This window comes from Hemiscyllium ocellatum, chromosome 2, assembly GCF_020745735.1.
Source record: "Hemiscyllium ocellatum isolate sHemOce1 chromosome 2, sHemOce1.pat.X.cur, whole genome shotgun sequence".
Taxonomy (NCBI): domain Eukaryota; kingdom Metazoa; phylum Chordata; class Chondrichthyes; order Orectolobiformes; family Hemiscylliidae; genus Hemiscyllium; species Hemiscyllium ocellatum.
The window spans coordinates 139,336,439-139,480,617 of NC_083402.1; the positions used below are offsets into that span (position 1 = coordinate 139,336,439).

At 40.9% G+C, this 144,179-nt stretch overlaps 2 protein-coding genes across 3 annotated transcripts; both read right to left on the reverse strand.

Annotated features, from left to right (window-relative positions):
- Window positions 1–9,936: 9,936 nt before the first annotated feature.
- On the reverse strand, window positions 9,937–28,271 carry LOC132825398 (mitochondrial nicotinamide adenine dinucleotide transporter SLC25A51-like). Of its 2 annotated transcripts, none has more exons than XM_060840622.1 (4): window positions 28,180–28,271; window positions 16,475–16,693; window positions 15,654–15,778; window positions 9,937–15,150 (listed from the first exon to the last, which is right to left on the reverse strand). In XM_060840622.1, exon 4 carries the CDS (start codon window positions 15,089–15,091, stop codon window positions 14,198–14,200), a length of 894 nt encoding a protein of 297 aa, XP_060696605.1. In that variant the 5' UTR covers window positions 15,092–15,150; window positions 15,654–15,778; window positions 16,475–16,693; window positions 28,180–28,271; the 3' UTR covers window positions 9,937–14,197. The 2 variants fall into 2 exon arrangements, with proteins under 2 accessions (XP_060696605.1, XP_060696615.1); XM_060840632.1 differs by lacking the exon at window positions 28,180–28,271 and adding an exon at window positions 27,987–28,165.
- Window positions 28,272–50,987: 22,716 nt separating this feature from the next.
- Window positions 50,988–111,309, reverse strand: LOC132826248 (FERM and PDZ domain-containing protein 1-like). The gene is made up of 16 exons (XM_060841964.1): window positions 111,209–111,309; window positions 99,075–99,085; window positions 97,602–97,745; window positions 93,988–94,090; window positions 90,576–90,621; window positions 88,175–88,279; window positions 85,487–85,582; window positions 78,765–78,890; window positions 76,916–77,035; window positions 74,717–74,853; window positions 72,251–72,377; window positions 68,631–68,726; window positions 68,356–68,538; window positions 66,161–66,299; window positions 61,109–61,906; window positions 50,988–53,302 (listed from the first exon to the last, which is right to left on the reverse strand). Exons 1-16 carry the CDS (start codon window positions 111,307–111,309, stop codon window positions 50,988–50,990), a joined length of 4,647 nt encoding a protein of 1,548 aa, XP_060697947.1.
- Window positions 111,310–144,179: the final 32,870 nt, after the last annotated feature.

Sequence of the window (144,179 nt, forward strand, 5' to 3'; positions counted from 1 at the left end):
TAAGCGGGCATTGGATAGGCATTTGGAAGTTATTGGGCTAGTGTAGGTTAGGTAGGATTCGGTCGGCGCAACATCGAGGGCCAAAGGGCCTGTACTGCGCTGTATCTTTCTGTGTTCTATGTTCTATGTAAATGGTATTGATGGGTGTAGAGGTCAGACTAATTAATATCAACGTGTTCAGCCAGCAAATTATCGGCTATATTTTTATTTAAGGAGAAATATCCTTTTTTACTGTTTTAAACCGTTGTCAAGAAAAATAATATTGTTAGAATTACCCTTTAATAATAAAGTCTTACTATTAGACTTATTCCAATTCTGGAAACGTCATCCATAAGCTGTAAATTGTGGCAGTGCAATTTGATCTTTTAATATATATCTAAGCATTAACATTAAAGACACAGACCATGTAGCATGGCATCTTTTTAATTAACAAAGAATAATAATAGCATTTCAAGCAGCATTTGGTAATATCACAATAGCACAACACAAGCCGTATGTACAGCCATGGGGAAGACAGAAGTGATCTTTTAAGCAAATGAAAGCTATAGCTATTTTAACACACCTCTGGAACAAGTGAGAGTTGACTCTGGATCTCCTGGCTCAGAGGTAGGGACTTACCACTACACCACAGGGAATCCTTAACTCAAAGTTATATATAGAACCGTCAGTAATCAAGCTAGGTACCACAAACAGCAGTGAGATAAATGGCTAGATAATGTTTAAATGATGCAGGTTGAATAATAAACTCAGAACAGCAGAAGTTCCCTTATTTGAATAGTTTGATGGGATTTGATTTACATTTTTCTGGAATTTAAAAGATAACTGCATTACAACAGGACCTCACAACATTCCTACAAGCACCGCAATATGACTGTGCTAAATCGTTCGTCTCAAGTCTCCAGATAATTTGGTTTGAAAACATTATCTTTCAATTCAGAGGCAAGGGTGCTACCACTGAGTTTATATACAATTAGAACTTTGTTATCATGTGTAAAATGCAGTCTATGCTCCAAGTGTTCAGCCAATGTGGCAAACTCTGCCATCTGGTGGAATCTTTCAAAAAGAAATGTTTTCTAAAATTACATCACTCTAATATCACATGCACTCTTGCTCCATCATGTCATCCCTCGAAGTAAAAATTCTAAAGTGGTGCAGCATTTTCTATCATGGGAATTAAGTGAATTTCCCATCATTCCTATAATATGAAATGTGTATGATCCATTAATGTTCTTACTGAACCCAAAGTATTTGATGTTCTTTATCTTTTCCCCATCTGGCTTTGAGGTTCAGTAACTTACTTATCTATCAATTGTCACACATCTGTTGGGCATGTGTAAATCTTTTGAGTTTTAAAGAAGTTGCAGGTTATTTACATTGCAGGGCTGGCACTGGTGTTAAGTGCCTTCAGCTTTATAGTGACACAACTTGTATAATATAAATTGGGTACGAAGACCTGAACAGAGTCTGCAATGTGACCATACTTCAGGAAGTCTTAGCCACTTTGCTGTAGGTCCAAATTCACACATTGACCATAGCAGGTAAAGAAGGTAGATTCCTTTCCCTAAAGCGCATTAGTGAACCAGATGGGTTTTTAACAACAATTGATGGTGATTATGTGGTTACCATTAGCCTAGCTTTTTATTGAATTCCAATTACACCATTGGTCATCAACTGTAATCATACTGAACTGGTAATTCAGAACCAATGTCTCAGAACATTAGCCTGAGGTTCAGATGTTTATTTACACCATACCCATTTAAAGTGATTACCACTACAGCATTGCTTTCTCTATTATCTTTATAACTAAAACTTGGCTTAAAGTGGGGAAAAGATGACCACTCAACATCTTGGGATACAAAGTTTTCAGAGAGGATCAAAAGGGAATTTTAAAAACATTCCAACTGTTTTTTTAAATCAGTCTGTTCGGATGTGGGCGGCACGGTGGCACAGTGGTTAGCACTGCTGCCTCACAGCGCCTGAGACCCGGGTTCAATTCCCGACTCAGGCGACTGACTGTGTGGAGTTTGCACGTTCTCCCCGTGTCTGCGTGGGTTTCCTCCGGGTGCTCCGGTTTCCTCCCACAGTCCAAAGATGTGCGGGTCAGGTGAATTGGCCATGCTAAATTGCCCGTAGCATTAGATAATGGGGTAAATGTAGGGGTATGGGTGGGTTGCACTTCGGCGGGTCGGTGTGGACTTGTTGGGCCGAAGGGCCTGTTTCCACACTGTAAGTAATCTAATCTAATGTGTATGACATCTCTGGAGCAGGTAAACCCAGGGCCTCTGGCTCAGAGTTGGGGATCACAACTATTGCACAACAGAAGTCCTCTAAGACAGGAGTAGATTTTTTAATAATCAACCTGTTCAAAGATGTTATTACACATCTCTCGAGCTTGTGGTACTTCAACCCAGGCCTTATGGCCCAGAGGTAGGGACACTACCACTGTGTCATAAAAGCCCCGAAGCTGGGAGTATTATTGGTTAAAGAATCAATACCATCTGTGAGGAGAAATTATATATTAAATGAAGGATCAAATAAAATCATTAGGGTCAATCACACTGCTGGGTTTGTGTTACAGACCCAAGTTGTGGGAGTGAGGTAGAGGGACAAATATGTAGGCAAATTTCTGAGTGCAAAAAATAATAGGGCAATAGGGATTCACAACTTAATTCACCCAATCTCAGATTCTGAGAGTCACGGAGGGCACAGAATTCTTGAACTGTTTTAGCCAAGAAGTAATGAGTCGAATGAAACAAGGTGCAATTCTAGATTTTGCCTCAGGAAATGAAACTGGGTAGGCTATTGAAGAATAGCCAGTTTGGAGTTAGTGATCATAATACATTTAGATTTAGCATAATTGTGAAAATGGACAAAGATAGAACAGAAGCAAAGTTTCAAAACTGGGGAAAGGCAAACTTTACAAGTCTGAGAGTTGATCTGGAAGAAATGAATTGGTTACAGCTGTTTGAAGGAAAATCAGTGGCAAATAATTAGATGACATTCAAAGTGAAATTCTATGAGGAGAGGGGACGGGATGAAATTAATTAAGGAGAAATTGGTAAGTCAGGGAGTTCAAAGACCATATATTTGGACTAGGTGTCAAATTTTAGGGAAAGATTAAATAGATTGGGCAAGTTGGCTGGGCAGCATTTGAAAGTAGCACAGCTTGTGATGAAACAGGAAGCAGATAAGAAATCAAAAATTCATACTTTTGGTAGTGGAGATAAAATGTTAGTGTTATGCCCAGTGGTGGGCGAACCTTGAAAAGCAAGGCTTAGTGGCCCTTATCAAGTCAAAAGGAAACTGAGCGAGGTGAATTATTTAGTAATTATTCACAGAAATCTCAGTGTATCATGTCAATATGCTCACAACCTATTTTGACAGGGAAGGAAAGCAAAAGGAGAATGTTACTGGTTACAGCAGAGTAAAGAACCATGTTCAGATGATTCTGAATTGGACATTCCTCAAATTACATTGGACATTGAGGAAGTTCTCAGAAATTGAGATAAATTGAGTTACCTTCCAGAAGAAATCAAAATGATCTTAAAGATTTATTATAATCATGAGGAGATTATATGGGACTAAGCTGGGAAGTACTATTCTAATTATGCATGATGTAAATATAGAAAATACTATTCCAATTAAGCAACGTCCTTCTAGACATAACCGATAAAATTGGCACAGGTTCAAAAAGACATTGAACGCATGCTCAAAGACAATGTAATAAAATTGAGTTGCAGCGAATGGAGCTCACCCACAGTAACGATGCCAAAGCCAAATGGTACCCAACAATTATGTGTGGACTTCGCAAAGTCAATGCAGTTATAAAATCTGATTCATATCCTATTCCATATTTGGGAGACTGTATTGAGGAGGCACAAGCAGCTCATATTTCTAAGCTGGACTCACTCAGAGGATACTGGCAGATTCCTTTATCTGAAAGAGCGAAGGAAATTTTGGCTTTCATGATGGCAAATGGACTGTACCAGGTTAAAGTCATGCCATTTGGTATGAAAGTTGCACAAGCCACATTTCAAAGACTAATCACACTCATTTCGGGATTACCCAATTGTATGATATACATCAACAATTTGGTAATTTTTAGTCACACATGGAAGGACCACTTGAAGCATCTATCGGAATTGTTTGATCAACTTCAGGAGACAGGATTGGTGATAAATCTGGCTAAGAACGAGTTTGCAAAAGCCCCATTCACATTCCTGGGCCATGTTATTAGACATGGACAAATGGCCCCATAGGATGTGAAAACAAAACTTATTAGGGAGTCTCCCATACTGTCAAAAACAGGTAAGTACTATGATTCCTGGGATTGAGTGGTTTTTATCACAAGTTCATACCGAATTTTAGAAGTATGGTTGCACCACTGACTGACTTACTGAAAAGTGCAGAAAATTTCAGTGGACAGAGGACTGTCAGAAGACATTTGACAGCCTGAAAGCTGTGTTAACCCAGTATTAGCAACACTTAATTATGTAAACTCATTAAAATGGTTATCAATGCGAGTGATGTGGGAATCGGTGCTGTAAACTTACAAGATGAGAATATAGAAAGACATGTTGGGGATTTTTCCAGAAAATTGAATAATCATCAATAGAAATATTCCACAATTGAGAAGGAGACATTGACTTTGGTGTTGGTGTTGGAACATTTCAACAGTTGTATGCCAGTGATCTGTCTGAGACAATTATACATACTGATCATAACCCCTTAAAGTCTTTGGAAAAGTTTAAGGATAAAAATTCCAGACTACTTAGATGGAGCTTATTATTGTAGACACTCAATTTGAAAATTTTACATGTGGCAGAACAAGAAAGCATAATTGCCGAATGCATTGTCTTGACTTTGATGAAGGAAGATGGAAGCTTTCTGTGACAGGAAAACAGGGACTGAAATGGAATGTAGTAGTGAATGTTTGCATGCTTAGAATCATTGTGGTGTATATGTATTGTGTACTAATAGCTTAAGTCTAAAGGATTTTACTAATGGAGCCATTTTTGTATATTGATGTTTCATTTTTTTTTAAGGCAGGAGTTGTGACGATACTATAACTTTTAAGAGGTGTATTTTGTCCTTTTTTTTAAAGAAGATAGGTTCAAACAGAGTCTGGATTAGGGGTGCTGGAAGAGCACAACAGTTCAGGCAGCATCCGAGGAGCAGTAAAAATCAACGTTTCGGGCAAAGCCCTTCATCAGGAATAAAGGCAGAGAGCCTGAAGGGTGGAGAGATAAGCTAGAGAAGGGTGGGGGTGGGGAGAAAGTAGTATAGAGTACAATAGGTGAGTGGGGGAGGGGATGAAGGTGATAGGTCAGGGAGGAGGGTGGAGTGGATAAGTGGAAAAGAAGATAGGCAGGTAGGACAAGTCATGGGGACAGTGCTAAGCTGGAAGTTTGGAACTAGGGTAAGGTGGGGGAAGGGGAAATGAGGAAACTGTTGAAGTCCACATTGATGCCCTGGGGTTGAAGTGTTCCGAGGCAGAAGATGAAGCATTCTTCCTCCAGGCGTCTGGTAGTGAGAGAGCGGCGGTGGAGGCGGCCCAGGACCTCCATGTCCTCGGCAGAGTGGGGGGGGTGGGGGCGGGGAGTTGAAATGTTGGGCCACATGACGGTGTGGTTGATTGGTGCGGGTGTCCTGGCGATGTTCCCTAAAGCGCTCTGCGAGGAGGCTTCCAGTCTCCCCAACGTAGAGGAGACCGCATTCGGAGAAATGGATACAATAAATGATATTGGTGAATATGCAGGTAAAACTTTGATGGATGTGGAAGGCTCCTTTAGGGCCTTAGATGGAGGTGAGGGAGGAGGTGTGGTTGCAGGTTTTGCAATTCCTGCAGTGGCAGAGGAAGATGCCAGGATGGGAGGGTGGGCTGTAGGGGGATGTGGACCTGACCAGGTAGTCACGGAGGGAAGGGGTGGGGAGGGAAATATATCCCTGGTGGTGGGGTCTTCTTGGAGGTGGCAGAAATGTCAGCAGATGATTTGGTTTATGCAAAGGTTGGTAGGGTGGAAGGTGAGCACCGGGGGCGTTCTGTCCTTGTTACAGTTGGAGGGGTGGAATCTGAGGGCAGAGGTGCGGGATGTGAACGAGATGTGTTGGAGGGCATCTTTAACCACGTGAGATGGGAAATTGCAGTCTCTAAAGAAGGAGACCATCTGGTGTGTTCTGTGGTGCAACTGGTCCTCCTGGGAGCAGATACGGCGAAGGCGAAGGAATTAGGAATACGGGATGGCATTTTTGCAAGAGGTAGCGTGGGAAGAGGTGTAATCCAGGTAGCTGTGGGAGTTGGTGGGTTTGTAAAAAATGTCAGCGTCAGGTCGGTTATTAATGGAGATGGAGAGGTCCAGGAAGGGGAGGGAGGTGTTAGAGACGGTCCAGGTAAATTTAAGGTCAGGGTGGAATGTGTTGGTGAAGTTGAATGCTCAACCTCTTTGCGAGAGCACTAGGTGGCGCCAATTCAGTCATCAATGTTGTGGAGGAAGAGGTGGGGAGTCGTGCCAGTGTAATTACAGAAGATTGACTGTTCTACATAGCCAACAAAGAGACAGGCATAGCTGGGGCCCATACGTGTGCCCATGGCTACCCCTTTGGTCTGGAGGAAGTGGGAGGATTCGAAGGAGAAATTAAGAGTGAGGACCAGTTTGGCCAACTGAATGAGAATGTCGGTGGAAGGGTATTACTGGGGACGTCGGGAGAGGAAAATCAAACAGAGGTCCAAACAAACTGCTCAAGGCCAATACAGTAAACAGCTTGAGAGACCTTGGATTTTTTTTTTAAGTTGGAACAATAGAAGCAGCCTGAATGGGTGGGGTTAAGCTCCCACAGAACCAGGATTTTTAGCTTTAGCTTTCTGCAGCTGCTGGGGTCTTATTCCTCTCTCTGTCACAGCTAAAGGCTGGGGCTCTCTTCCTGCTGCTTGAACTGCACATGAGACAATCCAATTTTATTGAATTTTCCTTTGTCAATGGTGTATTTATGGAAATGTTACTGTACTGGAACAGTTAATTAGTTGCATATATTCATTATTTTGTTAAACACTTCAATAGAGTTAGTTAAGCCAATTGTTACAACACAGCAGTTAATTCTGCTAATTAAACCAAACACACAGAAAAGCTTAAACAGGTTACGAGACGAGGTGAGCATGAGTGACAGAGAACTACCTAAGTTCCAATATGAAAAGAAAAAATAACAATTTTATTCTTTAACTCTAAAATAAATATTAAACAACTATTTACAAACTCTAAGCCTACAACTCTAAGCCTCCTTTCTCAAAGGTTTGTTATCTACCTCCCACTCTATAACAATATACTGGTCTAATAGAGCTCCTATTAAATTTCCAGTAACTCAATTTCAAAACCAGACAGCAGCTGTCGTTTCCAGTATCAATCTTCCTCTGTTTGTAGACCTCCTTTGGTGTTCTGTGGCAAAGATGTTTCATACAAAAAAGGTACCTTTGACAGAGTGTCATGAATAGCAGTCTTTCAGATGACAGATGGTGCTCTTTCTAGCTAACTGTCCAAAATGCCTGCTTTTTACCACCAGATCAGCTCATTGGTTTGATGTTATCAAACCAGTAAAATTCAAATTGGATTGGATTTTAGTAACTTGGGGCATAATTTAAACTGAAAATGTGTTGCTGGAAAAGCGCAGCAGGTCAGGCAGCATCCAAGGAGCAGGAGAATTGACGTTTCGGGCATGAGCCCTTCTTCAGGAATGATTGCGCTTTTCCAGCAACACAGTTTCAGCTCTGATCTCCAGCATCTGCAGTCCTAACATTCTCCTACATAATTTAAACTGATTGGTTAAATAGAACTGCTGTGAAAACAACTCAGGTATCTAGGTCATTGCCAAAATATTACATCTTTCAATTTTCCAGCACACTCTGCGACATGACAGGTGTGTGCCAGCTTTCATCCTCTCTTAAAGGTACAGTACATGTCTTCAACTTCATAACAATTCTTTTTAAATTTTTGTATTATAACCATAGTGTATAAGTTGTGTGTGTTTTGGTTAACGTCGAGTAGTTTGACCAATTGAATTGCATCTGGAATGCAAAACCTTAAAGTTAGGTCTAGACTGTTTTAATAAATTTTGAGGGGGTTTGGTCTGATTCATAACAATATGCACAATTTCCCAGGTTGCATTTACAGCACGAGTCTGCCCCAATGCAATAATGTTTCTCTTCAGCTTCCATCCACCCCATTCTTGGCAGCTCTCTCTGGTAAAGAATTCCACAGATTCACTACCCTCTGAAAAAAATTACTCACCTCTTTTTCAGATGTGCAACTACTCATTCTGAGATTGTGTCCCCTGGTGCTAGACTGTCTCACAAGGAGGAACAACCTTTCCACATTCACTTTGTCAAGTCCCCTAAGAATTGTCTATGTTTCAATAAGGTCAACTTTCAGTCTTTTAAATACCTATTGTGTACAGGCCCAGTCTACTCAACCCCTTCTCGTTAGACAGTCCCCTCATACCAGCAGCAAGTGAGGACTGCAGACGCTGAAGATCAGAGTCGAGAGTGTGGCGCTGGAAAAGCACAGCAGGTCAGACAGCATCCGAGGAGTAGGAGAACCAACATTTTGGCATTGGCTCTTCATCAGTCCCCTCTTACTGGGTATCAGCCTAGTGTACTTTCTATGGACTGCTCCAATACTAGGATATCACGTCTCAGATAAAGGGCCAAAAACTGCTTATTATTCCAACTGTGCTCTGAATAAGCACCTTGTATAGTTTTAGTAAAATCACCCTGCTTTTACACTCCATTCCTTTTGAAATAAAGGCCAACATTCCATTTACCTTCCCTTTTACACACTGAATTAGATGCTAGCTTTTTATGATTCATCTCTCTTTTCTCTACCTTTTTGCAGTCTTTTTCCATTTAAATAATATTCACATCTATTCTGCCTGCCAAAATGCATAGCTTCAAATTTCCCCCACATTACATTCCATCCGCCCAGCTTTTGCTCACTTCCTTAAAAGTGTTGCATTTAATCTCTAGAGCATATCTTTCCTGCAACACATTATTGCAATTCTGTAAAAGAAAGAACTAAAAGTTGCCATTCTCAACTTAAACACATTTTCATAAAATCACAGTGTGGTGCAACACAACTGCCTAGAAAGGGCTACCCAATTAAACCCACCCATGGCCCTTCCCTATATATTTTCAGTTTTTTCCTTTCATTTTAGTGCTCTTTTGAAAACTATAATGAATGTGCTTCCTTCACTTTTTCAGAAAATGCATACCAAATCATAACTAGCTACTTTAAAATATGAATATCTGCTCACTGGTTCTTTTTATCAATTGTAAAATTTCTGTGCTTTGGTTATCTTCCCATGTGCCATTGAAATTGCTTATTTATTCCATACAAAATACCTTAATTTTAAATACTATTATAAACTCAAAATAATTTACACACACACATAATTTTCGTGACCTTGGAACACCTTAAAATGCTTTGCAGACTATAGTGTTCTTTGGAATTACATTCACACTTCATCCAGAAAGTGCAGCACTTAGTGCAACGCTGAAGTGTCAGCTCAGACTAGTCTCTCTGGAATGGGAATTAAAATCACAACCTTCTGGTAGCTCTCTTGCTTTAGTAACAAATGAGTCAGTGATGACTTTTGCTATTCTAAGGAGAACAACCCCATGTGTCAAATATATTGTACATACTTCTGCATATTGATTAAATCAAAACGAATGTCTGCAGCAAAACAGACACACAGATGTTTTTAGTTATAATGCATAAATGACCTAGCTGGGATGGGGAGGTGAATAAGTACATTAATGTTTTTTTTAAAAATACCTGAAGCCAGTATGGAGATCCATGGGCACTGATCAGTGTTATAAATATTGGTAACCTACCCAAGATCAACTTACACACATCAATACCTTCCAGTAATGGCCTGACCAGAGAATACTGCAATTGTCATAGAAAATGTTTTATTAGGGTGCAGTGACAGAAATTACAAATAAATACAAAATAATACAGTATCCTGCTCCAGATAGATTGAATGTGAATACTGAAATCTTTATAGGCCAATCAGCAAGCCTCATTCAGAAAATCTACCCTTTATTAATAAAGTTTTCAATAATCCTGATACATACCAACAGCACCACATCAATGGATGTTTCTGGCAACAGCAGACTGAGCATCTACTTGATTGTTAGGTAATTTTCAAGCAGTTAGTCATTACCAGCACAGGACACAGGATTGTCATTTGATAAATCCCAGTGCTGCCCAACTTCTTTTTCCCTTATTCTTAATTCCAGTTGTGCAAATGTCAACATGCCCAACATTTTAATCTTTTTCTCATGCTTTAAAGCAAATTCTTGCAGCTTCGTGCACACTTCTCTCTTTGGTCTTCACCAGTATTTGCCTGCCAACTTGAAGATGCTTTCCTTCAGGAAACCGCCCTGAAAAAGCACTCATTGTGTGCCTTCTTAATTAACATCAATGGTCTTGTGTTCTAAACTTTAGCTATTAGTTGCCTTATTCTCTTTGTTTCTGGATTTGGCAACACATATTACATTGTTATAAACACACACATACAAATTTTCACTGCAACCAGATAAAAAATGTCCTTTGAGTAGCAATGGAATACATAATTGCAGCAGATTCAAGTCTATCCCTTTTATTAACAAATGACTGATCCTGCACACATTAGATTATGTCTTATGCTCCTTCATGACATTAAATTTATTTTTAAACCACTATCCAGAATATACTTGCCATCTCCACAATAACTAACATTATCGAGAATTTTAATTGGCTACTATCTCAATTTTCTTATTGCCATATTCATGAAATTAAAAAATGAATAGACAATCTGTCTGGATAAAGTCTGCCAACCTTCTTCGCACGTTTGAAAATGTTTGCTTCATTATATCAAATTTTATTGCTGCTTCTGGGAATGTCTAGAGGCCATAAAAGGTGCTAAATAATTACAAGTTAAATTTTTCTTATGCTGCTGTCTTCATGGCAGTCATTCTAAAAATTACAAACAATGCTGACAACTCTAAAATTATCCATCTCCTTTTTAAAAAATGGCACTTCCCAATCCCTGGTCACAGTTATAACTTTCCAGCATAGTCACTGTATTCTGCTCTTATGACGTATATGACTCTGCTCTTGAACACCAGTCAAACAACCTAGGTGTTGGCACTTTGAAGTAAGTTGTCACAATTCCTTTCAATGTCACAATTCCTTTCAAAGTCACATTCACAGATATCCACATCCCTCTTAAATTTCTACATATATACTGCAGATAACTTCATTATTTTCTGTTAACTGATAGTTTACTCTCTTCCAATCTTTCCTGATTCAATGGAATTCAAATGTCTTCTTAAAATATAAATTTCTTTAAAAACTCACAACTGCCTGCCTTTATCCAACTCAATGACTGAATTGCGCTTGATGGGGGTTGGGAGAGAGTGAAAATTTGATTTTAATTTTTCAAAACATTAATTTTTCAAATGTTTCTTCTTACATAGAGACTGTTTGCTTCTGAGGGAATTTATCCTCAGCTCTTAATGTGCTCCAATAAATATTCCTACTCACATTTTGTTGCTGTAGTACTAAACATTTCAGAGATTTAACACATTATCTCCATTCATCAGCCCCATTGTACAGATGTTGAGATTCATTACTCAGTTTCTACTCAAACTCAGTATACAAGCAAAAAGAAGTGGGGAATCCATGTTTAATTCGATTATATGTACACCATTCCTGGTATCTCATTTTATTTTACACTTAATTTCTTGCGGTGTCTGGGGGCTGCTGAAGAATACCACAGTAATCAGAAATTTTGAAAACTGAAGATATCACCAGCATATCTTTTTCTTTATGATATTTATTTACACTATATCCATTTGGGTGCCTATGAACTTTAATGTGTCTTATTCAAGATTTGCATCTGCATTTGCCCCTCCAATCCATGCATCCATTCTAAGTAGGTTTTCATGCCATTAAACACTTCCACACCCTCACAATGTGATAGCGGATGGCCTTGTGGTAATATCATTAGATTAATAATTTAGACCCAGACTATTATTTTAGGGACTTGGATTCAAATCCTGGTGGACTTTGAATTCAATTAATAAACCCAGAATACAAATCTAATCTGGTAATGTTGCCATGAAACTACATTGATCATCATAAAAATCCATTTGGTTTACCATCACCCTTTAAGAAAACTGCAGTCCTTACCAGGAATAGTTACAGGTGACTCTAGATTCACAGCAATGTGTTGGACTCTTAACTGCCTCCACAATGGTCAGTTGTGGATGGACAACAACTCCTAGCCTTGTCAACAATGTCCACATCCCATGACAGAATAAACCATCACATGTTTCAGTTTTCACCATATTCAATTTAGAACAATTATTCATTCACTTCCTCCCATCACTTACTCCCACCAGGAATTTAAATGTCAGGGTCTGGAGCTCTTGTTCCAAACCTTTCTGCCTTATTACATTTCTCTATCATCTTCAGAAACCTCTTAACTGATCACCTTCACTTTGGTGTATAAAGATGTGTACTGTGTGTCAACAGGACACAGTATTCATTTAACCACTAAGTAATTTGCCAATTTCTCATGTACTATGCAGAATGAACTGTACCTTACTCAGAGGTTAAGGCAAGTTATGCAACTGGAGGGTTATTGCAATTACTCATGTATTGAGCTCTAAATAGACTTACTGCTCCCTAGTGGTTAAGACAGCAAAATGGCATGACACCCAAAATTACACAAAAGTAGCATTGCAGTTTGCTTTGTGTTTTAAAACCTACAAGTGTCTAAGCTGCCCAATTATTTTCCTGCTAATTGTTGAAGTTGAGCAAGGCAGTGGCTAAGGAGGTTAACTTTTGGTGTCTTAACATGTGATCTTTCATACTGTAGTTGTTTAATATAATAAATTAATGCAGTTAAAATCATGGAAATATAAGAACTGAAATCAACAATTCCCAGGTAGATTTGGAAGAGTTTGTAGGGGAGGGTTGCTGGGAGCACATCTCCACCATCAAGCTCATCTCAGACAAGAAGTGTGAAGACAACAAGACTGGGTTTTACAAAAGCTTTGATATTTGTTCAAATGAAAAAAATTTGAAGAAAGACAAAACAAAAGCTGAAGTTCTGACCATCGACGACCCAGTACATATATTCATTTTAATATAATTTTCAGCAAAAGGTGCAAAAGTTGATTAAGTATTCAAGATAAAAATGTAATATATATACACACACATCAGACAAGTTGTTCAGCACGTGGACTCGACTTCGGAAGCATATTTACATTGAAGCAATCTAGCATAAAGAAATTAAGAGCTCACAGAACTTTGCACTAGAATTCATATTTTTGACATCTTTTGCAATATCTTCTACCAATGTAACAAAAAAATTAAAAATTAAAGGCCACTTGAAAACAACTTTGACCAGAACCCTGGACTGTGCATTTCAGTGAGTGATACACGAGCGCAACAGAAACAGCACTAAGCTACCTGCTCAAAATTAGGCAAACACATACAATACAGATGTGATTCCAAATTATCACATGATAACCAAAACAATGTACGGTATATGCAATGTTAGCCAAACATTTAGTAATGTATTGTATATAAACTATCTTAAAGGCAAGTTGAAGCTGTAGAACAATTAGGACAACCTAATAGTGAAGAAAGAACAGGTAGACACCATACCATGCCTGGAAAAAGAAATCCATTTCAGTTAAAAATAACCCAGGTTCTTTTAGGACTACACAAAAGTTTGTCAGAAGAGAGGTTTAAACATTCTGGAAAAAAAGAACAACAAAGCATAGGAGGGGAGGAAGTAAAATCAGAAGGGCTCTGAACCATCCTCTTTGAGGTAGGTGAGTGGAATTGTTACTTTGAAACACTTGCCACTGTCACTCAACTTGGCTTGGGACTCTTACTCCTCCATCAATATGAAACAAAAGCCCAATATCTTCAAAAATTATTCAAAGTATTTTGCAAATGGCCATCTGGTCTCAGAGTTGAAGTTGAACTTTGTTTTCCTCCACAATAAATAAGTTGCTTCAAAGTGACATTCATCTGATGGAATTGAAGAGAAATTCTGCATGACAGATAGTTTGAGACAAAATGTTAAATACTGAAGTACAGAGCTGAAAACGATACTCAGGTTAAGCAATGGACACCGAAAAGATCTCTCAGAGCACCTTAAGCAAAATCTCATAGGTTGCATTTATTATGCCCCATGATAAAATTGACCGGTGATAATTGAGGTGTACACCTCTCATTAGGTGGGACACTTTGCCATCCCTTTCAGTCCAGATTTTCATGAAGACTTTTGCAAAACTCTGAAATTCCCCTCCAACCTGTGACTGCATACGTGCTTTCACCACATTGATTGGATAAAATATTATTCCGAGCAGTGACCCCAGAAACCCCCCACAGATGAAGTCATTGAGAACATTCATACTATATGTAGTGGCTTCTGGCAGGGACTGCTTGATAGGCCCTCGCAAAGCAAAAAACAATGCATTACTGGGTCCATTGCGGAGAAGGATGGGTACAAGGCCTCTGTAATATTCTTTAATACCATAGGCTCTCAAAACCTTGAAGGCATGGAAGGTATTTTTGAATCGGTTATGATGTCTGCGATCCTGTAGCAAAGCCTGTACCCTCTCAAATGGTGTCAGAACTGCTTCTGCAGTCCCTGCCAATACTGCAGACACACTCTGATTGAACAGCTCTGGAGCATTATTTGTTTTCTTCAAGAGACAGGAGAAGTCTTCATACAAGCCAAACATCAATGCCACAGTTGTAGTCTTTTGCAGGAGTGGTGGCAGAATTCCTCGGTAGAGATTGCGAAAGCCATCCTGCTTTAGCTGCCGGATAGCATTCGCCGTTGTTAGTCCATATAGCTGCTGTCGAAACAGCACTTTCTGAATGGGGAAGGTGATGGCAATGTTATTGAAAGCTGCAAAGTAGCCACAGAGATAATATTTGGCAGGTCCCACATAAGAAATCGGCTCCGTCAATTCTGGTGTAGAACTGGGTAAGACAAGGTCTTTTGGTCTGTTTTGTGCTTCAGTATCCATTTGTCTCAAGCGCTTATCCTTCTGGATCAATCAAAGTGTTCTCCATTATCCACATGGTTCTGTAGATAGTAGTTGGAAAGTTTAGAAATTGCACAAACAAAATAACTTATCTTTACAACCTTATGGCAAGTAAAAGTTTTATGTATATCTTTAAAATTTCTATCCAATCTTTAAGAATCCTTACGTAGTTTTTGTTTTAAAATGGGCATCATTGGCTAGGCCAGAATATATTACCCAACTCTGATTATGCTTGAGGTGGCAGTGATAAGTTGCCTTTTTGAATGACTACAGTCTAAGTATAGTAAAAATTATCTCTACCCAAGATGTTTACAGGGCATCTACTTGGAAGTAGAATAGGGCAGTGGCTCAGTTTAAACCAAACAACCAGAATACACCTCTTTTTCTCAAATACAAGCCTGCCCAGTAATAGGAGCTCGCCAAAACTGATCTTCAATTGAAATAGTAAAAATAAACATCAGTAAAAGTTACCATGTACCTGCAGGATTGTGTAAAAACTCAAATTCATTATTTTTCTATAGAGAAGAAAACTTGCCATCCTTACCTAGTCTGTCCTATGTGTCTCCAGTTCCATATCAACATGTCTGACTCAGTTACAGTAAGTAAGTTGGCATATTCAGCCCAACCAGGAATGGACAATTAAAAGTGTGGTTCAATGATGTCCGCATGCTGAGAATAGAACAGAAATAAATAGATTCACATTCTAAAGTCAATTAACATTACTTTGGAGATGAGTAGGCCATCAACTCATACATGTGTAACAGGGATCATTACTTACAATACCAGTCAAAGAAAACCCAGCAATAGTTTATAGGTGAAGTTCATAAACTGCCTGCGTGTAACAGTCAAGGTTAGAATGCAGCCTCAAGAATCCTTCTGCTGATTGTGTGTGCACATGTACAGCATCAATTTGCATTGGCTGGGGGAAGGGAGATTGGGGGCATAGGCGAGGAAGGGCCAGAAGTAAAGAATTCCATCAGAATTTACTATATGCTTTGTGTCCTTGAAGTGGTAACATTTTACAAAGCATAATTGTTCAACATGTTGGGGAAAGATATGAATGAGTTACACATTAGTAGAAATTAACTGACTGTATTTAGGTTAAATATCAAAAAAGCACATGGCAAATAGCTCATTGTCAAAGATACAAAAAGTACACTAAAGCATTTTAAGAATGCTTACAAAAACCCTCAAGCAGCTGGGCTGAAAACATTCCTATCAATTTTAGCAGTGTTTTAATTATTGATTTCTTCCCACTGGTACAATCGCCAATTTTGTTATAAAAAAACTTCAATTAAGAACAAAAGATAGAGATTGAACTATGTAGTTTTATTTAGGAATGTGGGAACTAGCCACATTCGGTACCTTTGCCACGCTGAAGGAACAAAAATCAGTCAGGATTCCCATCTGTATTCTGGTGTTGGAAACTGCATGAAGTAAAGTATAAATCAGTTGAACAAAGTGACACAACGGCAGGGCTGGACTCGACTTTGCAGCTTTCGAAGTGAATAGCTTGTTTACTGTTCGAGCTCCTACTTGAAGATCAACCACTTCCATGCAGTACTAAGAGTTATGTAGACCAACCTTCAGAAGAAAAGGTACATAATGAGACAACAGTATTAATGGAGACATAATCAAAGGAACAGATATTAGTAAGGTTGACAGAAAGCTTGCCCAAGAAGAAGCTTCAAGTAAAAAATGAGGTCTGCAGATGCTGGAGATCACAGCTGCAAATGTGTTGCTGGTCAAAGCACAGCAGGCCAGGCAGCATCTCAGGAATAGAGAATTCGACGTTTCGAGCATAAGCCCTTCATCAGGAATGATGAAGCTTCAAAAAGGAAATGACGCAGAAGCACTTGAGGGTTAGGGAGGAAATTCCAGGCTTTGGGACCAAAGAAGCTTAAATGGTATGGCTATCAATGGGTGAAACTGGGCATCTGGAAAAGGCCAGTATGAGAGGAATGGAAAGTTAACATATCAACAAGGATCCTGGATTTTTAAAGTAATTTAGTTACAAGTACTCAATCAGTTAAGTCTAAAATTAAAGTCTCCAGCTTTAAGTAACAAATCCAAATTGGAAAGTTAGCCAAAGCAGCTTTTCCTTAAACAATATACTTATGCACTACATTAACACCGACTGAGACATTAGGGAATTACATTTCAGTCAAATGCTGTGACCCTATTTTTATGGCTGCTTGCAGGAACCCACACAGTACTAGAACCATACATTCTTCTGATGCAGGAGCTTCCCAGATTCAAACACAGTCATTTTTACAGCATTGTTTTCTGTCTCTCCCAAAGCCATTTAGGAAGCAAGTGGTACAAAGTGAAGGAAACAAAATACAGAAATGATAAGCTACTTTGCAAACAAAAGAATCAAAAAAATGATGTTTTAGATTCCTGCATCCATCATGTGGAAAAGTGAAGAACTTTGATAACATGGAAGAATCTGAACAGACTAATGCTTACCAAAATTATCTCTTTATAAAGTATTAGAAAATAGTATAGAGCCAGAAACCTGGAAGACAGCTTAGATTAATATGTCTATATGTAAAAAGGGAAACAGAACAAATCCAAATAACCATAGACAAATAACCTCAGAGACAGGGAAGATATAGAAATAGAATGCTTACTCAAAAATGTAAAATAAAAACAAACATTCAGAACTGAAAATATAACAGTAGTCAATGCCAATTCCACAAGAAATGGCATGCTTGAAGTCACACAGTAGATAAGGGTAAATAAAATATGTTTGGATTCTCAAAAGGCCCCAATAAAATACTGCATGGCATACTCATGATGAAATTCAAAACAAGCAGAGTGTTGAAACAAGTACTAGGAGTATATTAGATTGCAAATTCGTTACCAAACAGATTATGAATTAAAAAGGTAGTCACTCAGATTGGTAGAAGGTAGGAATTTGATGGTTTATGGATTGATGCTGGTGGGATCATGGCGGTTTCCCTTTACATAAGCAATTTGGACTTTGTAATTGAAGTACAATATGAAACATTCTGGATAACATCAAATTTGCAGGAAGCAAATAATCTTTGATGAAACTGTTGACAAAATACAAGACATTATCAACCCCAATTACATAGGCATGCAAATGAAAAATAAGTGTAATTAAGTGTTCAGTGGTGCATTTTTGAATGAGAGATAAGGAAACCATATGGTCTTTGGAAGAGAGTCTAAATAAGATAGAATGACAAAAGGATACTGGGTACAGATTTACAAATTATTCAAAGTAGTAGTGTACACTAACAAGACCATAAAATTGTGGACAAAGTAGTTAAATAGAGAATTGCAATTGAAAAACACTGATGTTATATAAACAAAATGCTGGATGAACTCTGTTGGTCTGACATCATCTGTGAAGAGAGAAACAGTGTTTGGTGTCTGATTAGACTTACAGTGTGGAAACAGGCCCTTCGGCCCAACAAGTCCACACCGACCCGCCGAAGCGCAACCCACCCATACCCCTACATTTATCCCTTACCTAACACTACGGGCAATTTAGCATGGCCAATTCACCTGACCCGCACATCTTTTGGACTGTGGGAGGAAACCGGAGCACCCGGAGGAAACCCACGCAGACACGGGGAGAACGTGCAAACTCCACACAGTCAGTCGCCTGAGTCGGGAATTGAACCCGGGTCTACAGGCGCTGTGAGGCAGCAGTGCTAACCACTGTGCCACCGTGCCGCCCCCATATGATATGACTCTTCATAATACCTGCGGTTAAACAGATACCCAAAGGATAGGGAGGCACTAAAAAGATGCAAAAAAAAGATTTTCTGGCATGAACTAGTAGCAAGGCCGGGTGCTTTTTTTCTACTAAAAGGAAGATTCAAGGATGACGAAAATAGAGTTTTTTTTAATTATAAAAGAGGCTTGATAGCATTGACATGATCCCATTTGTGCCAGAGTCCAAAGCTAAGGGCCACAAATTAATATAAGAGCAATTGCAAGGAAGAATTCATAAGAATTTAGAAAATGGAACTCAGAGCCTCAGTTGAGGCAACTAGCATTTAACAGAAGCTTTGTTACTGCATGAAGGAGAAAGAAATAAAAAGAAATGTAATTGGATGAATTATGTTGTTAGGTGAAAATGGTTATAAAGCATAAATACCAGAACAGACCAGTTACACTAAACATCCAGTTTCTGTGCACTGCAAATTTTGTAAAACATATTGCTTATGTCACCATCTAGTGACAAAATTCAGCAAATTCTGGATACTGGTGTTCACTAGAGAGAACAATGGGTTGGGGCAATGGTAACATTGTTGCAACTCTTGTAAATGTTTACACTTTTAAGAGATTTTTTTGACTGACAATATTTTAAATGACATAACTTACAAAGGTCAGTTTGGCCTTGAAGATTGGCACTATGGTTCTGTTAGGAATGTTTTGCAGCTGATAATCAGTCCACACTGATCAGCAAAGTAACAAATGTTTGAGTATATTGTCAATTGAGCTTTCTAATTAGGTGTTCCTCTGTGTCCATGAGGACTCCATTCCTGAATGATGAATTAACGAATGCAGAATTTAACAACTTAACATCACAAAAAGGTTAGCTTCCCAGACCCCAAGATTATGACTGTTCACCTCTTCCTTTTTGGTTGAAACAATATATATAGAACAAGGTAGACTCATTGAGGCCAAACTCAGCCTACAGCACTAGTTAACATACTACTTTGCAATTTATCCAACAGTTTCACCTTTTCACTAAGCTTCCTCACCACCTTCTTGCCACAAGCACTGCCACTTCCTCAACAGCCATCACAATAACACAAAGGGCACAAGGGCAAGAGTGTGATGTGCACAATCAACTTCAATGAGACAAGAGAAAGGAGAGGGAAGATGATGCTGAGAGTATCCAAGCATGGGTTAGGTGGGAGGGGTGGTGAGCTGGCACCCACATTTATGTTCACATTGGCACATCACCGGAGAGATGCTCATTGCTTAAGGTTGCCTCAAAAGTGGTCACAGCTGTATGATTTTTGCCTGCCGATGCTAATTAATTCCACTTGCGGATGTTGCTTAAATCGGCTACTTATTTTTTGGCAGGGATAGGCAAAAACTGATTTTTTTAGATACAGAGGAATGACCGTAAATAGAAATACATACACTGTTACCTTCTAATGACTATTTCATTAAATGATATCCTGCATAATGCACCAAGCAAATTCATGCTTGCTCCACATTGCTTCCAAATGCAGTGACACATGCTTGAGTTTGACCCATATCATGCAAGAAAGGAAGTAATTGCAACTTATTAGAGAAAGTTATTTAAAAATCGGGCTTTGCATTTTCTATCCACACTAGTTGATGTTCATTTTGCAGGACAGCGAATTAGAACAGAAAAATATGTCCAACAAACATGCAGCCAGAGAAATAATTCTTCACAATTGTCAACAATGAATTCAAAGTGAACTGATATTCATTGTTATATAAACCTACATAAGCCACCTCAATGAGCACTTCACCATCTGGCTGTCCTCAGACACCTACTAAACAGAGAAAAGAAGCTTTCACTGTGGCTCAGTATCACACTAAGTTTAGCATTTCCTGAGTCAATCAGCAAATTCCAGCAATGTGTCAGAATTGACACAATCTATTGTATAATTATCTGTAATTTGGTAAGAGCAGAGTGAACAAGGCACCTGATGATAGAAATATTACCAATCTAGAATCTTCATGGTTAACCTTAACTGCAAAAGCTTCACACCTAAAATGAACACTATTCCATTGTGTCATATCAGCTTTACTGAAGCAATTACAGAATTTCACTGATGCATACCCTCCCTGTAGCTACAGCTTTAAAATGGTCTTTGCCTCAGCCAAAGCTCTTAAACTAATTGAATAATTTTAGTTTTAGTTTCCAATAACCCACTTCACTTGTGGAGTGCTTTGATAGTCAAGGATCATAGGAGACTGAAAACTGGTCATGATTACTTATTTGTTCCAAGAAGTGAAGTCTGCTTCCTACCAAATTTGGAGCAGTCAAATAAACACAAACATCTGAAATATAACTGCATTGGATGGTATTGATCAGAGAGCTTCAGTACAGTGTTCAGAAAATTGTCTTCCAAAGTAATTTTCCAGGCATAGATGTACAGCACGGAAACAGACCCTTTGTTCCAACTAGTCCATGCCGACCAAATATCCCAACCCAATCTAGTCCCACCTGCCAGCACCCGGCCCATATCCCTCCAAACCCTTCCTATTCATATACCCATCCAGGTGCCCTTTAAATGTTGCAATTGTACCAGCCTCCACCACTTCTACTGGCAGCTCATTCCATACACGTACCATCCTGTGTAAAAACATTGCCCGGTAGGTCTCTTTTATATCTTTCCCCTCTCACCCTAAACCTATACCCTCTAGTTCTGGACTCCCCAACCCCAGGGAAAAGACTTTGTCTATTTATCCTATCCATGCCCCTCATGATTTTATAAACCTCAGCCTCCAAAGCTCCAGGGAAAACAGCCCCAGCCTGTTCAACCTCTCCCTATAACTCAAATCCTCCAACCCTCTGATCTGATTTCAGGCATAAATACTGAAGCAGATTTTCTCACTTCATAGATTTGCTAACTGGAATCCATAAGCTAATCCATTGTCACCTAATAAGGTTAGTCACACAGCACATCACATGGTGTAGCAACTCAACAGTTATATATGAATTAAAAAAGGTTCCTTCAGCCCTCTCTGAAATTTAGTAAGCAATTGGCTGCTCTGATTACTCAACGTTCCCATTTACCTCTGATAATCTTTCACCCTCTTGCTCATAAAATAAACTATCACTGCCTCAAAAATATTCTATGACTCTACTTCCAACCCCCTTAGGAAGATGGTAGCAAAGACTCAAGACCCTCAATGAGAAAATATTTAAGATAGTTCAGAAAGGGCAAACTCTTAATTTTTAAACAGTGACCCCTAGTTCTAGATGCTTTCACACCACGTTTCATCATCTCCACATCCATTCTGTCCATTCCCAAGATCTTACATGTTTCAAACACTCATTACATCTTGCCAACCAAAAAATTGCCCATTTATGCCTAAATTCTTTCCTATTAGCTAAACATCTTCCATCCATGCCAATAGGATACCTCCATACCATGAATTTTTATTTTCTATAATTAACTTTGATGTGGCACTTTATCAAATGCCTTCTGGAAGTATAAATGCTATACATTGACCACTGCCCCTTTATACACAACACATGTTACTTCCTCGAAAAAGTCCAATAAATTGGTTAAATATAATTTCCTTTTCATATTACTATGTTGAACCTGCCTGATTGTCTTGAACTTTTCTAAGTTCATTGCTATAACATTAAATAATAGTTTCCAACATCTTACCTTGAAGTGAGGGTTCATAGTTCCTTGAAAGTGGAGTCACAGGTAGATTGGATAATGAAGGCGGCATTTGGTATGCTTTCCTTTATTGGTCAGAGCATCGAGCATAGGAGTTGGGACATCATGTTGTGGCTGTACAGGACATTGGTTAGGCCATTTTTGGAATACTGTGTGCAATTCTGGTCCCCTTGCAAAAGGAAGGATGTTGTGAAACTTGAAATGGCTCAGAAAAGATTTACAAGGATGTTGCCAGGGTTGGAGGGTTTGAGCTATAGGGAGAGGATGAATAGGCTGGGTGTGTTTTGAATGGAGTGTCAGAGAATGAGGGGTGACCTTATAGAGGTCTATAAAATCATGAGGGACATGCTTAGAGTAAATAGACAAGTGAGGGAAGTCCAGAACTAGATGGCATAGGTTTAGGGTGAGAGAGGAAAGATATAAAAGAGACCTAAGGAGGAACATTTTCACACAAAGGTGGTGCATGTATGGAATGAAATGCCAGAGGAAGTGGTGGAGGCTGGTATAATTACAATATTTAAAAGGCATCTGGATGGGTTTACGAATAAGAAGGATATGAATAATAAGAGGTATATGAGCCAAATGCTGGCAAATGGGACTATATTAATTTAAGATATCTGGTTGGCATGGATGAGTTGGACTAAGGGTCTGTTTCTGTGCTGTATATCTCTATGACTCAATCTTTCCAAAGCAGATGTTAACAGTCCTGTGTTTTCCCATTTTTGTCTCTTTTCCTTTTGCAATAAGGGAATTATTTTTGCTATTTCACAACTTAGTGGAGCCCTCCCTGAATCTAGGGAATTTCTGAAAACTAGAATCTATGCGTCAACTATCTCATTCCTTTTAAGATCGGAGGATGAAGTCCATCAGACCCAAGGACTTGTCTGCTGACAGCTCCAAATCTTTGCTCAGTAACATTTTCCTGGTAATTGTAATTTTCTTGAGCTCCTCCCTCCTCTCCACATGATAATTTTTGGGATGTTACTTGTATCCTCTAATAAATACAGATGCAAAATTCATCTACCATCTTTAGGGTGGCACGGTGGCTCAGTGGTTAGCATTGCTGCCCCACAGCGCCAGGGACCCGAGTTCGATTCCCACCTCGGGCAACTGTATGTGTGGAGTTTGCACATTCTCCCCACGTTTGCGGACAGCATGGATGAGTTGGACTGAAGGGTCTGTTTCTGTGCTGTTCAGTGTGGACTTGTTGGGCCTGTTTCCATACAATAAGGAATCTAATTTAATCTTCTTACTTACCATTAATTCTCAAATTCATTTTCTAAAAGTACCAATGCACACTTTGTTAGCTCCTTTCCTTTTAAGTAGCTCTAGAATCCTTTACTAGCCTATTTTTATATGGTTTTCTCATATACATCTCTATGACTCTATGTAACAAGCATAGTGGTTAATGGGACTCCTATAAATGTTGTTCATCTGGGAGTTCCAGAAAGCATTTGATAAGGCGCCGCATAAAAGCTAAGATCACATGCAGTTAGGGGTAAGGTATGAGCTTGGAAAGTGGGCCAGCCAACCAACAGAAAGCAGAGAATTGGGACAAATTAGTCATTTTCTGGTTGGCAAGCTGTCACCATTGGGGTACCACAGAGTTTGGTTCTTGGAAACCAACTATTTACAATCTACATTAATGACCTGAATACAGGAATTGAATATATGATCGCCAAATTTTCAGACGACACTAAAATAGGTAGGAAAGTTAGGTGCAATAAAGAATCTAAAATTTAAAATTGGATATGGATAGGTTAAGTGAATGGATCAAAATCTGACAAATGGAGTTTAACATGGATAATCTCTCAGTTATCTATTTTGATTGGAATAAAAAGGTAATTCAGGGAATGTTCACTAGATTCATTCCGGTGATGAAAGGCTTGTGTAAATGAGGAGAGATTGAGCAGTTAGACTCATACATAGAAGGGAGTTTAAGAGGATGAGGGGAGATCTAATTGATGTATACAAGATGCCAAAACACAGAGCAAATGCCCCAGAAGGGAAAAACAACCTAGAGGGAGAGGTCTTAATATTAGGCTAAGGCGTGACAGAGTCAATACAGTGATGAGAAGTCAGTGTGTGTGGAATTGACTACCCTAAAGTTCAGTGGATTCCGGGACAGTGTATAAATTTATGGAGGAGATGGACACATTTTTATTTGGTAATGGATTAAAGGTTATGGGAAGTGGGCAGGAAAGTGGAATTGAGATGAGATAATATTAAATTACGGAGGAGGCTCAAGGGACTGAATTGCCTACTCCTGCCCTTAGTTCTTATGTTCTTAAATACATCTCTATTGACCTATCCCTTTATTCTGGTTGCCACAGGAAAGAGCATTTATTGCCAATCCCTAACTGACCATAAGCTGTGTGACTATTTCAGGCAGCATTATTAAGAATCTCTACAGTGTAGAAACAGGCCTTTGGCCCAACAAGTCCACACCGATCCTCTCAAGAGTAACCCACCCAGACCCATTCCCCTACCCAATGCACCTAGCCTACACATCCCTGAACACTATGGGCAATTTAGCATGGCCAAGTCACCTAACCTGCACATCTTTGGATTGTGGGAGGAAACCGGAGCACTCAGAAAACCCACGCAGGCACTAGGAGATTGTGCAAACTCCACACAGACAGTGGCCCAAGGCTGGCATCGAACCCAGGTCCCTGGCACTGTGAGGCAGTAGCGTTAACCACTGAGCCACCATGTGTGTGTGTTTGGAGTTAAATGGAGGATAGAACAGATAAGGGTGGCAGATTTTCTTCCCTCAAGTACTTTTTGTCCTAGCCTTTTTTTTAAAATGAATTCAAAATATACTATCTACATCCCCAAGAATTAGCCTGACTCGCTGGATTACCAGTTCAATGACACTTCCACTACATTACCACCTCCACTGTGAGTTCACTATACCTACACCCACTTTCATGTCTACATAGTGACCCTTACTGAAGTTTAAAATACCAGTGTTGGATTCACTCTGCTCTCCGAGCTAAATGTAAAATTCAGTTGCATGCTGGTGAGAAAGAAGTGCTTTATCTATGAAGTCATTAATTAATCCTATCTCATTGTAAAACACCAGGTCTAGTAGAGTCTGCTCCCTGGTTGGCTCCAAGAAACTATCTCAAAAACAGTCTTTGAACTATTTATCTAAGCCACCTTTGATCGTGTTTTGTTTTAGTAGCATATAAATTACTATCCAACACGATGTTATGGTAATACCATCATTAATTAACAGAACCACACTTTCCTTCTCCTAACCAGTTCTATAATCTTTTTAACCACATTCGGTGACCCCAAATAGTATTCATGCTGCTTCACATACCATTAGAAATTGCAACATTTTTCTTTCCAAAAACTTTCTACAAGATGTTCTAGGAACATGTCAATTTTTGTAAAAAAAAGTATTGACATTTATTGCTTTACGTATACAACAGAAAAGCCTAACAAATACACATTAAACCTGCACCTGGCTACAGTTCTTCTAAGCAAGAACAGGCTTAGAAAGTATGGCGACAGAATCATAGAAACCTACATGTCCTTGCTGGCAGAAAAATAGTTGTCCAGCCAAATGCAGTGTTCCACATCTGAACAAAGTCAGGATCCAGCCATCGACTAAGGCACCATATACCAGATCACTGGATTAGATTAACTGCTAGCATAATTTTATAGGTCAGATAAGATGGGCTTTTAGGAGTATCCCCATCTCTAGGCAAGACGACTTGGGTTAAAGTTCCATCTGCTCCAGAGGTGCATCATAATATTTCTGAACAGGATTGTTAAAAATGCAGCGAACATTTTATTATTTGGCAACTGTGAGACCAAGAGTGTATTGGTTGATCAAATATTCCAATTGATCAAGAGGTCCACATAATCACTGCAAAGCATTGACAAAGTGATAAAAACATAATGCAGGGGTACACACACAGCTATACTTTATTTACAGCATAAGTCACTTAAATAATAATGCAACTTTGCCTTAAATAAAACTTAGCTCACATTAGGTGAAAGTGGGTACTGCAGATGCTGGAGATCAGAATCAAGATTAGAGTGGTGCTGGAAAAGCACAGCAGGTCAGGCAGCATTTGAGGAACAGGAAACCTGACGTTTCGGACAAATGCCCTTCATCAGGGCATTTCTGATGAAGGGCTTTTGCCTGAAACATGGATTTTCTGCTCCTTGGACGCTGCCTGACCTGCTGTGCTTTTCCTGCACTACTCTAATCTTGACTTCTCACTCACAGTCTCAACCAACTACTCAGACATTACAGAAATTGCGATAATACAGTAACCTTCAGGTATTTCAGCTATACAACTTTTGCCAGAATATCAGTTCATAAGGTACCAGTTAAATGTTTGCTTATTTATAGATTAGATAAAAGGTGGTGTTGAATTTAGCTGAGGACTGGTGATATTACACAGACAGACAATCGCAAGCAGGCTACAATTGGACTGTCACAGCCATGGCACAGATGTGATCGCCACCTTGGAGTGCCACTCACTCCAAGTATGAGTTTAGCATGTCAATGCCAGGCAGACAGCCTATTGCAGCTTTGGGATGATTTGTATGTGTTTCAACTTGACTATTACATATAGTTATTCCACAAAACAACATCTGGCCAAAAATATTAGACAGCCAAAAACAGGTGTGAATCTACAGCAAGATTACTCAAGAACACTTTGCAGAAGACCAGAATCCCATGCAAAATGCACACAACTAAGTTAACGGGCAAGTGTCTGTATTACCCTAAACACTGCAAACACAATGTCAATTTCAATCACACCAACTAAAGAATGAAACAAGAGTGATTACTTTGGGAGATTTTCCTATTGCTTGTTGTGCATATAAGAGATATAACATTTAACTCTAAATAATATCAACAGAATATATATAATACTGAGACATTGTAGCAGGGTAATATTTTGAATTGTTCAGAAGAGTGATATTGTACTGAAAACATTAACGTTTTCTCATTCTACAGATACTGCCAGGCCCATTGAGTTTCTCCAGCACACACTTTATATTTCACATCATCAGCATCTGCTGTTTAACAATGGCCAACACACCCTACTCTCTTAACAGGCTGCCATCAATCACCAATTCATCCCCCTTCTCCCAACAGGCTGCTATCAATCGCAAACTCATCCCACCCTCTCCCAACAGGCTGCTATCATTGAGTAAAAAATGAGGTCTGCAGGCTGCTATCATTCCCAAACTCATCCCCCTCTCTCTCAACAGGCTGCCATCAGTCCCCAACCTCATCCCACCCTCTCCCAACAGACTGCCATCAATCCCTAAGAAACCCAACTCGCTCCCAATGGACCAGCAACAATCCCAAATTAATCCCATCTTTATAACAGACTGGCATCATCCCAAACTAATGTCACTCTTTCCCCGTAGAGCTGCACTAACAGCAAACCTGGCCGCTTCTGCAGGAACAGGGGGGTCGGGCTGAGGCTGGTGCCCCAGTCCGTGACCGTGACCTTTAACCTTACAGGTTTCCTTGGGGCGGCTCACACCAGCTGACCAGGCCCTGCCAACGAGGCTCTCAGAGACAGTCCGCACCCCGACACCACAGCTGTGCCGCTGAGGGCCCACTCTCGCAGGCCGAGGCTGCTGTGCGTGTGTGTTGCTCTCTCTCACACAAACAGTGGGCCCATTGAATCCAGACCAACAGCCGCTCTTTACCTCAGCTCTCCGCGCACACCGCAGCTTCCCGTCCCACCCTGCCCTCGTTCGCGAGCCCGCGACGTCGGCGTGTGTACGTGCGCGTTCCCGCCGGCCGTGACGCCCTCCGTACGTGTCACGTGAGCGCCACGGGCTCGCTGAACCGGAAGCTGTCCTCTTCTCCTCCGCCTCGCGGCCAAGGTGGGAACTTGTCAACCTCACGGGACACTTCATTTGGCATCCACAGGATTTAAAGACCGCAGACTCCCGCTCATGTGTAACAGAGACAGAGAAAGAACATGTTGGGAATTGCCAGCCATATTCGGGAATAGGGTAACTGCTGATTTCCGGGAGGTGGCACCACGTGACCGCTGGGGTCCGGCCTCATGTTGAACAGAGTCGAGAGTGAGGTCTGTGTCTAGATTAGAGTGTACAAAGTTTAAAATCAGTTGAAAATGTGTTGCTGGTTAAAGCACAGCAGGTCAGGCAGCATCCAAGGAATAGGAAATTCGACGTTTCGGGCATAAGCCCTTCATCAGGAATGACACAACACCAGGTTATAGTCAATTGGATTAGAGTGGTGCTGGAGAAGCACAGCAGGTCTGGCAGCATCCGAAGAACCGTCTGGCGCTTGGAAAAGCACGGCAGGTCAGGCAGCATCCGAGGAGAACACTCCTGAGGAAGGGCTTTTGCCTCAAACGTCGCTTCTCCTGCTCCTTAGATGCTGCCTGACCTGCTGTGCTTTTCCAAGCGCCACACCAATATAGACTCTGATTTCCAGCATCTGCAGTCTTTACTTTCTCTCTAGTTGAACAGGTTGATCCTGAGCCCCCCACTCACTCACATAGAGACAGAGTGAAACACAGGCACAAAATACTGTGGAGCGAGCAGCTTCTCTTGATCTGTGTCCCAGACTTAGGTGGGCAGGGCACTTTCAGAATTTGTGGGTGAGAGTAAACATACAATTAAAGAGATTAAATTTAATGTGTGGATGGATATATTTTGATTAAAAAGATAGAATGAAGCAATATAAAATAACAAGTGCCATTATAAAGGGATGTGGGTTGAGGCACTGGGGAGGACATGCACAAAAGTTTGATGGTGGCTCATAAAAAACAACCTGGACTTTTATCAACAAGACATACAGTTCAGAAGCAAGGACGTTATGAAGAACCTTTTATGAACTGCTGATTTGACCTTGACTAGGGTGTTGTATCCTGTTCTAGACTGTGCACTTTCAGAATCGTGAAGCTTATGGAGAGGGTGCAGGGAAGGTTTATGAGAATGGTTTTAGGCATGAATGACTTCACTTGCAAGGATAGGCTGGAGATATCAAGCCTGTTTCCTTCAAGAGAAAGTTGAGATCACAACTGTCAAAGTGTTCAAAATCTTGAACTGAAGAAAAATTAGATAGAGGGAAACTTTCCATTGATTGAAGGATGTGGGAATGTGGTGAAGACAGATTTATTATTGCTTTCAAAAATTAATTGGAAGATTATCTGAAAAAGAATTGAAGGGCTTTGGGAGCAGAATGGGCAGTGGAAATAATGGAGTACTTCTTGTAAAGAGCTGCCTTGAGATGGTCTCCTGTGCAGTAACAACTCTATTATACTGTTTCACGTCAATTATCTTTCTACAGAGCTGGGAGGATTAGGGTGGAAAGAGGAATGTTTTACTGATCATTGAAATCATTATTATCTGAAAAGCTGGGAACATAACATATGATCTGAAATTATTGAATAAACGTTGAGTCTGGAAGGCTGTGAAGTCCCAAATGGAAAGATGAAGCCTCGCTCTATGAACTTCTATTGAGCTTCACTGGGTTAAGGCACCAAGCTGAGATCAGAAAGACTAGAGTGGAAAAGAAGTTGCAAATTAAATTGACAGTTAGTGTAAGGTCACACTTGTGAAGCTTTTACTTAAAGCAGTCATCCAATCTGCATTTGATGAGCCCACTGCAGAGGAGACCTCATTGTGAACAGTAAATACAATAAACAGCATTGAAAGTTTTGTGAATAAGTGGCTATTTCTGAAATAAATGTTAATGTTCTTAAACATAAGAATTAGAGGAGCTGAAAGGGCAAGTGTTGCATCTCCTGCACTTACATGGTAGAATGCAATGTGAAGGGCTAATTAAGTTTTGTGTCAGGATGTCATGTGATTAAGATCCCATTGGAATGCTGAATGGGGAGAGGCAAATGTGGTATTCTGCTGAAGTGAGCTGAAATGGTAAAAGATGTTTGTTGAACATGTACCTTGCTGGGATGATAATGTCACCTTATTTTGTTTTATCAACTGAGAACTCCTATCCACTTGGGAGGAAGTGTACCCTCAAGTATATTCATCCAAGTTCCTACATTTCTATTGTCACTATTGTTATGATTGTAGTTGATGTTTCTACTGGACAACTCATACCTTATAATGAAATATGTCTTGATAGATCTTTTTGTTTTATTTAATGTGATGGTCTTTCACTGTAACTTAAGCACACGGCTGCAGATTTAGTTTTAACAATAAAACAAGTTTATTACTCAAAATAAATTAAAACAGAGAGCAAAACAAAATTTCAACTATTCTCTAACACTTTGAACTTCAAAATTAATCATAATCCAGAGAATTTTTTCTTCCCTGTCCAAAGTGTAGTTTTGACTTAACTGCTTTCTCTCAGTTCGTGTCCTATGAGCTATGGAATCTTTTTCTTGAAAACACACACACCGGAGAGATCTTAGACTTTTTCAGTATTTTAATAATCTGCAGAGCCATAAATTCACAGCACCAGGGAAACCAAGTTCAACTCCACCCTCAGGTGACTATCTGTGTGGAATTTACACATTCTCCACAGTCCAATGATGTGTAGATTAGGTGGATTAGCCATGCTAAATTGCTCCATAGTGTCCAGGGATGTGCAGGTTAGGTGGATCAGCCATGGGAAATGCAGGGAAATGATATAGGCTCGAAGGACCGAATGGCTTGCTTCCACACTAGGGATTCTATAAGCACTCCTGGTTCTGGAAGTTTCACAAACTATACACTTTCACTGAGATAACATATTCCTTTAACTGCTCTGAATAATCTTCTAAGAGAGAGTGTATTTGCATATAATTTCAACCAGATGTCCTTTGAGCTGAATCAAAAGCTTTTGAACCAAATATTAAACCTTGCTCATCCCACATTCTGCTGCAGGTAATGGCTTAATGTTTCTTCTCTCCTGTTATAAACTACCATAGTACAACAAATGTCCATTCACATTCCAGGAGGCCTTGCAGTTACCCGCTTTCTAACATATACTGGTTTTCAGTTATAGTTTGGAAACACTGATCTAGTTAACTGTTGAATCCCTTCACAAAAATAGGCAAATACCTATATGACACTAGTTTGAAATCTAAACCCCATGCCCCACAAAAAAGGTTGTACATATAAACTTTTTACACTCATCCCCCACAAAACCACCAATAGTGTGTTCTTCCAGCTCACTTCCCATGCTGTGTGTCAAGTTAATTAACACAGCAATGAAGTAAACAATCAGATAATCCTTTTTTTCCTTGTGCTACCAGTTGAGGAAGAAACATTGGCCCTGCTGTTCTTCAAAAAAGTAACATGGTCTCTTTTTATGTGACTTTGAGGGAGCAAGCCACCACTTTAATAACTCACCCAAAGGATGACACCTCTGAAAACACTCCATGTTGTCAGCATTGTGCTGAAGTGTTAAGTATGAATTTGTACTGTGGTCTCTGAGTGATGAAATGTGGAGCATTTGCACATCCTCAAAGGCTTCCCGCCACGTTTCCTTTATTCTTTTCTAACCAGCCACCATCAGGGAATCCATTCCAATAATCTCTTCCTGCTTCTCTACTTCCAGGGTTCCACAAGTCTTTCCTCAGCCCCCTCACTTTCATGCTCCCCTTCGACAATATCATCCAAAACCAAGCCAGTTTCCATGTGAACACTGATAACACTCAGGTCTACCATATCTCTTGACCCCCCTCCTCTGTCTCTGATTTGTCAGACCAACAGACCATACAAGATAGCATGAATTTTCTCCAACTAAATACCAGATGTCATTGTCTTCGTCCTCTGCTACAAACTCCATATCCTAATCCCTGACTTTGTCTCTCTCTGTATCTACTGGCTGAGGCCGAAACCATTTGCAATAGCGTTGTACATTTGACCGTGAGATATACTCCATTTGCAAAATTGTTCATCTCTGGCCCTGGCTTGGCTCACCTACTGAATTCCTGATGAAGGGCTCTGGCCCGAAACGTTGAATTTCCTGTTCCTTGGATGCTTCCTGACCTGCTGTGCTTTAACCAGCAACACATTTTCAGCTCACCTACTGAAACCCTCATCCATATTCTGTTGCCCTACCAATGCAGCCCAGGCAGTTTTCCTATCTTCCATAAACTTGAGTGCTTACAAACACTAATTCCTGATCATCCATCTTCTCTACACTCACTTACCATTACAGTCCTGAAGAAGGGTTACACCTGAAACGTCAACCCCTGCACGTCATGATGCTGCCCGACTTGCTGTGTTCTTCCAGCCTCCTGCCTGTCTACATTGACTTCTGATCAGACAGTATCTCAATTTTCAAATTCTCAACATTGTATTCAAGTATCCCAATATCCTAATCCCCTAGTGTCACCATCCTTGGAACAGGGGTCTGTGATTCAGCTCTTCAAGCCTGATCTGCCTTTCAGCAAGATCATGGATGACCATCTACCTAGATACCATTTTTCCTACTATCCATACCTGTGTATTAGTCTTCAGAAATAAATTTCTGCTTTGAACTTGCTCAGAAATTGAGCTTCAATAGTTATCTGGTGCAAAGAATTCCAAAGATTCACAACCTACTGAATGAAACAATTCCTTCTCATTTCATTCCTGCCTCTTATTCTGGTATTATGTCTCCAATCTCTAGATTCACCAGCCAGAGGAAATATCTCTACATCCACCCTGTCACGCCTTGTGAAAATTTTATAAGTTTCAATAAGATTCTTTGAAACTTTGGAGAACACAGAGCCACTTTCTTCAATCTCTCCACATAAGACAATCCCACCATCCCCAAAGTTAGTCTAGTGAGTCTCTATTGCACTACCTGTATGTCAAGTACATTCTTCCTTAGGTAAAGTGACTATAACTGTACACAACACTCTGCAATCTCATCAAAGCTCTGTACAATTAGAACAATATGTTTTACTTCTGTAATTAAACCATCTGGTGATGAAAGCCTGCCTATGTTTGATGCACCTGCATGTTATCTTTTAGTGACACGTGAACAGTGATACCCAGGTAGCTTTGGACACAAAAACTTTGTAAAAATCTTCTGAAAAACTAAATACATACATCACATACACTGATTCTCCTGTATCAATGCTAAAAATAATATCTTTCAAAAAAACTCCAACTGGTTTACCAAACATAATTCCCTCTTAATAGCTCCACGTGGACATTCCCCAAATCTACTATTTATTTCTGTCCAGTTATCACTCTTTATAATAGATTATAAAATTTACATTACTATGACATTAAACTAACAATTTTATAGTTCTCGTTTCTCCCTTTCCCAACCTTCTTAAATAATGAGGTTATGCTTTCTACTTTCTGGACTGCAGGAATCTTTTCAGAGTCTACAGAATTTTATGAGGTAACCACTGTTGCATCCGTTATCTGTATGAACACTTTCTTCAGCATTCTGAGATGTAGATAATCAGGTTCAGAGAGTTATCAATCTTCAATCCGGTTAACTTCTCAAGTACCAGAACCTTACGAAAGCTAATTTAATTTTAGTTTCACCAGTCCCTTGATTACCTGGTATCTCTGGGGATTTAATGTATTTTCTTCTCTGAAGTCAGATGCAAATAATTGTTTAGTGTTCCTATTTTCCTGTTCTTCATTCTAAGTTGTCCTGTCTCCACCTGCCCATGTTGGTCCTAACTGATCCTTTTTATTTTCACATGCTTAAATAAACTTTTACACTTTAGACCTATGACTGATCAATTTTTTAGTTACATGTTGTCATAGCTCCTTATTAACTTTCTGCCAAATTTCATTTGTTAACTCTCCAGGTGTTTTACTGTTATAACACTCTATAAATACAGGTGGGTTTATTGTGAAGAATTCACAGTTGGACTTCACACACAACCAGCATTTGACAAGGTGATGGATTTCCTCCTGCTTATAAAAGTGGCAGATTCTCTGAATCTCTCACATGAATTTCATTGGTATCTCTACTGCATGGGGAAAATGCCATATTAAATTCAGTCACAGTCTATAACTGGCAGGAACCAATACTGTAACAGACTCTGGTCTAAATGACTTAAGCAACATGTCTGGTTATAAAAAATATCGAACAAAGAAACATAATTCAGACACCAGTTCATGTCAGCATTAATACTTCATCCAGTACTCTTGCCATCCCCCCCAACTATCTCTGTCAGCATCACCATCAATATCCTTCTCCACTATATCCTTATTTCATTATCCTTTAAATGTATCCAGACTACTCACCTTGAGGTAGGTGAAGAGGTTTGTTCTGCATTCACAATTGCATTTCTCGGAGGCTATCTTATATTAATTGGCAACTCCCCAAGGTCCTTTGACAGAATGTTCCAAATGTGCAACCTCGAGCACCCACAGGAACAAGGGCACATGGAAATATCACTAACTATAAATTTCTCTGTCAGTCAGGACCTTCCTGACTCGGAAATATATTGCCATTTCTTCACTGTCTCTGGGTCAAAATCCTATTCCTAACAGCACAGGAGTGTTTAAAAAAAAGGAGCTCAATACCTGTTCACACTGGCAATTAGGGATGGGCAACGAATGCTTGCCTTGCCAGGGATGCACACATCCCATGAAAAGAAATAACAATTTTTATATTAATGACCTTTAGTTGTTGTTCTTTCCCACAAATGGAAGCACACCAGGAGTTTCCCTTCAGCCTTTTAATTTCAAGAGAAAGAGCTTGTTCATCTTTTGCTGATGCATATAACCTTGCAGTTCTGAAACCATCATTTTAAATAATTTTTGTACTCACTCTAGTGGCTGTATGTCTTTTTTTATAATTTGACAGCCAGAACTGCACACAGTCATCTATAGATTTGAAATAATATCTTAATTCTTCAGTTCTATTCCTCACAAAAATAAACTCTGTTGCCTGCATCACTACATTTAGTGATTCGTGTATTTATACTCCCAGATCTCACTACTCCTTCACTCCCTGTGGATGTTCTAAATTATATGTGACACCAATATTTTGTTACCAAAATATGTATTTCACATTTACTTCTTTTGAAATCTTAGAGGACCATAGGGCTGCTCTCTCATCAGAGAGAGTTGACTGGTGATAAATTTAACCTGAGGGTCCCTATGCCTTAGATGAGGGAGAGGTTAAGAAATTGGGATCTTTATGATAACCTCATCTGGTAAAGGAATTGAACCTGTACTATTGGTATTACTCTGCAAACCAGTCGTCCAGCCAACTGAGCTAACCGACTCTATACCACTAAAGAATCGTTTTTGTCAATTATATACTCAGTCAACAAAATGATTAATATTTTTCTGTAATTAACTGCAGTCCACAGCATTGACTCTCCTTCTGTGATCACAAATACAGAAATTCTATTTTGGGTTGTAAAGCCCAAATTGTTGCTTTAAGTTGTAATCAAGCTTGTTGAAGTTAGTTTGTCCCCACTACCCATATTCTGAAACTTTGAATATCTGTCCCTTACCTGACTCTATTATTTTCATTTCTTGGCTGATTTTCTGTCTTTCAGTCAGCTAGCTATCCATTCCTACACTTGATGTGACCTGACCTTGTTTGATATTCTAAGTTAAAAGCAAAATACTGTGGATGTTGGAGAAATGAAAACAAAAAACAAGAAAGCCTATAGAAACTCATCAGGTTTGGCAGCATATGTTTCTCTCTCAGTAGAGTTAATGGTTTGAGTCCACAGACCATGATCCCAACACTGAATATTGAGCTCATTTCCAAAATTGTCACTGACCTCATCCCCTTTGAGATCACCCCTTCACAGCTTCCATCTCATAGTTCCCCCAAAACCACACAGTCCACTTCTACCTCCTTCCCAAAATTGACCCAAAAGACTGCCTCGATAGATCCATCTTTACAGCTTCTTCTTACTCCACTGAACTTATTTCTTCATAGACTTATGGAGTCACACAGCACAGAAACAGACCATTCAGTCCAACCATTCCATGCTAACCATAATCCCAAACTAAACTAGTCTCATCTGCTTGTGCTTGATCCATATCCTTCAAAACATTTCTTGTTCCTGCATTGATCCAAATTTCCTTTGAACGTTGTTAGTGTACATCCATCCACTTCCTCAGAAAATTCACTCCACACACAAACCACTCTCTGTGTAAAAGTATTATCCGTCGTGTCTTTTTAAAAACCTTTTTCCTCCCACTTTCAAAATCCCCCAACTTCAGGGGAAAAAATACCTGCCATTCACCTTATCTATACCTCTCATGATTTTATAAACTTCTATAAGGTCACCTATCAACCTCCCATGGTCCAGTGGAAAAAGTCAGTCTTTCCAGTCTATCTTTACATCTCAAACCCTCCATTCCCAGCAGCATCCTGGTAAATCTTTTCTGTACCCTCTCCAGCTTAATAAAATCCTTCCTATAGCAAGCTGAACAGAACTGAACACAGTACTTCCTACCTTGAATCTATTTCTTTTCTCTGCTCATTCAGTCTTGATTATTCTTCTGACACTTTCCTTCCGTTTCACAATTTATAATTTCCTAGCCCTAGCTGCTTCCTCTTCACCATGAATATACCATCCCTCTAGTCATACATCCCCATTTCAATGGTCTGAAAGTTCCTTTCTCCCTCGAAAAGAGGCTGGCACGGTCCCCGTCCACCACCACATTCCACCTGGCTAAGCTCATTCTCACTTTGATCGATTCCTACTTTAGCCCATCTCACTTTCTCCAAGTCAAAGCTGTGGCTTTGCGTGTCCTTATGGGTCCCAATTGTTCCTGTCTGTGTGTGGGAGATATCTCATTCCCATCTTACTTGGGCTGCTTCCAACAACTCTTTCACTAGTACATTAATTACATCATTGATGCTGTTTCCATTTGTCATATGGAATCTGAGCCTTTTGTTAATCTAGAAATGTTGTATATTGCCCCCAGCCACTAAGCCTCTTTATCTCACTGAAAGAATTCAGAGAGTATAATCAAAGGTTTGCTTTTGAAATCTGTATTGGTTATTCATTTGTTTTTTTTTGGTGCCCTAGATGTTTGTCTATTTTAGCTTTTAGTCGTGATTCCTTCATTTCTCCAAAGCGGATGTTAAGCTATCTGATCCATAGCTCCCCGGATATGTTCCTGATGTTGTATCCACTGATCAATCTCTTTGATAAATAGTGAAGCAAAATAGTTATTTACTGCCAATGCAGTGTCACTCTCATCACCTGTGATTTTATGTGGACTATCCCAAATGACTGACTTTCCTTTGATATTTATTTACCTGTACAATATTTTACTTTTTTATGTCTTTTGATAATTTAATTCAGAGTTGTACAGCATGGAAACAGGCTCTTCAATCCAACTGTCCTTGCCAACCAGATATCCTAACTGGCAAACTGATCCCATTTGCCAGCTTTTGTCCCTTATCCCTCTAAACCCTTCCTATTCTTGTATCTGTCCACTTTACTCCATCACTCGAATTGTAGGTGCATTTATTCACTCTCTCTCCCCAGCACACTTCATTATCCAGCTGTGTTTCCCACACTTAGTATCCAGCTCCTGTTCTTGCTTATTCTATTGCCCCTATTACTTCCAATTTCCCCAGTGCCCAGGATCTTTCCACTGTTCCACACATAAATGCCCTTTTAAGTTCTATTCCCTACCATTCCTTTCCATCCCACCCTTCCCCAGTGCACCTTTTCTGTAGCTTCATCCCTTTTTTCATTCCAAAAATATACTTTAGTCAGAGAATAACATGGTATACATACATAGTCACTCAGGCAGTTAGGTTCCACACAGTCTTACCCATATTGAAAACAAGCAAATGACGGTTCCAACAAACGAATGCAAGGCTTTCCTTACTTATGCAAGACACTCTTTATATATATTTGAGGCATCGGGAGAGTGTACTTCAACAGAAAGAGCTAAGATGGTCTTTCTGCAATGTGCCTTGGCGGCAGCTGCCCCAAACTTTAGTGCACTCCTTAGCACATAGTCCTGCACATAGTGCAAGTCTGTAACACTCGATCAAGTCCAGTCCTTGCTCTGGACACCAACTACTTTCGGGCAGACAAATAGCATCTTTCACCAAGTTGATGGTCCTTCAGGCACAGTTGATGTTTGTCTCGGTGTACATCCTGGGGAACAGACCATAGAGCACAGAGTCCTGTGTCACAGAGCTGCATGGGACTAACTTCAACACAAACCCACTGCATCTCTCTCTCTAGACTTCCTCTGCAAAGGCGTGTGACAGTCTCTAAGGTTCTTTCCTCCCCCCTCCCCAAAATCTAACCACCTCTTCGAGGGCAGTGTCTGGAGGTGCAATTCCTTCCCAATTATCTTGACTGTTCTCCTAATCTCTTCATATCTTCCTTATATTGCTCTCCTCTGCTTTTCATGTGGTATATATCCCTTTTTTCATTTTTATTGAAAATATATCGATTACTCCTATTAGCATGATTTATTTTTATCTTTTATATCCATTGTCCTGGATATTATTTCTATTTGACTGATAGCTGTGGATGCTATTTTTCATTCAGCTATCAATATATACAGCAACTCCAGTTCTTCATGTCGCCTTTCCATCTTTTTAAAGTATGCCACATCGTGCAACATTTAATTCCCAGTCCTGAATTTTCCATGACCACTTTCCCACTATATCAGGTTCCTCACAAGATATTATTGTCACTTGTTCTCTTGTTTTATTATGAATTTGCTGTACAGATGGATTAACTCATTTTTACTAGCCGTTTCTCTCATTTTGTTATGGAACCATCTTTTTTACTCCTTTTCAATAACTCTATTCAGCTGGCTACTTATATCTGCCTTAGCTTATCTGTCCTATCATCTATTTTCCTGCTCAGATTTTTTTTGCATTTCTTCTATCCTTCCCTAATCTTACTCCTTCAAAAACTTTGGCATCTCTTTACTCCTTCTCAACCATGTACTTTTTCCTCTAGGATGTTGTTAGATTGCAATCTGCAAGAGTTTAGTGAAATGTGGGGAGGGAGTTTTATTTTCTGCTGTCTGGTTTCTTAACTACTTTTCACAAATCAATGGGGACAGGAGCAGACCAGTGGCCAAGAGTTGCAAGATAGGTAAGGGATTAACTGAGAAGCTCCAGAGATAAGTAAAAATCAGAGTATGAGAGAAGGAAATTAAAATTAAGCTAAAGGGAGTATCTCTAAGATTATTTAATTTGAAAAGTTAGCAAGTAAGACTAAGTTTTAATCTTGATGGGTATGGTCAACTGTGTAAAATGTGTAATGTGTCATATGTGGGGTGTCACAGATCCTCCAGCATCTTAGATGACCATGTGTGCAGGAAGGGATCCCAATTGCAGAAACTTGAGTGGCAGCTGCAGACATTGTGGACATCGTGAGGCTGGAAGTTACGTGGATAATGTGTTTAGAAAGATGGTAACACAGAAGGTCAAGGGACTGGATGAAGGAAGGGAATGGGTAGCCACCAGGTAATCATAAATAATCAGGCAGCTAGTAAAGAAGTCTCATGCTCACAAATTGGTTTTCCATTTTGGAAGCTGATAAAGAGGTACTGATTCCTCAAAGGAGTGTAGACATTGCCATGCTTCAAGGACACAAGAGGCCTGACTATACAGGTCTAAAGGAACAAGAGGAGTAGTGATAGGAGATTCATTAGTTAGGAGAATAGCCATACATCTTTGCTGGCCATGTTGTCAGTTGGCTAGGTTTCAATCTCTAAAGGTTTGTCCTGTCATCTCTCTGCCTTTCTGCCTCTCTGTCCTCCTTTAAGACATTCCTTAATACACAGCTCTGGCGCCAAGTTTTTGGCCATCACTTATCTTAAAATTTCCTTTGTGATTCAGTATCACTTTGCTTCATAAAGTTCCTCTGGATCAACTTAGGAATTTTCATTACATAATTGGTACTGTTAAAATACACCATTGATATTCACTGAAGTAGACCATATGGAGCAACCTTGTCATCTCCTGACATTTTTGGATATTTTCCTTCAAATGGGCAGCCACCCAACTTCATAGTTAATGGGTAGAGCTAAAGAGCAACAATAGGAGACCGTCGTGGGGGCTATTCTAGAGGACCTAAAGTAATCAGGAGTAAGGGGAATTAGCTAGAGTTTGTAGGAGGAAGCAGGGAGGATATACAATAGGGTTCAGTAGGGCGGCACATGGTTCAGTGGTTAGCACTATGCCATTCAGTGCAAGGGACCCAGGTTCAATTCCGACCTTAAGTGACTGTATGGAGTTGGCACATCTCCCTGCATCTGCGTGGGTTTCCTCCGAGTGCTCCAATTTCCTCCCACAGTCCAAAGATGTGCAGGTTAGAGGGATTGCCGATGCTAAATTGCCCATAGTGTCCAGGGATGTGCAGACTGGATGGATGAGTGAGGAGAAATGCAGTGTTACAGAGATAAGGTGAGGGAGTGGGACAGGAGGGGCGGGGATCTGAGTGGGATGCTCTTGGGAATGTTGGTGTAGACTCGATGGACCAAATCGCCTGTTTCCACACTGTAGAGATTCTATGGTTCTATAAATGTAACACTTCTGCCTCTCCTAGCCCCACGAGAGGTGTGAAGAAAGGCACAATTTGTGGGGTCAGCTGCCTCTAACTCCCTTTCTCCCACTGTCTTCCTGACATCTGCAAAACTCAGGTTGCAGTGAATTTTAAATTGGGCTACAGATTACTTTCTATTTAAATATGTCTGTGAAGGTCCTATCTCTTCATGACACCAACGCTCAGAAGGCACAAAGACTGTTTCTTAAAGGGTGATAATGGTGGGATAGGCTTGTATATTTAATTGACTTCTTAAATTGTGTTCATTCGTGGGAGGTGAGCTTTGTTAGCCCAACCAGCATTTATTGCTTGTCTCTAATTACTGTCATTCTGAAAGGCGAGTTATTTTAAAATAATTTTCATGGCTGCTGCAATAAGGGATTGTCAGGACCTTTTGAAGAGATGAATGAAGATGAATCAAGTATCCTTCTTTATATATCATTGTATTGTGGTTCATAATCACTAACTACAGTACTTCAGTTTATTCACTTCATCATTTCCTACTAATGTTCAATAAATCTAAATTCTATCAAATTGGAGCACAAGTGCCTATTTTAATAATTGTTTCAACTTTGAGATCTGGTGTTAAACAGTCATTCATTCATATTTACCCACCCAAAGAAAAAAGAAAGGTTATATATGTACATGGCAGCAACGTAGCTTGCCACCATGTTCCTCACATAAAGGGATGTATCAGGAACCTGATAGTATTGACTGGGGATACTACAGTTCAAGTAGGTTAGATGGGTCAGGTTTTGTTCAGTGTGTGCAGGAGAGTTTTCTGACACAATATGTAGACAGGCCAACAGGGGGCAATGCTGAGTAATAAACCCAGCCAGGTGTTAGATTTGGAGGTAGGTGAGCACTTTGGCGATAGTGACTATAATTTGGTTATGTTTGCAATAGCAATGGGCAAGGATAGGTACATACCGCAGGGAAAGAGGTATAACTGGGGGAAAGGCAATTATGATGTGATTAGGCAAGATTCAGGATGTATAGGATGGGGAAGGAAACTGCAGGGGATGACACACTTCAAATGTGGAGCTTACAGTTAGTAAGTTTGCGGATGTCACCAAAATTGGAGGTGTAGTGGACAGCGAAGAGGGTTACCTCAGATTACAACAGGATCTTGACCAGATGGGCCAATGGGCTGAGAAGTGGAGTTTAATTCAGATAAATCCGAGGTGCTGCATTTTGGGAAAGCAAATCGTAGCAGGACTTATACATTTAATGGTAAGGTCCTAGGGAGTGTTGTGAAAAAAGAGACCTTGGAGTGCAAGTTCATAGCTCATTGAAAGTGGAGTCGCAGGTAGATAGGATAGTGAAGAAGGCATTTGGTATGGTTTCCATTATTGGTCAGAGTATTGAGTACAGGAGTTGGGAGGTCATGTTGCAGCTGTACAGGACATTGGTTAGGCCACTGTTGGAATATTGCGTACAGTTCTGGTCACTGCATTATAGGAAGGATGTTGAAACTTTGGAAAGGGTTCAGAGGAGATTTACTAGAGTGTTGCCTGGTATGGAAGGAAGGTCTTACAAGGAAAGGCTGAGGGAACTGAGGCTGTTTTCTTTGGAGAGAAGAAGATTGAGAGGTGACTTACTTGAGACCAGAGAATTAGATAGGGTGGACAGTGAGAGCCTTTTTCCTTGGATGGTGAAGGCTAACATGAGGGGACATTGCTTTAAATTGAGGGCTGACAGATTTAGGACAGATATCAGGGGTAGTTTCTTTACTCAGAGAGTAGTAGGGGTGTGGAACAACCTGCCTGCAACAGTAGTAGACTCGCTGACGTTAAGGGCATTTAAATGGGCATTGGACATACATACGGATAATAAAGGAACAGTGTAGGTTGGATGGGCATCAGATTATTTTCACTGGTCAGCGCAACATCGAGGGCCGAAGGGCCTGTACTGTGCTGTAACTTCCTATGTTCTAAGTAGGAACACACATACACATGCTTTCATTCTCAATGATAGAAAATAAAAGTTTATTGAGGATTTCCAGCACCAAGTTAGAAATAGTCTCAACTCCCTTGGTGCCTCAATTGCATCAGTTCTTCCACAATCGTTTCAGCAGCTTAGATTTGTAGAATTTGAAACAAATTGCTCGGTAATTTAAGCAAGAGGTTTGCATTACATCAAAATATTATTTCATTGTATCAGGAAACAACCAAATACAAACACACCTGAAATGTTTTAACTGCATCTTAGCATACAGAACAATAATTTAGTGTTCATACGGATAATAAAGGAACAGTGTAGGTTGGATGGGCATCAGATTATTTTCACTGGTCAGCGCAACATCGAGGGCCGAAGGGCCTGTACTGTGCTGTAACTTCCTATGTTCTAAGTAGGAACACACATACACATGCTTTCATTCTCAATGATAGAAAATAAAAGTTTATTGAGGATTTCCAGCACCAAGTTAGAAATAGTCTCAACTCCCTTGGTGCCTCAATTGCATCAGTTCTTCCACAATCGTTTCAGCAGCTTAGATTTGTAGAATTTGAAACAAATTGCTCGGTAATTTAAGCAAGAGGTTTGCATTACATCAAAATATTATTTCATTGTATCAGGAAACAACCAAATACAAACACACCTGAAATGTTTTAACTGCATCTTAGCATACAGAACAATAATTTAGTGTTCATTTTTGCTACACAGCATAATGCAGTTAATGGAGTATTTTATCATTATTTTGCAAATATATAGCCATAGCAAGTACATTGCCCATTACCAAGACCTTTTCTCAAAGCTTTAGATTGGATTATACATATTATAGAAACAATGACAATGCTGACTCTTGGATTGGCTCAATAGGAAAAATGTGCAAAGTGCATTGTACATGCTCTAGGAAATACAAGTGTCTAGAAACATTGCATTACCATTGTCAGTCTAATAAACACATTCTCCCAGTCTCTTTCTTTTACAATTTAAGAGTCCATTAGTAAAAGTTGTCAGTGGGTATTCCCATCTGGAATTTTTTTTGCTGTTGAAAGATTTGACGAAACGTTTGCTCATATTAACAAATTTTCCAGGGACATTAATTTTAAATTCAACCGAGATTTGGTTTCAATAGGAGTATTGAATGAATATAAAACGCATTTACTGACCGAAGTTTCAGGGCGATGGTTTTTTAGTTTCTGAGTTTTATTTTTAATGACTACAATAACTGTAAAAAAAACTACAATAAATCTTTAAGCCTGCAATCCCAGGAGCACCTGCAAGATCCATGCTGCTAATTTAAATGTCTTTCCACAAGGATATGCCTGAAGTGTTAAGGGAATGCAATTTGAGAAAGCCTCATGGAAAGGGGGATGGATTAACTGTCGGGAATGGGAGACTACAACCTTTTCTATGCAACATGGAGGAGCACTTTTGACCTGTTAAACGAAAGCTTCAGCCTGCAGACGTGTTTCAACCAGATGGGAAAGTTTTGAAAGTTTTCTCCACTTAGTTTAAGGGCAATCAGTATCCTATGTAAGGATTCCAGTTTGAACAGAAGATGGAGACAAATTGGGATGGACAACATAAAACACTATTGGCTCCTGATATCACCTGTAAAAACTGCTCACTATTTCACCATCATCACAGAATGTGACACTTACCCTACAGCCCCTACCGGAAACCATTCTCTTAAACCTAGCTCCTCCACTGTACCACACGTGTAAGGAGCTCATGAATTCCTTTGTAACTAACATTGAGACCATTCGAGCAGCTGCCTCCACCAAATCCTTCTCCTGTCCTAGATCATCAGGTGTTCCTACAGGGCTAATTCCTGCCCTAAACCAGAACGTATATCTTTCTCTAGGTGCACTCTGCTACTCTTTATGCATTCTCCAAGCTTGTTTTGGCCAAGAACATTACTTCGTCCTCTCTATGTCAGTTATCCACTAAACTACAAACTTGTCTACCATGTTAACAACTATTGCCAATTGTTTTCACACTGCCCAAAAATCTGTAGGCTCGGTGGATTAGTCATGGGAAATGCAGGGTAATAGGGATACAGCTGCTGGATCTGCATGGGATACTCTTTGGAGGGTTGGTGTGAACTCAATGGGCCAAATGGCCTGTTTCCACACTGTAGGGATTCTATGATTTCTCAGGTCCTGAAGCTCCTTTAAATCTGCTGCCATCACTCCTTCAAAAAAACCCAAATTACCATCCCATCTCCAAGGTCTTTGTTCTCTCCCCAGGTCTTGAAATGTGTAGTTACTTCCCAAATTCGCATCCCTCTTCCCTGGAACTCCGTGGGCCTGATTTCTTTTCTGGTTGAAGAGCGCACAGATGGGACATTTTCTGCTTCTCAACCTGGGAAAACTAGCTCAGGAGGTTGGATTTTCATTTCAGGATGTCTGAGTTCTTTGGAAGGTGGGAATGAGTGTGATTGTTGTTGGCTGCAGAGTTAGGCTGGGAAAAAGTTTGTCTCTGTGCATTGGAGCTGTGTTGAAGATTAATTTAAAAACTGATTAAATCAAAACCAACCTCCATCCCTCCCCTCACAAAACCCCATTTTACTTCCCATGTACCAGAGATGCTAATCCATGTCACCTAACACCCTATGCACACTTTCATAACCTCCCTATTCCCCTCTCATATTGTCTGTGCCATCCTATGTCATTTTATCCATTCGCATGTTGCCTCAATCTTCCTGCAATCCTATTCCTCTGTAGTCCCATAATCCAGTGCCAACCCTGTGCCTCACTCACCCCTTCATCGTCCCTATGCCAACACAGTGTCAACATGCCAACTCATGGCCACAATCCTTTGCACTTCCTGTTCCATGTAAATTTAACTAGTATACACAGTGGGAAAATCTCAGGGGCCATGCTGACATAAAATACAATTCTGTGTCTATTAATGATACACTGATTAAAAAAGCTCAGTATATTGAAATTCCTGCATTTAATCTTTTATCATAGAATCATAAAATCCCTACAGTGTGGAAACAGGCTATTTGGCCCAACAAGTCCATACCAACCCTCCAAAGAGTAACCCACCCAGACCCATTGCCGACCTTATTACTCTACATTTACCCCTGACTAATGCAACTAACCTACATGTTCCTGAATACTATGGGCACTTTAGTCAGGCCAATTCACCTAACCTGCACATCTTTAGATTGTGGGAGGAAACTAGAGCACCTGGAGGAAACCCACACAGACACAGGGAGAAGGTGGAAACTCTACACAAACAAACATTTGTACAGTTAGTGGTAATATCACTGTACTAGTAATCAGAATCTATGACTTGCATTCAAATCCCATGCGGAAGATGGTGAAGTCTGGTCTAATCTATTCCAGTCTAAAGGCAACTACCTAACTATTGTTGTAAAAGCTCATCTGGTTTATTAATGTCCATTAGGGAAGGAAATCTGCCACCCTTACCCAGTCTAGGCCCCACTCTTAACTGCTGTTTGAGCATTTAGGATAGGCAATAAATACTGGTCAAGCTAGCACACATCCCATGAATGAGTAAAACAATGTAATCTCTTGATAAATTTGATAATTCTTGCCCACTTTTAGAATCCTATGGGTTCTTGACCCACCCATCCCAAGGGTAACGGTCACCCCCTCCAAGATAATCTGACTGCCCTCTCCCATGGTCTCCTAAAATAAAATCTACAGGGGTACTCAGGTCTCCTGGCTGTCCAAAATAAATTCATTGAAACACTTCTGGTCTGTTCCTTGTATTCTGGATTCCTGACAGTGGAGATAACAAAATGGGATTCAAATAGATTCAGATCATTTAAATGGCCAGGGAATCAGAAATAGATGAAGCTTGGGCCGTGTCTCATGAAAATCGAAAGTGTCAGGTTCAGGAGTGGAACTGCTGATGTTTGGGAATTTTCACAACCTCTACATTGCGGCAAAAAAAAACTGCATGTGTGTTAGAATCCCTCCAAGCAACTTTCCACCCTGCCACATTACTGAAATGGCTTTTATCAATGTCACAAATGGCATTCTGTCTGTTGAAAAATATCAATTTTTTTCCCTCCTCATCCACCTGGACTAGCCATGGTTGAACACATTAGCCTCCTTTTAGATGCTACCTCATCAGACACGATATCTCCTTCTCTGGCTCTGCATCACATTTTCTTTTATAATGTACCCGAGCAGTATCGTGGATGTTTTATTTCATTAAAGATGCTACACAGATAAAACTTCTTGTTCTAATGTTTAATTCCACCTTGGAAAATCAGACTATATCAATAGGATATTTCCTATTTTCCATTCTGATCATAGCAGAATGTCGTGGAGACAATGAAGGAAATTAAACAGGTAGATAAAAACTATTTTTATAAAAACTAAGGTATTACTAATGAATGTTATGTGATATTGTTAATTTTGTGTTAGCCTGAGCTGAATAAAGTGCAATATTGCACATTTGAATCCAGAACGGACTGTACCCGAACTGGCCAAAACATTTGGAACTACTAGATTTGGATTCTAGCTCGCTCCTCCTCCGCAACTGGTGAAAACACAGGCATCAGATATGGAAGTACTTTACCCTTCCAGTCTTTAGATAGTTTAATTTAATCACATTATGATATAGAAGTGAGGCCCTCTTTGTTGTACTTCTGCATTGTTAGGTTCATGGCAGTGCTGTGATTATCAAAAAAGAATCATGGTTATCTGTGCTTTAGTGCAAATGAAAAAAATTGATATGAACTCATTGTTTTCTTCCTCAGTGTAAAGTATACATACATTTACACACAGAACAGTATAGCACTGTCATTCAAAACTGATCTCATCTGCACATTGCCCAGATCCCTCTATTCCCTGCTTGTTCATGTGTCTGTCTAAATGTCTCTTAAACATTCATGAGATAATTAGACCAGGATAATTAACCTATGAATATTATTAGATGACAAACAAGTCAGTGGAATCAGGATTCTTCTTAATTTATAGTTGACCTTTAACCATTGACCTAAAGGGTACAGAAAGGCTGGGGTTCATACTTTGATTATTACTCAATGCCATCTACCCCAACCACACAGCCAACATGGTGCAATGTCAGATGTAGGGAGTATGCTGGAAATGGTCTCATAGCCAGGATAGCCTCATGTCACTCATTCTCCCTACACTCAACCAAAAATTGTGCACTCTTCAATGGAACTCCACCTCAATGTGAATTTCACAACCTTTTATAAAGTATTTGAATGAGGACTTGAAATGTCATAATATTCAAAGCTATGGGACTTGTGTAGGTTTAGTGTAGCTTTGTCAGCACATACTTGATGGACCGAAGGGCCTCTTCGATGCAGTCTGATTCTTTGAACCAGTACTTTATGGGAGAAGAAAATGAGAAACTGATAAATGAAGAGCAATTTGATGAAATGAACTGTGCAAAGACAGATTTTGACATCACAAAATTATATATTAGTTTTCTCATAAAATTTGATATTTCTTCTTTTATAAATAAAATACCAGAAAATATTTTTTCAACCTAGGTTGATTTGGTTCGCTCATTAAACCTACCAACCGGTTGATCAATGTAACAGTCTTTCTAGTCAATCTGAATGGACTTACTGTGTGGCCATTGTCATTTCCAGCTGTAATTTCACTAACTGTTCCATTTATGTAGAAGTCTGTGAATAAGACTTATATTGAATTCATACTAATCAATATCGTAAGCTAAAAGGATTATTCCTTGTCCCTTATAATGATCTTATTGATATGCTTTATATCTCTCTCTCAGGGTTGATTTGCTTACTGGGCTGGATGACTAGTATCTGGAGTAGAATAAAATGAATAATGGACATTCAAATCCTGCACATAAAGGAATGAATTTTTGCCTTGCTATGCTTAATGCAGACAGGTATCCTTCAAATTGTATAACCACACGGAACTCTGCAATAGACAGACATGTCTGTGGTCCCCATAGATTATGCCTAAAATCACAGTTCTTTTTAATAATAATAAATACATGTTAATTTAGAGTCATAAAACCATTTAGCATGGAAACAAACCTTTTGGTACAAATCACTCATGCCGACCAAGTTTCTCAAACTAAACTAGTGCCACTTGCCTGTGGTTGACCCCTATCCCTCAATCATGTGTATGTCCAATGTTGTTTAAATTTTGTAACTGTGCCTGTATCTACCACTTCCTCTGGCAGTACATTCTACATATGACCCTCAAGTCCCTTTTAAATCTTTCTCCTCTCACCTTTTGAATTCCCCCACTCTTGTTAGATTATAAAGACCAAGTTGCATTTTAAATCACCCGTGGTGAAATTTCTTGCTACTGTCATAGCATGAGCTAATCACGTCACTTATGCAGGCGATCATCATATGTGTTTCCTGTAAATATCAATGTCAATGCGGTCTGTAAATATCCCTACAGAAATCCTCAAATAGCAGAAACAATGTTTTCAGTCATTTTCTGGAATGAATATGGCTTTTTAACCAATGTTGAGACTCTCCTCTTCCCAAACCCATGGAAATTGACCATCAATGATTAGTGAGGAAATGACTGCGAGTAGGACACTGTTAGTTCTTGGATTATGCAATTCTCCAGTGATAGCAACTTCCAGTTTAGGAGCAAAGATCAGTTTATGTGAATTATAGCTGAAAGAGAAAATAAAATGTTTGAAAGTATGACTTTCTCTGTACATACAACAATGTGCTTCTGTGAAAGTATAGTGTTTGTTGCTTTTTTATTCAAGGTTGTTCGAGTTTTGAACCATTAAAAGAAAAAACAAGGAAAATTTTCTGATTAAAAGCTGTCTTGGGCATCCATTATCACAAAGGTGATTCCTTAAACCAACACTCCCCATCCAGGGACTGATAATTGTAGGGAAACTGTAGACCCAGAATTGCAAGCGACAATTTTCAATACCTTAGTTTTAATGATGGGCAAATTGTTAGCCTCAGTATAACATAATTGTGTTCAAGAGCTCTTTCGGTGCTGTGCATCAAGGAGTTAGTCCCAGACCATGTGTATAATTACAAAGAAACTTCGAATTTTTACAGCCTTGTATGTGACAAATAATGGCTTCTATCTTGATATAATCAGCATTGGCATGTCCAAAGAATTGGTGAGGTGATAATTTAAGTTTTTCTGTTGTTATAAACCACTGAGAGAATTAATGATCTTTCGCAGCATTGCCCATTTAAGCTCGTATCCTAAAATCCTAGTCTCTTTCTATTCAGATAGAAATTACACAAATATATCAACTAACTAAGAATGCCATTCTTGTAAACCCAGCAAGTGATAGATACTGCAACCTGTCTCCCGCCATCCTGAGGAAATCCAATGATCATTGTTTAACACTGTAATGTGGAAATAGGATTCTTTAATACCATATATTTTCTATTGCAACAAACAATGTCAAATTCAAAAACTGAAACATTCTACAGCTTAAAGTATCTAGTGCTAATATCAAACAACAGAACTTGAGATAGATGCTAAAGGAAAATTCTTATATTTCTATTACTTTTCACTGCCTACTTTATCTAGTCTCAAGGCAGCACCTTCTTACCTCAGCACGCATGCGCGCGCGCACACACACACACACACACACACACACACACCCTGCATACATACATAAATGCACTCATGCACAGACACACGTGGGCAGACATAATATTTTCATTTCGAGAGCTCTCTGGAGGAGATTGCTTATTTGGTATCAACTCATATCGAATTATATGGAATTTTGTAGCATGATCTGGTCCTCTGGAAACACGATGGGAAGCCCCTGAAACCTTCAGATTCCCAACAGTCAATGGAATGAATTCAGACCTCAGTTTCAGTTTGAAAGGGCAGCATTAAAATGCTGTCTATATGATGCATATAGAAGTCTGAAGAATCAGCAGAGTACTACATTACCATAGAAACAGGACATGTCTTGCATCAGTTCTGATTGTTATTAGTCATATGGCCAATGCCAATCAAAGTGTCATATTGTAGTGCACATGTTTTTCCAGGGGATGAGTTTAGTGCATATCATGTACTTGTCACACAATTCTGCATCTTTCTTTAAATTTTTCTAATTATATTCTCTCATGGCCCAAACTTTACAAACACTGTTTTCTGTTTCAGGGGTATATTATTTGAATGACTGCGTCAGGCAGAAAACATCAGCAGTCAGTGCATTACACTGTTGAGCCAGGAGTTTCATGCTTAAGTCATCACACTTCCTGCTGCATGCATCCTGAGAGATTTTCACAAAGGTTTTATAAGTGAAAAAAACTTCTTTTAAGTTATTGACCACTTCAGCATGACGTTCTGCGCAATGCATGCAGGTCGTGAACTGGAGACATGTTGCTGTGAGCTGTATGAGGGCCTGGAAACTTTCAGAAACTCTCAGGAGCATCTCCACAGGAGCCTGGTCTACTTTAATGCCCTTCTGGCAAGCAGACATCAGTTTTCCACTTTCAGTATATAATTTCTCCTTTATTGATGAAGTAAGTATTGCACATTCTTCCTCAATATGACTTTCTCTGGGGAATTCTTTCAGCAGATTGAGTAGCTCCATGATATCGTTCCGTATCAGATGGAATCCATTCGGCATGCTATATCTTTTAGCCTTGAATTGTGACAGAATGGAACCTTCAAGCTTTGGTGTAAGATCAGTTTTAGGTAAATCAAAGGAGCAACTGGTAAGCATGGATTTCTCACTTTGCCCAGTAAATGTGGTGAGGTATTGAGAGAGGTGGTTTCCTGAATCAGGTGGGGTGGTCTTTGGTGAACACTGCCGTATGGAATATGCTAAATCTTTGCTTTCGTCATTAACATCAGTACCCTGTGCTCGAAAACAATTCCCATATACTATCTTACAGCTACATGTGTCCTTATCACTCATTGGGAGCTGTTCATCTATTTCCTTATCCAAGTCAGTTGTGAGGATAGCTTGAACTCTGGAGTCAACATTCAAACTGTGTTTATTTTTTATTTGTTGGAGACAGCTCAGTTTGGTGGAGGGACATTCATTTTGCTGAGTTGCAGTTGCAGATTCCTGAATGGTTGAGTTGTCTATTTCATAAAGCTGCCTTGGTGTATTTGTCAGTGAAGATATTTCCTGAGGAAGGTTTCTATCTTGAGGGCAAATTATCGATGTACTGATCTCAGTTATACTTGCCTCAGTCTGGTTAGAGATCTGTTCTGTTTTTGATAAGTCATCTTTCGAGCTGTCTTCTGCAGGCTCCGTATTGCACTCAGAAATGCTAAGAGACCTCACTGCGCAAGTTTCAATCTTTGGTTCTAAGTGTGGTGATTTTAAATGTTTAACCATGCCGAAAGTCTTAAAGGAGACTCGGTTTAAATTCAGACGTAACCTGGATATGTCAAGGGAGTAAGCATCTTTGCTTTTTTTGTCTGTCTTAGATGAGTTCCTCCTGCTGGAAATTTCCTCTTCCAGAACTGAGTTTTCTGTCAGTGCTGTCAGATCTTCTGTAGACATCACAGAATACATCCGTGAAGTTGTACTGCCATCATCATTTTGGGAACATGATCCTCTTCTTTGACCATTTTTAACCACTTCTTCAGAGATGAACATATTTTCCTTGGAGTTTACTTGATATAAAGTTTGCCTGAATGCAGTTCCACTTTGATCCTGGTTCATCCACTGAGCATGTTCATCTCCCATTTCTAGGACTGTATTGTTTTTGACAATTGCTTCACCTTGCCCTATGTCTTTCATGCTAATTGTGTTCATGGTTTGTTGTTCATCAGTGCAAGACACAGTGGTAACATTATGCATCTTATCTTCTGTTAGATTCTGTGAGTATGCATGAGCAAGCTCTAGAATTACTCCTGAAGGACTTGAACACTCCTCCACATTGGTGCAGTCACCTCCAGGCAGCTGAGCTTTAAGAGAAATGTTTAATTTTTCTCCTGCTTTAGTCTCTGTATGAGAAGCACATTCCTCTCTCATGCCTGAATCACATGGGTAACGTCTGACTGAAACTGGAGTAATGACTGGTATTGTTTCTGTGACTGACTTTGTTTCCATGGTATCTGGCTCCATTTCCATTAAATCTGATTGGACCTTTTTATTGGCACAGGTGGAAATGGATGTTAATGGACCAATAGGCTTAGTTTCCAACAAGGCAGGTTCATTTTCAATACTTGTCAAAGAAGAAAGAGCATTCCATCGATGCATTTTTGTCTTAACATGTTTCTTTTCATTACAACACATACGATCTCCATGTTTGTTTGAATGACGCTGCAATTGAACAGCTTTTACATCATATACGTCATCAGATGCAAAATGTCTTTTTCCTGTGGTTGTGTATTTTATTTCTTCTGGTTTACCTTTGATGCATTCAACAGATTTGATGTCCAGTCCTGTGCCATAAAGACTTGGACTTATCTGCACATTTTGTTTTGCTTCAATCCCCTTAATTTTAGCAGACTCCAACTCTACCAAGAAAACAAAAGAAAATATTTAATTTGTTGACATATTGTTTATCCTTTCTCCAAACATCAAACAACAGTGACTATTCTGCTAGTTAACAGAGCAGTTTAATTTTCATCTACATGACTCTTAGCATATACATGTAATCACTGGCCTCTATTGTTAATTGATTTTCAACCTGTATTGAAATAAATTCTTGAATATACCAATAGAGCTATACAAAGAGGAACTGTCCTATCTTAAATAAAATGGATTGAATAATGGATAAGGAGCAAAACCTCAAGTTTCTATCTTCCTTTCTATTTTATGATCAGCGTATCAAATGTATTTTTTGTACTAGAGTTGCCCCTTGAAATGATTTATTCCAGTGGTTCTAGGGCCACATTAGGGTGAATTTTTATGAGTGGATTTTTCAATGGAACAAGGATTCATTGGTTAAATGCTTGTGTCCTTGCTAGTATTGTGTCTCAATGGGAAGATATACCAAAATCACAAATGTACTCTTGTCTGCAACCATACCTAGGATATCATGCTGCTAAATGTCCACTATCCTGACGATAGTTACAACACTATCTTCCTACATAGTCTACAGTTTCAGCTCTTTGAGACAGTAGACTGAACTAGGGTTTGGCTGCTTGGCAACAAGGAATGTTACACGGTTAATGACAATTTCAGCTGCTCAACAACATGTCATTTCTTTTTTTTCAATGAAAGCTATGTTGCAGTTAGGAGCCAACCACTAGTGTCACAAGGAAATGGCACTTCTGCTTGCTCCGCTTAGGTTCAACAGGTCAAGCTTTGCTAGAATGTTGCTGTGATTCATGATGGCCGACTCCCTCCTTCACAATTTGGACAGTTGTAGATCTAGGAGAAAGGAGGGACTGCAGATGCTGGAGATCAGAGTCGAGGATGTAGTGCTGGAAAAGTACAGCAGGTCAGGCAGCATCCGAGGAGCAGGAGAATCGACGTTTTGGGCATAAGCCCTTCATCATGTGCCCAGGTCCTGATGACTTTATTTAAGAATATTAAAAGGAATGACTAGTCAGAGTGCGATGCAGGAAAATGTAAAATAACCATTTGTAAGTAACTTCCATCTATCAGATCTTTAAAATTAAAATTAATACATCCCGGCATCATGTTTGAATACATTAGTGTCTCTAATTTGGATGATCGTAATTCGGGGACCTCCCGTCCACCTCCCTCCACCACCACCCCCCAACACACAGTGTAATAAAAGAATGATAATTAAGAAAACATTGTTCTAGCATTGTTCATGAAGAGCAGGCAGTTGAATGTTGTGACTGGTAATGTTGATACTGGTAATTGAATATATTTTTTTCGAGAATTGTGCGTTTGCAGGCTGATTGAAGCTCCTTTGTCCTGATTTCTTTTTTAAGCAGTTTGCAGTAGAGAGGGATCTCTGTTTCAATGTTCGGTTAGCTGACTTGGAGCATTTCGAGTAAGACAATTCCTTTACAAGCAACAAGGGTGACAATGGCATAGTTCTTCAATTGTGACCCTCACAGCCCAGTAATGCCTGAATGCTGGTCCACAGAAAGGCCTTCAGTACCACTAGTCCACTATTGTAGAGTTCAAACTGGCTACTTCATTCCTGTCCTTGTACATTACTTTCAGGGAGAAATACAAAACGTGTCTATAATTTGCATGAGTGACTTGGTTTTGAGCAGGAGCTCATCGGCTCCTCCCATTATCGTTGTACTCACAAAAGATCACAGTTCAGTCTGTTCTTTTACTAATTTTGCTGTCCTATCCCATCAATCCCACACTAAATCTTAGTCAGTTAATCTTTACATTTATATCTGCTGTCATTTTATCTCAGTAATTGTAGTCTTTTTAAAACACACAGATTTTGGAAATAAGGACTAAAAATGTCCCCAGTATTGTTGATATTCTGAGCTGTGGTGTTGACAGACACTTATCCTTCTGGAAATCGAAATACAATACATTCATCAGTTCCCTTTTATCCATGGGACATGTTCCTTCCTCAAAGAACTCGAATAGATTGGTTAAATGTGATTTCCCATTCACAAAACCACGGTGATGCTACCTGATTATTGAGAGTTTATTCAAGTGGCCTGTTATAACTTCTTTATAACTTCTGACATTTTCTCTGATGTTAAGCCTGTCATTCCCTGCTTCCTGTTCTCCTCCCATTTTGAGTAAAGAAATTACAATTAACTGTCTTCCAGTTTAATAGAATTTTTCCTGAATCTCAGGAAATATAGATAATTAAAACTAAGGCAACAACTATCTCACTGTGTGTTGGGGGGTGGGGTGGAAGGGAGGTCCCCGAATTACGAACATCCAAATTAGAGACACTAATGTATTCAAACATGATGCCGGGATGTATTAATTTTAATTTTAAAGATCTGATAGATGGAAGTTACTTTCAAATGATTATTTTACATTTTTATTACACTATTGTTTTGAAGTGTCAGGAATTACTGTGCTGATTTACATGGTTTGCACTTCATATGCTGCTTTGTTTATGATCATGTAGTTTGCACCAATCCTTGTGGCACTCCACTGGTCACAGACTTCCAGTCTGAAAAACATCTCTCCACCACCACCCTCTTGTTTTCTACCTTTGAGCCAGTTCTGTATCCAAATGGCTAGTTCTCCCTGTATTCCGTGAGACTAAACCTTGCTACCCAGTCTCCCATTGGGAACGTTGTCGAATGCCTTACTGAGGTCCATATAGATCACATCTACCACTCTGCCCTCATCAATCCTCTTTGTTACTTCTTCAGAAAACTCAATCAAGTTTGTGAGACATGATTTCCCATACACAAAGCCATGTTGACTTTCCCTAATCAGCCCTTGCCTTTCTCAATGCATGTAAATCCTGTCCCTCAGGATCCTCTCCAACAACTTGCCCACCACTGAGGTCAGGCTGACTGGTCTATAGTTCCCTGGCTTGTCCTTACCGCCCTTCTTAAACAGTGGCACCACGTTTGCCAACCTTCAGTCTTCCGGCACCTCATTTGTGACTATCGATGATACAAGTATCTCAACAAGAGGCCCAGCAATCAGTTCCCTAGCTTTCCAGCGGTCGAGGGTACACCTGATCAGGTCCTGGGGACATAGCCACTTTTATGCATTTACGACATTCAGCACCTCCTCCTCTGTACAATGGATGTTTTTTCCAAGATGTCACCACCTATTTCCCCACTTTCTATATCTTCCATGTCCTTCTCCACGGTAAACACTGATGCAAAATACTCATTTAGTGTCTCCCCCATCTCCTGTGGTTCCACACATAGGGCTGCCTTGCTGATCTTTGAGGGATCCTATTTTCTCCCTAGTTACCCTTTTGTCCTTAACATATTTATAAAATCTCTTTATTCTCCTCTGTTTCCTTATCCTTATACTCCCATCACCTTGCAAAAAAGTAAAAGAGCCTTTACTTTAATTGTTGCTGTACCTGCATGATAACTTTCTGAGTTCCATGCACCAGTACACCCAAGTCTCTCTATACACGAATATTCAAACATTTTATAGATTTACTTTGCCATTCTTACTATCAAAGTGAATAATTTCTCATCCACACGGAATCACAGAATTGTCATGGTACAGATGGATACCCAATTGGCCCATTGAGTCTGCACTGGATGTCTGAGCTTTTTTATCCTAGTGTCAGACTCCTGCCTATTCTCCACAACACCGCACATTTGTTTTCAATTTAAATAATTGTTCAATGCCCTCTCGAACGTTTTAATTCACCCTCCCTCCATCACACTTCCAGGCAGTGCATTCCAGATCCTAACTTTGTGCTGCATGAATTTCATTTTTCTCACTTTGCATTTGCCTTTTTTTGCAAAATGCCTTAAAGGTGTACCCTCAATCTCTTTAAGAGCAGGCACAAGTTTCTCCCTGTCTATTCTGTACACATCATTCACAATTTCCAAAACTTCTATCAAATCTCCCAACAGCCTTCTCCTCTCCAGCAAAACAGTCTCAACCTCTCGGATCTATCTTCACAGCTGAAATTTCTCATCGCTGAAACTATTCTCATAGGCCTTTCTGTACTCTGTCCAATGCATTCATATCCTTCTAAACGTGTGGCACCCAGAACTATATGCCATCCTCCAAATGAGATTTAACCAGTATCCTGTAGAGGTTCAGAATAGCCTCCCTGCTCTTGACCCCTATGTCCGTATTAATGAAGTTCATTCCATACATGTACCACCCTCTGCGTGAACGAGTTGTCCCTTAGGTCTCTTTTATATCTTTCCCCTCTCATCCTAAACCTATGCCCTCTAGTTCTGGACTCCCCCACCAGGGAAAAAACTTTGTCTATTTATCCTATTATGCCTCTCATGATTTTGTAAACCTCTAAAAGGTCACTCCTCAGCCTCCGCTGCTCCGGGGAAAACAGCCCCAGCCTATTCAGCCTCTCCCTATAGCTCAAAACCTCCAACCCTGGCAACATTCTTGTAAATCATTTCTGAACCCTTTCAAGTTTCACCACATCTTTCCGATAGGAAGGAGATCTTATATTGTCTGCCCATTTCTTTCCTACCAAACTGCACCACCCACACCTTTCTACATTGAATTTATCTGCCCTAAATGGACACATCAGTAAGTTGTCAATGTTTTCTGAACTGTCTTCTTACATTTATAATTCTTCTGAATTTTGTGACATCTGCAAGCTTTGAAAATATCTCCTGCAACAAAAATCCCCAGTGTCAACCTCACTCTAGATGAAAAATATCCATTAGCCATTACTCTGTTTCCTGTCACTCAACCAAGAATAAAATGGACAACAGTAATCACATCCTCAAGAAGCTTTAATAAATTAATTAAACCATTTCCTTTTCATAAAACCATGTTGGTGCTGTCTTATCCTTTTATATTGTTCTAAATGCATTATTAAAACTTCCTTAATGATAGTTTCCAACATTTTCCCAGCAACTGTTGTCAGGATAACTACCATGTCATTCCCTGTTCTCCCTCTCCCTTCTTTCTTGAAGAGCAATGTTACATTTGCCTACTTCTAATATGCTGGACTGGTGTTTTTAAAATGGAATTTTGCAAAATCGTAATTTTTGCACCCACTATCTCTTTTGAAATCCCAGGATGTAGATCGAGAGAGTTTAGGATTTGTTAGCTTTTAGTCTCTTAAGTTTCTCTAATTCATTTCCTCCACTAATATTAATCACTTTTACATTCCTCACCCTTGTTAGCTCCTTGATTAATCAACAGTTCTCTTATGTATTTGTGTAGTCTACTGTGAAGATGGGTACAAATAATAATTTCTCCTGTCTCTTCCTCCAAGGGACCAACATTTATTTTAGCCACCCTCTTCCTTTCTTCACAAATTTAAAAACTTTTCAGATTTTCTTTTAAATTCCTGGTTAGTTCATTCTCCTATTCTTTTTACACTTCTCGCCTGGCTTTTGATCACCCAGTGTTTTTTCTAAACACTCCCAACTCTCAGCCTTTCAACTATTCTTTACAACCTTATAACCTTATCCTATTCACTGATCAACTACTACCATTGGTCTCCTTTTTACTATCAATGATGTGGAGGTGCCAGTGTTGGACTGGGTTGTACAAAGTTAAAAATCACACAACACCAGGTTATAGTCCAACAGGTTTAATTGGAAGCACTAGCTTTCGGAGCGACGGTCCTTCATCAGGTGGTTGTGATGAACCATCTGATGAAGGAGCAGCGCTCCAAAAGCTAGTGCTTCCAAATAAACCTGTTGGACTTTAACACGCTGTTGTGTGATTTTTAACTTTTACTATCAACTCTCTTTTCAAAGACATGACTGAATCTTCCTCCACCACCACCAACTGCATATTAAGGTTTTCCATGTTCTCTTTTGTTACTTCACCACTCATTTTAAATTCGAGTCCTCGGGTTCTCCATTCCTCCTCTGATATTTTTGTATCTGCCCTGTCTAGATCGCTCTTCCTTTCAACATTACTTCTCCAAGGTGAACAGTCTCACTTGTACAACCCTGCTGATCAAATTTGAATCCCTGAGACCAACCATACAAATCTTTCCTGCACCCTTTATCTCTTGAAAGCCATGATTACATCTATTTCCACCACACCTTCAGGTAACACATTCTGGATCGAACACACTCACCATATAAAAATATTAAATCCATTACATGTCATCTGCCACATGTCTGTCCATTTCACAGCCATTTCATATCCTCTTAAAGCTGACACTGAAGTCTAAAATTTATCAAGAAAAACAGTGATCCTATTTTTTAACCATGGGAAACAGCAGTGAACACTTTCTCCCTCCAGTCCAAAAAAAGTAATTACTGCTGCCCATTTAGAGTCCCTCAGACATTTCATTTTTATGCATTCCAAGGTTTTCAAATTTGATAGCAACCCTACTTTGGGATACCTTATCAAACCTGAAAATGTGTTGCTGGAAAAGCGCAGCAGGTCACGAAACATCCAAGGAACAGGAAATTCAACGTTTCGGGCATAAGCCCTTCATCAGGAATCAGGATACCTTATCAAACACTTTATATACATTACATTAACTGCATTACCCTCAACAATCCTCTTTATTCCCTCTTATACAAGTTATGTAAAAATTGTCTGCCTTTAAACACACTGAATAGGCTGGGGCTATTTTCTCTGGAGCATTAGGGACTGAGGGTGATGTTATCAAAGTTTATAAAATCATGGTGGGCATGGATAGGTAAACAGACAAGAATTTTCCCCAGGGTTGTAGAGTCCAAACTAGAGGGCAGAGGCTTAAGGTGAGAGGGGAAAGACGTAAAAGTGAGCTACTGGGCAATTTTGTCATGCAGAGGGTGGTGTGTGTATGGAATAAGCTGCCAGAGGAAGTGCTGGTACAATTGTAAGGCATTTGGATTGATATATGAATAAAAAGGGTTTAGAGGGATATGGGTCAAGTGCTGGCAAATGGGACTAGATTAATTTAGGATAACTGGTTGGCATGGACAAGTTGTACTGAACAGTCTGTTTCCGTGCTGTATTTCCCTATGCTCTAAATTGCTGCTTGCTTTACATAACTCACACTTATCCTAGTACTGTTAATTCTGAGCCAGATTATCATTTCGAAAAACTTTCCCACCACCAAAGTTAAACTGGCTCTCCATTAGGGAACATTGTTCTTATCCCCTTTTGTGATGATCAAGGGCTGTTCTGGATTTTGGTTTTGGAAACTAAGCAGGGCAGATTCAAGAAGTATCAGCAGGAAAGTATTTCCATAATAGTGACCAGGATTTCACTAAACTGGTCTGGAAAATGATCAAAGACATACCAAGGGTAAAAAGTTTTAATTTGGAGAAAAAAGTTTTAGTGAATTCTTCTATTTTTAGTGAAGTATAATTTTCTTAAATTGCTTTATCTGTTCATTTCTTTAGAAACTGAATGACTTTACCAGGGATTAATTGTCTCGAGATTAGAAGCTTTGTAATTCTCAGATATGTCAATTACTTAAAACTGACTTTTTCAAATGAGCTCAACAATGGGACTAAATTGAATTTATATCTGAAGATGCAATTTTTAACTTGTGGGGATGTCAATAATTTCATCATTGCCTGTTTAATTCAGATTGTTCACATCACTGGAACTCAGTACCTGTTCCTCATGTGTCATCACTAGCCAGGTATATAAAGGTGCATTGGTAACATGTAATAAGTGAATTAAAATAAACACAGAATATATTTTAATTATTCATCATTCTTAAGTATGTTTGAAAATGTGTTCAAATATATTTTGGATTTCATTTAATTTGTTGTATGGGGTAAATGGAAGCAAGTGGAAACCTGATTGTCATCTGTCAGACCTACCTGCTTCAGTTCCACTGAATTTGATGTCACCTGAACCTTCCACATGAGTAATCTTTTCAGCTGCATCGAAAAATTCATCATCAGAGCTGCTGTCCTGAAAGTCAGGGGGAGGAGCCAGAATCGGGATAGTGAGGACCTCACTGGATAGGTCCCCATCAATAGCAGGTGGTAACTCAGTGAGCAGGCCATGACTTGTCAAATTCCAAGACTCGTCCCCTTCTGCATAACTGTCACCCTCGTTTCTGGGGCACTGGTTGCAAACTTCTGCAGTGCATGGGTTCTCACTTTGGCTGAGGTCGGGAATAGAGCAAACCACCTTTGTAAAACGTGCAATGCATTTAGAAAGGGTCGGAGTAGAGGCTAAGGAGTCTGCTGAAGGTTGTTCAAAACTGTCTTTCAATTCCATGGTACAGTGCTTCTTTGTAACTGGCTCACCATCACTCTCTTCAGTGTTAGAATCTTTGTCATCACCTTCAGAAATTTCACCATGTGAGTGTGGAGCTGAAGTCTCCATTTGCAGTTCGTCCATAGAGTCAGCAGAACAGCTTCTTTCACAAAAGTCTCCTCCCTGACTTGTTGCTTCGTCATTCAGATCAGACACATCCCCTGTGCTGCAACTGGTCTCTTCCTGGATATTCTCCCGTAAGCAGTCACTGTCTGTAGCCTCACTTTCCGAGTTCTCAATGTCCTCATTTTCTTCAGTCAGAGGCCCTATGAATCCATTTCTCAATTTGTGGATATCTATAGACTCAATGTCTGATGATGACTCTGAATCACTTAATCCTCGGGCTTCGTCACCTGCACAGTAAAAAAGTTACATCTAAGGTCAGATGAAGGAACCGTCTAATATTTCTTTAAAAACTGAATTCTGCCATCTTAAAATGCCCTCCTGGAAATTAGGAATGGGCAATAAATGACATCCCATTAATGAATTTAAAAAATTGATAAAAACTTCAATGATTAACTTCTATGCTCTTCCTTTCTGTTTAAGTTATTTATTTTGCTTGAAAATGTTTGTTTGGATAAGTTTCTTCATGAAAACAGGATATTACTGTCTGCAAGGAGTTAGTTGAAGGAAATACCTGGGGTGGAGCCTTTAACTGTTAAAGATTCAATATTGAAGTCATACCAATTGTACGTGTTCATTCAGCTTCAGGACACCACTCAAATACAGTGCCAGGCTATTACTCATGATTTAAAAGGAAAAGTAGTAACTTTTACAGTAAATAAAATTTGATATCCTATTTCTTGATCAATATTTCTGATTGAGGCATTCCTTGAATAAGCTTTCAATACTTTCTAGATCCTACGGATATGTATGATAAAATGTAAGTTCCTACATTCTGGAATTTTAACAAGACCTATCAGCAACTGAAACTCACCTAATTGGCATAAAGTCAGAGTGAGCAATGCCATTGGAAAATGTGAGTTGTGTCTCAACTGTGATTCACTCATCTCTCTCAGATCGCTGCTACGGATATCATTCTGAGAGGGAAACGTGTTTAAACTGACATGAGTTTATTTTCTATCATAACTTCATTGCAAAGAGTCACTGTCTGAAAGTGATGCCAATAATCACAAACCTCGCTAATGCTCCACAGAACTGATCAGTCTAATGGAAGGATTGGCATGGACATGAAAATTGTTACCATCCCTTAGGTACAATACCCACAGGAGCTGAACAGTCCGTTAACCTCGAGTTCTAATAATCTGCACACATCTCAAAGGGTCTGAGAGAAGAGTCCTCCTGTCCTTTACACTGTGTTTTTTCATACATTAATTCATGTGATGAGGGCATTGCTGGATGACCAACATTTATTGCCCATCCCCAATTGCCCTTGAGAGGATGGTGGGTGAGCTGCCTTTTATCTTTACTGACTGTGTGGATGATATGTCACAGCAGGAAATGTACACTGAGAAAAGGAACTGAGCCTTTACATCCAGGAAATTTACTGAACGGAAAGCGAAGAGAAGAAGTAGGGCTTTATGACTATGTAAGCACATACTACTTGGGAACAGATGTGAGTCACTTGGACAATAAAGTGTTCTCTGCCAATCAATACAACCATAACTAATCTATTTGTGCTTCAAATTCCATTTCCCCACTTCCATGTGATAACCTTTCAATCTCCTGCTTAATAAATATTTATCTACTTTTGCCTTAAAAAGGATTTAATGACTGCAGTCCCCAACAACCATCTGAAAGAAAAACACTCATCTCTGTTCTAAAAGATTGTATTTGTTTAAAAACTGTGACCCCTAATTTTTGATTCACCCGCAAGAGGACTCTCCATTTCCATTTCCAACTTGTCAAGGATTGCACTTCTAAACTCCAAAGGAAACAAGGCAGTCTGCCCAACCTTTTCTCATAAGACAACTTGCACATTCCAGGTATCAATCTCAGAAAGCTCCTCTGAACTGTTTTAAAAACATTTATGGTCTTCCTTAAATCGAGAAGACCAAAACTACATGAAATATTAGAGCTGTACTGTCATCAATTCCCTGGATAATTGAAGCAAAACAGCTTTATGTTTACATTCCATTAGCCTTCATAATTATGTGCTGCACATGCAAACTAACATTTTGTGAATCATGCACTCTCACATATAGGTATCTCTGCTCCTTGAAATGGTGCAGTTGTTCTTACTTTAAGTAAAACTCTGCTTTTTTTTATTCTGCCTGCAAACTAAATAATTTTTCCACATTGTACTACATTGGCCTAACTTTTGGGCGGGGGAAAAACAATGACTGCAGATGCTGGAAACCAGATTCTAGATTAGAGTGGTGCTGGAAAAGCACAGCAGTTCAGGCGGCATTCGAGGAGCAGGAAAATCGATGTTTCGAGCAAAAGCCCTTCATCAGGCTTTTGCTCGAAACGTCGATTTTCCTGCTCCTTGGATGCTGCCTGAACTGCTGTGATTTTCCAGCACCACTCCAATCTAGAATCTAATTTTTGGGCGCTCTTTCAATTGATTGACACCCATCTGAAAACTCCTTATGTCCACTTCACAACATACTTCCTCGCCCATCTTTGAGTCTTCTGCAAGTTTAGCTGCCATGGCTTTCCTCCCCATATCTAAATCATTGTTATAAATGCTGAGGCCCCAACACAGATTCTTCTGGGACTCATCATCCTGCCAATCAGAAAGAGAACTTTTTCAAACACATTCTCTCTTTCTGTCAGCCAGTCAATCTTCCAGATATTTTTAATTAACCTGCTCAGTGATGTTATTACACATCTCTGGAGCAGATGTGACTTGAACCCAGCCAATCTTCTATCAATTCAAATATGTTAATATTTGGGTCCTATTTGGTGCAATAATCTTTTATGTGGCACATCAAATCCCACTGAAAACCCAAGTATAGTATCTCTACAGATTCCATTATCCAAAGCATAGGCTAACCCTTCAAAGATTGACATAAATTGATTAAGCACGATTTCCCTTTCACAGAATAATGCTGATTCTTCCCAAATAGCTAGAGTTGCGTCCAGCTATAAGCTCCTCAATAGTGATTCTAACACCTACCCTGTGACAAGTCAATTGTTTCCTCTTTCCCTCCCTTCTTGAATAATGACATAACATTTGCTACACTTCAGTCCAATAGAACCTTATCCAAATCTATGAAACTTTGGAAAATCAACATCAATGCTTCGACTTTCACATTGGTCCCTCTGTTTAAGGACCCAGGATGAAGTCCAAATGGGCCTGAAAGCCTGTCAGCCCAGAGGTCTACCTGTTGGCTTCATCACACTTCCCTCTTAATTGTAATTTCACCAGGTTTCTCTCTCCCTTTGATTTACAGCTATTACTAGAGTGTTTTTGTATTTTCTATAGTGAAGACAGAAGCAAATATTTGTTTAATTCAACTGCCATTTATTTATTATATATTAATTTCTCCCCATTCTCACTATCAGGAGGACCACTCACCTTACTTAATCTTTTCCTTTCTAAATACTTGTAAAAACACATTATCTGTTCTTCCTTTTCTAGTTAGCATCCTCTCATACTCTAATTTCTTTCCCTTGATTTATCTTTTTGTCATTCTGTGCCATTCCTTATCTTCTGTCCAATATCTGATCTGCTAATCATATTATACTTCTTCCTTAATCTCAGTACCTTCCTTAAATTCTTAAGTTGGCCATAGATGGTTTGTTCTTCCTTTGCAACTTCTTTTTTACAGTAGGAATATATTTACTCTATTTTGAAATATCCCTTAAATATCTAACCTTTACTTCTATATCAGTCTGTTCCTGAACTTAGTGTTCCAGTTCATCTTAGGTGTGCAGTTTTCGAGCATACATAATTGCCCTTTTTAAATTATAAAATACTAGTCTCAGAGCTACTCATCTCCCTTTAAAACTGGATAGGAGATTCAATCTACCTAGAGATGCCTTTTCTCTGTGGCAAATAATTAATCTTGTCACGTTGCACTACACCAAGTCTGGTACAACAGACCAAGATGCCAGGAGAAACCCCTTCCCTTTTTTCAAAATAGTACACAGAATTATCTAAGTTTTCCCAAGTCTTAATGTTCAGCATCCAGTCAGTGAGAGAGTTTTCAAGTGTTACTTGAAACTGCAACTTTCACACAGGGTGTAAAGGTTGCCACTTAACAAAAGCTGACATTAACCAAGGATTCAATCAGTCTCTGTATTCAGAACATCCTTGTCGGATTTGGAGTGTTAACAAATGGCAGAGAAAACATAGTTCTGCCTGGGGGTAGTGACAATAGAAACAAAATTCCCATTTGGAAGTTTGCTTTCAAAGATCAAAAAAAACTTACAGCCCAGGAACAGGCCCTTCGGCCCTCTAAGCCTGAGCCGATCCAAATCCACTGTCTAAATCTATCGCCCAATTCCTAAGCATCTATATCCCTCTGCTCCCCACCTACTCATACATCTGTCCAGATGCACCTTAAATTAATCTACCGTGCCTGTCTCTACTACCTCTGCATTCCAGGCATCTATCACTCTCTGTGTTTCTTGGGCAAAAGTATGGCAGGAATAAAACTGGGATTCTTATTTTAAAAAAAAAACGACTAATGTATTACCTTCTTCAGTTGTCTGACTTTGAGAGTTGCCAGGCCAGATGAATATGGAGTCTGTTGAGTTCACATATAGCCTATGATATCCAGCAATCAAACACACAAGGTCTTTAGCATGATGAGTTTCCAGTACCAACGTCAGAGACTGTAAATAAAAACAGAGTCAGTAATTAAACTTTTCCACTAACAGACCTAACCTGAAAATGATATCAGCTCACTCATTTTAAAGATTTTGCTCAGCATTAGCTTCCTTGAATTTGCTGGGTGCAGTGTCTTCCCTCATTTGTTTTCCTTCATCTATAGCATGAAAATGTTGTACAATGCTGAAATTGTGAGTTGATAAGTGAGGGCAACAGGGAATCTGAGATCTGGGCAAATACTGGATAAAACAATCTATTTCTTTAACCACGAAATTCAAGGCTTGAGAAAGAAGCAGGGACAATAGAGCAGGCAGGTGGATTAGTCAAATTGGGCTCAGAAAGAGAAACAAAGAATAAGAAAAATTGTTTGGATACAGACAAAAAAAAGAGAGAAAGGAGAAGTGAAAGCAAATGTAAAATGTTGCAAATTTCTAACAACATTTATTACAATTTGGAATAATATCTGGGGTTTGATTTATTCCTCTTGTGAATGGGAGAGGTGGATTGTATTATGAAAACCTGAACTTCATCATTAAAAATGTCTTGGTGTTGTCAAGTACTAACTATTGTCAACTTCCCGAAAGGAAACTTTGCATTTATATAGCATATTTCAGAGCCACTAGACATCACTTTACAAACACGGATTACTTTTCAGATACAGTCACTGTTCCAATGTAGGAGTAGGATGAGTTCAATTAATCATTAATATTTAAATGCAACAATTTCTTATAACTTTCAGGCAAATTTGTCACAGAAAAATGGGGCGCATTCAAGAAGGAAATATGGAGAGTACAGGGCCACCGTGTTCCAATAAAGGAAGGGGTGGGACCATTAAATCCTGTGAGCACTGGATATCTAAGGATACACAGCAATGGATTTAGAGAATAAAGAGATACTTATGGCAGATATCCAGGACTGAAATCAGCTGAAATCCTAGAGGAGTACTGAATGTTCAAGAGGGAACTTAAAATAGAGAATAGGAGACCAAAATTGGTGACATGAAGGGATACTAACAATTAAAAAAGAAGGAAATCCTAAACTGGTTTACAGTTAGAGTAAAAGAGTAGTGCCATTGGGACCACAGAGTAAGGCAGGGAGTCAGAGGATGTAGGTAGGATTCCAAAAGAATACTTTGAGACAGTACTCACTTGTGAAATGGACAATATGCATACAGAAATCAGGGAGAAGGTCTGTGATACAATTAAATAAATTATCATTGACAGAGAGAGCTCTGAGTGGTCTGGCTTAGAATTCGATAAATGTCCAGGGCTGGATGAAGTATATTCCAGGTTGGTGAGTGAGGCAAGGGGCGAAATTAGGGACGTTGCAATAACTTTCTATACCTGTCTGGCCCAGGAGAAGAGTCAGAGGACTTGAGGACAGCCAATGTAGTACTGTTATTCGAAAAGGAGCAAAGAATAAACCAGGAGCTAGAAGCCAGTCAGTCTAACCTCGTGCTGGAGAAATTGCTTGAATGATTCGGAGGAACAGAATTAATTTGTAATTGGAGAGGCAGGAATTATGACTCGAAGAGCCTGCTTTCCACTGGTCTGCAGTGGCCTAGTCACTGCTGCCTTTGGAAATTACTCCGGAGTCAGCAGATTAGTGTCACTGGCATTCTGGGAAAACAGGCAAGATGGGCTGGCAGACAGGCAGAAATCCCGCCTTTCCTTGGTAAATGTCCTTAAGACCTCCTCCCTTTCCTTCACTTCACTTTCTGGGCTTGATCAGATTGGCCTGGCCTGGCTGGAAATATGCAGAGACCTCCCTAGCTCAGGGCCGAATTAAATTGCAGTCAGGTCTCTTGATATTGGGATCATGGACGCGCCAGTGCGGCTACGTAATAAAGCCATCTGCTGTCTGATTGACAGTGAGCAAAGGTAAGAGTCACCCGCAAGTAACTTCATTGCAAAACTTTAGCAAGCTGAGGATAGGAATAATTGCTGAACAAATGTTACTGCAGCACAGGTCACAGCAGCAAGGATTTGACCAGACAACACCTGTATCAGAAAATGTACTAAGTCCTTGTTCAAGCAAGCAGTTAGCATCAATAGCCTTTACCTTCACATCCATCAGGTAGATGTTCACCACACTGATCTTCTCACACTCAAAGGTCAATTCCAACTTCTGGATGTTGTTGAAGTCTGTTAACTGGTTTATAATATTGAGTTTGCTGTTAATAACTTGGCTGATACCATATTTGGCTCCGACCAACAATGTGATAAATGATTCTCTGTCCTGCAGCTGAAGAAGTTGCATTTCATTAGAAACTTATTAAAGATGACAAAAAAGTCTAGTTTTAAAAAATGAGCCAGTTTCTGTTTCTCCCTACATACCAGAAGGGTTGCGTTAAAGGTTTTCCCTCCATATGCTCGAAGATCACTCAGTATGTTCAGGTAATTCAGCCGGACTTGTGCCGTGGATATCAGTTGCTTCAAACAGAATGAGTGTATTTTAATATACTGGCATGAAAAGTTATTTTAATGAAAAGATGTCCCCAACAGCGTTGCACATGTGGCAACATTGATCAAAAATGGTCAAAGACTTTCAATGGAAAATAATGGGAATCCCGCCTGGAATTTTCCAACTCGTGATTCAGTACAATGACAGAAAACACCTATCAGCAAATCAGGTTATGCCTTGGCAGCAGGTATGGCCCTGTGGTTACATCCTCTTTAAACTCAATCTTGCATGTTTATAAAGACCCTACAATAACTCTCTCCTTCAATGCATATAGCATGATTTTCAGCATTTCCTTCCCAGACATAATTATCGTTCTAAATTTTCAGATGTCTATTTAATTTGCCATCTTCACATTTTGATTCCATGACTTCATTATTTAACAAATTAATCCAGTTGAGTTTATTACCATAAAACAACAAGGCACACTTCCTCTGATTTTAAAGAAATTAATGGAAAATCCGTGTGATGAATACATTTTATCTTTTATCTTTGCTGCATGGATTTAAATAACTGCTTTCCAAAAAAAAAGAGTCTTAATATCAAATAATCGATGTATATTCATGAAGCTCAATTTATCAAAGATATTCTTTATATTGTGAACAATTGGTTTTCCTCCCTAAAATGTAATGTCCTGAACGTCTGCAATTAACGCTGGGGATCACAAAGTGGCTGATAGATAATGATGAGCAATTTCAGGGGCTGATCAACTTTAATCTTTCATACACAAAAATATTGAAATGCTTAACTGGGCTTACAATATGAGAAGCTTTAATTAAAACTTATGACCTAATTATAAAATATGCAGCTTTGAAACTGCATTTGCCAAAAAAGCAATTTTGTTTAAAGCACTCTTTACAAACAAGCTTCAACTTAATAGTGCTGGTTACAGTGGAATTTCCTACATCACTTCACAGCTGAGTAGGAGGATGTCTAAAGAGAGGCAGAAGCAGTGGAGGAAAATACACAACTGAAGTCTCTTATTGAGGAATACAGCAGCAGAAAAGGCAAACACATGACGCGGTTAAAAGGATATGGACTTGTAGGTCAAGGAGGAAAAGTTTCCTAGAGATGTATGAGACCATAGAGGGATTGTAAAAGTGTTATTACAATGCAGTATATGGATAAAAAAATCGAAGGGTGATTCAAGATAAAGGATAATTCTGCACTGGTGCTAAGATTAACTTGAAGCACTTAGGATGAGAGGCACTTTACAGGCACGCATTAATGATTGGCTGACTGATAGAGGAGGTGATAGTCTAGTGCTGTTATTGCTGTTTTGTTAATCCAGAGACCCAGATAATGCCCTGTGAACCGTTTGAATCCTGCCATGGAAAATGGTGAAATTTTAATTCAATAAATATCTGGAATTAAAGAGTCTAGCGATGATCATAAATCTATTGCCAATTGTTGGGAAAACTTCATTAATGTTCTTCAGGGACAAAGTTGCCATTCTTTGATTGAGATGTGAGATATTCCACAAAGAGAATTAAACAAGATTCCATGGTAAGTACAGTAGTGGCCAATATTTACCACTCAGCCAACATTTTATCAAGGTACCTTGGTTAGTTATCGTGTTGTTGTTTGTGGGAGCCTGTCTTGTGGAAATTGTTTGCTAGGATTCCTGTCCTATAACAATGGCAACATTTCAAAACAGGGTCACTTGGTCTGAAGTATTTGTGACTTCTTTTGTGAAAAAGAATATTGTTAGGTACACGTCTTTCATTCCTTTAAATAGGCCTCAATGACCTTGGGTTAAGGAATAAAAGTTCAGATTTTGCCCTTCAGATGATGGCCATTAACTCAGGCTGGATTTAAGGTGGAGGCAAATGGAGAAAATAGCGAGTTTAAAAAGAATTGTGATCCTTGGACACAATGAAGCTTAATTTCAATACAGTGCAGAACAGGCCCTTCGGCCCTTGATGAAGCTTGATTACAAGAGGGGCAGACCAGTATGTGTCAATTGCCGGTTTTATGGGGTTTTTTTCTCTGGGTATGACAGGGCTTCATTGTGATGCCCTCTACAGTTGAATACAGCAACCATTCACGACCAGGTTCCCATGTGAGGAAAGGCCACTTGGACAAATCACCAAGGAATGAATAATGGCAGCAAAACCAAACACTCGGAATGAGCTAACAGCATCAGGAGATGGAAACATAGAAAACAGCAAAAGTTTGTTTTCTCCTCCTTTAATACTTCACGAATGCAGATTTGATCTGGAATGTCACTCAGACACATATTTAAGAGGCTTTAATAAGTAACAAATAAACATTTCACTGATTCTTAGAAGGCAAAGAACATTCACACTTTAGCAACAGTATTAAAGTGTAAAGGGAAATATTTTCCCTTCAGTATAAAACTAGAAACTTTTGTACTTGGGATAATAACCTCTTCACATGTTCCTACATGTTTCAATGAAGTCACCTCTGACTCATCCAAACTCCTATACAGGTCCAGTTTAGTAAAGCCCCGCACCAATCACAATGCATTAATATCCTTCCATACATATGGTGATCAGTATTGTACACAGTGCAGTAAAAAGATTCCATAATCGTAATGTGTAAATGAACGATAATTATTTTGCTTGTTCTCTTAATTGAGAGCTATCAATTCTCTTGGACACAAGAAGAACTGTCCAAGTCTTTGAAATACTCCTGTGCTCTTGGATCAGTGGTTAGCACTGCTGCCTCACAGTGCCAGGGACCTGGAATCAATTCCAGCCTCGGGGGACTGTCTGTCTGGCATTTGCATGTTCCCCCGTGTCTGCGCGAGTTTCCTCCAGTTTCCTCCCACAATCCGAAGATGTGCAGGTTAGGTACATTGGCCACGTTAAATTGGCTATATTATTCAGGGATGTGTAGGTTAGGTGCATTAATCAGGGGTACATATAGAGTCGTGGATAGGGGAATGGGTCAGGGTAGGTTACACTTCGGAGGGACAGTGTGGACTTGTTGGGCCAAATGGCCTGTTTCCACACTGGAGGGATTCTATTCTATGAAATCTCCGGAGAGCAGGAAGAGACCTTGATTTAATGACTCATTCAACAGATGGCACCTTAAGCACTTCAGCATGCCCTCATTACTGCACTGCAACATCAACCAAGTTACTTGTTCTCAAGTCTCCAGAATTGGACCTGATCCACAATGTTTTGACCAAATGGCAAGTGCGCTACACATTGAGTCATGGCTTATGCAACAGCACAACTTTATATAACAGCAAAACGACCAAGAAAGCTGTAAATCTGAAATAGATACCTGAAAAAGTTGGAAATATTCAGCAAGTCGGGTAGCATGATTGGAGGGAGGAAAACAGTTAACATGGGGAATGCTTTGTCAGAACTGAGAGCACTTTGAGATGTAACAGTATTTAAACAAGGCATAAAAAAACTCAAGGGTACGTGCAGAAAGAGCACCTGTGATTGGGTGGAAAGCAGTAAATATTGATTTTTTTTAAAAACTCACTTTTACCTCTGGATAGCCAGTTATAAAGAATTACCTTTTGTCCTGGTGCAATCAAGCTATGATTGTTCTTAAGGTGATAGTTAATGGCCTTTCTGATATCTTTCTCTTTCATGTTATCAAGTAGAGTTGATGAGACAAAATTCTCAATTCCCCATTTCATCCTGAAAGTAATAAGGTTGCATTTAAAACTATTTCACCCCAATCATAGAATTGTACAGTACAGAAAAAGGCTATTGCACCCATTGTGTCTGTACTGACTCCCAGAAGAGCTATGATATTTATGACATTGGAAACTATCCCTCCAAACCACTTACCATTCTGACTTGGAAATCTATTGCCATTTCTTCAATGTCACTGGGTCAAAATCCTGCAATTCCAACCCTAAGGGCATTGTGGGTCAATCCACAGTACGTGGACTGCAGCAGTTCAAGATGGCAGCTCACCACCACCTTCTCAAGGGCAACAAGGGATGAGCAAGAAATGCTGTGCCAGCCAGCATCACCCATGATTTATGAGTGATTTTGTTTTAAAATCCCGTGTTCAATTAATTAATAGTTGTAGCTTATGCACAATGATGGTGGAGTTGGAACAAAGAACCCTACCTCATAGAGCCATCTGGTGATCTGAAGCTGCAACTACATTGTGACAGTTGCCACAGTGATTTCCAATACAGGGAAGTGTCTGGTTTGCAAATGGGTTCCATTCTGGAGTTTGTTCACAAGTTGGTTTGTGCACAAGGCAGCACACAATACAGGACAATGGAAAGCAGCTATTCATAAGTACAGGAATTTTTGGATATCTGGTCATTAAAGTTATGAACATGTAATGGAACACATTCATAAGTACAGTCAGTTCTGCTATAATGCTATTGTTCTGTTCTCATGCAAACCTGTGTTATAAGAAAATCACGTAATAGCAGCACTATTTAAACTAATGGGGCCATGGTTGTGTCATACACAAAAGTTCACACTATAGAAACAGTGTCCCCAATTCGTCAATTATGTTATAGCGAATTCACATTAACAAAATGCACGCTTTAGCAGAATGATCTGTATGAGCATTCTTAAGTTGGATGTTTGTAAATCAGGTGTCCCTGTATATGATTCAGAACCTTGGGACGACCCAAAGTGCTTTATTGCTAATAAAGTACTTTTAAAATATGGTCACTGTCATGATAAAAGAAACATTGCAGTTAATTTGTACACAGCAATAGCTGACACAAAGCAATGTGAACTGAAAACCTGATTTTGATGAGCAATAAATATTGGCTAGAAATATTCAATGCATGTTGGATTTTTTTTTAAAAATCTTGTTTTCTCAGGAAGAATATACCAAGTACTGCACTTCTGCTTCCTAGTTGTGAAACCTGAAGGGCTTCAGAAAGGATTTACAAGGATGTTGCCAGGGTTGGAGGGTATGAGCTATAGGGAGAGGTTGAATAGGCTGGGGCTGATTTCCCTGGAGCGTCGGAGGCTGAGGGGTGACCTTATAGAGGTTTAGAAAATCATGAGGGGCACGGATTGGGTAAATAGACAGTGATTTCTCTGGGTGCGGGAGTCCAGAACCAAAGGATGAGAGGGGAAACATTTGAAAGGGACCTGAAGGGAAACTTTTTCACACAAAGGGTGGTGCGTGTAGGGAATGAGCTGCCAGAGGATGTGTTGGAGGCTGGTACAATTACAACATTTAAAAGGCATCTGGAAGGGTATATCAAAAAGAAGAGTTTACAGTGATATGGGCCAAGTGCTGGCAAATGGGACTAGATTAAGTTAGGACATCGGGTCGGCATGGATGGGTTGGACCAAAGGTCCGTTTGCATGCTGTACATCTCTATGACTCTATCAGTGGACTGCTGTTACAGCTATTGAGGTCACACTGACAGGGTCTGGGAGTGAAAGGTGTCTGGGCCTGTTTTTGTGTCAGTAGAGATTGATGCTAAGTTGACTTCCATTCCTATCCCAATTTAAAATCGGGTCTGGATGAAATTTAAAGAATTACGAAGTGCCAAGGAGTTAGTCTTCAAGTAGAGGGCTAAAAATAAGAATCTAAGATTAATTCCACTTAAAGGGGTAATTCTATGACATGTTATAACTGAAAAGTTTCTCTAGCCTGGAGTTTCACAAACACTGAGTGCTATCAATGAGGAGTGTCCTTAATGAAGGGTCTAGTTGCTCAACTCATGCAAACAATGCCTCACTAACAGCAAGTTCCTCCAAACAAACATCTCACTCGCTAGAAATCTTATTAACAAGGAAATTGACTAATAAAGAATCTCGTTAATAAGGAGTTTCAATAAAAGGAAGACTAGCTAATGAAGGATCACACTAATGGGAAGATTTGCCAATTAAGCAGCTCACTAAGAAAGTGTCTGACTGATGAGATGGCTTATGAAACAGGGGTCTTGCTATCAAGAAGTCCATATAGTGCCGTATGAACATAGTGTGGTGTGAGGTGCAGCTGAAGCATTGCCCAGTTCAATCTGCCCAATGTATTGACTCACTCAATGTACTTCATGGAGACTTTCTCAGAATGGTTGGAGCTGAGGATGCATTCCTGAATTTGCAGTGCTGCGAGACGGATAGCAGTGTTGCATTTCATCTCCATCGCAAACCTCTCCAGCAGCACATCATTGCAACTCTGTAAAAGAGATTACTAAAGGCATCAGACAGCAATCTAGAAAATATCCACACAAATTGCCACCACTTACAAATGCTTTCACAAAATTACAGAATAGAATAAAACTATGCAACAGAAAAATGCCCCTTGGTCCATCAAGTATGCGCTTGTCAAAAACCCCTTTTCCAGAACTTGGTCCATAGCTTTGTCTGTCTTGGCTTCGCAAGTGCATTGTGTTGCTGCTGGTTCTTTGAACAATCTGTCCAGTTAAACCAACACCCTAGTTCTTTCCTTGTAGCTCTACATATTTTCTTTACAACTACGTATCCAAAACTAATCAAAGGCTCTGTGGTACAGTGGCAGTGTCCCTACCTTTGAGCTAGGAGTTTTGGCTGTAAGTCCCATCTGCTCCAGAGGTGTGTAAAAACACCTCTGAGCTCTGAAGGGAGGTGATCATTTAGTGGTACAACTGGACTCTTAACCCAGAGACCCAGGTAATGTTCTGGGGACCTGGGTTTGAATCCCACCATGGTAGATGCTGGAAACTGGAATTCAATAAAAATCTGGAATTAAAAGTCTAATGATAACAGTGAACCATTGTTGGTGAAAAACTCATCTAGGTCACGAACATTCCTTAGGGAAGGAGTCTGCCATCCTTACCGTCTGGCCTACATGTGACTCCAGACCCACAGCAATGTGGTTTGACTTTTAACTGCCATCTGGACAATTCGGAATGGGCAACAAATGTTAGCCTAGTCAGTGATGCCCTGATCCCATGAATTAATTTAAAAAACAGGTTGAGTAGAAATTATCTACAAACACTAAACAAATCTTACTGTTAAACCTACATCCACCATTCTTTTTCAGGCAGTGAATTTCAGATTATAACACACTGAATATAAAACTTTCACCTCCTTTCTCATAAATTATTTTTCTGCTGCATGGAATCCTGAAATTCCTGCAGGATCTTTCGAACCGGAAGTCATTGAAATCTACAGGACCTCTGAGAGGGAACATTGCTCATCTGCCCACTGTTCTTTGACCTTAAACCAGTGCCTTCAGGTTAGGAACCAAAGTGAAAATAATGAAAACAGTTTCTTTTCATTTACTCAGTCAAAGCCGCTTGTATTTATAGACACCCGTATTAAATCTCCCCTTAATTTTCTTGGCTCTGCAGAGAACCACTTCACTTTCTCTAGCTGCTACAAAACTCAAATTGCCAATCCCCACATGTCAACTATAATTTTAACCATGAATACAGAACATCTCACAAATACCGAAATTGCTGGATGTATGAAAATTAAGTCCAGCTAGTTCACCATCTGCAATCTTGCTATATTAATTGTACAATGATAATATTACTATTAACTAATCACGGTAATTCATCCCTAACTATTAGTCTGCAACAGATGCAGACAGGTGTGCAAAACCACTGGAGGTGGGGATTTTGGCGGATCCAAAGTCACCCATTTCTCCTAGACTAGCCACACTTATCAAATGTCATGTTTATATGACTTATCCAAAGTTGCTATTGTCCGAAAGTAATCTATTTAATTTTTATGTGAATCACCCAAGCTGATTTACTCCATTGCCTTAGAGGTATGTTCCTCAATGTCCTCATCGAAATATTTTTAAAATTAATTTAGGGGATGAGGGTATCACTGACCACATCCCTTAATTACCCAGAGGGTGGTTTCAGAGTCAACCACATTGCTGTGGGTCTGGGTCACATGTATGTAGTTTCCTTCCCTGAAGGATTTTAGTGTACTGGATGCGTTTCTCCCAACAATCAACATTTAACCCTTAATTCCAGATAATTCAAATTCCACCATCTGCAGTGGCAGGATTTGTTCCCAGGCTCCTAAAACATTAGCTGGGTCTCTGGATTAATAGTCCAGTGATATTAGCACGAGGTCATAATCTCCCCTAATGTACTTCAGAGTATTAGTTTTGAATATATTCCACTTTAAGCGCAGAATACGTCCTCCGGCTTTATCGATCTTGGGAAACAGAACCTTTTTTGGCGTGGTCAGTCATGATTGTTATAAGGGGCTTACCATGATCCTTCATGTCAAATAGATACCTGTGAGTAGAGGTATTCAAAAGTAACTGGATCATCTTGTAAAAGTACAAGTGGATCTCTTGGCAGGAAACAAACCCTGAAGAGACACCTATAATCACGGGGCTCTTGCTTCTGGACCACCTGTGACAAGGTAGAAAACATTTATATCAGGAATTACCTTCTTATTGTCACACTGTGGAAATAATCAACAAAAAAATGTCTTTGAGCTTATGTTTTAACAAGAAGCATTCCGCACTGGGAGGTGTTGTGATACAGAGGAGGGGGGCTTCTCTGGATAAATTTGTTGATATCAGCCCAGGCTTCCTTTTGTTAAATAGAGGCCCAATTCCCAAGTTCTTTAATTATTTGCAATGCAATGCTATTTTTAGCAGTCTCAATAAAACTTGTTATTTCCATGCTGAATCAATTTTTACATACATTTTGCAGTTGAACAGATGAAATATAAGCATTAGGAACTGGGGCAGGCCATTTGCTCCACCATTCAACAAAATTAGAATTAACATGTACCTTAACTTCACCTTCCTGTACTATCTCCATATCCCTTTGTTCTTTTAGAACACAAAAATCTGCTCCCCTCTACCTTGAATAGGCTCAATGTCAGACCATCCTCAGCTCTCCAAAATACAGTTTTCCAAAGATTCACAACTCAACTCTCATCCCGGTCCTACTTGGGCAGCATCTCATTCTGAGAGTGTGAGTGACCCTATGTGCGAGATTCACCAGCCATGTGGGAACTTACAAAGGTGGGGAGTGACAGCCGAAGGGAAGGCTCTCGATGTGGACACGCCACCCGAAGAAGGATGGACCACCACTCTCTTTCCTCCCATCTTTTAACCAGTCTGCTTAAGAAAAGAGATGACCCATGCCAAGTATATCATGGCATTGCCAATGTAATATTTAGATCAAGTTAACAATTCCAAATACCTGTTAATTTCTTTTAATAATACAGTTCAGTTGCTGATGTTGGCACTCACTCACGTACCTTCATTTTATCAGGAGCAGGTTGGAGTGGACCGGAAGGCAGGTTGGAGTGGACCTGTCATATTTTATGTTATATGGGACATTAAGAACAGTCCCATGGATTTCCATTCTATCTCCTCCCATTCTTCTGAACTTCAAGAAACATTGAATTCATTTACTCAACCTTCCAACATAAGACAACCACCTCATTCTAGGAACCAGTCTGACTGGTCACAGCCCCTCTTCTGCTGTTACATCCTTCCTTTGGTAGATGGACCCAAACTGTACACAGTCGTTTAGATGTGACCTCACCAATATCCTGGAATTGTTGTGAGAAGACTGACTCCTATATCCAATCCAATTTTTTTCTCCAAAGTGAACGTACAATTTGCCTTCCCAGAAAAGTGATTACCAGGAAATACCATAGGTAATGCAGAGAGACATCTTCTTCACTCCTATGTTATGTAATATTGATCAGCATTTCTGAACCAGAATTTGATAAAGCCAAGAGATGCTGCTTTGTTCAAATTCCATTTACAAAGTCTCCAAAAACAGAACTTTTCTTTAGGCTGCAGCAAATGGAACAAACTATTCAAAATGCCAGACTTGGACAGCAGTCCAATATTAGGTAACAAAGCCAACAGATATAGAGGCAAAAACAGAAGTTGCTGGAAAAGCTCAGCAGGTCTGGCAGCATTTGTGAAGAGAAATCAGAGTTAATGCGACCCGGCGGGTCCAGTGACCCTTTCTCAGAACTGATACAGAGGATGGTTAAGGGTTTCATTCTGTAGACGTACATGTGGGTAACTTTAGATGTCTACTTAAAAGCTTGCAAACTCTCAAGGATATCACTCCCTCATGTACACAGTTCAAAGAAACCCCAACGTACCTGCTCAATGAGTTCATCATCATGTAAGAGATAGATCTTGTTGACAGTGTATCGTTCCTTCAAAACCAGAGCAAAATGCTCAATACAACGGATGGATAACTTTGACTTCAGGGTGAGGATGATATCCTTTCAAATTTCAGAAGAAAGGGAAAACAAAATTAATTTCTTATTGCCTTTCTGAATTTCCTATTGAAGATATATGGTCTTATTACCTATCCCCAGCTGCCTCACAGCGCCAGAGACCTGGGTTCAATTCCCGCCTCAGGCGACTGACTGTGTGGAGTTTGCACATTCTCCCCGTGTCTGTGGGTTTCCTCCGGGTGCTCCGGTTTCTTCCCACAGTCCAAAGATGTGCAGGTTAGGTGAATTGGCCATGCTAAATTGCCCGTAGTGTTTGGTGTAGGGGAATGGGTCTGGGTGGGTTGAGCTTTGGTGGGTCAGTGTGGACTTGTTGGGCCGAAGGGCCTGTTTCCACACTGTAGGTAATCTAATCTAAAATCCTCTCCTATTGGCTGATTCCTGGGATGAAGAGGTTGAGTTCTCAGGAACGGCTAAACAGGTTCGGCCATTATTCACTCGAGTGTAGAGGAATGAGGGGTGACCTGATTGAAACATATAGGATTCTTGGGGACGTGAAAGGCTGGATGTTGAGAAGATGTTTCCACTTGTAGGGGAATCTCGGACTAGGGGACATAGTTACAGAATGACATGGAAAAAAATTTCTTTTCCCGGAGCAAGGTGAATATCTGAATTCTCGATCACAAGGAGTTGTGGAGTTGAGATCCCTGAAAGTATTTAAAGAAGCACTAGGTAGATATTTAAAATATTAAGACGTGAGCATGAAACAGGTGTTGAGGGCTGGAGCAGATCAGCCATGATCTTGCATAATGGCAGGATAGGAGTCAGGGAGCTAAATGGCCTACTTCTCCACTTGTTCCTTATGTTCTTACGATCTAAGAAGACTCCGAAGCAACATGATAATAAGCACTGCAGAAATATGAAGGAAAAAGTGTTAAATCATCCCTAACATCCTGCCTTACTCACTGCCCAAGTCTGCAGTCCCTGTTCCATCCACAGTCTACATCTGCTGCTCCATTGCTGTGGGAACCCCCTGCTCTATCCAGTGTCCCAACCTCATCCTCCATCCACATTCATATCCCCTTCTCCACCCATTCTTCGAACCCCTTTTCCACCCACTCTCCCAAACTCCCGTCCCCATTCACTCTCCCAAACCCCCGTCCCCATCCACTCTCCCAAACCCCCGTCCCCATCCACTCTCCCAAACCCCCGTCCCCATCCACTCTCCCAAACCCCCGTCCCCCCACTCTCCCAAACCCCCGTCCCCATCCACTCTCCCAAACTCCCGTCCCCATCCACTCTCCCAAACCCCCGTCCCCATCCACTCTCCCAAACTCCCGTCCCCATCCACTCTCCCAAACCCCCGTCCCCATCCACTCTCCCAAACCCCCGTCCCCATCCACTCTCCCAAACCCCCGTCCCCATCCACTCTCCCAAACCCCCGTTCCCATCCACTCTCCCAAACCCCCGTCCCCATCCACTCTCCCAAACACCCGTCCCCATCCACTCTCCCAAACACCCGTCCCCATCCACTCTCCCAAACCCCCGTCCCCATCCATTCTCCCAAACACCCGTCCCCATCCACTCTCCCAAACCCCCGTCCCCATCCACTCTCCCAAACCCCCGTCCCCATCCACTCTCCCAAACACCCGTCCCCATCCACTCTCCCAAACACCCGTCCCCATCCACTCTCCCAACCCCCTTCTCTCCCCACTTTCCCAACCCCCTTTTCCAAACACTCTCCCAGAGCCCTTTCTTCACCCACTCTCTCAGCCCCCTTCTCCACCCACTCTCCCAAACCCTCATCCCCATCCACTCTGTCAAATCCCCGTCCCCATCCACTCTCCGAGCCCCCTTCACTATCCATTCTCCCAGCCCTTCTCCACCCACTCTCCCAGCACACTTCCCCATCCACTCTCCCAACCCCCTTCTCCTCCTACTCTCCCAATGCCCTTCTCCACCCACTCTCCCAACCCCCTTCTTCACCCACCCTCCCAACCCCCTTCTTCACCCACCCTCCCAATCATCTTCTCCACCCGCTCTGCCAGCCCTCTTTTACACCTACTGTCCCAAACCCCTTCTCCACTCTCTCTCCCAACCCCATTCATCACCCACCCTCCCAACTCCCTTCTTCACCCACCCTCCCAAACCCTTTCTCCACCCACTGTACCAACCCTCTTCTCCTCCCGCTGTCCAAACCCCCTTCTCCATCCACTCAGTACATCTCTTGCTCTATAATTTGTCCAAACCTATGCACCATCCACAACCCTGGTGCCTAATATATCGACTCAGAGGTCATGAAGTTCCTCTTTTTTCTCACACTGGCTTTAGGTGGTGAGTAATGTACCCCGGCCCTTGGCTGAGAAGACAGTCAGAGCTGACCGGTAAGCCTGGGTGAGTTTCCTGGCCCTTCATTGGGCTCAATGCTAGTATCCCTGGGTTGTCAGAAACTGCCTGCCAATCAGAGGCTAGCAGCCTTTGAGTCCTGAAGTCAGGCAAGGCCTACTCATCATGAGATCCAGCTGCAATAACACACGTCTTCTTTATCTTCTTGTCACAGTGTGGGAAGGCAATGGGGGATGGTCAGGGAGTTCAGAGGTAGATGCCATTTGGGGTAACTGGAGATCCCCCCTCCCAATCCGGCAGTGAGGTCACCCTGTTTTTTCAGGGAAACCAACCACCAGCAGGAATGTAAAGAGAGAGACATCGAAGGTGGTCATTTGAGGCTCTTCAGTGGCCAATAATTGATTACTTAAGACCTTAGCAGATTGAATAGGTTGCCCATGGACTTTCTTGACTAGAACTAATTAGTGACCATACATAAGGGTCGAGGGGGTTACCATATCTCCCAGTACCTCTGCCATTGGCAGGACGGAGCCCATTGTAATTAGCAGTCGTTCTTGCTTCCCTTTCCAACATCTATTGTCTGTCCTGTTCTGTCAATGTCTGAAAGCTTTTGAAAGCTTTTTTAATTGCTGGATACATTGACTCGCAAAAATGGAAAAGCATTTTCGGAGTTGACTTATTTCAGTTATCATCCGTGAATCTTGACAATCCTCACTGCAGAATTTGGCCTTTAGTGGATAAATGCTTTCATCCATTACGCAGTGAATACAAGACTTTGGATATTACCTTGAAAGTCAGATTAAAAATCAAGTGTTGACCGACAAGCCTACATCAATAATTTTTGTTCTATGTTTTGTTTGCTATTCTGTAGATTCGGTTGCTTTTGTATACTGTTCATGTGCATTAAAGAAATCGACAGCATTAGGACAACACATTTTTATCACCAAAAGATGTTCCAAAGTGCTTTAATGCTAAAGAGCTACTTCTGAAACGTGGACAGTATTGTACCTCAAAGTTCGCTAATTTCACAGATTACCAGATGGCTACAGTATAATCAATCTTGCTCTTTCAGTTCATAACCAAATTAAATTCTCAAAGAAATTATTGAACTATGATTCCATTCCAACCTCCAATGTCTCCAGACTGTCAGACTTTGGATTGACATTCAGTACTGATGAGAGAAGATTTTTTCAAACTGAATACCAGAAAGACTAAAGCTATTATCTTCAAGTCCTGCTGTGTTCTCTAGTTACCAATTCCACCTCGCTCTCAACTAGCTGAGGCTGAACCAGACTTTGCAACCTGGGAACCACATTTGACCAGAGATCTTACCACAAATCCACATCATCACTAAGACTGCCTATATCCCACCTCAATACTATTGCCTGACTCCATCCTCGACTCATCTATTGCTGAAACACTCTACTGCAAATTAATTATATTGAGGTCCGAATTCCTGCCCAGTGTCCCATCCCCCATCCTTCATAGATGATAGCTTAGCCAAAAATCTGTTGCCTACATTTAACTTACAGGTTCCTGTTCACCTGAACTCTGTCTCCTTGGTGTACATTGACTTGACCATTATCCTTCATTTCAAAACCCTCCATTTTCTTGACCATCCTTATTTCTGTGTGTCCTCCACTCCTATCATCCTCCAAGACATCTACATGCTTCAAATTCTGGCCTCATTCAACTCCCTGACTTTAAACATTCCATCGCTGATAGCCAAGTTCAGCATTTCCCTGCCTTTCCATTCCTTTCACCTCCTTTAAGACACATCGCTTTCACTAAGAGTTTTATCATTTATCCTAGTATCTCTTTATATGATTTGTGTCAATTTTGGTTTCATAAATGTCCTGTGAAACACCTGAGTAAATACACTCTCTAAATGCAGATTGTTGTCATTTTGATGTTGTTAATAAAAATCATGTTAATATAAGGGGCAGATCAGAATACTGAGACTCTGAAATAAAAAATAGAAAAAGCTGGAAATAATAAACTGGTCAGACTGTATCTATGGAGAGAGGAACAAAATTAAAGTTTCAGCATTAATGAAGAGCGTATTTCAGAATTAGAGAGAGTTGGAGATTTAACAGGTTCAAAATGAGTATTGCAGACAGAGAGCAGTGAGTGGTGAAAGAGAAAAAGGAAAGGTCTGTGATGGAAGGCAGGAGAGATTAAATGACAAGGTTTCACTGGGCAAAACAGGATGGTAATGAAACAAAAATTGGTGATGTAGTAATAGTGAAGAAGGTTATCTCAGAATACAATAGGATCTTGATCAGATGGGTCAATGGGCCGAGGAATGGCAGATGGAGTTTAATTTAGATAAATGTGAGGTGCTGCATTTTGATAGGGCAAATCAGGGCAGGACTTAGACACTTAATGGTAAGGTCCTGGGGAGTGCTACTGAACAAAGATACTTAGGAGTGCAAGTGCATAGTTCCTTGAAAGTGGAGTTGCAGGTAGACAGGGTAGTGAAGAAGGCAGTTGGCATGTTTGTCAGTGCATTGGTCAGTGCATTGAATATAGGAATTGAGAGGTCATGTTGCAACTGTACAGGAAACTGGTGAAGCAATTTATAAAATACTACATTCAATTCTGGTCACCTTGCTATAAGAAATACATTCTTAAGCTTGAAAGGGTTCAGAAAATGTTAAAAAGGATGTTGCCAGAGTTGGAGGGTTTGAGCTATATGGAGAGGCTGAACAGGCTGGGGCTGTTTTCCCTGGAGTGTCGGAGGCTGAGGGGTGACCTTATAGAGATTTATAGAAATCAGGAGGGGCATGGATAGGATGACTGGTCAAGGTCGTTTTCCCAGGATAGGGGAATCCAAAATTAGAGGGCATAGGTTTAAAGTGAGGGGGAAAAGATTTGACAGGGACCTGACAGGCAACTTTTTCACACAGAGGCTGGTGCATGTATGGAATGAGCCACCAGAGGACGTGTTGCAGGCTGGTACAATTGCAACATTTAAAAGGCATGTGAATGGGTAGATGAATAGGAAGAGATTAGAGGGGTATGGGCCAAATGTTGGCAAATGGGACTAGATCAGATTGGGATATCTGGTCAGCATGGTTGAGTTGGACCGAAGGGTCTCTTTCCGTGCTGCATGACTCCATGACTGTATGACAAGACAATCTAACTCATTTCAGTCAATCAGCCTGTTCCTTGAATTTGGAACCAGTCATTTATTGGATGTTTATGTCTCACCAGTGCTCCCAGAGGAGACCTCTGTTAAAAGGTAAGGTGCTGAATCTAACATTTACCAGAATGATAAATCCAATTCAATCTCACTATTATTTATATTAATGAATACTAGATTGCCCATAGCAACTTCCATGGTTAGATAACAAACCTGATATATTGAGTGAAATATATCCCTGGGATCACTTAGTGGCCGCAGCTTGTAAAAACATTATGGCACTTGAATGGAAGTGTTGATTTACAACATTCAGTGTTCATAAAGCATAAACAAAAATTGTGACAATGGAAAGTAACATTTGTAGACAGGAATGAATGGTCTAGAATTGGTTTTTAAATCAGAGTTAGATTTTAGGTTTTATTGTCACGTGTACTCAAGTATAAATGTACAGGAGTATGGTGACAAGTTACGATGCCGCCACACACGGCACCACGTTAAGTACAAAGTTAGGGGCAGCACGGTGACTCAGTGGTTAGCACTGCTGCCTCACAGTGCCAGGGACTGGGTTCGATTTCAGCCTCAGGCAACTGTCTGTGTGGGGTTTGCACTTCTCCCTGTGTTGACGTGGATTTCCTCAGGTGCTCTGGTTTCCTCCCACAGTCCAAAGATGTGCAGGTTAGGTAAATTGTCCATGCTAAATTGCCCACAGTGTTCAGGGATGTGTAGGTTAGATGCATTAGTCAGGGAAAATGTAAAGTAATAGTGTAGGGGAATGGGTCTGGATGAGATACTCTTCGGAGGGTCAGTGTGGACTTGTTGGGCCAAAGGGCCTGTTTCCATACTGTAGAGATTCTATAAAAGTTCTACCTAGTTACAAACTTTTAAGTACAAAAATGTGAAATAAAGTAAAAAAGCACCATCATCTCTCTCCTATATTTTTGTCACTAACGCTACTTTAATCCATTGACAACTGAATTAAAAGTTTTCACTCATTTACTGCCCTCTCCACCAAGCCTATCCCCAACACCTCCTCCCTCCCTCCTACCCCACCCCCAGTAGATGGTTAAAACTAATAGTACATTCAAAGCTGAGCAAAATCAACAAACGGGAGAATTCACAGCATGGAACAAAGAACACCTATAGCCGTCATTACCTTCACTGTTGTATTTTTCTCAAATCGAAAAGCTTTGGTCTGTCCATTTTCCAAATACACCTTGAGAACACTGGGCATGAAGAGTAGCGAGTTACCCTGTGGGAATGATAAAACGCAAAATTCTAGGATTATTTATGAAAACAGATAAGCAAAATAACATAATAGACTCCTCATTATCTTTGTTACAAATACTAAAATGAGGGACAGCAGAGAGAGATTGTGTGTACCATATATAAAATATATAGGTGTGGATGTATTTGTGTGTATGCATGTGTGTGCATGCATATATATGTTTCTGTATATCTTTGTGTGTGTGTGTATGCATTTGTGTGTGTTTGCCTGTGTGTTTGTGTGTGTCTGCGTATGTGTGCCTGTGTGGGTGTCGGTATCTGTGCTTGTGTGTGTGTGTCTGTATCTGTGTCTGTATGCGTCGGTGTTTGTGCATATATCTGTCTGTCTGTGTCTGTGTACCTGTTTTTGTGTTTGTGCTTAGTGATATGTACAGTTTGCCTCCAATATCCCTCCTGAAGTTTCAGATCCAATCTCTCCAGGTATTCATGAACTTCTTGCTGTCATTTTGTTCCAAAGTTCACTCACACACACACACATCCATAGAAAAGCTCAGCCAATCCTTTGGGATTAAACAACCAAAAAAAACCCCATCACAGCCACAGGAGTTTTCTATGTTTTGTCCGGAGACCAAGCCAAACAAAGCAACTGGTTTGGAGGGACTACACTGAAGATCAGGAATCCAGGGTGGGGTTAAGGTAGTGTGCTTCTTATGCCGAAAGTTTCAGATTTCCAGCCTTATTAAGGGCCTTGTGTTAGGTTTAGATTAGATTCCCTACAGTGTGGAAACAGGCCCTTCGGCCCAACCGGTCCACAACGACCCTCCAACGAGTAACTCACCCAGACCCATCCCTCTCTGACTAATTCACCTAACACTATGGGCAATTTAGCACGGTCAATACACCTGACTTGCACACCTTTGTGACTGTGGGAGGAAACCGGAGCACCCGGAGGAAACCCACACAGACACGGGGAGAAAATGCAAACTCCACACAGACAATCGGCCAAGGCTGGAATCAAACCTGGGACTTTGGTGCTGTGAGGCAGCAGTGCTAACCATTGAGCCACCGTGCTGCCCAAAGTAGAGTTGGTAGATCTAATGAAGGACATACAGTTACTTCAGATTAGTGAAAGAAGGCCTCAAAACGTGGCTAGTTGGAGGGCACTAAATTTTGTTCTGGGCATCCAAAAAAGTAGTGGCATAACTGAGAGTTGGCACCATGGTATGAAGTATCAGGGGATCCAAAGTCCACACATGTCTGGAGCACAAACTGTTTTTTATAACCTGATGGGGAAGACACACAGGTTCCTTCCAGTTCCACATTATCTGGAGGGAGGCAGAAGTAGGAAACCACAGACCAGTTATGTGTGGCACCTTATCAAATGCTTTCCAGAAGTCCAGATATACTACATCTACAGGACCCCCATTACCCACTTCACTTGTTACATCTTCAAAGAGTTCTAGCAAATTAAATGAATTACTCTTCACAAAGAAAATGAATTATTCTTCATCAAACCACACTGACTGTGGTGGGTTGTTTTTACTTTACAAATGTGATACTACTTAATAATGAATTCAAACAATTTCCCAATAACAGACAATAAACTAACCATTCTGTGGTTTCTTACTTTCTATTTCCCTCCCGTTTTGAACTATTGTCTTCCATTAACAATTTTCCATCCACTAGAACCTTTCCAGATTCCAGGACATTTTGGAATACTATAATTAATGTATCCACTATCCCCGCTGTCACTTCCTTTAAGACTATAGGGTATAGGTCATCAGATCCTGGGGACTTGTCTGCCTTTAATCCCAATACTTTGCTCAGAATTTTCTCCCTATTGATGGTGATTGCTACAAATTCTACCTTTTCTATAATCTCTGCATTACCTGTTACCATTGGGATGGTTTCAGTGTCTTTCACTGTGCAAACTGAGGTAAAATATTGATTTAGAGTCTCTGCCATTTCTATGCTCCCCACTATTAATTCCTCGACCTCGAAAGGGCCAACATTCGTCTTAGCTACTCTCCTTTTTATATACTGATAAAATTATTTGCTGTCTGTTTTTATATTTTGAGCTAGTTTTCTTTCATAATTAACCTTCGTTCTTTTTATTACTTTTGAGTCACCCTTTGCTGTTCTTTAAAAGTTTCCCAATCCTCCAGCCTGCTACTGCCCTTTGCAATATGGCATGCCTTAGTTTTTGCCCTGATGTTACCTTTAACTTCCTTAGTTAGCTATGGATGCATTTATCCCTCTTATATTCTTTTCTTCCTTTCTAAATATATTTTAGTTGGAGGAATTAAATATCTCCTTTAATGTTCATCAATAGTCCTACATTTTAGTCTTTCCGCCTGGCCCACTGGGCCAAATCTGTCGATTTCCCTATGTAATTACCTTTGTTTAATTCTAGAATACTAGTATGGGACTCAGGTTTCACTATCGCTCGCCGCAATCAACATTATTCAGGCCCTCAGGAAGTATAAAGCCAATAAGGCACCTAGTGTTTTATAGAAAAATACAAGTTACCCAGTCCAGAACATACTGGGAGCAAATCAGATTAATTATAATCTGGCTGAACTAGTCAGTGGGCTAAATGCCTGTGGAAGGCACAAACCTGTACTTGGCCATTGACGATCACTTCCTCAGCGAAGTGTACTTTGACTGGGTTGCTTTTCAATCTGGCTCGCTTTTCTTCAGTAATAAATGATGACTTGGGCCCCTGTATACAAACAGAAACCATGGCACTTAAACAACAGCTTTGACGTTTTGTGTTGACAATGTGTGGCAATTGGGAAAGCCCTGCACTGATGTTCTGAGTTCCAAAAGTTTGATTGTAACCTAAAATACGAACATACAAACAAGGATCAAGAGAGTAGGCCTATGAGCCCACTTCGCTCTTCAATAAAATCACGGCTGTTCTGATTTTATTGTAGGATCCAGGCCCTTCAGCCCAACAAGTCCACACCAACTCTCCAAAGAGTAACTCACCCAGACCCATTCTCCAATAGTAACCCCTGACTAATGCACCTAACCTACACACCCCTGAATACAATGGGTAATTTAGCACTACCAATTCACCTAACCTATACACCCCTGAATACGATGGACAATTTAGCACTACCAATTCACCTAACCTACACACCTCTGAATACAATGGGCAATTTAGCACTAACAATTCACCTGACCTACACATCTTTGGACTGTGGGAGAAAACCGGAGCACCTGAAGGAAAACCACACAGACACGGGAAGATTGTGCAAACTCCACATGGTCACCCGAGGCTGGAATCGAACCCAGGTTCGTGACCGTGTGAGGCAGCACTGCTAACCACTGAGCCATCATGCCTCCTCTTGATTTTAACCTCAACTCTACATTCCTGCATCTCCCTGATAATCTTTCAACTCCTCAGTCATCAAGAATCTGTCGACCTCTGCCTTAAAAAATATTTAAATATTCTGCATCCACTGCCTCATGAAGAAGGGAATTCTAAAGGCCCACAACCCTTTGAGAGAAAAAGGGTTTCCTCATCTTTGTTTTAAATGGGTGCCCCCCATTTTAAAATAATGATCTCCAGTTCTCAGATTCTCCCACAGAGGAAACCTGAATTCTTTCAGCATTCACCCGTTCAAGACCCCTTGAGATTTTAGATGTTTTAGTTAATTCACTTATAACTCTTCAAAACTCCACGGGATACAAGCCCATCCTATCTAGCCTCTCCATCTAAGGCAATCCACTTATTCCAGGTATTCCTTCTCTGAACTGCTTCCGATGCGTTAACATCCTTCCATAAGTACAGTGACCAATACTGTATACAGTACTCCAGATGTGGTCTCCCCAAAGCCCTGTAAAATTAATGTATAATCTCCTTACTCTTACAGTTAATTCTCCTTGCAATAAACCATTCAAATTGCGCCACGTGACCTTTTGTATCCATCTGAAAGAGGACATGGCATCTCGGTTTAATAATTCAACTGTAAAAGTCTAGTGCTTGCCTCAGTCTTGCACTGAAGCTCATCCAATATCCCCGTAATAGCATGTACTTCTAGCTAGATAGAGAGAGCTGGAGGTCTGGTTGATGGGTGCTGCTCCACTTTAGGATATGCTGAGATTAATGATCAAATCTTCGTTTGTATCCTGCATAAAGCCTGGAAACTTCTTTGATTATGTAGCTTGATAACACATCACACAAGACAAATGGCCACTGAAGCATGAATCAAACCCTTCTGACGTGAGCTGGTTGAAGTTGTGTCAAACTTGGAGCAGTGCACAGTCTCATCAAGCCCCATCAAATGTTAATTGAACATAAAGCACCATCCTATTCTGAATCAGGTGGCTTTCTGCAAGCTTACTTCAAGACATCTAGTTCTCTTAATCCTAAGGAAACAGGGTCAATTGAAGTTTGATAAATTTTTGTTGGAATACTCAGCGACAGTGAGTAGACAGAGATGAGGTACAGCTGACTGAAGGAACAGGCCAAATAGCCTGCTCCTGTTCCGTGTCCAAAATCAAGTGCTCACAGTAAATGTCAGCATCCATCCCATCTATAGATCTGTATATCTGTTAGTTATTTCACTTATAACTCTTCAAATCTCCACGGGATACAAGCCCATCCTGTCTAGCCTCTCCTTCTAAGGCATGTCATTCAAACTGCCATTGCGAATGCCAGACTAAAGTATTTGGGAATGAATCTGAATCACGTCGAGTGAATCTCTCCTGGACTGCAACCGAGTTGTGAATAAACCCATAGAATTCCGACAGTGTAGAAACAGGTCATTGGCCCAACAGGTCCATACCGATCCTCTGAAGTGTATCCCACCCAGACCCATTCCCCTACCATATATCTCTACATTTCCCCTGACTAATGCACTTAACCCACACATCCCTGAACACTACGGGCAATTTAGTAATTTAATATGGAAACTTCACACAGACAGTCGCCCGAGGCTGGAATCGAACCGATGACCATGAGTAGCATTGGAAAGCTCTGCTTTTAAAAGTCGAAAGATTGTACTTACAGGGGTATTTCGCAGGACAGTCACTGTAACAGTGTTACCACATTCCCTGCAATAAACAATTTGACAAATATTAAAGCAATATTGGTCCAGTGCAGAAAAAAAGGACGCTTGACTAAAACCTGCAAAATTAAGCTGCTGGCACAGAATATTATTTTCCGGGATCACAGGCTTGAACTTAACAGCAACACATAAGACTCATAAGAGTTGTACAGCGTCCAACTTGTCCTCACTGACCAGACATCCCAATCTGATCTAGTCCGTCTATCTCACTCAGATTGTAGTTCAATGTTAAAAATAAAATTGCTACGATCTTACAAGACCCATGGGACTGCTCTCTCATTTGAGAAAGAGAGGTGACTGATGAATTAGAATTAGGTTCAGTGTCACGTGTGCTCAAGTTACAAAAGTCCTGGAGTGCAGTGAAAAGTGTACAATGTCACCAACACACAGTGGCACCTTAAGTACAAAATACCTAGGTATAAATCTCAGGTATAAAATTAGAGAAAATAAAGAAAGAAGTTACAGAACATGACAGATATACACAGTATATGTTAGGAAAATAAGAAATAAAGAAATAAAAAGATTCACATTGCAGTCTTTCTATTGTTGGGGGGGATTCAGAACTAGAGGGCATAAGTTTAGAGTGAGAGGGGAAAGATATAAAAGGGATTGAAGAAGCAACGTGTTCACGCAGCGGGTGGTGAATGTATGGAACGAGCTGTCAGAGGAAGTGGTGGAGGCTGGTACAATTACAACATTTAAAAGGCATCTGGATAGGTATATGAATAGAAAGCGTATAGAGAGATATTGGGCTAAGCGCTGGCAAATGGTACTAGATTAGGTTAGGATATCTGATCAGCATGGATGAGTTGGAGAAGGGTCTGTTTCTGTGCTGTACATCTCCATGACTCTCTGGCTCTATTAGGGCTTTCTGTAATGGTAGTGGTTTAACTTGAACCTCAGACAAGGGGAAAGGTTGAGAAGGAGAGTCCCTCATGGTAACCAATGTTTACACAAAGACATCAGCATCAGAAACATTTCTGGTAAACAATCGCACTAAAGCTCCAGTGTAAGTCCAGAGTTCAGATACAAAGGGTAAAGATGCCTTCCTATAAGCAGTCTCCCACAGCCCAGATTAAAGCAGAGTGAAGTCTAATGAAGACATCAGCCTTACACACTCTGGATGTGATCCTGAACACATTGGAGATTGAAATACATCCAAAGGAGTACAAGTCATAACTCAGACCATACTTAGTTTTACATATTTGGTTCTTACAAACCCTGCCTCCAATGTTTGGCACGTATTTAAATTAGGATGGCAGTGAGGTTTTCTATACAGGTGGGAACTCCATTCTATATATTCTGCTAAACAGTTCTTAAGATCCAGCCAGACAACACTGTTGAAGCCCAAGACCCTTGATGACACCTTTAACAGGAAGCAAATCAAATTCAGTAAAGTTCATTCTTTTGTAATGTTCACCACCTTAGCACTGAATCCTAGAGCTACAAGCATTGGACAGGAGAAATATATTCCAACAAAAGAGGCTCTGGGTTTGACAAATGCACACGCTACATACACCTTGCTTTGGTTTATCATTTATGAACAATCTTTAACTTAAAATGCTTTCTTTAACTGCATTCCTGATAGAATACACTGAATTATAAATAGTGGGACTAAGGATACAATGGAGAATTCATCTTAGGTAAGCAAGCAAGAACTCAACTGTGTCGATAATAGCGTGTTCAACTGTCTGTATTTATGGAGAAATTGGCTGTATGTGTAATAGGGTACTGGTTGTTTGTGTAGGGTACACAACAGAGTATTCAATAGTACTTGGAATGGAGTTCTTGATTGTGTGTATATAGAGTATTTGACTATATGTATATTCAAGTATTTGACTGTATGTATAACCTGACAGTGCACATATCAAAGAAGGAGGAAGTGAGGACTGCAGATGCTGGAGATCAGAGTCGAGAATGTGGTGATGGAAAAGCACAGCAGGTCAGGCAGCATCCAAGGAGCAGGGGAGTTGATGTTTCGGGAAAAAGCCCTTCATCAGAAATAAAGGGTTTCTGTTGAAGGGCTTTTGCCTGAAATGTCGATTCTCCTGCTCCTCGAATGCTGCTTGACCTGCTGTGCTTTTCCAGCACCACACTCTTGACGCATATCTAAGCATTCAATTGTGCATACGTTTGTCTTTGTATTTGAATTTTCAAATGTGTTTAAAATGGGGTATTCAATTGTGTTTGCATGTAATAGAGAACTTGCCCGGGTGTGTAATGGAATATTCAAACTTGTGCGTGAAAACTTACTCAACTGTCTGTGTAATGGAATTTTCGATTGAAATGTCGACAGTGCATGCAGCAGAATATTTGTCTCTGTGAGTAACTGAGAACTCAACTTTTGTTTGTGTAATCCAATATATGTAATGGTTTATATTATAGAACACTATTGTGCAAGATGTCTGGGTGAGCTGCTGTAGAACTAAGGAGACATATGACACTCAATTAAGTTGTGTTGGTGATCTCCCTTTAGAACTGCAAACAATTTTCTACACTTTAGCTTTGTTTTATTTTCTGAGTTTGCCACCAACAACTTGCATTTATATAGCACTTTGAAGGTCACAAAACTTCATAATTCAAACTTCATAGCAAGTTCACCTATTAAAGAACTTAAAGACAGCCCTCAAATAAGGTCATAGAGATGTACAGCACAGAAACAGACCCGTCAGTCCAACGTATCCATGCCGAATAGATATCCTAAATTAATCTAGTCCTATTTGCCAGCATTTGGCCCACATCCCTCTCAACCCTTCCTATTCAGATGCCTTTTAAATGTTGCAATTGTACCAGCCTCCACCACTTCCTCTGGCAGCTCATTCCATACATGCAGCACCCTCTGCGTGAAAAGCCCCTTAGGACCCTGTTATATCTTTCCCCTCTCACCCCAAACCTATGCCCTCTGGTTCTGGACTCTCCCATCCCAGGGAAAAGTCATGGCTATTTACCCTAACCAGGCCTCTCATGATTTAATAAACATCTATAAGGTCACCCCTCAGCCTCTGAAGCTCCAGAGAAAACAGCCCCAGCCTGTTCAGCCTCTCCCTGTAGCTCAAATCCTCCAACCCTGGCAACATCCTTGTAAATCTTTTCTGAAACCTTTCAAGTTTCACAACATACTTCCGATAGGAAGGAGACCAGAATTGCACACAATATTCCAACAGTGGCTTAACCAATGTCCTGTACATCCACAACATGACATCCCAACTCCTATGTTCAATGCATTGAACAATAAAGGAAACCATAACATCTTCTTCACTATCCTGTCTACCTGCCACTCTGGCCATTAATGATTAGCTGGTGGTAACTATTAAAACTTTACATTCAGTGAATGCGCTAAAAGGGTCCTCACCTAATAATGTTATCGATATGTTCCTGGGAAATTGTATCCAGAGGCATGTCGTTAATTTGTAAAATCTGGTCACCTGGGAATAGCTTTCCCTCTCCAGGACCACCTGAGAAGCAAAATGAAGTCAGCATATTTTTGAATGGAGCATTAGTTGTCCCTCACAGAAAGAGGAGAAAAAACTGAAAGTGCATGGGAAGGTATTAGCATATGCAAAGGATAAAAAAAACACAGATAATTATTCATACTTTTTTTTACAACTGCACATCTTGCTGTCTGAAGCTTGTCTCATCTCAATGAAAAGGGAATGATTGTGGAGAGAGAGAGAGAGGTGGATTGTACCTGTTTGTGACTTTCTTATAAAGAACTAGGGAACACAGATAATGTCAATGGAACGAAGGATTCTTGTGTGTGTTGAATAATCACAGCGTAGAACCATAGGACCAACATGCTAGAGATCATAAGGAAATTGATATTGGACCAAGGACAGGAGCTCACCAAAATAACCAAAGCAAATCTGCCTGTGTGGAGCTTCTACCTTCCCTCTCCATGTCTATGTGGGTTTCCTTCAGGTGCTCCGGTTTCCTGCCAGTCCAAAGATGTGCAGGTTAGGTGGATTGGCTGTGCTACATTGCCCCATAGTGTGTAGGCTAGGTGGGTTAACTGTGGTAAATGTGGAGTTAAGGAGATTGGGTGAGATGCTGTTCAGACGGTTAGTGCAGACTCAATGGGCCGAATAGCCTCTATCTGCACTGTAGGGATTCAATGATGATTCTATGAAAATAATGAACAAGTTAAAGGCATGAAAGGCACAAATCGCCCAGAGCAGAAGATTCCATGCCAGAGTTTTAAGGGAGAATTGGTGCAGACAATGCATCTGCCCTGACTGTAACCTGTCAAAGCTGAGGAACTGGTCCCATAGACTGAAAAAATTACTCATGTCACTCCAACAGTTGAGAAAGGGAGAAGAACTGTATCAGAGGTCAGATCAGTTTTCCTTCGTGTGAATCCAAGGAAAGTGATGGTACCAAACAGAATACCAGGCCGTGCACTCAGAGCATGTGCAGATCAACTGGCAGAGGTCTTCTCAGACACCTTCAACCTCTCCCTGCAGCGGGCCACTGTCCCTGCCTGTTTCAAGAGGGCCAACATCACCCCTGTGTCTCAGAAAGCTCACGCAGCACGTCTCAAGACTATCGCCCAGTGACCCTAACTTCAATGGTCATGAAGTGCTTTGAAAAGCTGGTCATGGCATTAATCAACTCCAGCCTTTCCACTACTCCTCTTGACCCACTCCAATTTGCCTATCAAACCAACAGATCCATGTCAGATGCCATATCACTTGCCCTTCACTCCTCCCTAGAACATCTTGACACCAAGAACAGCTACGTGAGTATCCTACTCATTGACTACAGTTCAGCCTTCAACACTATTATCCCCTCGAGACTGATTACTAAACTTACTGATTTGGACTAAGCCCCACTCTCTGCAACTGGATCCTCAGTTTCCTGACCCACAGGCCACAATCAGTGAAGACTGGGGGCAATATTTCATCCTCAATAACACTCAACACTAGAGCCCCCCAGGGGTGCGTACTCAGCCCCCTACTGTACTCACTGTATACCCATGACTGCGTTGCCAAATACCACACTAATGCCATTTACAAGTTCGCTGATGACACCACCATAGTCAGTCAAATTTCAGATGGTGACAAAACAGACTACAGAGGACCTGGAAAAATGGTGCACTGAGAACAACCTAGCTCTCAATGTTGGCAAAAACAAGGAACTCATTATTGACTTTTGGCGGGACATTACTCATGCCTCCCTGCACATTAACAGCACAGAGGTGGAATGACTGGAGAGTGTCATCCACAACAAGCTTTCTTGGACTCTTCATGTGGATGCACTGATTACAAAGGCCCAACAATGTCTCTTCCTCCTCAGGCAGCTGAGGAAATTTGGCATGACGGCGAATACCCTTGTTATATTTTATAGGTGCGCCAATGACAGCATTCTGTTTGGATGTATCACTGCTGTACCAAACAAGATTTGGAGATGGTTACAGAGAGTGGTGAACTCCGCCCGGAAAATAATACGGGCAAACCTCCCATCAATAGAATCCATCTACCAGGCCCGCTGTCAAGGAAAGGCCACCAGCATTCTCAAAGATCCATCCCACCCTTCAATGTTTTTCTACAACCTCTACCATCTGGGAGAAGGTACAGAAGCCTGAACACACGCATCAGCCAGTTCCGAAACAGTTTCTACCCTACTGTTGTAAGAATACTGAATGGACTCACAAACTCTTAACATTCGCCTGTACCTGTGTTTTTGGTTTGCTGCTGTTTACCTATTGTTCACTTATCTGTGCTACTGAACTCTGTGATCTGCCTGTATTGCTCGCAAGACAAAGCTTTCCTCTGTGCCTCGGTACACGTGACAATAAATTCAATTAAATTAAATTCAGAAGCCTGGTGAATTATAGCCCAATTAACCTCACATCTTGCATTGGCAAATATCGAGGCCTATCATTAAGGATAGAGTGGCTGAAGATGTAGCTAATTTTCAGCTGATCAGAGACAGTAGTAAAGGCCCTACAAATCTCTATGAACCTTTTTAAATACGTGAGGAGAGAACCTCTGGGTCCTAACGTCCACTGGTCGTGTCTCACCCTTTGGAAAAAATCCAGCAATGAGATGATAAGCCACTTTTATGATCTTATTGTGGGGTGGGTTCTTGAGGAAGGGGTCTCAGGAGGAGTTGGAGGCTTGGATAGGGGTGCGGATTTGAGGCCATTCCCTTGCCCCCATCCCTGCCTCCATTGTCACTAGTTGGATAAAATGCAGGCTCTATTCCTTAACCTAGTTTGCAAGTTGTCATGGTTTCTCAGTTTGGAAACTAGGCAGCTTTGTCCACCAGGGGGCAGATAATTTGGAAGGTGACGGGTTAAGGCCCTTAATTGACCATTTTGGTGGAAGTCAAGAAGGCCGTCTATGGATCATTTTAATTAATTACTGAGGTGGCAGGAAGAGGATGAGGGGCCAAGCCCATTATATCACCTTCTGACCATCTTCAGGGAAGAGAAAATTCCACTCGAAATATTGTCACCATGGCAAAACTGACAAAGTGTTGTCAGAGGACTGTGTAGGAGGAAGATTGAGAAGACTTCAGAGTTAATGCTGGAGGTGTTGAGATGGACTGTTTCAGTTAAAAGCCCTGGCCCTATCAGACCCTCAGCCCCTCTTGAAAACATTTCAGGCGTTCCCTCAGTTCGATTAGATTACTTACAGTGTGGAAACAGGCCCTTCGGCCCAACAAGTCCACACCGATCCGCCGAAACACAACCCACCCAGACCCATTCCCCTACATTTACCCCTTCACCTAACACCACAGGCAATTTAGCATGGCCAATTTACCTAACCTGCACATTTATGGACTGTGGGAGGAAACCGGAGCAACTGGAGGAAACCCACGCAGACAGGGAGAATGTAAGAACTCCACACAGACAGTCGCCTGAGGCGGGAATTGAACCTGTGTCACTGGCGCTGTGAGGCAGCAGTGCTAACTGATGTGCTACTGTGCCGCCCACATTGGAACCTCCCATTCCCAGGTATTTACCTGCAGTGACAGACTTCACACATACTGGTGAATCTTCTGAGACCATAAAACCGTGGTCCAGGAGTGGATCTTTGATAATCTTCACTGTGACCTTCAAAGGGCTGCTTGGCTGGTTTGTGTTAGCAGCTGCTCCATCGGCTGGACCTTGATTACTTCAATCACAAACAAAGCAAGGGTCACATTTGTCAATCATTGTCAGTATCTTATTATTTTCCATATTATTTAATCCACCTCGCACCCATCCTCAACACACCCCTTCAATCCCCCATCCCCCACCCCCGGCCTGGACTCAGTCAGGTTCCTGCAAAATTCTCACTTTTAGTCTCTCTCCATCGCATTGGCTTTCTGAGAGATAGGTCATTGTAAAAGGGATTTCCTCTGCTTCTCTGTATCCACCTCAAAACTGACACACCCATTCTCTAGGAACCTGCCAAAACCAGGGTGAAAAGAGAGCCTAAATAGGTTAATGCCCCTTGAAGTCACCTATGCCCGCACTTAGTACTCACCACACTAAATCCTAGCCTTAGGGATGTACCAGGTTTTAAGCAAATACAATGGGTAGAGAGTGGAAAGAAAAACCATGGGATGGTCTGTGATGAGATTGAAGGCTGGACAATAACAAAGGGGGTAATGGTGTTAGGCAAATTAAGTCAGAATGGAACAAATCAAGGAGCAAAACATGAATGTGGAGGAGGGATACACAATGACAACAGAGTCACTGCCACAAGATTGGCTGTTTTCCCTGGAGGCTGAGGGATGACCTTACAGAGGTTTATAAAATTGTGAGGGTAAATAGATAAGGACTTTTCCATGGGGTGGGGGAGTCCAAAACTAGAGGGCCGAGGTTTAAGATGAAAAGGGAAAGATTTAAAAGGGTCCTAAGTGGCAACTTTTTCACACAAAGGGTGGTGTGTGCATGGAATGAGTTGCCAGAGGAAGTGGTGGACATTGGCACAATTACAACAGTGAAAAAGCATCTGGATGGGTATATGAACAGGAAGGGTTGAGAGGGATATGGGCCAAGTGCTGGCAAATGGGACTAAATTAGGTTATCTGGTCCTCATGGATGAATTGGATTTAATACTCTGTTTTCGTGTTGCCCTGACTCTATAAATGATTCAGAGATCTGAATTATTGGGTTAGACATCAAATGGCCATGGGATTTTGATCCAGTGCTGGGAAACTTTGAAAATTACAGTCCCAGATATTATCTTGGAATGCCATCTACTGGGACAGTTGTGAATTTGAAAGGCTTAGGTTTAATTTTAAAATTTTGAGTGAATTCTCCCACCCTGATGTCATGAGAGTAATGACAAGTGTGGTGACAAAATAAGGTGAGAAAGAAAAAAGTATAGATTTGCATCATTGCAAAAGAAGGTCTTGACTTGCCCTGAGCTTAGAAAGGTGAGTTCTAAGAGGTGACGACCTTATTTCAGTGCATTTGAAGTTCATTAAAAGCCCAATTCGGCCTACTTACATCACTTCTCCAAGACACCTCTCCTCTACCATGAAACCTAGACAGTGAAAATTCTCAACAGAAAGGTCACAGCCAGTTCCTGACAACTACAAAATGGTGTAGACCCATCCTGCCATCACCTAATGCACTTCACACATCGATGCTGACATGGCGGATTGACGCTCATTAACTTTAGCACCAGGTTACAGACTGTCGGAGACCATCATCACTCAGACAGCCAGCTGCTTACACACCAAGTACAATTCGTGTGCTTTGAGTAAGTGGTGAGGTGTGAACATTAGAGGATCCACCACAGTCAATCAATCACACTATATGGGGATGGTCACAGTCAGTTCAAGTGATGTAGTCTAGTGATTACAGGTAGGTCAGTTGAGAGATCAATCTGTGAGGGGGTGGGCCAGCTTTTCTTTGCAATGAGACAAAGGGAGAGACTCAGTATGACAGAGAGGGACACATGAGCGGAGGGAGGTGATGATGAGCAGGAGAGTGTTATGGACCAGACCAGACCCTCTCAAAATATTTTAAGAAGGTAGCCTAGGCCCTAAGTCTTTCTTACTTTAAAAACAGATGTAAAGTGCCGTGTCCCGAACACTATTTACTGGTCAAACTACTCGATATTAAACAAAACATAATGTATTCAAATGCTATCGTTAAAATACAACAAAGGAAAGAAGAATTTAGAATAAATTAACTCGACTGGTAAACTTAACAGAACAATAGATACAACGACTATTATTAATTAACTGTTTCAATATAGTAGTATTCCATAAACACACCTTTTGGCAAAAAGGCAAATTCAGAAAACAGATTTTGTCTCACATGTAATCCAGCAACGTACGAAGAAAACCGTTAGCTTTTGGCCATAATCAAGAGAGGGGGAAAATAGGTTCCACTTTTTCAACATCACAATAACAACCGATGCTGAATCTCACAAACTAAAAAAACTAAAAACTAGAAATCCTGATTTGTGAGAGCTGGCCACACCCATCCAGGCTGCATCTATTATTCCAACTTTTAAAAAAAAACAAGGCCTCCCAAGTTGTTTACTTTCTAGGCTCTCACTAGCCAATTTGGCACCTCTGCCTTAAAACTTTGCTTAATCATAACCAGGACAAAACACACTTCCTAAAGCCACAGCATTATCACAAGAAGTCATCAGGTGTCCCCAGTGAGTAAGCTGGAAAGGCAGAAAGGGTTAGCAGTTTGGGAGGATGTGATGCTGTGAGCCCTTGGGTAGAACACGATGCATGCAAGTAGTTCATGAGCCTTGGCAAAGGTATGTGCCGTATCCTGAGTAAGAGGTAACAGAGAGAAGATGGTGGTACATGATCTTGCAGAGTGCAGAAAATCTTTTCTCTCCGTACACAGCACTGACCCACACTGCTCTTTATGCCAAGGTTGGTTGGCTTTGTTATGGTGTTCCCCTTTGGGGGATGGGGGAGGTGAGCAAGGATAAGGATTCCCATCCTCTCCCCCAGACAGCCCAGCAGCACCTTCAGATCTCTGTCCTGGAAGGAGCTTGTCTTTCCCCTTGAGACCGTTTCCAGATCAAGCCCCTGCAGTCTGAGAGATCAATGCTGATTGGGAGAGTCTGAAGTAGTGGCAGCTGGGCTTTTGGGGCAGGGGTGGGTGGTACAAGGAAACCAGGAGAAGATCTTACCTGGAGCACAGGAAACACGATTTCATGAGAAATGCAGCCAACATCTCAGGATTATAATTAGTGAGGAGAAACGTAGAAGACGGTGTGAGAAAATTGAGTGTGGGCTACTGTGAAACTCACTGGCCGTCACTTTCAGGAAAATCAGAGAAATCAGCCGGACATCACTGTATTGGAAAGTACAGGATGTTCAAAGGATCTACTTGACAAAAAGTTTGCAAAAAAGCAACAGATCAGTTCAAATCAGTGTGATTTTTTAAACAAGCGCAGAGGAAGTCTCCTTGCTGTGTTTGAATCTGATTAGAATGTTTTTGTTTCATTGGTGGGCAACAAGATTCCGTGCACTGAAGTGTTCCATGCAGACCCCAACTGAATGGCCTAACAGAGGTTACCACAGCAACACCCCTCTGCAGGTCAGGGTAAACAGCAGGGATGGTCTGCTCTACCACTTATTAAAAATGTGAATTATAAACAGGGACCAGGTCACCACAGGGAGTGGAAGGAGCGAGCCCTCTACACTGTGCCCTATCTCCAGCCCTTCCCAGTAACCACACTACAACACTGTTTTCATGTTGCCCTCTCTCTATAAATGATTCAGAGATCTGAATTATTAAGTTAGACATCAAATGGCCATGGGATTTTGATCCAGTGCTGGGAAACTTTGAAAATTACAGTCCCAGATATTACTTTGGAATACCATCTTCTGGGACAGTTGTGAATTTGAAAGGCTTAGGTTTAATTTTAAAATTTTGAGTGAATTATCCCACCCTGATGTCATGAGAGTAATGACAAGTGTGACAAAATAAGGTGAGAAAGAAAAAAGTATAGATTTGCATCATTGCAAAAGAAGGTCTTGATTTGCCCTGAAGCTTAGAAAGGTGATGTCGGACTAAATCCCACTCTCTGCAACTGGATCCTCAGTTTCCTGACCCACAGGCCACAATCAGTGAAGACTGGGGGCAATATTTCATCCTAACTAACACTCAACATTGGAGCCCCCCAGGGGCACGTACTCAGCCCCTTACTATACTCACTGTATACCCATGACTGCATCACCAAATACCAGACTAATGCTATTTACAAGTTCGCTGATGACACCATCATAGTCGGTCAAATCTCAGATGGTGACAAAACAGACTACAGACGGGAAGTGGAGGACCTGGAAAAATGGTGCACTGAGAACAACCTAGCTCTCAATGTTGGCAAAACCAAGGAACTCATTATTGACTTTCGGCAGGATGTTACTCATGCCCCCCTGCACATTAACAGCACAGAGGTGGAATGACTGGAGAGTATCAAGCTCTTCGGAGTGGTCATCCACAACAAGCTTTCTCGGACTCTTCATGTGAATGCACTGGTTACAAAGGTCCAACAACGTCTCTTCTTCCTCAGGCAGCTGAGGAAATGTGGCATGACAGCGAATACCCTTGCCAACTTTTATAGGAGCACCATCAAAAGGAATCTGTCTGGATGTATCACTATCTGGTCTGGTAGCTGTACCATTCAAGATTGGAGACGGTTCCAGAGAGTGGTGAACTGGGCCCGGACAATCACAAAGGCCAACCGCCCATCTATAGAATCCATCTACCAGGCCCGCTGTCAAGGAAAGGCCGACAGCATTCTCAAAGATCCATCCCACTCTGGCAATGTTTTTCTACAACCTCTGCCATCGGGGAGAAGGTACAGAAGCCTGAACAAATGCACCAGCCGGTTTTGGAACAGTTTCTATCCTACTTTTGTTAGAATACTGAATGGACTCACAAACTCTGGACATTCACGTATCTGTATTTTTGTTTTTGCTGCTGTTTACCTATTATTTACTATGTATGCTACTTATCTCTGTGATCTGCCTGTATTGCTCGCAAGACAAAGCTTTTTACTGTGCTTCGGTACACGTGACAATAAATTAAATTAAATTCAATTCAATAACTCTCTTTTAAAGAGACACATTCATAGCATTTGCCTCAAATGAGTCCGGACTGTTTTGTTCACCAGAAGAATTATGAGTGGAACTGAACTGTGCAATCATGGGTGAACATCCCTACTCCTGACATTAAGATGGAGGGAAGGTTATTGTGGAGGGAGTTGAAAATGGCTGAGGCTAGGACACTTCCCCAGCTCCCCCATCGATCCCAAACCTGCCACTTCCTCCAACATCTGCTCCCATTTAGCAGTTCTTAGGAGTTAAAATTCAGCTGGATTTGTTGGATACAGTAGAGTTTATATCCCAAGGAGATTGGGAGGCCAGCAGGACTTGAAATGCAAACATTGAGGTTCAGGATGGTTTACATATTCACTAATGGCACTCAATTACTATCATTTTAAACTCACAAATATTGGAATACAAATGTTCTTCTACCAAGATGGTAACAACAGAAATATTTGAACTTAAACAGCATGACTCACCGTGTCCCAAAATGTTTATAGTGAATGACTTACTTTGGAAATGTAGTCATGTAAGTGTAGAGAAATGCAGCATCCAATTTCTGCACAAAAAGATCCCACCAGGAGCAATAACTTAAATGGACAATTATGATGTTGGTTGAGAGATAAACATTGACTGAGACACTGGGTGTACTCCCCATTCTTGTTTGAAAAGTGGTTCTACATCTTTTACTGCCAGCAGACAGAGATCAGTTCAATGTCTCAAGTCACAAATGGCACCTCGGACAGTTTGGCACCCTTTCAGTGCTGCAGTGAAGTGTCAGCCTGGATGATGAGCTCAAATCCCTGGAGTGGGGAATATTGAACCTAAAACCTGCTGACTCAGCAGCGTCTAGTGCTCAGATACTACAGCTACATTGTACCCTTTGACACATCAAAAGTGGATATGAGAAGCAAACAAAGAAATTTACAAGATTAAGTACCATTACAAGTTGTGAAACAAAAAATTATGACAATGAAAATGCTATTACACAGATGGCATATATATAAAACCTATACAATATTGATAGGTCACAAAGATTTAAAGGTACACAGGCACAGCAATGGTACTGGCAGTGGAAACAGCTCCGAAATGAAGCTCAAGTCCTGAACCTGCCCCCACAGGTCACAACAGTCATTCATTGTTATTTCCATGGGGAACTCTTAATTAATCTGGAGATGGGACTACTTCTAATTAAGGATGGCAGCAGGTTTGCGATTCTGGGAGGTCAGTTAGAGGCATTGGAGCGGCAGCCTGCAACTGAGTAAGACACAGACAACACTTCAAGAGGAGTGTCTCTTACAACTTACAACAAAACCTGCCTTACAGTTAGAATTAAGTTAATTGTTATGCAGGTCACTACTGTAGGGTGGAAAGGGGTGGGAACAAGTTTTAAAATGTAAATGATTTTATCCACAGTTGCAGATAAATGAATAAAATGTAAATATTCACATTTGTAAAATTTCAATAAATATGTAAACAAAGCACTATAGATAAGTGTAAGATGTAAACTGTGAATGAATGACACTATAGTATAAGTAGAACACGTGGATTAATTCCTACTTCATTGTAAATAATATATGGAACAGAATGAATTATTTTACAGATGGGAATTAATTAAATGATTTCCTTCATTGGTTGGATTAAAAATTGAATGGGTTCTTCTACAGAAGGGAAGAGAATATTGCAAAAAATGTGAAGTTGTCTTGCAGAGATGGGACACAATATAAAATGTGAATTAATAACTGTATTGATTAGTTTGTTGTAAACATTGTCAATACATTCTACCAAAGATAATGGTATATATGATACAAATAGATCTCTTGATAAATTCAAACATATAGAATTTGAGTTCACACTCCTGAGGGAAGGGCATGATGCTTTCAATGTGGAAGCTGCTTAGCAGATAAGAATAGTGTTTGAGGTTTTAACCTGCGTCTTTCTCACCACGTGACAGACAGAAGGGTGTCTGCACTGGGAGAGTATTACATTTGCAAAAGTCCAATTCCAAAACTGCTGCAAATGTACCAACTTTCTTTATGACCACTTCAGATTTGAGCCATCACAACTAACTCCCTCCCCTGCAGAGACAGGTCAGTGGTGCTAATATTTAAATGAGGGTGAATTAAAGAAAGTTTTAACTTAAATTTAAACTTAACCACTGCTGCATCGAGGTTCAGATTAAAATGGAGGCACAAATGAGCAGCATCTTATGGGGCTAGTTAAAGACCAAGCCCCATCCTTCTCTCCCTCGCTCTCTCATCTTTGGTGGTCTGCATTGCCCTAATGGACTTTGTATGTAAATAAATCTGTTGGAAAACACAGGTGATTTAATGATGGTGGATAGGAGGTGAATATTGCCACAGATGATCTAGTGGTGGAAAAACTGGATGTACGTGATAGCACTTCCGGATATAATGTGAATAGGTAAAGAACATTAAAAAATTTGGAGGCCAAATGTTTACAGAGGCTCTGTGCTGATTATGGTATAATGAGATTCATGTAAGTTGTGACACAGTCACAGACTCATTCATCACGGAAGCCAACTTTCTGGCCAACTCGTCTGTGCCAACCAGACATCCCAGTCTGATCTAGCAGAATTGGGCCCATATCCCTCTAAACACTTCCTATTCATGTACCCATTCAGGTGCCTTTTAAATGCTGTAATTCTACCAGCCTCCACCATTTCCTCTGGCAGCTCAACCCATACATGCGCCATCCTCTGCATGAAAAATTTAGCCCTCAGCTCCTTTTTAAATCTTTTCTCTGAAACCCATTCCCTTCAGTTTTGGACTCTCCTACGTTAGGAAAAAGGCTTTAGCTTTTGATCCAATCCACATCCCTCATGATTTTATAAACCTCTATAAGGTCACCCTTCAGCTTCTGCCGCTCCAGGGAAAACAGCCCAGCCTATTCACCTTCTTCCTATAACTCAAATCCTCCAAACGTTGAAACATCCTTGTCAATCTTTTCTGCACCTTCTCACATTTAACAACATCCTTCTTATAGAAGGGCAACCAGAATTGTATGCAGTGTTCTAAAACTGGCCTCCCTAATGTCCTCTACAGCTGCAACATGGCATCCCAACTCCTATACTCAATGTTCTGACCAATAAAAACAAGTGTACCAAACACCTTCTTCACCTCCCTGCCTACCTGTGACTCCACTTTCAAGAAAGTATGCATCCATACCTCTAAGTGTCTATGTTTGGCAAGACTCCCCAGGCCTTACCATTAAGTGTATAAATCCTGCCCTAGTTTGTCTAACCAAAATGCAACACATATATTTATCTAAATCAAACCCCATCTGCTACTCCTCAGCCCATTGGTCCATCTGATCAAGGTCCCATTGTACTCTGAGATAACCACCTTCGCTGAGCACTACACCACATTATTACAAGGAGAAATTTCTCATATCTCTTCCTTCTCACAATTTACCCAAGACAATGTCATTTCAAGTAAAAGGGTTTCAAAAAGAAAGATTACTAAAAATTCAACTTCCACAACTCAGCTGCAAAATCAACTACTCTGCTGCCTGTAGGAATCTGGAATTACAGAAGGGAAGCAAACAAGGAGCCACTTTTCACAGAAAAACATGCATCTCATAGAGTACGTCACAGATTCCTGATCAACATGGTCCTTTTGTCAACGATCCAATTAGAAAATATTTTTTGTACACACTCTTTATAGCAACTCTCTATCATTCTGATTTATTATAATCTGCCCTTGGTTTCCCTTCTCACTGGCTTGTTTCCTGCTTTTTTTTTGTCCCAACTTACAAGTTTGCTGCAAGCATGAAAATCTTTTTTCTCACAGTGAAGTCACTGCATGTGCAACCTGTGGTAAGAAGCTGAAAAATAACACTGGAGAGAAGTGACCAAGGACACTAATGAAGCACAGGGCAAGGAATAAAAGGGAAAACAATTGCTAACAAGAGAATTAATGGAAAATAAAGCATATTTGAATCACAAACAAACAGAGAATCAGGATGAAAATGTGTTGCTGGTTAAAGCACAGCAGGTTCGGCAGCATCTCAGGAATAGGGAATTCGACGTTTCGAGCATAAGCCCTTCATCAGGAATGAGAGAGAGTAGCCAAGCAGGCTAAGATAAAAGGTAGGGAGGAGGGACTTGGGGGAGGGGTGATGGAGGTGGGATAGGTGGAAGGAGGTCAAGGTGAGGGTGATAGGCCGGAGTGGGGTGGGGGCGGAGAGGTCAGTAAGGAGATTGCAGGTTAGGAGGGCGGTGCTGAGTTGCTGAAGAGTTTCTGTGCAGAGGAGATGACCTGGGGGGTGCAGTGAGAGAGAGACTCACTGAAATCCTTGTAGAGGGAGGAAGAGAGCTTCTTCAAGGAAGGCATCCTTGCAAGAGGATTCGCAGTAGGTTAAAATCTTCGAGTAAAAAATGAGGTCTGCAGATGCTGGAGATCACAGCTGATGAACCACCAAAGACAGCTACAAAGAGATTGGCAGCAAATTATCTGGACTTGGAAATTACTCCATTTTGAAAATCATCCAGATCCTAATTGACAATGATTCCATTGCTTGCCAAGTATACAAAAGGACGGGGAAAGAAATAATCAAAAGCATCCCAACAAATCAATGGAAAAAGCTATTCGTCATCCAGCTCCCAATTACACTATCACCTGCAAAAGGCAGACAAAGAAAACTCATTTCAGACACAGGATGAGAAGCTGAAGAAAAAGTCTTGGTATAGGACTGAGTGATTTTGCAGAGTCAATGACTGATGCTGGCCTGGGATTGCAATTCCTGTCAGCATGAATAATACTCAAGAGAAACTTCAAATTCAACAAGTCAACATTTCTTGTTTTCTTTTGTTTCTAATTACAGAAGTTACGGAATATTGATGAAAGGCAACAATTCGATAATGATGTCAGATCAGTTGTTGCTTTGGTTTAGAGTCACTAGTACAGTATTAAACTTCTAAATTTCACATTAATGGGTAATTGAGTCAGGGATGCAAGAGCGCTCCAAAATGTTAAAAAAAAGTTCTTGTTTTATTTGAAATAAATCCATAGAGTATCAAATGCTCCAGATTCCAATTTGGAGGAGGCTGGTGCAAAGGATAGATTTGCCATGTCAAGTGCCCAATGCCAGTTGGTCCTGAGTGACATCTGCAGTGCAAGTATGCAGATGAAGAAATTGAGAGAGAAACACAATCAGGATCCCACCTGTAGACATTTGACTGAAGTACCAGAGATCTACATAGTTAAAACTATTCCAGTATAGTTAGGAAAATGAATGAAGGCAAAAGAGAAACACAATGAAGTAGTACCTGGTTTAGAAACGGAAATATTACATCAGTACAATGGGTTATATTTGTGCCACTGGAGCTACGATGCAGCTTCCTCAATACAAGCATTACCCCAACATGTTCAAACAGGCTGTAATCACCATTACAATAGTTATCAGCTTCTAAAGAGACCTGTAGAATATAAGAACACTATAAGGCTGAGTTATCTATTGTGTTTCCATCTGTATGTGTGCATCTCTCAGCTGCAACTTGAAGTTATTTTTCAAAAGTAATGATAAATATTGCTAAAGTTCGTGCAATTGGAGGCCCTGGAAATATGCATAACAATACAGAATTCAACATAGAATCATTATCATCACTGTAGGAAGTCATATTCCATTGAAGAAGCTCAGGGGTTAGTGACATGTAACACTAATGCTATACTGAATGAGCAAAACAAGGAATAAATTTTTAAAAATGGAAAGCAAATGGAATGCTAAATGTTACTGAATTACTTAACTGGAGAATAATCTTTTTGTGAGGTCCTCTTTAGCTATTTTCCAACTTGAATCTTTTATTGACAATCATGTTGTAAATACATGTACTCAGCAAACTGCAGAATTGAAACTTGAGTATAACAAGACAAAACACAGTTACAGGTGAGCAGCACATGACTAGTCAAGCTGCCTAATTGTCTTTGCATCATCAAACACAATGCAAATAATGCACTGCCACAGTGTCAGAAATTGATAATGTTATACATTATGTCACAAGTAATAGAAATTTGTTCTCCAATCTCTCACAGATGAAAACAGTCCCAAATACCCAAGTTCAGTCGTCAGAATGGGATGCTGTTTTCCACAGCCTAAACTCAGAACAGAAGTACACAGCCTGCACAACTCTCTTGATTTGATTAGATTAGGTTCCCTACAGTATGGAAACAGGCCCTTCAGCCCAACAAGTCTACACCGACCCTCTGAAGAGTAGCCCACACCTGACTAATGCACCTAACACAATGGGCAATCTAGCACGGCCAATTCACTGACCTGCACATCTTACCATCCATCTTTGTTGAAACCCCTTAAGATGAAGTGAACAATTGAATAAGCCAGTTCTGTCACAAAGTCACTTTGCAAAATTGAACAGTGCAGAAGAAACACAATATATCAAAACAAAGAAAACAATGAAATAGCCCTATGAAATTATGAGAAATCTGGTTTTAAAACTTACCAACTCTATTTCGTTACCTAAAATCTGATTTCTTGAACAAATGCTTTTTTGCAAAACACAAAGACGTTTCTTTTGCTGATTTCACCTAATCCATCCTACACACTTATTTGTTCAAAAATAGGCCTAAAGTCGAACAGGAATATTTGCTGTAATTACTCCATTTAGAATATGTGCAATTATGTCTGTCTGATGAGACCTACAACCAGCTAGAATATTTGGACACCTGGACTTCTGTGTGACACCAGTGTTCACTGTCACACCGAGACTGTACACATTGTGAATTGTGCCTTTGCTTTTAAATGATGCTGTTACTAAAGCTAAAAGGTTGTTGTTAGCTTTAAAGAGTCCAAGGCCATGTTATCTTTGTCAATTTGCATGTAGTCTCTCATCATAAACTTTTACTCTGCAGGTAGGGCAGAACTTCAATTCAGTTCATTCAGAAGATGTCACCTTTCATCTCTGAAAATCTATTCTGCCATTACTTATTATTCAAGACAATATGTTTCTTTGCAGAGTCCAAATGTTGCAGGTATGAACGCCAAAGATCCAAGCTGTAGATATAGTGTACATGGATCAACAGCTGAGGAAATGTTAAGTTTAGCTGAGGAAATATATATTGATTTATATACACAGGTATATCTGTACAGATCACGCACATACTGCGTGACCATGAAACACTTCATGTGAGGTACCAATTACAGTCACAGATGGAAACCACTGGAAGAACAGTGTTGTCACTTGTTCCAGCCAGAATTACACAAGATGGGGACAGACAGTTGTTTATCCTCAGCTTTAGTGGATGTGCCATCTTTCAGCAAAAGAAGATTGGGAAGACAGGGAAATTGCAGGAAGGTTACTGACTTAATTTCACATGTTCCTGCTTTGCATAATTAAGATGAACATAATCCATTAAGCTGTTGAAATCAAGACAACATAACCAAGTCTAGTACAAGGTGTGGTTTGAAGTTTAAATTTATCACTAGATGATCAAATATACCACTGATCTCCCTGGATTCCTCCTCTGATGGTGTCAGTGATGCTATCTGTGGTTATCCACCTCCAGTCCTGTTCACCTTCCTTGTGTGTTGTGCTCAGATGATCTACAACCAGGGAACAACAGATTTATGTGTCTCTAAGTCTTCACCAGACAAATACAGTGTATTCAGTGAGGATGTCCATCAGGAATATACAGCACTTTACATGAAGAGTAGGATGAGTGGGAATGATAAGTGGAGAGGTGAGGATGTGAACAGAAAGTGAATGGCTTGCACTCTTCAAATTTAAGTGGGTGTGAGGAGTGATGAAATGGAATATGCTTAACAAGATAAGAGTGAACTGGCTGCAATTGTACCCACTTCTACTGAGTGGGTTAGATTATTATACTGCTTCCAGAACTGGATACAGGTATAAACTACACCTGCTGGAGGACAGACAGCAATAGGTTTCTTCCTTGTATTCCTGAAAAAGATTATTTCTGTCCGCCTCCTGATGGCACCCAGCAAAACATTGTGAAATGACACCCGAGTCTCTCTTATAAATTGTCATCGCTTTCTAAATCCTCCAAATTTCATCTTGGAATTGGATCTTTGACCAGTTGAATTAAGATTAAGGTATGTCATGCAAGTGCACATTGGATATAAAAGATAAAAGTAAATTGATATTGAGGGATCCGGGTTAAGGTTGGATCTTCAGGTGTGCTGAAGTCTTTCTGGTTTCATCCAAGCCTATCATACCCTAGCTTGGCCTGTCCTCTGCTCAGGGCTGGTGTCTGCATTATTTTGAGGCTGTGACTGAATTTCACCACACGTGGGAATGCAAATCAATTTATGTACAGATGGCAATGACGTAAAATGTGACTGACTTCTTCAGATGGTAGCAAGGTATAAAATGTGAATGAATTTCTTGTCAGATGTGAACAATTCTCCAAACTGTAATGCGTATGAAGGTCACAGTGGAAATAGAGGAATTGTTCATTCATGTTGAAGTGATTGGTTGAACAAAGAGACCTGATGATCTTTGTCTTTCCTTTTCCAGCAGTCAGGCTTTAATCAATAAAAACAGATCTCACCTCTGTGAATTATCTCGTGTAAGGCGAAGCCATTTTGACACCACTTGTTCAACTTTGTGGGATTTGCGGACTTGGACCATGTTATCCTCTGGTTCTTCCATTTACCTGTAGGAAATAATAACTTGTGTTAATCTCACTATTGCATTGCATTGAATTGAATTGAATTTATTGTCACGTGTACTGAGGCACAGTGAAAAGCTTTGTTTTGCGAGTAATACAGGAGGATTACAGAGTTAAGTAGCATAGATAGCAAATAATAGGTATACAGCAAAAGCAAAAACACGGGTACAGGCGAATGTTAAGAGTTTGTGAGTCCATTCAGTATTCTAACAACAGGAAGGTAGAAACTGTTTCAAAACCAGCTGGTGTATGTGTTCAGGTTTCTGTACCTTCTCCCTGATGGTAGTGTTTGTAGAAAAACATTGCCAGGTTGGGATGGATCTTTGAGAAGGCTGGCGGCCTTTCCTTGACAGCGGGTCTGGTAGATGGATTCTATAGATGGGAGGTTGGCCTTTGTGATTGTCGGGGCTGAGTTCACCACTCTCTGTAACCGTCTCTGATCTTGAATGGTACAGTTGCCATACCAGGTAGTGATACATCCAGACAGAATGTTCTGGATGGTGCACCTATAAAAGTTGGCAAGGGTATTCACTGTCATGCCAAATTTCCTCAGCTGCCTGAGGAAGAAGAGATGTTGTTGGGCCTTTGTAACCAGTGCATCCACGTGAAGAGTCCAAGAAAGCTTGTTGTGGATGACTACTCCCAGGAGTTTAACACACTCGACTCGTTCCACCTCGGTGCTGTTAATATGTAGGGGGGCATGAGTAACATCCCGCCGAAGGCATTGCTGCCAGTATTGCATCAAACACAATCAGGACAGGAAAACTAGATTCAATGTAAATCATTCTTTACTCTGCCCCAATAACATGCCTTATTCCCTGAGCAGAGCACCACTTTTAACACTATTCTGCTTTCGTGTCAGTTTCCTATTTCCACCTGATCTGTCCTTTAATGCCTATGGCTGAGATTGTCAATCGATGCCATTCAAATTATGTCTCTTGAGAACTGGTTTGAAACCACACAACCCATTTTGCAAAGGATCTTTGTACTAGTAGACAGAGAGGTTTAGGGGCAACACAGTGGCTCAGTGGTTAGCACTGCTACCTTACAATGCCAGAGATCCAGGTTTGATTCCACCCTCAGGCTATTGTCTGTGTAGAATTTGAACATTCTTCCCATGTCTGCATGGGTTTCCTCTGGATGCTCAGGTTTCCTCACAAAGTCCAAAGATGTGCAGGTTAGGTGGACTGGCCATGCTAAATTGCCAATAGTGTCAAGGGATGGCATGAGAAATGTAGAGGGGTGAGTCTGGGTGAGGTGCTCTTCAAAGGGTCAGTGTGGACTCAATGGGCTGAATGGCCTGCTTCCACACTGTAGGGATTCGATATGCTCGATGCCCAGCACAGCCCAGTGCCCTAGACTGGGAGTTGGATGATGTCACTTACTGTTGGAGGTGCCAGGCTGCCAGTAGAATTTGGCACCTTTCTGAGTTGCCTCACAACAACTGAGGTATGGTCTCAGTTGGAGAAAACTTACTGAAGCATTTCACGGAGTGTAAGTTAATATTAAAATGGGACTCACAGCAATCAGCAACTCAACAGCGAATAAGCAAAATGTTCTTGTCAGAATAAATTCACCAGTGGCTTCTCTTCCCCAGCTTAACAAGCAGCTCTCACATTTAGAAACGTTTCTAAAAACTGGATGATAATTATCTTCAGCTCTAACAGCTGGACTGGAGTTTCTGGGTGGTGGATGTAAACAGGACACTGGTGGCACAGTGGTAGTATCCCTAACTCTGAGTCAGGAGGCCTGACTTCAAGAACCGCTTCAGAGGCGTGGAAAAATATCTCTGAGCAGTTTAATTAGAAAATATCGGTAAGAATTTGTTGTCAGTGTCAAGTCCGAATAGCCACTAATATTTTGCTGTATTGAAATTTGTTATTTTGATTGATGCAATCCTGAATTATTGTCAGAGACTTGTTCAATGCTGACATTTTTAATGATGGCTTGCACTGCCTGAAATTCTTAAACCTGCACTTCTATTTTCCTATAATCAATCAGACAGTACTTCCTTGCCTGAAATCTTGGGCTCTCTCCTCCAGACAGCCACAGATGTTGCACCATGGGATCTGAAGTCTTGCAAGAAAAGATATGGATCAAAGACAGATAAATAGAGTTAAGGAGCAGATGAGCTACAATCTAATTGATAGGGAGCTTCATCACCCTGGTTTCGACATAAACAGGCTCGAAGAACTCAACTCTTGTTCATCATGTTACTGCATTCTTCTGTTTCCATTTTGCAATTGGGAGAGTCAGATTGCCTTCATTATCATTAATGTTCTTTTTAGCGCTCCAGTTATACAGGGAATCTGACTGCTAAAGAAGACTGTCATTTGGAACTTTTTATTTCTTATTTGTCACTCTATACTGACAAGAACTGGACTGTTGAAATTCTAACTTATTTCTTTATTTTTCTATTCTTTATCTTAGATTTTGTACCTCAATACTTGTACTTAAGATAGCACCGTGAATGGTGACATTATAAACTTTTCACTGTACTCCTGTGTTCCTGTACTTTAATATGCATGACAATAAAAACCTAATTCTAACCCAAAAGCTACCATTGATTACCAGTACTGGGGAAAATAGCCTTTAAAACAAACGACCCAGATATTTTATTAAATTGCTTGTTGCAGATAAGACTTATGTTTCTGCTGGGATAAGACTTGTTGGGGAACTGTACTTCAGTGTTAGAGAGTCATAGAGATGTACAGTCCTGGAACAGACCCTTTGGTCCAACCCGTCCACACTGACCAGATATCTCAACTCAATCTAGTCCCACCTGCCAGCACCCGGCCCATACCTCCAAACCCTTCCTATTCATGCACCCATCTAAATGCCTCTTAAATGTTGCAATTGTACCAGCCTCCACCACAACCTCTGGCAGCTCATTCCATACACGTACCACCCTCTGTGTGAAAAAGCTGCCCCTTTAGTCTCTTTTATACCTTTCCTCTCCCACCCTAAACCTATGCCCTCTAGTTCAGGACTCCCCGATCCCAGTTACTGGTCGTTGTTCACATAAACAGCTGGAATTATTCCCCTTACGTCCTTCAGACTATTTACTCCAAGTTAACACAAATCAGAAAAGTTCACTCAGGTTGAAATGTGCTCTGCTCCATTATGTAACATTTCTTCACTGGGCTGCTCCATGTTCTGCTCTGGAATGTTTCTTTGCATTAGTATAGCCCCTTTCACCATTGAGATAAATGACCATTTAATTGGATTTTAAAGTGACTTTGATTGAGGAATAAATATCAGCCAGGGCATCTGAACTACTCCCCTGTTTTGCTTCAAATTGTTGCATGGAATTACTTGGACCAGCCATCGGGAGCTGATGGATCTTCATTTAACACACCATCAGAAAATTAGCACTAATAGCGCAGCATCCCTTGGTAATTGCTAAGATTATGTACATCTGGAGCAAGGTTCAAACCTATGAGCTTGCAGTATATAATTGAGAGGGCTATCAACTAGGCCAAAGCTAACATTATGGTAGATGGGGTAAACTCATGCGAACTGGTTAGGAGCTCAAAAGAGTTCTGCAATATTTTTCACCCATTTACCCACTGCAAATACCCACTCTAACTAGTTTTGGAGATGGATTAAGAAAACCATGAACCATAGCTGAAGCAGATAAAGTAATAATAGAACATAGAACAAGATGGCATAGGAACAGGCCCTTCAGCCCACTGTTGCTACACCACCCATGATGTCGTTCTGTACTAATCCCATCTGCCTGCACATGGTCTATATCCCTCTGGAGACACTCTGGAGGCAGGAAACATGTTTGCGCTGATGGGTGAGTCCCGAATCAGAGGACAGAGTTTAAAAATAAGGGGTAGGCCATTTAGGACAGAGATGAGCAGAGACTTCTTCACCCAGAGAGTGGTGGGTGTGTGCAATGCTCTGCCCCAGAAGGCAGTGGAGGCCCAGTCTCTGGATTAGTTTAAGAAAGAGTTGGATAGAGCTCTCAAAGATAGTGGAATTAAGGGTTATGGAGATAAGGCAGGAGCAGGATACGGATTGAGGATGATCAGCCATGATCATAATGAATGGTGGTGCAGGCTCGAAGGGCAGAATGGCCTACTCCTGCACCTATTGTCTATTGTTTATTCCCTGCCTGGCCGTATGTCTAAATGCCTTTTAAATATTGCTTTCATATCTGTTTCTACCACCTCCCCTGGCAGCATGTTCCAGCAGCCAATACCCTCTGTGTCAGAACATTTCCCTCTTTTAAGCAGCCCCCCCCTCCACTCACCTTAAACCTATGCCCTCTGGTATTTGACATCTCCATTCTCTCTCTACCCTATTCATGAGCCCCACAGCCTCTGGTGCTCTGGTAAAAACAATCCAAGTTTATCCAGTAATAGGTGCAGCTAATAAACTCAAATCCAGGCAAAATCCTGATAAATTTCTTCACAGCCTCTCCAAAGCCTCCACACCATTTTCATAGTGTGGTAACCAAAACTACACACATACCCCAAATGTGGTCTGACTAAAGTTTTGTACAGCTGCAACATGACTTGCCAGCTTTTATACTCAATTCCATGACCATGAAGGCAAGCATACCTTACGCCTTCTTTCCCACCTTATCCACTTGTGTTGCCTCTTTCAGGGAGTTATGGACTTGCACCACAACATCCCTCAATGCTCTTAAAGGTCCTGCCATTTACTGTATACAATCCTCGTGCATTTGATCTTCCAAAATGCATCATCTCACACAAGTCCAGATTAAACTCCATCTGCCCTCTTAGTGCCCAACTTTCCAAATGACCTATATTCTGCTTTTGACAATCTTCCTAGTTATCCTCAATTCTGTCAATTTTCATGTCATCAGCTAACCTATGAGTCACACCACCTACATTTTCATCCAAATCATTTATATGTATTACAAACAACAGAGGTCCCAGCACTGATCCCTGCGGAACACTACTGGTCACAGAACCTCCAGTCAGAAAAATATCCCTCCGTTAATACCCTCTGCTTTTATGACCAAGCCAATTTGGTATCCTACTTACCAATTCACCATGAATCCCATGTGACTTAATCTTCTCAACCAGTCTACCATAAGGGACCGTTTCAAATAATCAAACCGTCTGCCATATTTGACCCTTATGTTACTCCACCAGGCAATTCCAACTATACTAAGAGAAGTATGATGTAATAATTCAACTACTCAAAACAATGCAAAGGACAAAGCCAGGATCACACTAGAGGAAAGGTTCAGCAATAACCAACTGAATCTTTTTCGATTGACCTAAACAAAAAATCAGAAAACCCCAGCCACAGATTATATTTTAAACAAGGATAAGAGGAGATTACACAAACAATGGGCATTTGAGTTAGCAGCAGGAATCGGCCAGTTGGCCCACTACACCTGTTCTGTCATTCTATAAGACCACAGCTTATCTAATTACTCCACATTCCTGTCGATCCCCAATAATTTGTCACTCCTTTGTTTATTATTATTCTATGCACCTCTGCCTTAAAAACATGGACAGTTTTAACAGTGAACAAACATTGTGATGAACCTTTTCATGAACCCTGAGCAGCCATGCTACACGGTCTCCATTGTTGTTCTATTGCTGATTCACATATGCTACTGACAACAGCTATAGGCTCTCATGAGTACATTGCCACTTAAAAACATAGAGTCCCTGCAGTGCAGAAAGCAATGACTCTCCAAAGAGCATCGCACCCACATCCGCCGGATCCCTGTATTTCCCATGGCCAATCCACCCTAACTTGCTGGACTGCGGGAGGAAACTGGAGCACCCGTACAGACACGGGGAGAATGTGCAGTCACTCAAGGCTGGAATTGAACCCAGGTTGCTTATACTGTGAGACAGCAGTGCTAACCACTGAGCCAGCATGCCACTCCAGCAGTGTATAGGTATCGAAGATAAATGTGCTCCACTCACCAACCAACACTTTTAATACTTTTGGCTAGTCCAAAGCATTAAAAATGCTGAGCACTCACCAATGCAGGAAGATGTGAATTTTAGCAACTGAGACAATAGGTATGGGCTTAATGAGAGGACAGATTGGCATGAATCCTACTGCATGGACATAAATCTGAGTAAATTTCAGAGACTGGCATAATTCAGTGTTGGAGAGGTGCAGTACACTGTGTTCCACCTTATACAACTTCACCATCAAAAACTGATGCACATTGGTCTTTGCACAGCATGGCTAGATTCACATTTGGCGAGGGATCAAAGCACTATACAATTTTGTCAGCTAAAAAGCAATGTAGCATGGCAACACAGATTAATGGAGCAGACCGTAAGACGGGTTTGCTGTCAGCACTCAATGCATTCTCTGGCCCCTGATCTAAAATTTAGGGCAGAATCTTCCAGTATGCAGTCTCAGAGGTAGATTTCATGTTACAATTGCATGGTTTTCAGCTTGTTACATATGCATGAGGAGCACAGAAAATCCTGTAGTGGGAAGGGTTGGAAATTAACAGCCATTGCTGTTACCCTCAGGAGTTGAAGAACCTGGCTCCATACCTGGAAATGCAAACATTACATCCCTGTTCAAACAAAGGTAGTGAGGATAAGCCCAGCAATTACACACCAGTTTAACCTCAGTGGTAAAGCAGCTTCGAGGAACAATTATTCAGGATAGAATTAGCAGTCACATGGAAAATGGTGAGTTGATTGGGAACAGCCAGCACAGATTCCTGAAGGAAAAACTGTACTTTTAAATAATTTGGTCTATATTAAAGAGTTAATTGAAATAATTAATTAGGATAATGCTGTAATGTATATGGATTTTCAAAGGGTGCCACACAACAGACTTGTGAGGAAATTGTGGCTCATAAAAATAGCAATGTGGATCCAACGTCGGCCATGTGACAGAAAATAGGGGCAATGGTGAAAGAATATTTTTCAGGTTGGAAGAAAGTGTGCAGGGGTTGACATTAGGACCCTGGCATTTCCTGATATATGATTAATCATCTAGATCTTAGCGTACAGGGAGCAGATGATACAAAACTTGGAAGCCTTTTTTAACTGTGAGGAGAGCAGTGTAGTACTCTGAAAGCTCATAAACAAGTTGGAGGAGTGGGCAGATGGATGGCAGAGGAAGATCAATATGGGGAATTGTGAGTTTTTTTAGACTCATAAAGATGTACAGTACGGTCCAACTCGTCCATGCCGACCATATATCCCGAGATGACGCATTCTGGGGAGGAACATCAGCAGAAAATATAAAATAAGAGATACAATTATTAAGCAGACTCAGGGGAAGAGGGATCATGGTGAGTATGTGCATAGGTCTTTGAAGATGATGGGACAGGTGAAGACAGCAGTTAATAAAGTTTACAATATCCTCATCATTATTAATAGGAGCATAGTGTGCGAGAGTAAGGGGTTACGCTGAATTTAAACAAGACATAAGTTAGACTTCACACACGGTGGCTCAGTGGTTAGCACTGCTGCCTCACAGTGCCAGGACCCGGGTTTGATTCCAGCTCTGGGTGACTGTCTGTGTGGAATTTGTATGTTCTCTCTGTGTCTGGGTGGGTTTCTTCCAGGTGCTCCAGTTTCCTCTCACAGTCCAAAGATGTGCAGGCCAGGTGAATTGGCCATGCTAAACTGCCGCAAGTGTTCAGATTTGTGTAGGTTAGGTGCATTAGTCAGCGGTAAATGTAGAGTAATAGGGTAGGGGAATGGGATTCGGTGGAATACTCTTCGGAGGGTCGGTGTGAACTTGAGCTAAAGGGCCTGTTCCCACACTGTAGGGCTTCCATGATTCAGGTGGGGTATTGTGTGCTGTTCCAGCTGCCAAACTACATGAAGGAGAGAATACCGAAGAGATGAACAAATATGGTTCCAGGATTAAGAAACTTAGTTTATGAAGCGAGATTGGAGATGCTGAGACTGTTCTCCTTGGAAAGGAGAGGCCAAGAGGAGTTGATCAATATTTTCCAAATCTGAAGAGGTCTGGTTGGACTAACTGGGAAGAAGCTAAAAAGATGGAGTACAATAGGCCACTGATTAAAAGTGATTTACAGAAGTAACAAATACAATGTGAGACAAAACAGTTTGGCAGGATAGATGGGAGTACAGCAATTCAAACTTACAAATATTTCTTATTATCACATAGTCTACTATTACACACACCCTTTTGTTGGCTACTAGCAGTCTCTACTAACAGTTATCCACCCTTCTAGACAGATCATCACTGATCCTTTATCTGTCCAACTGTTCTCTCTCTTTGGGCTCTATCCCCACCCATCATTTACTCCTTACCCTATCTTCTGCTTATAAACCAACATTTTCCCAGCTACCATCAGTTCTCAGGAAGGGTCACTAGACCTGAAACATTAACTCTGATTTCTCTCCACAGATACTGCCAGACCTGCTGACATTTTCCAGCAAATTCTGCTTTTGTTTCTGGATTCTAACATCCGCAGTTCTTTCGGTTTTTTATTTTGCAAATATTTCTTCTCACTTGATGGGGAAAGAAGGTACACTGAAATTGTAACCTTTGGAAAGACAAACATCTGATTTTCAGACTGTATATAGTGAGAGAGATTTATTGTGTCTTCCACAGCATCATTAATCACATTTCTTAATCGTTTCCATTTAACTGTGCTTGTGGTATGGGCATGTTTTAAGCGGGTACTGTTTATGGTGCAGTGATGTATTAAAGCAATATTGCAACATTAATAGATCCAATCAAACAATGAACAAGATTTGCACATTTCAAAGCAAGCACAGCACACAGCACAATGTAAATAAATAACCCCATTGTAGTTATGTTCAATCTCACCTTTGCATGAACACCCATTCAGTCGCGGGACTGTCTCACTTTAACATGATCAATACATTCGGACACAAAAACTGGGTCAACCTCAGGATAAATGCTTTTATTTTTACACAAATAGTGGTTTGGGTCTGCACTTCCCTTCTGGGAGTGTGGTGGAAACAGGATCATTTGAGGCATTCAAGAGGACATTCAATGTTTACTTGAATAGAAACAATGTGCAAGGATATGGAGAAAAGGGAGGGAACTCACAATACGTCAGTGCTCACTTGTGGAGCCAGTACAGAACACAGTGGCCTGAATGGCCTCCTTCTGTGCCATAACAATTCTATGATTCTGTGAATTGAACGGCAGCTGGACACATATTCACTCCCTGCAAGCCAGCAGGAACACTTGGGCCCTCTCTTAGATTCAATGTAGCCCCTGCAGCTAAGCATGTGGTGGAGGGTGGTACAATTGCAACATTTAAGAGGCATTTGGATGGGTATATGAGTAGGAAGGGTTTGGAGGGATATGGGCCGGGTGCTGGCAGATGGGACTAGATTGGGTTGAGATATCTGGTCGGCATGGATGGGTTGGACCGAAGGGTCTGTTTCCATGCTTTACATCTCTATGACTCTCTGACTCTATTCCAGTCTTTCCACTCTTCCCTGATCAGCCTGCCTCTACTGACCACTCAGATTTCCATCAGGGTCCTTGACCCCTGCCCATTACAGTCCAGCCTCCATGCCTCCAATTTGGATGCACTGCTACCTGACCTTAATTAAGATAGGCCTGAATGCTGACCAAGGAGAACAAAGCAGCGGCAATCCACTCCAAAGTCCGGCAACTCACTCCTGCGTGTCTCTTATATATAGTCAAGAATCAGAAAGCATGCTTTTTTCACATGTGGAGAGTTTAATTCAGAAGAGGAAATAATTCGAGTGAACTGGGCTTTCAACGGGTGGGCACACCATGCAAACGTATGGAAAAGAACTACACGATCTCTGTAGCAGGAAAGGATGCTTTCTTTTTGGGCAAATGACACTGGAGGCCATTGAAAAGCAATGTGTGATCCCCCTGACGTTTGTGGTCCTGCAGCTTTTTCAGTTATTAGGAGCCTAACTTATCATGAGGCATTAGATATAAACAGCTTTGAAGAGTTGATGGATTTAGTTAAGGAATAGAACGATCCCAAGCCTCCTCTAATTCTGAGACACTATCAGATTTACTGGGCAATTTGAGAACCAGGGGATTTTTGATGAGGTTAAGACAACTGACTTTGGTTAAATCCTTAATGAGAAGCTGAGAGACCTTTTGGCATGTGGAATTAATGACGTAAGCATGCAGAAAGGCTTACTAGCTGAAGCCCAAGTAGACTTCAAACAGGCACTACAACTGGCTTTATCATTGGAAAATGGAGCAAATGGAGTATATGAGCAGGGAGTTTCAATGGAAGTGGACACCCTCACCAGTTCCACTGAGCTTGGGGAACACCACTTGTGTGAAAGTGATTGCATAGCCTCACTCAGGACATATCCTGAACAGAGGGACTCTAGGTCAGCTCACAGCAAAAACCCAAAACAAAGCCAAGCCTCGGCCAAACAGTTAAAATTTTCTTCAGGATCCAGGCCAGCAAGCCATTGTAGTTGTTGCCGGTGTGCGGATTCGAGACAGCTGAAGAGTCCCGGAGTAAAGGAACTCACAGGCCGGTATCCAGAAGACTGTACATTCTGGAAAGTCCACCTACATCTGGTTTGGAACAGTTAAATTGTTTAGCAACATCCAAATCAGAACCAATCAAAATAAACATCTGGTTAAATGGTCACCCAGTTCTAATGGAGATTGATACTGGTGCTGCTCTATCAGTCATTGCACAACCAGTCTTTAACAAAATTCACTTTTGACTCCAACCCTGAAGTTTGCGCAAGACCTTGGCTAGACTGTGAACCTGTACTGGGGTGCCTTTACAGATTAAGGGTACAACTTCTCTTCTGATCTCTTAGGAGAAGTAGCTGGTTCAATTACCACTGATTGTAGTAAGAGGCTCAGGCCTAAGCTTGAAGGGGCACAATTGGTTGAAAAAGATTCACCTTGATTGGCTCAACATTTTTGAATTAGAAAGTTGCTGTCTATATGAAGTCCAATTCAATACCTAATGGTTTTTCAGGGAGGCCTAGGGACTATACATGCCACTTTACAGGTTGACCAGGAACCAAAATCATGACTCTGCAAGGCCTGCCCAGTGCCTTTTATCTTACGGGAAAAAGTAGAGGCAGAAGTCAGAAGGCTGGAAGCAAAGGAATCATTGAACCATTGAATCATTAATCGGGTGGGTTTAAACTAGCTCAGCAGTGGTACTGGAACCTGTGGTGTTGTTCAAGTGCACGGGAGGGTGAAAATAGGGAGGACATGGACAGGATTTCACAGTCACAGGAGTGTGCTTGCAGACAGCAAGCTGGTTTGAAATGTGTCTACTTCAACGCCAGGGGTATCCGGAATAAGGAAAGTGAGCTTGCAGCATGAATAGGTACCTGGGACTTCGATATTGTAGCCATTTTGGAGACATGGATAGAGCAGATATCAGGAATGGATGTTGCAGATTCCAGGGTTTAGATCTTTCATTAAGATCAGGGAAGGTGGTAAAAGAGGGGGAGGTGTGGCTTTGTTAGTCAAAGGACAGTGTAACAGTGGCTGAAAGAACTTTTGATGAAGACTAGTCTACTGAGGTGGTATGGGCTGAGGTTAGAAACAGGAGAGGAGAGGTCACACTGCTGGGTATTTTTTTAAAGGCCTCTGCAAAGTTCCAGGGAGGTGGAGGAGAGGATTGGAAAAATGATTCTGGGTAGCAGTGAAAGGAACAGGGTGGTCATTATGGGGGACTTTAACTTCCCCAACATTGACTGGAAATGCTACAACTCTAGTACTTCGGATGAATCATTTTTTTGTCCAATGTGTGCAGGAGGGTTTCCTGACACAGTATGTCGAAGGGCCGACAAGAGGTGAGGCCACACTGGATCTGGTACTTGATAATGAACCAGGTCAGGTGTTTGATTTAGTGGTAGGTGAGCACTTTGGAGAGAGTGACCATAATTCGGTTATGTTTAGTTTAGTGATGGAAAGGGATAGATACATGTCACAGGGCAAGAGTTATAGATGGGGGAAAGGCAATTATAATGCAATCAGGCAAAACTTAGGATGTATAGAATGAGGTAGCAAAATACAGGGGATGGGGACAATGGAAATGTGGAGCTGGTTTAAGGAACAGATATTGAGTGTCCTTGGTAGGTATGTCCCTGTCAGGCAGGAAGGAAGTGATAAGGTAAGGGAATTATGGTTTACTAAAGAAATTGTATCTCTTGTTAAGCAGAAGAGGGAGGCTAATGTGACGTTGAGACGAGATGGTTCAGATGAGGCGATGGAGAGTTACAGATTAGCTAGGAAGAATTTAAAGAGAGAGTTAAGAAGAGCAAGGAGGGGACATGAGCAGTCTTTAGAAAATAGAATGAAGGAGAACCCTAAAGTTTTCTATTGGTACGTGAGGAATAAAAGGATGACTAGAGTAGAAATAGGGCCAGCCAAAAACAGAAGTTGCAAGTTGTGTGTGGACCAAATGGAAATCGGAGAGGTAATATTTCTCATCAGTTTTCACTCAGGAAAAGGAAAATATTGTAAAGGAGAAGACTGAGATACTGGCTATTAGACTATAAAGGATAGAGGTTAGTAAGGAGGAGGGTTATCAATTCCAGAAGGTGTGAAAGTAGATAAGTCTGGGCCAGATGGGACTTATCCAAGGATTCTCTGGGAAGCTAGGGATGGGATGGCGGAGTCTTTGGCCTTGATCTTTGAGTTGTCACTGTCTACAGGTTTAGTCACAAAGGACTGGAGGATTGCAAATGTTGTGCCCTTGTTCAAGAAGGGCAGTCGAGATAACCCAGGTATTAATAGACCAGTGAGCCTTACGTCTGTTGTAGGAAAAGTTTTAAAAAGGATTATAAGAGATATGATTTATAAGCATCTAGCAAGCAACAATTTGATTGGAGATAGTCAACATGGTTTCGTCAAGGATAGGTCATGTCTCACAAATCTCATTAAGTTTTTTTGAGAAGGTGACCAAGCATGTCGATGCGGGTAGGGCAGTTGACGTGGTGGACATGGACTTCAGTTAAGCCTTTCATAAGGTTTCACATGGTAGACTTTTGGAGAAAATGCAGAGGCATGGGATTGAGGGTAATTTAGCAATTTGGATTAGAAACTGGCTTTCTGTAAGAAGGCAGCGAGTGGTGATTGATGGAAAATATTCAGCTGGGAGTCCGGTTAATAGTGGTGTGCCACAACGATCTGTTTTGGGACCACTGCTGTTTGTCATTGTTATAAATGACTTGGACGCAGGCACAGGTGGATGGGTTAGTAAGTTTGCAGATGACACTAAAGTTGGTAGAGTGGTGGATAGATGGAAGAATGTTACAGGTTGCAGGGGGATTTGGATAAACTGCAGAATTGGGCTGAGAGGTGGCAAATGGAGTTCAATGCAGTTAAATGTGAGGTGATTCACCTTGGGAAGAATAACAGGAAGGCAGAATACTGGGTCAATAGATAGATTCTTGGTAGTGTGGATGTCCAGAGGGATCTTGGTGTCCATGTACATAAATCCCTGAAAGTTGCCACCCAGGTTGATAGTGCTGTTAAGAAGGCATACAGTGTGTTAGATTTTATTGGTAGAGGAAATGAGTTCCGGAGCCGTGATGCCATGCTGCAACTGTACAAAACGCCAGTGCGGCCTCACTTGGAATATTGTGTACAGTTCTGGTCGCTCCATTACAGGAAGGATTGGAAAAGGTGCAGGAGATTTACCACGATATTGCCTGGTGGAGGGAAAGTCTTATGAGGAAAGGCTGAGGGACTTGGGTCTGTTCTCATTGGAGAGAAGAAGGCTAAGAGGGGATTTAATAGAGGTATACAAGATGATCAGAGGATTAGGTAGGGTAGACAGTGAAAGTCTTTTTCTTAGGATGATGGCGTCGGCTTACACGAGGGGGCATAGCTGCAAATTGAGGGGTGATAGATTTAAGACAGATGTCAGAGGCAGGTTCTTTACTCAGAGGGTGGTAAGGGCGTGGAATGCCCTGCCTGCCAATGTAGTTAACTCAGCCACATTGGGGGCATTTAAACAGTTCTTGGATAAGCATATGATGACGATGGGATAGTGCAAGGGGATGGGCTTAGATTAGTTCACAGGTCGGTGCAACATCAAGGGCTGAAGGTTCTGCGCTGTATTGTTCTATGTTCTATGCTCTGTGTTTCTGGAACGGTCATAATGATTGTGAAGATAGACGGGTTGGTTCACCTTTCTGGGAATTTTAAACAAATGACAAACCACTTTTTAGAGGTGATAAATATCCAATCCCTCGCATGGAGGATTTGTACACAGCTAGTGGAGGGGTGCTGTCCTTCATGAGGCTGGATATGGGCAATCCGTACTTGTAATCACAGTTAGGTGTGGATTCCCAGAAGTACAATTAATACGCATAGGGTTTGTACCAATATACGAGACTGCCATTTGGGGTACCATCAGCCTGTGCAATTTTTAATGGATGATGAAGAACATTATCAGAGTCTACCCCAGGTTACCATTTATCTAGATGATGTACTAATAACAGGGAAGATCAATAAAGTGCACTAAGAGAACGTAGATATAGTCCTTAGATGTTTCTCCCAGGCAGGTGTATGCCTTAGAAGGGAAAAATGTATGTTCCAGCCACCCCAAGTGACCTACTTGGGCAACAGAAGGTCCTGATGAAGGGCTTTTGCCCGAAATGTCTGACCTGCTGTGCTTTTCTAACACCACTCTAATCTAAACTCTGGTTTCCAGCATCTGCAGTCCTCACTTTTGCCTAGATTGGGATACACCCACTGCAAGATAAAGTAGGGGCAATCAAAGGTTTCGCAGTATCCATGTCTGTACCGCAGCTCTGGTCTTTCCTTGAGTTCATACATAACCTGGTCTCCATCCTGGCACCTTTGCATCAACTCCTAAAAAAGGGTTAGCCTTGGAAATGGTTGCGTAGCCGGACCAAAGCTTTCAGGGAAATGAAGAAACAGCTATTATCCTCTACGGTGTTGGCACACTGACCACAGCGGGATCTGGTATTGATATATGATGCCTCCCCATATGGCAGCAGGTTAGTATTAGCTCATGGGTGGCCCAACGGAGCGGCATGCCTAATAGTTTATACATCCAGGACTTTGGCTAATGCAGTGCATTAATACATCCAGATAGAGAAGGTTTGGCGGTTACATTTGGAGTTAGGAAGGTCCACCAATACCTTGTAAATTTGTAATAATAATCAGGTAGGTCTACTTAAGAGGACAAGGCAATGCTATCCATAGCTTCGCAGCTGGCAATATCAGACTTTGGACACAGAAAGATCCGGTCCTGGCAAAACCAAAACAGCTGGTGGGGGGAACCAAAGGGCCGTCACGACCAGAATTGAAATCTTTTTGGACCCAGACAGACCAGATCATTATAGAGGATGGCATATTATTATGGGGAGCAAGGGTGATAGTCCCGAGCAAAGGTTGCTGCCAGACACTGGCTAAACTCTACCAGGGTCATCCAGAGGTTTCCAAAATGAAGATGCTGGCAAGAAGTTATATCTGGTGGCCAGGACTGGATGCAGGCATAGCCACATTGGTGAGGTAGTGTCCAGAGTGCCAACAAGGGCAAAAATTACTGCAAGCAGCTCTCCGCATTCATGGTAATGGCCAGGTAGACCCTACACTTGGTTACATGTTGGCTATGCAGGTCCTTTCGTGGGCTCAATGTTTTTAGTTATTATGAACACCCTCTCCAAAGCTTCCATAACCTTCCTGTAACATGGATTTCATAGTCAATAAAATCCACCTGAACTGAACGCTATAATCTAAGTGTGGTCTAACCAAAGTCTTATCAAGCTGTAACATGACATCCTGACGCTTGTACTCAATTCCCTGACCAATAAAGGCAAGCATGCCATTTGCCTCTCTACCTGAATGGCCAATTTCAGGGAGCTATGGACTTGAACACCAAGATCTCTCTGTATATCAATGCTGTTCAGAGTCCTGCCATTAACTGTATACTTTTTCTTAACATATGATCTCCCAAAGTGCAGCACCTCACACTTACCCAGATTAAACTCCATCTGCCATTTCTCTGCCCATATCTACAACTGATCTATATCACACTGTATCCTTTGACAACCTTCTACAGTATCTATAATTCCACCAATCTTTGTGTCGTCTGCAAACTTACTAACCCACCCATCTATGTTTCCATCCAAGTCATTTATATATGTCACAAACAGCAGAGGCCCCAGGGCAGATCCTTGCGGAACACCACTAGTCATAGATCTCCAGTCTAAAAAAACCCTTCCACCACTACCCTCTGCCTTCTAATGGCAAGTCAATTCTGAATCCAAGGGGCATCTTATGCATCTTAATCTTCTGGATGAACCTACCACAAGGGACCTTGTCAAAAGCCTTACTAAAATCCATGTAGACAATATCCACTGCTCTACCTTCATTGAGGACCTTCATTACCTCCTCAAAAAATTCAATCAAATTAGTAAGACATGACCTGCCCCGCACAGAATCATGCTGACCGTCCCTAATTAGGCCATTCTTTTCTAGAGGCATGTACATCCTATCCCTAAGAATTCTCTCCAATAGCTTCCTAACCACCGACATAAGACTGACTGGTCTATAGTTTCCTAGATTATTCCTATTCCCCTTCTTAAACTGAGGAACAACATTGGCTACTCGCCAGTCCTTCTCCTGATCTTGGTCAAGGCACAACAATGTCCTCTGTTGCCTCTCTCAATAACCTGGGGTAGATCTCATTGGGCCCTGGGGACTTATCCACCTTAATGCTCTTCAAGAGATTCATTGTTTATAATTAACTGCTATTTTGCCTGTGAAATTTAATTTATATTCATTCTAAGTATTAGATAGTACTCAGTGCTTGCAATGCTTGAGTCTCATAGTAAACATTTTTTAATTTAAAACCATGGAATTTTAAGACAATTCTTTCAATAAATAAGTGAGATTTTGTTTTTTTTCAAAAAAAGTTACTGGTCCCTACTTTATCATAAGACGGTAAAGTATTTCATTATCTAGTTTTATGACACACAATGAATAGGCCAATGACCACCTTTCTGGATTAGTGGTGCTGGAAAAGCACAGCAGCCCAGGCAGCATCCGAAGAGCAGGGAAATCGACATTTCGGGCAAAAGCCCTTCATCAGGAATACAATGACCACCTTTCCCAATATTCCTGCCTCCTAGGCCATTGCCAAAGAACCCACAAAATTCCAGCTTGAAATACTGTCCTTTCGTTGTTGCTGAATAAATCTCCTGAAAGTCTCTTCCTAAAAGCTGCCTCTGTTTATGTACTGGCTGCAGTGGTTCAAGAAGGTAGGTCATCAGCACCTTCTCAAGTGTAGGGCAATAAATGCTCGCCTTACCAGTGATGCCCATATCCCTTAATTGTATTTTTTAAAATTGCACATATTAATGCATTTATTAGAATTATTAGAAATGAGTCTCACTGATTCATTTTGTTGGCAATTTTGAGATTATGTTAGAAATGGGATGAGCTGGTAAACACTAGACGCTAAGCCAAATGCACTCCACATGTCCTTTGAGTATTAAAGGAAATCAATCAAAGCAGCTGTCTCAGATACACTTCAGAGCAAAAGGAACTCCTTGAGTTTATAAAGTGAACACCAAGAACCATCCTCCCTAATTAGTAAGATGGCCAATAACTTAGATCAATATGAAACCACCTCATTCCTTTTCCACCAGAAAGATCTAGCAAATTTAAAATAAATGTTATGCTTTTAAATTATCTCCTCTCTGTTAATGATATGAGGAAATATTGCCATAGAATTGGCAGACAGCCAATTCTATTCTTCTATTCAAACTGGGAGACAAGACAAATCCAGGGGAATTATAGATCAGTTATCTTAACACTGGAGTTCGGAAAATTCTTATTCAAAGGTAATACAGAAAAACGTTAGAAACAGAGAGAAAAATGGAGAGTAGTCCACACAGATTTCCAAATGGACAATCATACTTCATCAAATGTGTGAATGAATTATTTAAGGATAGCAATGTGAATTTAATCTACAAAGACTTGCAAAATACCTCAAATAAAGGACCACAGGATAGATTCAAGTGAGTGAAATAAAAGCACAGAGGCCGGTATTCCATCACCAAGTCACCCTTTATTTACAAGTGCACAGCACACTGGCTGTATACACGGAAATCAGGAGACTTTGAATCCTCTGTTTATGTTTTTTTAAAAGGAAACATCTGAGTGGCCAGTGACAAGCAATGCCCTTACCTCCTGGTTTTTTTCTCTTTTTCTTTATTTTAGTATTATTCTTATTTTTCCTCAGCACCCATGTCATGTGAATCCTCTGTTTATATTTTTTCTTTTATTCCCCTTTCTCTCCCACACTCCCGCCTAACTGCAGGATCCCTTGTTTATATCTGTCAGCCAGAACTTCCTTGATTGGCCCAGGCTAACAACACAATCAAGGATCTCATAGGTTCCAGATAGAGTGTTTGAGAAGAAGGGGATTTCTAGCAGATTGGATAGCAAAATGGGGTTGGAGTTTTAAACTTAATTATTCAGACTAGCAGAAGGTCAGAAGTGGAGTGTCACAGAGATCAGTTCTGGGATTGGTACTGTTCACCAGTTACACAAATTGGTTGGTCTTGGTGATCAGAAGAACAACAAATTTTGTGACGAGGCAAAAATTGGAAGGTACATCAAATAGGAAAGAAGACAATGACAAGATAGAAGAATTTAACTAACTTGCAGAATGGACATGCAAGTGGTGCATTGTAGTAGGCAAAATAAAAAGACCACTCACACACAGTTACAACACTGGCATCTACCCAACAATGTGGCAAATTGCCCAGGCATGTCCTGTACATAAAAAGCCGGGCAAATCCAACCTGGCCAATTACTGTACAAACAGTCTACTCTTGATTCTCAGTAAAGTGATGGAAGGTGTCAATAACAGTGCTATCAAGCAACACCTGCTCAGCAATAACTTGCTCAGTGACACCCAATTTGGGTTCCGTCTGCACACTCAGCTCCTGACCTCCTTACAGTCTTAATTAAAACATGGACAAAAGAGCTGAATTCCAGAGGGGAGGTAAGAGTGACAGCCCTTGACATCAAGGCTGCACTTGGCCCACAATGGCATCAAGGAGTCCTAGCAAAACTGGAGTTAATGGCTTTCAAGGGGCACCCTCTCCACTGGTTGATGCCATATATAGGACATAGGAAGATGGTCGTGGTTATTAGAGGTCAGTCACCTCAGCTCCATGACATCTCTACAGGAGTTCCTTAGGATAGTGTCTGAGGTTCAGAGTCCCTGGGCCCTCCTCCAGAATATCCATTCAGTGGAAACAAGGCCCTGAATATTCATGCACATACTGTGGAAGATCAGAATTATCACCATGGATATTACAGAAACCTGACCAAGCTTCCCCCCAGATGTAGCTACCCCTCTAGATATACTTTAACCACTTCTCCCTCCCAAATGATTAGTAATCTGATTCTTGTCATTATTTCAACCCTACTCCTCTTTCTTTTCTATCTTTTTGATGGCTTTTTAGTTAAACAGGGTTATTTATAAGACATAGTATTGGATGATTTAGTTGTATAATCAGAGTTTAGGGCTATAATTTGGATGAAGTCCCATACTTCGTCATTTCATGGCATTAAGTACATTGTGAACATTTCCTTTTGCGTGGTATATGGGTGCTTACGGTCACCAATTGTTTTACAAATATTTGCACAAATATTCAGTGCGCTCGGTGAAACCTCTGAAAAATAGAATAACCCAATTGAGATCCTTTCTGATATGCCTGATCTCAGGGGTTTAATGAAGCAGCCTAGGTGTGAAGAAGCCCGAAACGTCGATTTCGCGGCTCGTTGGATGCTGCCTGAACTGCTGTGCTCTTCCAGCACCACTGATCCAGAACGAGGTGTGAATCTGATCACTGAAGGGTGTACTATTGGGTCAATCTACTTTATGCTTTTTTGTCAATAGCTGCCACGTTCATTTTATTGGACTGTATTTGAGAGCTAAGTTCACGGTCATTGAATAATTAGTAGTCCTTTTTAATCACTTAATTATTTCATATTTTAGTGTATCTCAATATGAAGTTAACACAGCACGCTGTGAGGTCGTTGAATTTGAATCCTTTGAAACAATGAGGTGGAGAAGGAGACATTATTTATGGCATTGACTCAGAGTTCAGATCCTCCCTTGAGAGTTAGGAAGGTAAATTACATTTGTGCAGGGATAAAATATTTTCCTTCTCATCTGATAAGATTCCATCCAACTGTACTTTGAGCAGAACACAATTCAGGCTTGCCCTGTCATCTCTTTTTAAACTCATGGCATATTATTTCACTGTTTGCCAATATAAAATGTTCACATATTTTGTTGGTTGGTTTTAAATTGGATTGAACAGAATAATGAGAGTAATTAACAGGTAATGTCTCATCACATTATATTGTTTCTACAATATGAATGGAAAGTAATAACGTTACGTACAGTAACATAAATTTAACGGTGATTCATTGCATCCCAGTTGAGTTTTGCATCTCTATTTCTTTGTCACATAGAGATGGAAGTAAAAAACATTGAAGGCTCTGCCATTGTGTAGAGAAATATCAAACAATTAATTGCTCACATTAAAGAGAAAATTATCAACTTATGTTTTTTTTTCATGATGATTGAAATGAATGTTGATTAGCAAACTAAAAGGCTCCCTGATTCCCTTTAAATATTGTTAACAGATTTGTTGAATACTCACCTAGGATTCAGCGCCACTGATGTTTCAACTTGCCCTTAGTACTATACTCAAGCACCTGCTAAACGAGACACTCAATTCCTGGATCTCCCAAACTTCTCTGGCATATTCAAAAGCAAGAATAGTGCTTCCAATGGGAGTACAATATATCTAAATCCAACCCCCACCAATGATATAGGAACAGCTTTGTACATTGTTAGAAACTGTAAAACCTATTTCTTACTTTTGAGAAAGTGATTAATTTTCTGGATAAATGGATTTTCAGAAGACACTTGATGAAGTTCCCGTTATTATAGAGTCATAGTCATAGAGATGTACAGTATGGAAACAGACCCATCAGTCTAACTTGTCCGTGCTGACCAGATATCCTGAATTAATATAGTGCCATTTGCCAGCATTTGGCCCATATCCCTCTAAACCCTTCCCATTCATATACTCATCCACATTCTTTTTAAATGTTGTAATTGTACTGGTCTTGATCACTTTCTCTGGCAGTTCATTCCATACACACATCGATCTCTGCATAAAAAGGTTATCCCTTACGTCCCTTTTAAATCTTTTCCCTCTCACCCTGAACCTATACTCTCTAGTTCTGGACTCACCCCAAGGGAAAGACCTTGTCTATTTACCTTAACCATGCCCCTTATGATTTTATAAACACCCATAAGGTCACCCCTCAGCCTCTGACACTCCACATAAAGCAGTCCTAGCCGATTCAGCCTCTCCGTATAGGTCAAATCTTCCAACCCTGGCAACATCCCTGCAAATCTTTTCTGAACTCTTTCAAGTTTAACAATATCTTTCTACAGCAGGGAGACCAGAATTGCATGCAGTGTCCCAAAAGTGGTCTAACATTGTCCTGTACAATTCAAACATGACCTTTGTCCCTTTAAAAGATCAATATGCAACTGCTTCTGGTCTAATATTACATGATGCCAGGCTTTGTAGCACTGGAGATAGAGCCTGTGTCTGCAGATTACACTGTGTTATGTATTAGGTTAGCTGTAAAGAAACTCACTGGAGGTCTTCAAGCAAACATAATCCAAGTTTGCATTACATTTAGAGAACAAAAGAGAATTATTATACCCACGAGAGAATCTCATAGAGTCATCGAGTCATAGAGATGTACAGCATGGAAGCAGACCCTTCGGTCCAACTCGTCCATGCCGACCAGATATCCCAACCCAATCTAGTCCCACCTGCCAGCTAATGGCCCATATCCCTCCAAATTCAAATGAGAGTGGTGCTGGAAAAGCACAGCAGTTCAGGCAGCATCCGAGGAGCAGGAAAATCAACGTTTCGGGCAAAAGCCATTCATCAGGAATAGAGGCAGAGAGCCTGAAGGGTGGAGAGATAAATGAGAGGCGAAGAGGTGAAGGAGGCCCAGGACCTCTGTCCTCAGCTGAGTGAGAGGGGAGTTGAAATGTTGGGGCACAGGGCGGTGTGGTTGATTGGCGCGGGTGTCCCAGAGATGTTCCCTAAAGCGCTCTGCTAGGAGGCGTCCAGTCTCTCCAATGTAGAGGAGACCGCATCGGGAGCAACGGATATAATAAATGATATTGGTGGATGTGTAGGTGAAACTTTGATGGATGTGGAAAACTCCTTTGGGGCCTTGGATGGAGGTGAGGGAGGAGGTGTGGGCACAGGTTTTGAAATTTCTGCGGTGGCAGGGGAAAGTGCCAGGACAGGAGGGTGGGTTGTTGGGGGGCGTGGACCTAACCAGGTAGTCATGGAGGGAATAGGCTTTGCGGAAAGGGGTGGGGAGGGAAATATTTCCGTAGTGGTGGCGTCAGTTTGGAGGTGGCGGAAATGTCGTCGGATGATTTGGTTTATGCGAAGGTTTGTAGGTCCTGGGCCTCCTTCACCGCCGCTCCCTCACCACCCGATGCCTGGAGGAAGATCGCTTCATTTTCCGCCTCGGAACACTTCAACCCAAGGGCATCAATGTGGACTTCACCAGTTTCCTCATTTCTCCTTCCCCCACCTCACCCCCATTCCAAACTTCCTGCTTAACTCCCCATGACTTGTCCTACCTGCCTATCTTCCTTTCCACGTATCCACTCCCCCCTCCTCTCTGACGTAGCACCTTCATTCCCACCCCCATTCACCCATTGTACTCTTTGCTACCTTCCCTCACCCTCCTCCCAGACCTATCACGTTCATCCCCACCCCCACTCACCTATTGTACTCTATGCTACTTTCTCCCCACCCCACCCTCCTCTCATTTATCTCTCCATCCTGCAGGCACTCTGCCTCTATTCCTGATGAAGGGCTTTTGCCCGAAACGTCGATTTTCCTGCTCCTCAGATGCTGCCTGAACTGCTGTGCTTTTCCATCACCACTCTAATCTAGAATCTGGTTTCCAGCATCTGCAGTCCGTGTTTTTACCATATCCCTCCAAACCCTTCCTATTCATATACCCATCCAGCTGCCTTTTAAATGTTGCAATTGTCCCAGCCTCTACCACTTCCTCTGGCAGCTCATTCCATACACATACCACCCTCTAAGTGAAAACGTTGCCCCTTAGGTCTCTTTTATATCTTTTCCCTCTCACCCTAAACCTATGCCCTCTAGTTCTGGAGTCCCCCACCCCAGGGAAAAGACTTTGTCTATTTATCCTATCCATGCCCCTCCTAATTTTGTAAACCTCTATAAGGTCACCCCTCAGCCTGTGCGCTCCAGGGAAAACAGCCCCAGTCTGTTCAGCCTGTCCCTATACCTCAAATCCTCCAACCCTGACAACATCCTTGTAAGTCTTTTCTGAACCCTTTCGAGTTTCATAACATCTTTCCAACAGACCAGAATTGCGTGCAATATTCCAACAGTAGCCTAACCAATACCGTGTATATCTGCAACATGACATCCCAACTCCTGTACTCAATACTCTGACCAATGAAGGATAGCATACCAATTACCTTCTTCACGATCCTATCTACCTGTGACTCCACTTTCAAGACCCTGCACTCCAAGTCTCTTTGTTCGGCAATACTCCAAAGATCTTACCATTAAGTATATAAACCCTGCTAAAATTTGCTTTCCCAAAATGCAGCACCTCGCATTTATCTAAATTAAACTCCATCTGCCACTGCTCAGCACTTTGGCCCATCTGGTCAAGATCCTGTTGTAATCTGAGGTAACCCTCTTCGCTGTCCACTACACCTCCAATTTTGGTGTCATCTGCAAACTTACTAACTGTACCTCTTATGCTCCCACCCAAATCATTTATGTAAATGACAAAAAGTAGAGGACCCAGCACCGATCCTTGTGGCACTCTGCTGGTCACAGGCCTCCAGTCTGAAAAGCAACCCTCCACTACCACTCTCTGTCTTCTACCTTTGAGCCAGTTCTGTATCCAAATGACAAGTTCTCCTTGTATTCCATGAGATCTAACCTTGCTAACCAGTCTCCTATGGGGAACCTTGTCAAATGCCTTACTGAAGTCCATATAGATCACATCTACCGCTCTGCCCTCATCAATCCTCTTTGTTACTTCTTCAAAAAAATCAGTCAAGTTTGTGGGACATGATTTCTCACACATAAAGCCATGTTGACTATTCCTAATCAGTCCTTGCCTTTCCAAATACATGTACATCGTGTCCCTCAGGATTCCCTCCAACAACTTGCCCACCACTGACATCAGGCTCACTGGTCTATAGTTCCCTGGGTTGTTCGTACCAACTTTCTTAAACAGTGGCACCACGTTTGCCAACCTCCAGTCTTCCGGCACCCTCACCTGTGACTATCGATGATGCAAATATCTCAGTTAGAGGCCCAGAAATCACTTCTCTAGCTTCCCACAGAGTTCTATGCTATACATGATCAGGTCCTGGGGATTTATCCACCTTTGTGCATTTCAAGATATCCAGCACTTCCTCCTTTGTAATATGGACATTTTTCAAGATGTCACCATCTACTTCCCTGCATTCTATATCTTCAACCTCCTTTTCCACAGTAAATACTGACGCAAAATACTCATTTAGTACCTTCTCCATTTTCTGCAGCTCCACACAAAGGCTGCCTTGCTGATCTTTGAGGTGCCCTATTCTCTCCCTCGTTACCCTTTTATCTTAATGTATTTGTAAGAACCCTTTGGATTCTCCTTAACTCTATTTGCCAAAGCTATCTCATGTCCCCTTTTTATCTAAAGAAGATATAGAAGAATGTGAGGTATTGGAGACAGTGCAAATAAAAGGGTTTATGTGAATAATTCCAGAAATGAGGAACTTTAATTCGGTCGGTAGATTGAGGAAGCTGTAGCTGTTCTCATTGAAGAAAACAGAAAGCTTGGTAGAGGTATTCAAAATCATGAAAGATCTGGTCAATGTAGGAAATGCTGTACCCACTGTTCGAAAACTTGAGAGACAAAGGACTTTATTTAAAATGCTAGGTGAAAGAAGCAACACTGACATGAAAAAAAGCATTTTAATGTAGTGAGTGATTACGATCTGGAATGCACTGACTGACAGTGTGGTGAAGGCAGGGTAAATTGTGGCTTTCAATAATGAATTGGGTCATTATCCAAAAAGGAAGAATTTGTAGGGCTACAGGAAAAAGACTGAGGAGTGGCACTAGTGGGTAAGATAGACTGAGTTACCCCCTTCTGTGCTGTAACCATTCATTTGCATTTGTTTTGCAACTTAGCTCACTATTGTCCACGAGAGCAATAGCAAATTCTGGTTTGCAATTGATTTGATCGTAGAAATTAGAAGAGAAAAGGTGGCGAGAAAAGATGGTAGAGGTTCTCTATTCCTGATGAAGGGCTTTTGCCCAAAATGTCGATTTTCCTGCTCCTCGGATGCTGCCTGACCTGCTGTGCTTTTCCAGCAACACTCTGATCTAAACTCGGTTTCCAGCATTTGCAGTCCTCACTTGACTGTAACTCTTTATCTGCTCCCAGACTTCAGGTTAAAATCGCACCTTTGTCTATATTGTTGTCATCCTTCACCCCTCTCCTTAATTTACTACAGTAGCAACCTTACCTTAAAAAAATTACATTCTTAACTAACCTCAAGGACTTAAGCATACTGTTGAACGTCAATACCTATTTGAACAATGGAGGTAATTGTAATTTGAGGCACCAATGGGATAGTTCTAGCACATTTTGCCTACCCAATGTTATAACTGTGATCCCTCCTGAAACTAACTGGCTGTTATGGAGTGAGGAATCAGCCTGCATTGGTGAAAGGGTCAGTACATTTTGAAGTGTAGTCGATGCAGGGAAAGGTCAGTTTGACAACAGCAACTTCTCACATACACAATATGAGATAGATGATGAGGTAATTTATTCTACTAATGTTGGCTGAGGGATAAACTGGACTGGCCTCTGGAAAATGTCCCACATTATCCTTTAACTAGCATATCATAAGATTAGATTGCAATTGCAAAACAGCTCTAGTACATCAGAGCTGAAAATGTGTTGCTGGTTAAAGCGCAGCAGGTCAGGCAGCATCCAAGGAACAGGAAATTCGACGTTTCGGGCACAATCCCTTCATCAGGAACCTAGCTCTAGTACATCAGTCTGGTGTTCCAAGCAGGAGAAGGAGTGTCCACATTGCTTGATCAAGCAGCACTGCATGCTTGACTCAAGGGGAAAGCTGACAATCTATCTTTCTAAGCCTGCAATGTAAGAGTTGACATTGTCCAAATGAACCGACCCAACATCAGTCAATTCGGCTGTTGCTGACAACACTGCAGATACTCAAACTCGAAGCTCCAGTCTGGCTTCATTATTTAGCAAAAGAGATTAATATGGGACGGCATGGTGGCTCAGTAGTTAGCACTGCTGCCTCACAGCACTAGGGTCCCTGGTTCGATCCAGCCTCAGGCAACAGTCTGTGTGGAATTTACACATTCTCCCAGTCTCTGCATGGGTTTCCTCCAGGTGCTCTGGTTTCCTCCCACAGTCCAAAAATGTGCAGGTCAGATGAATTGGCCATGCTAAATTGCCCATTGTGTTAGGTGCGTTAGTCAGAGGGAAATAGGTTTGGGTGGGTTATTCTTTGGAGGGATGGTGTGGACTGGTTGGGCTAAAGGGCCTGTTTCCACACTGTAGGTAATCTAATCTAATATTTAGCAGAAGTTACTTAATAATAAGAAAATTGTAAGAATTTGCATTTGTTTTGCAACTTAGCTCATTACTTTATCTCATTTAGTCTGTAAACTCCACCTTTCTGGGTGACCTTTCAATACCATGGATATGCGGTCTGATGACTCAAACTCCCTGTAATAAGATTAAGGCCTGCCTGATATAGTTTAACCTCAATGACATAAAGTATTTATCCTGATCACTGGATATGACATGGATTTAGTTTGTTCATTCCAAACTAAAAGAGTTCAGTGCATTGATTGTAAAGTAAGGGACAGAACAGTCTTTATCTTGTGAGTCTTCTCAGCACAAGTTTTACTGAAATCTGAAGTAAACACTTCACAGCATCAAATCTGATGGTAGGCATTTCAAATGTGCGCTGTGGTAATACAATGAGCTCCTGACCCCTGTCATAAATATTCAATCTATTCCTTTCAAAGCTATGTGGATTAGCATTATGAGCTGTCGTGAGTGCTTCACAAGATGGTCTGTATTATTTACATTAATCTTACCATGGACATAGTTCTGTTGCATTCTGTTGGGCTGCAGTGTTCATCAACATCTCCTGACCTAATGGTTATCAAAAAGAAGTACTCAGCTTTGAAAAGAAATATTGTTATAATTTAATAATTTAGTCATTGATTTTTTTTCTCTGTTTCCTCTGCATGATTCTCTTGGGTTTTCAGAAAGCAGCAGCACAGAGCAAAGCAGATGATAATCCTCTTCAATTCAACACCACAGAATTTGAATATCATGTGTTTGCCTTGTAGGAAAGCGACAGATAATGTTTTGACCCATTGGTAATGCAAAAACTCCCCTGAGGACAACAAACCAAACACAGGCAGCAAATATTGCAGTTGAATTGGAGCCTGTCATCAGAACTACGTTAACATTCCAGGGACAATTGAATCTTTCAGAACTTTGGTCAATGGATTTTTGTTGGGTGAGGGTATCAAGCATTTGGATTAAAGGTGGATAAATAGAATTGAGGTACAGACTTAACTGAATCGTGGAACAGATGTCAGAGGCTGAATCTCCTGCTTCCGTTCCACAATAATTTACAAGGCGTTTGCAATTGCCAAATGACGTAACAACCAAATAATTAATTAATTAGGAAAGTATTTGAAACAGCAAATGATGCTCAAAAAACAAAATACAGAAATAAGTACTACAAGCACCAGACCATTTCCCTTCCGGTCAATTTCACAAATTTCTTCTCTGATTCTGGACTCTTGAACATTCCACTTAACGTTGTTCAGTCAAAGTGGAGCCTAGACCACTTTTCCCTTGGCAGGAATCTTCTCTGTCAGCTTCCAGTATTTGACAGGCAGTAAGATCTGACAATCTGCAGGATGCAAACGAGTCTCCCTTAAAATGTGATGGAGCCAGTTTTACTTTCCTTCTCCACCCTGTACTGTGCCATCGTTGGATGTAAAGCAAAAACTAATGATACTAATCATTAGTCTTAATCATTTTGCAACAGACCTGAAACTGACACCGTCAGATTCACAAACACAGAAACTGCTGGAAAAACTCAGTGGCTCTGGCAGATATGTGGAGAGGAATCAGAGTTAACGTTTGGGGTTCAGTCACCCAACTTTATTTCTGATTTCCAGCATCCATAGTTCTTTCGGTTTCTATTTACAGTGAGACTAACCCCTCTTATCGCAAGGCAGAATTCAAAGGCTGTTTTTAAATCATGTTTAAAAAGCGGTTCGATTGTTGTGCATGTAAACCGAGAAGCTTTTAATCTGAATCTAGAAGCTGCAAGTAGATAAAAGGCTATATTGACCACGAAGGTCAGACAGACTTTAGTAATTAGTGTGCTGAGTAACTTTTTGATTTGCTGGACAATGAAATCGCCTCACCTTCTGGATGTAGGGGCTGACTGTCCATAGGCTCCCTCCCGGTAGCTGCAGCACAGCAGCTGGGTATCCGACACCTCTCCGAGTAATCTCCAAGCCTGAGACGCTGGTGATTGGTTACCAGGGACCTTCGATATTGCCAGGTCAGCAGCAATGCACACACTCCCTAACCACAGGCGGCCGTGCTCACCACGCCACGAGCTTCCAGGCAGCACAATGTTTGCAAAATGTACCCAGAGACACGACCCTGGAGGAGGACTGCCCCAGGGCTGTGAGGCGACGCAGGAAAGAGAGGGTCTGGGAAAGACGAGGAATAGGAGCTGCGTGTTCTGATTGAGAAGGGCTGAGAGGAGTAGTTTGCAAACAAAAGCTTTTCTCCTAGAGCGACAGAAAAGTGAAGGAATGATTCAATTATGGGATCCTTTTGCTCCATTATGGATAGTGCTGTCTAATAACTCAGAAGTGGTCCTGCCATCAACGTGACCTGAAGCTGCTAAATGGCTCTCATGGTTTTATTTCATTTGCAGTGCATTCACAGAGGCATGTCTGAGCTGGAGAGCTGGATGCAAACAGGATTGCATTTCCCCAAGAATGACAGATAAAAACTCTTTTGCAGAGTCCTAAGAAAGTTTTTTTTATATCTAAGGTAGCGCAAACCAAGCACAATTTTTATTTTACAGAATTAGGGACGTTTGATTAAAAAGTGGAACTGCGATCTTGTGAAGTTTGAGGATTTTTTTAAACAAAAGCAATTTCTGCCCTAACTCGGGGTCATTCTGTTTGTCACGTCAGGGCGTCTCCAGGGCCCTGAGTCGGTGCATTCAGCCTGCCCTGCACTATGGAGGCGACCTCCTGCAATTCCTCGATGTTCAATCATTGACATCAGCACCCACAGCTCTCCCTTGAATGGACATTACGAATCCTCCCCCTGCCCAACAAATCTCGATTCAACCTCCCCTCACTCCAAGACTGTGCAGAGCACGTGGAGGGTATCTATCCTCACTGGATTGTGGGATGCCTCTTGAGCCATTCAAGAGTTTGAAGCAGCTCCTGCAATCCCCAGGGTCGAATGGGGCACCTTCTCGCAAGGATCAGATTGCAGCGTTCCCCGGATTTCTCACGAATCAACATTGGGAACAAAGCAACACAGGGTTGGATGGAAAGGTGGACTCAAAATCCACCTTTAAGCCTGGTTCTAGTGCCCACAGTTGCTGGCAATGACTGAACTGTCAATTCCGATCAGGCCCCTGTGTGCAGGGCGTTCGTAGGCACGACACACAGACTTTCTAGAAATGTATTGGAACCCCTTTCCTACTTCTGTCGTTTGTTGGCTGCTTACTGGATGTCTTTATGTTGACATGCATGTCATTGACCATTGGTCTCTTGGTAGTCCTGTAAGTGGGTACCATTGGGTTTAGCAGCCTTGTGGATTCTGACTGTCTGACCTGTCAGTTACAGGTCAGTTCACTGACTGTTTTCTTAGAGATTCCTGATGAAGGGCTTTTGCCCGAAACGTCGATTTTGTTGCTCATTGGATGCTGCCTGAACTGCTGTGCTCTTCCAGCACCACTAATCCAGAATTGGTTTCCAGCATCTGCAGTCATTGTTTTTAACCTTGTTTTCTTAGAGATCCCTCTTTGTTATAGAGTCATAGAGATGTACAGCACGGAAACAGACCCTTTGGTCCAACTCGTCCATGCTGACCAGCTATCCCAACCCAGTCTAGTTGCACCTGCCAGATCTGGAAGGGGGCTTAGCTGTGAATGCTAAGGAACTGTGATGACTTTCAGTTCAACAATTAAAAGAAAAATCATTGAATGACATGGAATTGAAGGAAGCCATTTGATTCAAAGTCTCTGTGCTGACCCTCATAGAGAGATCTTTCCAACCAATCCCACTCCTCTGCTTTTTCTCCAGAATCTCTAAACTTTTACCTGTCACATATCATCTAACATTTTATTGATAGTTTTATTGATTCTGCTCCAACTACCTACTCAAGCAATGCCTTTTTCATGATTCCTCTGGTCCTTTTGTCAATTAACCTTAAATCTGCTTCCTTGGGTTACCAGATATTCCACCAAGAGAAACAGCTTCTCCTCATTTACCTTATCAAATCTCTTCATTTTGAACACAACTCAAATCTTATTCTAAACTTGGTTCTGAGGAGAATAGTCCATTTTCTCCGGTCTCTCCACATCAATGAGATCTCTCATCTTTCATTCCAGGTTCTATTCTCGTGAATTTCCTCCCCCCCCCCCCCCCCCCCCCCCCCGCCCCCTTAAAACATTGATATCCTTCAAACAGTATCATGTCTGAAATTGGCATTAGCTGGGACCGAATCACTATTCTCTGATGCTTTGTATAACTTTTGTGCTTTTGTATAATATGATTCCAGAGATCCTGTTAGCCATTTTAACACAAATAATTCTGCATCTAAAACTCCATGTCATCCTTTTGCTTCACCTTCTTTAAAATTCAAACACTTTGTTTATATATTGGCTCTACTTAATCTTCCTAACAAAATGAATTGGATCACACTTCCTGGTGTTAAATTTAATCTGTTATTTCTGCCTGCTTCACAACACCTTCCATGCTCTCATGAAGTCTTTCATTATCTTCACACTTTTGGTTACAGCTGGAGGTCTTATGGCATGGTGGTAGTGTACTTACCTCTAGGCCAGAAGCTCTAGGTTGAAATTCTATCTCTGGATTGGATAGCCATGGAAATTGTACAATGATTGCAGTCAAACAGGTTGCTTTTATCAATCTACAAATTATTCTGGTACACCTATGACAGATGCTAAGAATCCTGAGGTCAAGCAGAACCCACTTCCCCATGTTCAACTAGCCTTTAGTTCTTGCTTTGAGCAAGTATCATCCCCATTCTGAAGGGCAGCCACATGCTGCTTACGACATTTTTCAAGTTTTGAATTATCTGCCCATTTTAAAATTTTGTCCTAGACATCAACTCCAAGTCATTAATATAAATAGAACAGCAATATATTGTTCACATGTATTTTTACAAAAAAAAAGTACAGTGAAAAGTTTTATAAGTAATATATAGTTCAAAGGGGCAGTGATCTGAACATCAGCCGCTGGAATATTGCATTGCATACTTGTCTCTGGTCTGAATGTCCGTATACGCAATACCATCAATGCTATCCTCATTAACTTGTTTGATTACTTCAACAAATATTTCAATAAATTTAGCCAAACACAATTTGCTTTTAACAAATCTATGCTACCTTTCCTTCAGTATTCCATTATTATCCAAATGCCAGTAAATTTTGACATTATCTCCGCTGAAGGTTTCTCTCCCACATGTAGTAGCTAGGTTTATCATCTCCCCTTTTGTGAACTATAGTGTTGCAATCTTCCAGTCCATTGCCAGACCTCAGGAAATAAATGATTGCTGGTTTTTTTTCTCACCTTACTTTCCCCAGTATCCTAGGACATACGCCATTTGGAACACCGGACCTTTCTGCTTTGTGTGCTGCCAACCTTTTTAAAAATGTGTCTTTATTTTTAGCCCATCCAATTTTTCAGCTGCATCCTCCTTCACTGTCATCACAGCAGCCTCTTCTTTTGTGACAACAGGTGCTCGGTGCTCATTCAGTCTTGCCTTCTAAATCCACAAGAAGATCGCCTTTACAGCCTATAATTGGCTCTATCCTTCTTTTAACTAATCTGTTACTATTTATATATTTAAAATATAGTTATGTTCTCCACTAATCCACTCTCATGCAGTCTCTTTTCCTTTCTTATTTCCTTTTCTCAGTTCACTTTTTTTTGTATTCAGCTGGGCCCTCTCTGAATGATCATTATCCTTCATTTTCTGTTTCATTGCAATCTCTTTATTTTTAATCATCCAGGGGACTGTAATTCCTTCCTTTCCCCCTAATGGGAATGCACCCTATTGCTGATTTTCTGATTTACCTGTCAATAAGCAATTGTAATACACCCTGGACTCCTTTGTAAATCATTGAAATCAACACCAGTCTAGCTGAGTTCTTGCATTTATAACCCTTTCTTATCTTTTTCATTTAATTATCTGAGCTGTGATCTCTGTTTCCCACTTCTTTTCCTACTACAGCATGTTCAATTTGTCCAACTTCAATCCACAGTATTAGATCCATTAATAAAAACAGAAATTGCTGGAAAAGCTCAGCAGGTCTGGCAGCATCTGTGAAGAGGAATAAGAATTAACATTTCTGGTCTGGGGACCCTTCCTCAGAGCTGGATCCATCAATGTTTCCTAACTGGCTGGC

Bases quoted from the DNA above. Each gene is read 5' to 3' on its own strand.
- LOC132825398 (XM_060840622.1), bottom strand. From the start codon at position 15,091: ATGGATACTGAAGCACAAAACAGACCAAAAGACCTTGTCTTACCCAGT.
- LOC132826248 (XM_060841964.1), bottom strand. From the start codon at position 111,309: ATGGAAGAACCAGAGGATAACATGGTCCAAGTCCGCAAATCCCACAAA. The intron at 85,583-88,174 runs GTTTGTGCCTTC...TCATTCCCACAG, and splicing joins TCGTCAATGGCCAAGTACAG to GGTAACTCGCTACTCTTCAT. The intron at 68,727-72,250 runs GTAATTCTTTAT...TTCTGTTTGAAG, and splicing joins TGATTGCACCAGGACAAAAG to CAACTGATATCCACGGCACA.